Genomic DNA, 125,378 nt, shown 5'->3' on the forward strand with positions numbered 1-125,378 from the left:
GATATAAAAGTGCACAATTGCCCACATGATTCCCATCTGGAAATCCAATGCATTAGGAGTAAACAGACCTGGCTGGGGTGGGGGTGGGGGAGAGGTCATTCACAGGCCACTCTGCTGGCCCCTCCAGGAGCACACAGGCCTCCTGGTCCACCCAGAGCCCAGTGCCAGGGAGGGTGAAACCCCCTGGTAGAACTAGAGCAGATCCTGAGGGGCTCTGGGCTTTGACAGTTGGCCTGAGTGGTCTCACCCAGCAGATCACGAGCCCACCAGGCAAAGGTAGGAAGCCCCCGAGTCCCCACCCAGCTTCAAATCTGTGCCCTTCCCAAACGACAAGACAGCAGCGTGGCTCCCTTCACATAGGTATTCATTTATTCGTGCATTCATTCGTTCAGTTACTTAATGATTATTAAGTGCCTACTGCATACCAGGGACGGTTCTAGGAGCTGTAAATATGAAGGGATGATGATACTTCCCAGAGTCTTAGCACTGAGAGGCCAGGATGGATGGTCACTGCCTCCATGTTCAGGTGGGAGATTCAAGGCATCCCTAGAGGGGGCAGGCATTGCAGAGAGAAAGCAAAGCCTGTGAACACCAGTGGCTGACTTGTGCGTGCGCGACGTCCTGTCCCTTGCCCACACGACACCCTCACCACTGCCTGGATCTCCTTTGGTCCCCGCAGCAGCCTGTGAGGCGGTGGTTGGCAGATGCATTCCACGCCCTGAGCCGGGGAGGGGAAACGTGCCCAGGTTTACTCGGCTGGCATGCACAGGGCGGCAATTCCTATCTGGCGACAGTGATGGACTTGCCAGTTACTGTGCATCAAGCATGCTGTCTCAGGGAGTCCGGAATGGCCCTGCCAGGCCCACCTAACAATGCGCCCTTGGCAACTAAGGGAACTGAGGCACAGAAACAAATGAGTTCCGAACACAGTGGTGCACTCTATCCGGATCTGTGCTGTCTGACACGGCAATGACAAGACACAAGTAGCTATTGAGCACCCACAATCCACCTATTCCAAAATGACCTGTGCTGTCATTGTAAAATATGTGCTGGGTTCCACACGTTTGGTATTTTCTTTTTAAAGTAAAATATTTCATTGATAATTTTCTATTTGATTACATGTTGGAATTATAATATTTTGGATATACTATGTTAAACATAATTTTAAATTTTAGATATATTATTAAGAAGAATTTCACCTGTCGCTTTTTACTGCTTTTTTTTTTTTTTTTTTTTTGAGACGGGCTGGAGGGCAGGGGCGCAATCTCAGCTCACTGCAGCCTCCACCTCCCAGGCTCAAGACATCCTCCTACTTCAGCCTCCTGAGTAGCTGGGACTACAAGCACACACCACTACGCTTGGCTAATTTTTAAATTTTTTGTAGAGACGAGGTCTCACTATATTGCCCAGACTGGTCCTGAACCCTTGAGCTCAAGTGATGCTCCCACCTTGGCCTCCCAAAATGCTGAGATTATAGGCATAAGCCACCATGCCTGGCCTCTTTTTACTTTTTTAAATGTGACTACTAAAAATTTTTAAATTATATATATGTTTAACTCATTTTATAGAAGGGGAAATAGGACACAGAGAGGGATTGGCTTCGTGGCTGCAATCCACAGTCATGCAGGGCCCCAGGCTCAGAAGGGCTCCACAATTGGTTGAAGGCTCTGCTGTTGCCATCTTGAAATTTTTAGTAACTTTTCAACAAAGGGCTGCACAGTTGCATTTTGCATCGGTGCAGTGCACGGAGGGAGGCAAACTGACCACACTGACTAGGCGAGAGCAGGTAGAGTCAGGTCTACATGCAGCAGCCAAGACACTAAGCCTCCGTTCCATCACTGCAGTCTCGGTTTTGCCACTGACAGCAGTCACAGGTGGAGCTGTCGGGCTCCAGAGCCTGTGCCCCCACCCCCTTCACCACATTCTTGGTGCCTGGATGACCACGGTCCTCTTTCTGGAAAGCCTGAAATGGGCTGTCCTTCAGAACGCACGTGAACATTTCCTGGCCTTCCTATTTGACTTTCCCAAACTGGGCACAGTCCTCCTCTGTTCCAGAAGGCTCCATCCAGCCTTCCAGTGGATTCCTGACTCATTCCTGGGGCAAAGAAAAGTAAAGAGGCCTAATTGGGAGCAGTTTATGGTAGGTGGAGATATTATTAAGGTACTTAAGAGGTTATTAACACCTTTTATGAACCTCATTGTTTAAAAGCCTGCCATGCTTAATCATTTTAGCACCATTAAATCAGTATTAGCAACAACTCCACGACTTGTGCTCCCAAATGTCACCATTTGATAGCACTTATAAAATGCAATGTCTTAGAAAATCTGGGCAGAATAGGTGAGCTCTCAGCTCCCATGCGAATGTGTGTCCTGGGCTTGGCAGGCCTCAAATTAAAAGAGCGTGCGGGTCCTACCCCAGGGCTCAGCATCTGCCCCCACCCAGCCTCTCACCTATTATCTAGAGCAGTTGTTGCCTTGTGACCTCTCTGGCAAATCACAAGGAGCCCCACTTGGAGGAACGCCCCTAAGAAATAGGAGAGGGGTGTTAAGAGGGCTCTTGATCCAAATTATGCTAAACAAATCATGTTTGATCTTTTTCATGCTTATCAAACAATAAAGACAAAAACAAATATGTGTTTGCCTTTTCCCTCATAGTCTGGAATCAAAGAGGTCTGGGTTCAAATCCCAGCTTTGCTACTCAAAAGCTGTGCGACCTTGGGCAAGTGACTTCACCTCTCTGTGCCTTCATTTTCTCACTTGTGAAAAGGGCATCAGTCTTGTAAAATTGAGAGAATCTGTGCCTTCAGCATAGTGGCTGGAATCTAGTTCATGCTCAATAATGTACATTACCTATTAAATTCCAGAGGTAGCATGATTAGCAGATTGGGCTGTATCCTTTCAGACGTTTGTTCACCTACAAGATACATCTGTGTGCATGTTTCTGTGATGTTGTTGCCTTCCATTGTTCTTTACAAAATTGAAGCCACCCTATTAGCATTCCTGTCCCTCCCCTTTCCCCTTCTGGTCTTTTCCCACATAGCAGTCGGTCGGGGGAACCTTCCACCTTGGTGTTTATTGATGCTGCCCGAGTCAGCAAAACTTTTCTGAAAAGGGTCAAAAGGAAGTATTTTCGGCTTTGTGGGCCATATGGTCTCTATCGCAACTATGCAGCTATTCATTGCTGGCATTGTAGCTTGAAAGCAGACCTAGACTATGTGTAAACAAATGGGTGTGACTGGGTGCCAATAAAACTTTATGTAGGAAAACAGTCTGTGGGCCAGACTTGGCCTGAGGGCTGACATTTGCCAGCCCTGCTCTAGCCCCGCCCTCATGGATAGCTCCTAGGTATTCACTGACTTGTGCTGTCAACTACTCAGTCCTCACTAAGTGGGCATTTAGTTTGTTTCCCAAGTTTGACTTTTCAAACAGTGGTTGTCAATCTCTGATATGGCTTGACTGTGTCCCCACCCAAATCTCATCTTGAATTGTAGCTCTTACAGTTCCCATGTGTTGTGGGAGGAACCTGGCGGGAGGTAATTGAATCATGGGGGCAGGTCTTTCCCATGCTGTTCTAGTGAGAGTGATTAAGTATCATGAGATCTGATGGTTTTATAAAGGGGAGTTTCCCTGCACAATCTCTCTTCTCTTGTCTACCACCATGTGAGACCTGCCTTTCACCTTCCACCATGATTGTGAGGCCTCCCCAGCCACAGGGAACTGTGAGTCCATTGAACCTCTTTCTTTTGTAAATGTCCCAGTCTCAGGTATATCTTTATCAGCAGTGTGAAAACGGACTAATATTATCTCTTACTCAGATCTCTGGGCATTTGCGCCAGGGAGACACATTTCTCCCACCAGGCTTGCTAGGTAATGGAGGAGGTGCCCCTGAGAGTTTTCTAGTCAGGTTTTAAATGCACAAATCATAAGCTTCTGCAAAGCAGCGGCTGGGAGGGACAGCAAGGGATCAGTTGCTGCTACTTTGTCGTTTTGGGGACAAAGGCAGAAGCCATTCTAGAAACATGACCTCACCTAGGCTATTGCCAGAGATGGTGGGGAGTGAGGAAATAGGAACCATGTTTCATGAGTGGAACCTCAGCCTTGGGCTACACAGGCCCCCTCCTGGAGCTCTCGCTTGCATAACTCTAACAGGCTCTGGCAATCCCATGAGGTAGGGACTGGCATCGTGTGCATTGTTAGATAAACGGACAGAGGTTAGATAAAGGGACAGAGAGGTGACATCAGAACACACTAGGTCATGGCCCTTGGGTGGATCTGGCTTAACAAACATAGTCATATCTCCATAGGATTTATTTTACTTTATGTTTTAAGTGGCTACCAAAATTTAAACATAAGGACATTTCACACAAAAATCAGCATTTCAGCTTCTCTTGAATATTCAGAAGGCCAGTGAACATGACTCACATGCCTCATGAAGGGCCCAGGCTCAGGCGTCCGACCACCTGCATCAAAAGCACTGCTCTGCGCTTACCAGCCCCATGGACTTGGCAAACCACTTATCGCTCTGTGCCTCAGTTTCCCCTGCAATCAAGTGGGTTGCCAAGATCACAACTTTCCTCCTTCCTCCAGTGGCCCCAGAACGGGTGTCCTTCCAGTTTCTCAAACTCACCAAGGTCTCGCCCACCCCAGGGCCCTTGCACATGCCAGAATCCTCCCCACGCCCAGCTCCTCTCCAGAGGTAACTCCTCATTTTGTCTTCCTCGTCTTAGCTCAGGGGTCTTATTCTCAGGGAGGATCTTGCAGACATGCCAATCCCTCCTTTTACTCTCTTGTCCATGTCCTTCCCAGTAGCACCAGTTATCTGCAGTTATCACACATGTGTTTGCTGTTTACTGCCTATCTCCTCCCCCACTTCCCCTTTCCCTCACAGAACGCCCACTCACACTCAATATCTCATCCTTCTGTGAGGAGGCAGAGCCGGGATTTGAATCCCATCTCTCTGACCCCAGTGATTCTTTCCTCTCCATCATTGTCCCCCAGCATCACAGTGGGATGAAGGATCTAGAGCTTCACCGCCAGGCTTGGGTCCCAGCTCCACCTCCTCCAAGCCGTGACACTGACCTGTCTGTGTTTCATCTTCTTTGTCTGTAAATGGGATAACAGTGCCTAACTCATGGGCTTATATAAGGTTGAGGTGAGTTAGCAAAGGGTTGCAAACAGTGCCTTGTGCAGGGAAAATACACAATTAGCCAGCATTATGTTATCCCAATTCTCCACTTTCAAGGAGGTACCAAGGTCCCCAAGGCACCTTCCCAACTGGCCCTCTGGCTTCACCCAGGAGCCGGCTGGCGCCAGTCCTGAGCCCTAATCACTTTCCATCTCATTGGCTCCTCCTAGCAGCTCCAGGAAGGACATCCAATTGTTATTCCCATTTTAGAGAGGAAGAGACCAAGGCACCGGGAGGTTAAGGAACGTGCCCCAGATAAAAACAGTTGTAAAAACAGAGGCACAGAGCCCAGACTCACCCCCAAGCCCTTGGCTCTAGAACCCACCCTTAGAATCGTTGTGAAGACAGCCACCTGTGCACAACCTTTGAAGCAGCGAATCCACACTCAGGAATTGATCTCAAGGCGAGGATCAAGCCAGTACCCAGCGGGTAAGGTACAGTGGAGCATTGTCCTCAGTAGCACTGTTTACACAGTCATGAAAATCCAGAAACAGCCTAAATGTCCATCCACAGGGGATTGCTCAAATAACGTGGGCTATATTCAAACTCAAATGCTCTGCTGCCATGAAAGATGATGATAAATCTATATTCATTAGCATGGAAAGCTGTGATAGTTAAGTGGAAAAAAAGCAATCCACTAAATAGCATTCGTAGTGTGATTCTATTTTTGCTTCAATATAAATTTAAATATATATATATACATATACATATTTTATATATATATATATATATATATATATACACCCATGTGTGCAAATATGCATAGAAATGAGACTGGAAGAAAATGCATCAAAATGTTAAAAGTAGTGTTTCTGGGCAGTAAGATTCTGGATCCTTTCCACTTTCTTTCTCCTTATACTTTTCTGTTTTCTCTATTTTTTGCCATGAGCATGTATTGCTTTTATAATTGGGGGCGGGTGGAGATGTGAAAAACAATTTAGCTATTTTCATTTTGAAAAATGTGCAACTTGCTTTCTGTACTTCAAGATAAATCATGGGCACCTCTCTAGATCCACAGATAGAAACCAAATCCTTTTTTATTACTGCTGCACAGTATTCTGGAGCTTGGAGGTATTGCTATTTACTTGACCATCTCCCTAGTCATGGATCATCAAGTTAGGCAAGGTTAGATCAGAAAGGTTTCGGGGATGGTACCCCCATTTATTGAGACAAGGGGGTGCTTTAGAGGTGAGTGGGGAGTGAGCAGGGAGAGAGAAGATGGGTGGGCAGTAAACCTGGCCCAGTAGGAAGCTACTTATTCAGCGGCAGTCCTCGCCCCAGGAATCTGGTGAGTTTTATTGTTGTTCTTGTTTGAGATGGAGTCTTGCTCTGTCACCCAGGCTGGAGGGCAGTGGCATGATCTCAGCTTACTGCAACCTCCACCTCCGAGGTTCAAGTGATTCTCCTGCCTCAGCCTCCCTAGTATCTAGGACTACAGGCGCACGCCACCACCTCCAGCTAATTTTTTATATTTTTAGTAGAGACGAGGTTCCACCATATTGACCAAGCTGGTCTTGAACTCCTGACCTCGTGATCCGCCCGCCTTGGTCTCCCAAAGTGCTGGGATTACAGGTGTGAGCCACTGTGCCCAGTCGGAATCTGTGTTTTAACAAGCCCTCCAGCTGATTCCAAGGCACACTCAGGCTTAAGAACCACTGACTTCAATAACTGCTTGACTACCATCTGTCTCTTCCATTACAACAGTTCTCTTACCCAGCTGCACATTCAGATCATTTGGTGTATTAGTTATACCCAAGACTTAGAAGCTTAAACCAATGAGTGTTTGTTATCTCACAGTATCTGTGGGTCAGGAAATCAAGAGTGGTTCAGTTGGATGGAGCTGACTCAGAGTCTCCCCTGACATTGCAGTCAAGATGGCAGCCAGGGCTGTGGCCATTGAAGACTTGACCGCATGGAGGATCTGCTTCCAAGAGGATCCACTGTGTGGCTGTTGGCTAAAGGCCTCAGCTCCTCACTAGACGTTGGCAGCAGACCTTAGGTCCCGCCATGGGCATGTTCCCAGCCTTCATTAATTGCCTCTCCGTAGGCTACTTGAGCGCTCTTACAGTATGTCATCTGGTTCCCCCAGGGCAAGTGATCCAAGAGAGAGAAAGAGAGAAGCCCCAGTGCCTTTTATGAGTTAAGTCTCAGAAGAGACACACTCTTACGTCCACCATATTCTACTCTTCAAAAGAGCATGAAGTCCAGCTCAAACTCCAAGAGGTGGCAGTGGGGGGAGTCAGTTTTACCTCTTAAAGGGAGGAGTATCAAAGAACCTATGGATTTAATTCAAGACCATCACTGTTGGGGTAGCCTAATAAATATCAACTCTTCCAATTCCACTGTAACTCCCATGGACTAGCAGCACCAGGGAGTTGCTCAGAAATGCAGAACTTCAGACCCCACCCTAGACCTGTTGAATACTCGTCTGATTTTGAGCAAGATGCCCCGGTGGTTCACCAACCTGCTGAAGTTGGAAAATGGCTACTCCAGACCAATGAAGGGCATCTATGAGGCAGGGCCTGGACCTTAGAACATCTCAGAGTTCCACAGGCCAATTCCACGGATCAGCCATGCCAGACTTAGCCCTTGACACCCAGTGTTTACTGCTGTGTCTTTGTGCTGAGGGAGGGCCTGGCACACAGAAAGCGCTTGGCATGTAGTTACTTTGACTGCCCACCTTCACAGACACCAAAAATAAAACCAAGTTCTAAATGTATTTATTTCTGTTAAGAAAAATCACCCAGCACACCATCCGCCAGTGTTTCCACTTTGCATTGGCTTTGCCTGCCGCTGGGGTCTAATGACAGCCGTGAAACTCACCAATGGCATGACCCTGGGCTGTTCCTGGGCACTGCCTGGGGCAGAGCTCGTGAGGCTCTTATGTCTACTGAGTGCTCCCTGTCCCTGAGCTGAGCATTCTTCCTGAATTGTCACAATCAACAAACCATCTTAGGAGACGGGAACTGTTCCTCTCCAGCTTCCAGATGGGACAACAGAGATGCAGAGAGGCAAAACCTGCCCAAGTGAGGCAGAGAAGTCCGGCTCAGAAGCCCAAGCTCTTAAGGGGGGCCTTGAAGGATAACATCTGGTGTCCACTCAGAAAAGGAAATTGTATATCTGGCATGAGGAACTGCATGGGCAAAAATGAAGTGGTGGGAAACAAAACTGTGTAGGACAGACTTTGAGGTGTCCCTATGATCCCTAGCTCCTGGTGGCCATACTCATATAATCCCCACACCTGGATTGTGGGTGGGATTTCTGGCTTGCTGAAAACCTCCAGAACATGGCAAAGCTCCTGGGTGTCACTCCCATGATGACGTCATGTCATGAGACCCCCCCCCCCCATCCACCAGCACTCACTCTGGAATCTTACACTCTTTATCAGCTTTGAAAAAGCAAACTACCATGAGTCCTCCAGCCGTGAAGGAATAAATTCTGGCAACAGCCTGCAAGAGCTTAGAAGCTGATTGCTTTCCAATTCCACACCTTGATTTCAGATAAGACCACAGCCCCAGTCAATACCTTGATTTCAGCCTGGGGAGGGTCTGAAGCAGAGAGCTCAGCCACGCCGTGCCCAGACTCCTGACCCACAGAAGCTGCAGAATAATCCATGTGTGTTGTTTTAAGCTGCTGAGTTTATGGTAATTTGTTACAGGGCAGTAGATAACTAATACAAACTCATTAGTTTGTTCATCCAACTCAGCTCCACCAGATAGAAATGCACCAGATTTAGCAAATAAAAATACAGGATGCCCAGTTAAGTTTGTATGTTAGTTAAACAGTGAATCATCAATCAACAGTATAAGTATGTCCCATGCAATATTTGGCACATATTCATGCTAATAAATTATTCATTGTTTATTAGAAATTCAAATTTAACTTGGTGTCCTGTAATTTATCTGGCCACCCTATGTTAGACCTTATGGAAAAAATGTTCTCCGAGGTCAGAAGGCTGAGCATATCCCAACTTTTTGCTGAACAGGTCTTGGGCAGCAAACGCGGGGACTCCCTGGAAACGACTTTCCAGGGTCAAGTTGGTAAAGACGAAGCCAATTTCCAAGTGCTTCTTTTGCAACCCCTAATGTTCAGCACCATATCACTGTCTCTAAATCGAAGCTTTCCTATATCTCAGGTCTCCTGGGCCAGAACATACCCCAAATCCTGCAGGACTCCCAGCAGAGAACAGTGGAAGGCTGGACCCACTTCTCGCTGATGTTCTCCCATCTAATGGGAATAAGCCCACTCCTTTGGAAGAGTTTAGTCGAGGGTCTATGACTCTGCAGTTCTTGGCACCCCAGTACAAAGGTAAGTAAGATATAGTCTTATCCCTCAAGGGGATTATGGTCCAGTAGGCGACAAGGAGGCAGAAGATAGGCAAAAAGGAAGGAAAAGAAGGAAGGAAGAAAGCACGGAGGGAGGAAAGGAAGGAAGAAGGGAGGGAAGAAGAAAAGGCATTAGATAGAAATGATGCCATCTGCTCAGCACCATGTTAAGGTGAAGTACAAGGGCTTGTGAGAGGAGTACACACACCTAGCCTGGAAGATGGGCAGAAGTTTCCTGGAAGAAGCCATGGGTAAACTGAGGCCTGCAGGATGAGAAGGACTTAGCTAGGTTAGTTATGAGGCAATATTCCATGCAGCAGGGCAACACTCATAAAAGCTTAGAGAAGAGAAAGGGAGAAACAAGAGACAAAGGGACATTCCAGATGTTGTTCAGACATCTGTGCCAGACACCTGTTAAGTGCTGCCCACGTGGGTCAGCGTGGCCAGAGGGCTGAGACCAGGGGCGTTTCAGCAGGATCCGAAATCACCCAGTTGCCAGGGCTCAGAGCACATAGCCTGTGTGAAATTTGCTGGACAAGGCTTTGTTCCAAGAGCAACAGGAAAACATTTTGTTGCATGCTTTGGTGCAGGTGGGACCTGACCTGTGATTCTGAACAGTTTAACAAATAGAACGAATGGGAATGGACAACTAAAAATATTCCCTGGGAGGCGGGGAAAGGGGATGAGTGCAGGTACTCAGGTTTCTGCTGAGAGCGAGGAACACCAGGGAGGGAGCTGCTGTGGGGAGGAAGGCACTGCGTTCGAGGTGCCCATAGGACTTGCAAACAAATGTGGCCAGGAGGGAGTTGGAACTGTGGGTCCGGGGCTCAAGGGTGGGTTTGGGCTGGGGAAGTGTGGAGGAGTCATCAACCCACAGACATGCCAAGACTACTGGACCTCTTGCCTACCAGCATCCCTGTCCCTTCCAATAAGAGCACCTGGATTTTCTTGGGACCTCACCCCACCCCCATGCTCCGTCCCTGTGGCCCAGGTGGGTCTGACGGTTTATCTTGCTTTGGGGGCGGAATGTGATGTAAGCTTGACTCCATCCCCACAGCCACAGTGATTGGTTCAGGGATGAGCATGTGACACAAGCCAGGCCAACGAGCACCAGCCGTGGTATTTCTGCTGTAATTATTACAAAGAAGGAGGCTTTGTGTGTGTGTCCCTAAGGAGAGGGTGTAGTGGGTGTGTGTGTGTGTCAATAAGATGGGCTTGTTTACTGCAGGAGGACAGAGCCTCACACGGCCTTGGCTAACACAGCTCTCCCACCTCCTCCCATGGTGTTCTCAGAACCTGACCTGTGGTTCCCAACAGTTTAAGAAGTCCAACGAATGAGAATGGACAACCAAAAATGGTCCCTGGGAGGAGGGGAGAGGGGATCAGTGCTGGTCCCCGGTTCACTGTGGAATATGCCACAAATCCAATGTCCTGAGGTTAGAAGGAGCTGTCCAGACCAGCCCGGGCTGTATATATCCTCATTCCTCCTAGAGCAGGGTGTCCCTCGATGCCGGAACTCAGCAATCCCAGTGTCACCCGGTATGTGAAACCTGAGGTAGGGTGCTTTCAGGGTCCCTTGGCTGTAGTGCAAGGTGGAGCATGCACAGATGAAACACCTTCCGCCTTGGGCAGCTTTCCTGAGCCGCGAGCAACTGGCTTGCTGGGTCCTAGGTTTCTGCCTGTTCTCGCTGCCTATCTGGGAGTGACGTCTGCTCTGCCTGACTTCCTGTGTGAGTGTTCTGTCTCACCAGGCTCAACCTTGCGGTAAAGAACCTTTGCATTTATTTTCTGCTGCTCAAGAATGCCAGCTCTTTGAAGAAAAGGACTTTGGTTGTTTCATTCCATGCTCTATCTGCAGCTTCCGAAACACTGCTCAGCACATGGTAGGAGCTCACCATTTGTTGGACAAACAAATAAATAAACAATGAGATCAGGCTGTGAAGTCAGGGGAATCTAGGCTGGGATTCTGCCAACCGCCCTCCTTCCAGCCACGTGACCTTGGATGACCAAGTGACATGGTTTGGGTGTGTCCCCACCCAAATCTCATCTAGAATTGTAGCTCCCATAATTCCCACGTGTTGTGGGAAGGACACGGCAGGAGATAATTGGATCATGTGGATGGTTTCCCCCATACTGTTCTCGTGGTAGTGAACAAGTCTTACGAGATCTGATGGTCTTATAAGGGGAAACCCCTTTCGTTGGCTCATTTTCTCTCTTGACACTGCCACGTAAGGAGTGCCTTTCACCTTCCACCATGATTATGAGGCCTCCCCAGCCACGTGGCCCTGTGAGCCCATTAAACCTTTTTCTTTATAAATTACCCTGGTTTTGCCACTTAAAAGCTGTGTGACCTCAAACAAGTACTTCACCTGTTAATGCTGTGGTTTCTTCACCTGCAAATTCATGCCTGTTACTAGCATTCACCGCAGAGGTTGCTGTTAGAGTTGACCCGGGAAGCATGAGTAAAGTGCTCGGCACTGCGGGAGGCCCTAGGCAGGCAACGAATGTGCACCTTCCATGAGTCACACAATGCCTAGGAGCCAGAGACACAGCGGGGCACCAAACAGCCAAGGCCCCTGCTCAGGGCACTGACAGGGGTAGGGAGGGAGTAGGATGGGGATGCAGAAATGTTCGAACAGGTAAGTGAACAAGGTCATGCTGGCCAACGCAGTGGCAGACAAGTGGAAAATATGAACAGAGGGAGACCAGGTATGCAAAAGCCAGGGCCATCTGCCAAAGCTGAAGGAGAAGAAGGCTTGTTCCTTGAGATGGGGCAGCAGGGAGGCCAGTGTATCCAGAGAGGGATGAGAGGGCCGTGGGCAGAGAGGCAGTGGCTCCCCGATGTCCATGAACTAATCTGCAGAACCTGTGAATATGCAACTTTACAAGGCAAAGGGACCAGGCAGATGTAATGAAGTGAAGGACCTGGAGGTAGGAAATTATCCTGGACTAGCCGGGGCCCCAGTGCAAGCACAGGGGTCCTTATAAGAGAGCTGAAGGAGAGCCACAGTGAAAGAGGAGATTAGAGGATGGAGGCCACAGAGGAAGGGGCCTGCAGGCAGCCGAGGAATGCAGGTGACCTCTAGAGCCTGAAAAAGGGCAAGGACACAGATTATCCCCTAGAGCCCCTCAAAGGGATGGGTCCTGCTACCTGTGGTAGACGTCTGAGCTCCTGAACTTAGGATAATGTGTGCTGCTTTAAACCATGGAGTCCATGGCAATCTGTCACAGCAGCCAGAAGAAACTCATCCAGGCAGTCAGGGGTGGGACGAGGCAGGGCCTCATGGGCTTCAGGCCCAAGAGAAGACAGGGCAATGACATAACCCAAATTGCCATTTTGAACGCTTACTCTGTCTTCCATGTGGAGAGTGGTTTGGGGAGGGGTAAACAGGGATCTGTTCAAAGGCTGTTGAAGTCACCCGGGTGCAAATGGCAGTGTCTGGGACTAGGATGGTGGTGGACAGCTGGAGAGCAAATGGTCTTACAAGGAATTTAAGAGGAAGAATATCTAGTAGAGCTGACTCTATGCACATCCTAGGACCCGGCACCTCCACTCCTGGGCACAGCCCAACAGAAATGAAAACACAGGCACAAAAGCTATGGCTGCAATGTCCGCAGGCGCATTATCTGAAATGGCCAACTACTGGAAACAGCCCAAATGTCCTGCAACAGGGGACCGGAGAAACAAACTGTGGTGTATTCACACAGTGGAATATTACTCAGCTGTAAAAAGGAACATGCTACCAGTATACGTAACACTGAGAATGAATCTCACAGTCATAACATAGAGTGGAGGAAGCCAGGCACAAAAGAATAACATATCGTGTTATCCATTCAGATCAAGAACCCTCAGTGTGATCTGTGTGTCAGAACACAGAGGGGAATTGAAGGCAGAGACAGGGAGGGGCTCAGAGGGGATTCTGGGGTCTGGCCATGTCTTGTTTCTTAATCTGGTGCTATATAGTTACATGAATGAGGGTGTGCACTTCACGAAAATTCACTCATCTGGTCACATATCATTTTTTTCAGTACATATAATTTAATACATTCATATCATTAGACAAGATTAAATCAGTCTGCTTACAATACCCATCACCTTAAATATTTGTCTTTTCTTTATGCTAGAAACATTCAAATTATTCTCTTCTAGCTGTTTTGAAATATACAATAGAGTATTATGAACTCCAGTTCCCTTCTGATCCATCGAACACTAGATCTTATTTTTCTATCAAACTATCATGAATGTTTTATGCACTTTGCTGCATGCATGTTATACTTCAATACATAATTGCATTGTGAAAAAGAGGTAGATTTATCAACAAGTGAATGGATAAACAAACCGGGGTATATCCATGCCACAGACTACTACTCGGAAATAAAAAGCTATGAACTGCGGATACACACAACAACGTGCACACATCTCAAAATAATTATGTGAAGGAAAGAAGCCAGACCCAAAAAAGTACATACTGTATGATTCCATTTATATATAAAACTCGAGGAAATACAAAGTCATTTATAGTGACTGAGAAGATCAGTGGCTGCTTGGGAGAGAGGGGGGCGGGAGAGAGAGCTCACCGGGAGTGAGAGATATTCAGCATGTGGACAGTTGAGGGGTTCACGGTGTGTACATAGATCAAAAGTTACCAAATGGTACAGTTGATCGTATGCCAACGATGCCTCAATAGAGCTATTTTTAAAACAGAGGTAGAGCTCCAGGATTTGCCAATGGATGAGATGTGGGGGGTGCGGGGAAGGAGGGAGGCATCAGTGGGACCCAGGAACCAGGGAGCTCTGGAAGGCAGGGCCTGGATCTGTGTTTTAGCACCGCTGTTCCCAGTGCTTAGCACAGAACTAGGCACAAGGAGCTTTGTGCAGTAGATGCTGGTTCCCTGATATGGTTTGGCTTTGTGTCGCCACCCAAATCTCACGTTGAATTGTGATCCGAGCGTTGGAGGCGGGACCTGGTGGGATGGATCATTGGATCATGGGGATGGCGTTTCCCTTTGCTGTTCTCATGATAGTGAGTTCTCACAAGATCTGGTTGTTTGAAAGTGTGTAGCACTGTCCTTTCACACCCGTGCTCTCTCTCCTGCTGCCGTGTGAAAAAGGTACCTGCTTCCCCTTCTCCCTTCCACCATGATTTTAAGTTTCCTGAAACCTCCCCAACTATGCATCCCATACAGCCTGCAGAGCTGTGAGCCAAGTAAACCTCTTTTCTTCATAAATTACCCAGTCTTAGGTAGTTCTTTATAGCAATGTGAGAACGGACTAATACGCGAGATGTACTTAGATTGCAGGGCCTGTCCTCTGCTGCCCATTCTTAGGGTGGTGTCTGTGTTTCCTTGGTCAAGTCACCCATGGGAGATCCAGGACAAAGAGCAGAAGAAAGTAGGGGGAAGAACAGGGAGGCTGAAAGAGGCCCAGAAGCATCACTGAGGCCCCCACAGCATGTCCTGGCCTTCGCTGAGCATGTCACATGCCTCCCCTCCTGTCTCGGCTGTGTTAGAGCCTGGACATGCTGACAAGGTTGGAACTAATATCATACCCATTGTACAGGTGAGGAAACTGAGGCATTGTGGTGAAGAACCCAGGCTCTAGCGCAGTGGTTCCCAACTGGTAGCGATGGTGCCCCCTAGTTAGGATTGGCAGATTTAGCAAATAAAATACAGGACATCCAGTTAAACTTGAATTTCAATAAACAATGAATATTTTTAGCATAAGTATGTCCCAAATATTGCATAGGACATTCTTATGCTATACTTATGTGTATGTTTGGGACATACTTATACTAAAAAATAATTCCCTGTTTATCTGAAATTCAGATTTAACTGGTTGTCCTGTATTTTATCAGGCAACTCAAACCCCAACAGACATGTGGTGATGCCTGGAGACATTTTTGATTGTCGCAACAGGGGGTGAGGGGTAAGGTGTGGGGCATGGATGGGACTGCCACTAGGACCTAGGAGGTAGAGGCCAGAGACGCTCCTGCAGGTCTCATTTCCGACAGCCCCACAGGGCAGTGTTCCCCGGCTCCAGTTGCCAACAGTGCCAAAGTTGAGAAGCCATGACCCAGAGCTGGACCTCAGGGCCTGACATTTGGGATGTGCCACTGAAGAGTGAGAAAGAGGCAAGAGAGGGAGGCCTGGGCAGATCCTGCCTCACCCGCAAGCCCCGGGAGGCTCACCAATGAGAGGAACAGTGAGCGCGTGCACACAGGAACAGGCACATGGTCCAATGCCCTGCACGCGTGTGCCTGACGCTTGCATTTTGTCAAGAAAGTGTGTAAAATGATACACAGGCGTCTAAAAATAATTAAATAAATAACTAGAGAGGCCCAAATTAGCCGTCTGATGGTTTTAGCATGGAGATTTGGTACAGCTTGCTCCAAGCATCCTGGTTTCCTAGGATACGTTGGCCACGCATTAGCTGTCTCAGGCCAAAAATAAAAGATTTGTGAGAAAGAAGCCACAGGACGGTGCCGCCGCCACTGCTGCGGTGCTCATCACTTAAGAAACCAGACGCCCCAGCCTCCCAGGAGAGAGACGGGCTTAGCTCTCTCTTCCTCCCGTTGGCAGGAGCACACAGGGACTCAGAGAGTGGCCTCTGGATCCTGACGGGTCTGACTTCAAACCCTAGGCTGGCAGTAATCAGGCAGCTGGGGGAATGTGATTTACCCTCCTCAAGCCTCAGAAAAGTTCTCCAGCAGAAGGAAAGACGCTCCCCGCTTCGTAGGGTGGCACAGAGTTGTTGGGCACAGAGGAAGCATTCGATACCTGGGAGCTGCTTCTAACACCACCAAAATAGATTGACATGATGGCCAGCGCTCAGCACATGGTACCAGGTGCCAGGAAACATGTAGAGATGCTGCTGGCCCACAAAGGAGACACAGCCCTGCATCTACACCCTCCTGAGCCCCTCTGCCGAGACCAGAGGGAGACAGAGGACCTGAGACAGGCCGTGCTCGGTTACCTGCCCACTCCGCCATGTTGGTTCCTGCCTGGCCCCACAAGCCTGAGAGTCTGAAAGTTTGAGCTCAGGGATCTCTGGAAGGAGCCTGGCGCTGCTCTTCCCATGGTGCTCTGATGCCCTGTTCATGCTTGGGAGGTACTGACAACCAAAAAGAGGAGTCCTAATTAACAGCCAGCACTTCGGGAGTGTTCTCAGCCCAGGCTGCCCATTAGAATCCTTCGTCCCAGCTGCACTCTTGACTAGTTAAGTCAGAATCTCTGAGGCTGACGCCTGTGCATCGGGATTTTTAAAGCTCTCAGGTGATTCCAATGTGCTGCCAAAGTTAAGACCAATTGGTCTAGATCAGGGGTTGGCAAATCTTTTCTTTTTTGTTCGAGACAGGGACTTCCTCTGTTGCCCAGGCTGGAGTGCCGTGGTATAACCATAGCTCATTGCGGTCTCGAACTCTTGAACGTAAGCAGTCCTCCCACCTCAGCCTTCCAAGTAGTTAGGACTACAGGTGTGTACCACCACACCTGGCTAATTTATTTTATTTTATTTTATTTTATTTGTAAAGATGGGCTCTGGCTTTGTTGCCCAGGCTGGTCTTGAACTTCTGGCTTCAAGCAATCCTCCCATCTCGGCTTGCCAAAGCATTGAGATTACCGGTATAAGCCACTGTGCCCAGTCACAGATTTTTTCTTAAAGGGCCAGAGAGTAAATATCTTAGGCTGTGTGGGCTGAACGGTCTGTCACAACTAGTCAGCTTTACCCTTATAGCTCAAAAACCACTATCGACAATACGTGAACAAATGAGCCTGTTTGCATTCCCCAGAATAATTTACTTATGGGCACAGAACTTTGAATTGCATATAGTTTTCATGTACCACAGAATATTATTCTTTTGCCTTTTCCCAACCGTTTAAAAATGTAAAGGCCACTCGTAGCTGGCAGGTAGTACAAAGACAGGCACCAGGCTGGATGTGGCCCACAGGCTGTACTTTGCCACCCTTGAGAACCATACTCAATTTTTGACTCAAGTTGTTAATTAAGCATCTGCTATGCACCAGGCACAGTGCATAGTGCTGTGTATCCTGGGGATACAGCCAGAAGCATATCAAAATCTCTTGACTTACAAAGCACATGTGTGCACTGTTGGGACTGTATTATTTCACCGCTCAACACCAGCAATTCTGTTATTTGCCTTTCCCGGAAGTGCCTGGCAGCTGCCAACCCAAGACTGAACCCAGAGGAGAACTCGGATTCTAGAAATTGCTGTCTGAAGTTCCCCTCACCTTCCAGGACGGTCCCTTCTCTCCCCACTGTCTGCCCAACCCCGTGTGCAGGTGCTGGGGAGGGACCCACAGGGACTAGGGGTTTGTCTCCTTCCTACAAGGGACAGGAAGCAGAGCTGAGTGGCCGCTTGGTGCCTTGCAGTGCTCCGAGGGCTTTACCCCATGACAGCATTTGTATGTTTCCACCCATTTTACAGAGGAGCCAACTGAGCCCAGAGAGGTGAAGTGATTTGTCCAAGGACCTCCGCTAAGTCGTCCCGGCTTTCAGGAAACCAGACCCACTGAGGCAGCTGAGATGATCAAGTTTCGAGAGTGAAGCTGTGGTCAGACCCAGGGATCCTCCAAGCAACCTCCCCCAACCCTCGACTTTGGCTAGACTTGCCTCTTCCACCTTTGCAAGCCACTGGATCACTTCCCCCAGCCTGGAGGTATTTTCCCCGGTGCCAATCCCAGTGTTCCCTTATATTCCTACTTACTTTCAGCATTGGGACATTCCACTGACAAACTGTGCATGCACATCACCATTTTCTTTAGTTTTTGTTGTTGTTACCAGAAGTCAAAGCCCTCTGCTTCTTCATTTATCACTGTAGTCTTCCACCCCACAGGCATTTTTTTTCCCACAAACATGCTTGCCTCTCCCTCTTAATTTTTCTGCTCTGGGTTGATTTCTGACATTTCTAAGCCTGCCCTCAGGCCTGGGGGACCCTGGGGTTACACTAGGGTGTCTACCATGTGCCAGGAAACGGCATTGGAATCCGCACTTCATCCTGGTTTCTCAGTAATGTACCAGAGCTGGTTCTTGTAATGCCTTGCTTTCCCGATAAGGCTAAGAAAGGTGAAACCACCCACCTTTAGTTTATGGAGCTGATTAGGTGGCAGAGTTGTGTGATCATTCAGACCCGGGCTCACGTTCCAGGTACCCGGATGCTGTGACCTTGAGAAGTGGCTCCCACATGTCCAGAATTCACCAACTGGCATGACTTTTCAGAAGGGGATGGCAAGAGACCACCACAGGTTAGTAATAATAACATTTTAAAGTTACTTTCTGCAATCAAAATCATTTCATAGGAGAATCTCTAACATCAATGCAACAGAAATAATAGTTCTTTTTGCAAAAAGTTCACAACATCTTCCGGTTGGCCTAATTTCCCAGCTGCCTGATGGAAATGCCATCCCAGTCCAGAAGTGGTCCTCGGCGCTGAGCAGGGCAGTCACCAGGCAAGTTGGCTCCTTTGAGTCTCAGTGCTCTCCTCTGCAAAATGCGATAAAATTAACGGCCGCCTAGAGTTGTTCAGTGATTGAGTCAACAAATATGCAAGTAACACCTCCCAAGCACCCGTGACGTGCTGGCTGTGGGAAGTTGCTGGGAACGTGGAATGAAGTACATGAAGCTCTTTATCCAGGGCCCGGCTCCGGGCCAGGTTCATAGCAGCTGCTCCCACGGCCAGGCTATTAGCATCCCTGGGGTTGTTACTGTGGGCATTGTCGGTGTTGCTCCAATCAATTCACCTCCCACCCCAGGTGGTTCTTCCAGGAAACTCCCAAATCTGGGTTCTTCCATTAATGGATAGGAGCTTCAGTTTCAAACTTCAATAGCCAGAATTAGAATCCTGACTTCACCAAGTGAGCAACTGACGGCTGACTGTGGTGGCTCACGCCTGTAATCCCAGCACTTTGGGAGGCCGAGGCGGGTAGATCACTTGAGGTCAGGAGTTCGAGACCAGCCTGGCCAACATGGCAAGACCCTGTCTCTACTAAAAATACAAAAATTAGCCAGGCATGGTGGTGCACGCCTATAGTCCCAGCTACTCAGGAGGCTGAAGCACGAGAATTGCTTGAACCCGGGAGGTGGAGGCTGTAGTGAGCAGAGATCACGCCACTGCACTCCAGTCTGGGCAACAGAGCCAGACTCTGTCTCAAAAAAAAAAAAAGAAAAAAGTGAAAAAAAGGGAGCAAGTGACCCTCTCTGGGCATCCACTTCCGTGTCTGTACAAAGGGAGACCTACCTCATAGGGTTCTCACGAGAACCGTGTACAGTAATTCAGGTGGATGCCTGAGCAGTGCTCAGCGTGTAGCAGGAATGCAAGATGAACTCAGTATTTAGTATTACTTTCAGACAGGGTCTCACTTTGTCACCCAGGCTGGAGTGTGGTAGTACAAACATGGCTCACTGCAGCCTCCACCTCCTGGGCTCAAGCAATCCTCCTGCCTCAGCTTCCCAAGCAGCTGGGACTACAGGCACATGCCAACATGCCCAGCTAATTTTTGTATTTTGTGTAGAGACGGGGTTTCGCCATGTTGCCCAGGCTGGTCTCAAACTCATGGGCTCAAGCGATCTGCCCACCTCAGTCTCCCAAAGTGCTAGGACTACAGGCGTGAACCACCACGCCTGGCCTGAATTCCGTATTATTGTTGTTGCTGCTGCTGCTGAGATATACCAGCCCATTAGATTGCAGATCCCATTCTCTTTCCATTCTCTGTGACAGTCCCCATGGATGCTGTCTGCCCTTCTCTTTCTCCTTCCCAAGTCCACTTGACCAAATGACTTCAAGACCTGCAGAACAGAGTAACAGCCTGTCCTCGGTCATAAGCACAGGGGTGCTCGCTGGCCACATGGGCTGACTCAGTGCTGTTTCTCCACTGGCCAACTGAGACCTTCCCCGAAAGGAACCAGACCCTCCAGGAAGCAAAGGCAGCCCTGTCCACCTGCCCTTATGGTACCAAAAAAAGCCCCCATATATAAAACCAAGAAAGCAATTTGGCTGTTGGCTGCATCCTAAATGCTGAAACCTGGTTTCTGATGTCCGAGGCTGTTCCCTGCCAGAGGGGCACATACAGACCCCCTCACCTCGGACAACTGTGTCCGATCTCCCCACACTAGCTGCCTGGTCACTCTGAACCCTGGGATGCCACCAAAAGGGGCCAAAGCAAATGGCGCTATAAACCAACGGTGTAATGACCCACCCCAGCCAGAGACCACTGCACCGTGGGATACGCCTCCTTGGAGGCCAGCTTCCCTCCTCCTTGTGGGGAGGTCTGCAGTCATCTGACAGTCAGTGTCTCCATGGAGCCTTCTCTGTGCTAGGCTGGAAGCTGGGGTTACACGGCAGACAAACCAGACAGATCCCTATTGTCAAAGGGTTTACAGTTTAGTGAGGCAAAGACAAGAAAAGACAGCTGCACACACTCAATCCAGGTTCTTACTGGTGACCCAAGGGAAAGAAACAGGGTGATAGGGTGGGACATAATGAGACAAGGGGAAGGCTTCCAGGAGGAGGTGACATTCAGGCTGAGCCCTGAATGACAAGACCATGCCAGGCAGGGGAACAGCGAAGGCAAAGGCCCTGGCGTGGGAGGCAGTGGACCAGGTGCAAGACTGCTGCTAGGGGCACCAAGCAAGAGAACAGGAGGAAATGAGGCTGGCCAGCGGGCAGGGCTGGTCAAGCAGCCTGAGTGCCCTGGGCCAGGGGTATGGACTCAGTGGGGAGGTCTCCAAGGGTTGCAGCTGCCTCTGGAGGGCCGATACTTGGCCTGGTTTCCCTGGAGGCACGATGTTGAAAGGAGACCTTGTCTGTCTCCCAGACTCAGCCTGAGCCAACGCTGATCTGCTTCTCAGTGGGAGAAAGGTGATCTTGTCCAGTGGTCGCAGGTTTGGAATTTCAAATTGCTTTGTTGGGCTTTGGGTGAGGGGAAAGGGATAAGATTTACAATTCAGTCCAGAGTGGGCATGTTTTGTTTCTGTCTGTTTTCCTGACAACTTTTGCTGTCAGAGGGATAAGCAAAGAGTCAGGGGTACCTCAGCGTCAGTTCTTACACCAGAACACAAGCTCCTTGAGGTCGGTGATTGTGTCTGCTTTGGTCATAACCAAATCATAGGGACTGAACACTGAATGAATGAATGAATGAATGAATGAATGAGTAAATGAGTGAGTGAATGAATGAATGGTAGAATTCTGGGGGGTGTTGTGGCCATACCGGCATTGTTTGAAGAAAACTTACGTAGTATTTCCTAGATTGTTGAAGCAATCAACGTGCCATTGATTCAACAACTTTTCCGAGACAGGCAGCCCCGAGTGCTCATTTCCACCGTAACGCATGTCCCCATTTCAGAAACCAAAGAGGGTGACTCCCGCAAAAAGGGATAGTGCTGGGTTGCGTAGTGTCCCCCAAATTTCATATCCACCTGGGACCTCAGATGTGACCATATTTGGAAATAGGGTCTTTTCAAATGTCTTGAGTTGGGATGGGTCATACTGGATTTGAGCGCACCCTAAATCCAGTGACTGGTGTCCCTATGAGAAGCCAAAGTGAAGACACAGAGAGTCACACACGGAGAGGAAGACCATGCACAGAGGCAGAGATCTGCCTGCCGATCTCTGTGACGCGTCCACATGCCACACATTGCCAAAGGAGCCAGCAGCCACCAGGCCGAGAGAGAAACATTGGACAGATTCTCCCTGGAGCCCCTAGAGGGGCCGGCCCCGCTAGCATCGTGATTCTGGACTTCTGGCCTCCTGGACTGCGAGAGAATGAGCTTCTATTGTTTTACGCAAAGACAGGGACCAGGTATTTTTGGCTCACCTTTGCATTTCCCTCACCATTGCCGAAGTCAACGTAGCCCAAATGTGCCACTGAGGGCAGAGAGTGTTGAAATGGGCACCATGCACCCTAGACATGGAAAGACCAATCTCCAAACCTTGCGCATCTGTTTCCTGGGCTGCTGTGACAAATTCCAGAAACTGGTGGCTTCAAGCAGCATTGATCCTCTCACAGTTCTAGAGGACGAAAGTTCACAATCAGTTATTGCAGGAGCAAAATTAAAGTGTCAGCAGGGCCAGGCTTCCTCCAGAGGCCCCACTGGGGTCCTACCTGCCTCTGCCAGCTCCTGATGGCTGCCTGTGTGCCCGTGTCCCTTGGCTCACGGCTGCATCACTTCAGTCTCTGCCTCCTCCAGGTCTCTGCCTCTAGTCTCTGCCTCCTCCCAGGTTTCTTTCTCCCCCTGCCTGGTCTCTGCTTCCAGTCCCTGCCTCCAGTCTCTGCCTCCCCCCTACCCTGGTCTCTACCTCTCCCTCTCCATCCTGGTCTCTGTCTCTGCCTCCCTCTGCCTGCTCTTTGCCTCTACCTGGTCTCTGCTTCTGTCTTCCCGTGGCCGCCTCCTCTGCACATGTTGAATCTCCCTCTGCCTCCCTCTCATTTTACAGATAAGGAAACTGAGGCTTGGAGGTCGTAGTCTACCTGTCAAATGGTGTGATAACACCAACCTCCAAGGGTTGCTGAGAAGTTGACATGGAGCCACTCCGGTTACAAAGCCCCCAGCACAGCGCCTCCCTGTATCGAGTACGCCATAAGGGCTGGGATTGTTATTGTTGTGTTTCTGAGATGCATTTTTTTCATATTTTAATCATTCAGGCAGGAGGCTGCAACCTACAATCACTGTGTAAATTTAACATGGTCAAACATCTGATCTGCTCCCTCCTCTACTCCCAAAAGTTGTTTTTAAATAGAGCATGTGATGCTGTGAAGAGCAGATACCTTTCTGTTCCACACTTTTGTTGGGAGAGGACATGAGTGAAAGATGCAACGATTGGGAGGGGCTTGTCTAAGAGGAAGCCCCGGCTTTCTCTGCAGTGGGGTCTGTCCTCCTCTGGGTGCTCATCATTCACTCAGATGAAGTGATAGAACCCATGCTTGTCAGATTTGCAAGTGTCTCCAAGGGGAAGGGGCACCCAGGGGCTGAGGGTGAAGGCCACAGGCTGAGAAGCTCTCGCCAGTAGTCAGTGAGGAGCAGCAAATTCGGGTCTTGGCACTCAGCCTCCTTAGGTCAGCTGCAAAATCCAAGGGCGATGCTGATCAGAATGGCTGCATTAGTAAGAGTGGCAAACCGAGTGCTGGGGAGGATGTGAAATACCAGGAAGTCTCCGTCCACTGCAGGTGGCAATGAATGGGCGTCGGTACGACCACCTTGGAAGACTGATCAGGAATATCCACTAAAGCTGAACACAAGCCCACCCTCTGCCAGCATTCCCAGTCCTGGCAAAGGACCCCAGAGAAAGGAGAACAAGTGTGCAGGGAGCAACCCAGGAGACAATGGTACAAGTGTCCACAGCAACCCCACCTGCAAGAGCCAACACCTGGGAACAACCCATGCCCATGACAAGAGAAGGGACAAGTCGTGGTGTCTGCACACAAAGGAAAGCTGCAGAGCCATGAAAAGGAACAAAGCAGCAAGGTGAACCTAGCACACCTAACCATGACTGAAGAAGTCAGACCCAGAAGAATCCATACCACGGGATTCTGTTTACAGAACGTCAAGCCTGGGTGCCTTGGTTCATGCCTATAATCCCAGCACTTTGGAAGGACATGGTCAGAGCTTGAACCCAGGAGTCCAAGACCAGCCTGGGCAACATAGCAAGACTCCGTCTCTACAAAAAATTAAAAAATTAGTTGGGCATAGTGGCATGCACCTGTAGTCCCAGCTACTTGAGAGGCTGGGGTGGGAGGATCGCTTGAGCCCAGGGGAGATGGAGGCTAAAGTAAGCCATGATCACACCACTACACTACAGCCTGGGTGACAAAGTGAGACCCTGTCTCTAAAAATACAAAAATAAAATTAAACAATAGAAAGTCAAGAATGGACTAAATAAATCTACTGTCAAGGAAGTCAGAATCATGGTTATCTCTTCAGCAGGGACACAGGTGGGCAGTAACTGGAAACGAGGTGGGCAGTAACTGGAAACGAGGTGGGCAGTAACTGGAAACGAGGTGGGCAGTAACGGGAAACTCTCTGGAGTGATGGGAAGGCTTTCGATCTTGATCCGGGAGGATCAAGGTGTATTCAACGTGAAAAGTCATCAAACTATCGACTTTGGATTTGTGTGCTTTGCTCTCAATATATGTGCCGTCAACAACAACAAAAAAACACTACTCTGCCCAAGCATTCAACTTACATCAGTGCACCTACCCCTCACCAGAACCTGATGAAGAGGGAGCTATTTCCCCGTTTTGCAGAGGAGAAATCCCAAAATCTCCGCGGCTCCCAGGAGGGTGGCAGGCTGGGTCCTGTGAGCCAGATTCCCACTGTGAACTGCAGACATAGAGGCCACACCTGCAGGTGGCCTTCCCTGGGTCCAGCTAGAAACTGTCCTTGCCCTGCTCAGCTGTGGAAAGACCCTGTCTGTGGTACTGGAGGATGCTGCCAGACCACGGACCCCCAGTAAGAACAGGGCCAGCTTCAAGGGATGTAATGTGCAGCCACGTGGGGCTCTGCCCTCAGAAGAGGCTCAGAGCTCGCCTGTCACCATCCTGAAGTTCTTGCTGATTTTTTGAACATGGAGCCTGGCATTTTTAGTTTACATTGGGCTCCACAAATGATGTAGCAGATCTTGAATAGAACACCATGATGTTTAGCATGATCCTTAGTTACTGAGGGACCGTTCTATGGAAAGAGAAAACGAATTTATGCTGCTAGGAAAACGAATTATGGAAGTTATAAAGCAGGCAGCCTGATGTATGGAAGGACTTCCTGCCAGTGACGATGGCTCTAAATGAGCTGCCTCCAAAGAAAAAGTGTTACTCTGTGCCAAGTGTTCAGCCTGCATCAACGCACTTACCCTTCACCATAACCAGATGAAGAGGGAGCTATTATCCCCATTTGGCAGAGGAGAAAAACTGAGACCCCACAGATTTTATTAGCTTGCCCTGTGTCACTCAGCTGGTTAGCAGTGATGCTGGGACTTGAAACTAAGTCTGACTCACTCGGAGTTGGCATCCACCGCCAGAGTCCTCAGAGATTCAAGCTGCAGGCTGCACATCTGGGGCCAGTGGAGGGGTTTGCAGCCTCAGAGTCGCAGGGCTTCAGAGCTCAAGGTGGTGATTTCGGGATTTCAAACACAGACAGGAGGCAAAGCAAAGAACGCCAGGGCAATCGCTGTGTGCCAGTCACAGAGGCCCCCCCCCCCCGTGGGCTGCTGGCATGGGGAGACAAGGGAACAAAGCTGCTCAGGGCATTCATGAGCTCGTGGGACACATGAGTAAAGCTGACGTGTGACACTAGGGAGGGGTGTGGACCGAGGCAATTCATGTTTTAAAAATGTTTAAATACCATGCAGGCAAAACCAAAACCCCTCCTGCAGGCTGTGTTCAGGTCAACGTTAATGGTAGCTGGTTTAGACTGACAGCCTCCTGAGGGCAGGGAGGGTATGTCATGCCCAGCATGGCGCCCCACCAGCCCAGCACAGGGCCTGGCAAGGAGGTAGCCTGTTTACCGGACATGTGGCCCCAATGCCTGTCTGTCTTACTGCCCCTCTTCCTGTCCAATGCCACCCCATAGGGCTGGGCCTTGCCGTAGGGGGCAGGACCCCAGCTCACCTGGCTCTGCCTCACCCACCTGATTCCTATCCCCCTCTTCTCTCCCACTTCCCACTAGCACAGGCCTAACTTAGAACATTCTTGGAAAAGAAACGCTGAGTACTAGACAAGTATTGGCATAGTACAGTGGTTAAGAACAAGGGCCCCGGGAGTAGACAGACCTGGATTTGAATCAAGCCCCACCACCTCCTAGCCACAAGACCTTAGAAAAGTTACCTTGCCTCTCTCTGCCCTGGTTTCCACATCTGCAAAATAAGAATAATAATGGTGCCTAATTTGGTTTTTGTGAATATTAAGTTATATAAGACTTGTAATTTTGTTAATATTAAATTGCATGTAATACATGTGAAATGCCCAGAACACCACTTTACACATAATAGGCATTTCATCAGTGCTATCTGTTCTTCTTTGCTGTTGTTGCTGTTGGAGGCAGGGTCTCGTTCTGTTGCCCAGGCTGGAGTGCAGTGGCACAATCATAGCTCACTGCAGCCTCAAACTCCTGGGCTCAAGCCATCCTCCTGCCTAAGCCTCCCAATTGACTGGGACGACTGGCATGCACCAAGACACCTGGCTGATATATACCTGTCTTTCTTTCATTTTTTTCCTTTTTTTAAGAGATGAGGTCCCACTACCGTTGCTCAGGGGTCTCAAACTCCTGGGCTCAAGCAATAATCCTGCCTCAGACTCCCAAAGTGCTAAGGTACTAAGACTACAGGCGTGAGCTACCGCGCCTGGCCTGCTGTTGTTCTTTATTGCATGAACAATTGCCATTTATCAAACACCTCCTATGTGTTAAGCTCTCTGCTGAGAACTAGTCTTTGCAATAATTATTCAGAAAGTACATATTGACTACAAACTGGGGCAGACCTTCCTCAAGGCACATGGGTACCTCCCCATGGAGCTCACACCCTTTTAGAGGAGATACAATAAAAGCCAGGATGGGGAAGAGCAGTGGGGAAGAAGGGGAGGTAATGCTGAGCCACCTGCCCATGGTTAGAGACGCAGCAGGCCTGGGACTCCCGACGCTTCCCTCCTGCCTTATACCTGATCTAAGAAGGCCCTGCCGGGCACACAGTAGATGCCCAGGAAACGTCTGCTGAAGGGCTGGAGCCTCACAAAACCCTACTGATACAAACAGGCTCAGCGAAGCTGAGTGACTTGCCCAAGATCCTAAGAGGTGGTGGAGGAATCGCCTTTCCCAGAAAAGGACAAGCGCTTCGGAGCCACAGCTGCAGGGCTGCAGCCCCTGCGGACCCTGAGCCTTTAAACCCCGAAGCCCAGCCCGAGCCTGAGCCCAGCCCCGCAGCCACCACGTGGATTTAAAACCCACGCAGCCGCCGGGCTCCGGCCCCTCTCCCACCATTGGTCGAGGCCGCCAGCACTTGTATCCAATAGATCTTGCTTCTCCCGGAATCCCAACTTGGGATTGGCCCGTTTGCTGTGTCATTTCGAGCTGCCCATGACGTCAACCTGTCTGGCACCCCGCCCCCCTTCGGTGTCTTGACTGCTGTTAAAGGAGCCGCAGGAGGTAGGACTTGAGAGTTGCTTCAGAGGTGCTATTAAGTAAAAATTTTTAAAAATTTTTCTAAATGAATGCTTATCGTAGAAAATATAGCAAACAATATGAGAAATATATTGCATTTAATCCATTACACAAAGCTGACCACTGTTAATATTTTGGCAAATATCATTTCAGTCCTTTTTCTAATAATATTTTTGTACAAAGTTGAGATCAGTTCTGCAGCCTATTTTTAAATTTAGTTTACATGGGACTTTATGTCGTCAATTTTTGAAAACATGGTTTTGAACAGTTTTATGATCACTGACTTATTTACGCATCCCCTATTTGTTTTTAATTTAATTGCACTTTTGCTTTTACAAATGAAGACAGGATCAACGTTCTTCTCCTTAAAACTCTGTTCACTTCTCTGATTATTTCCTTAAGATATGTGGTAGAAACGGACCTACCGGTTGCAAATACTCATACTTTAAGGGACTAGTCCACATTGCAAAATTGTTTTGTGTTTATTCATTCAGCAAATATTTATTGGGCGTGACCACATGCCAGTCACTGCTAGGGGCTGTGGACACGGAGAATAAGACAGATGTAGCCCGTGCTGCCTTCAAAGACGCAATGCCAGTTTCACTGCCTTTAAAGCCAGCTCTTCTTGGACACCAATTCCCAAGCCCTAAACTGAGGACAGATTCACTTGGCCTGAGGGCTACCTGTGCAGATGGGACAAGACCGTGTCTCCAACCCTGGCACAGAGATGCAGGTGAAGGGCACAGAGTGTTTTCCTGGTGCCACCTCCTTGCGGGGACTGTTGGACACTGTCATGCCCTGTTCCTCTGGGCTCCCACAGTGCCTGCCTGGCATTCTGGATGCTTTGCAGACATCTCAGCATTTGTTCCTAGACCAGACACTGGGGACACACAGGACACAGTCTAGCTGGGGCGAGATACTGAAAGAAGCCACTCACAAATTCACACACACAAAATTATAATTTGGGATAAGTTCTCCAAAGGGAAGAAAAGGGTCTGTTTGTATTTTGTCCAGGACGGGGAGCCCCTGGAATGCACAGTGTGTAGTGTTAATCAGTCTCCCCTCCTATCCGTGGGGGGTACATTCTGAGACTCCCAGTGGATGCCTGAAACCTCAGATAGCACCGAACCCTATATACTCTGTTTTTTCATACACGTGGATACCTACAATAAGGTTTAATCTATAAATTAGGCATAGTAACAGATTGACAACAACAGCTAACAATAACACAGAACAATTATAACAATATAATGTAATAAAAATTATGTGAATATCGTCTCTCCCTCTCTCTCTCACACTCTCAAAATATCTTACTGTACTGTACCCACTATTTTTGGACCTTGGCTGACCATGGGTAACTGAAACCTTGGAAAGGGAAGCCATGCATGGGGTGGTGGGGGCGGGGGAACTACTGTAATTAACTTTTTCAAGAGATTGCTCCAAGCCAGGCCCTGTGCTCAGTGCCCTGTGTGAATTCCCCATGTAATTCTTGCAGTTGCCCTATGTGTGGATACCTGTCAGATCTCCACTTTTAAGTTGAAGAAACTGAGGCCCAGAGTAGCTCATTCACTTTCTCCAGCAAGGGCACACAGAAGTGGTAACATATACTTGCCTGACCCCGCCGTTTTCCGCATGCAGAATTCAGTTTTTGGGGAAATGGGCAGATGAGTGAGTAAGCCCATCGGGGGAAACTGTGGAGGCAGAGCTGGCCTGCGCTAGTCACTGTGCAGTCCCACGGCTTGTTGCAGCGCCTGGCACGAGGTATGGAATAGCCTCCGTGCCAGGTGAGGTGCCCAGCATTAGCACTGCACACAGCCAGGCAGACACAGTCATGTCGGAGTCCTCTGTGATTAGTGTGGTCTTTGCTGTCACACCCAGCCCACTCTACCTGCTTCCCCTCAAACCCAGCAGCGGAACACAAAGGGCTAACCTCTCCTAAATCTCTCTCATGTCATTGAGAAGCATAGTTTTATATTATTAATTACTCCTAACAACAGTACAATGTGTCATTTGTGACAAGAGAGACGCAGAACACTTTTGGTTGGTTGTTTCTGGTCCATGAAGTCAGCTTGAATGACTAATAGTTCTTTCTGAAAGTGTTTCAGACATGAGTTAAAGATCTGGAATCTTCCATTTCCCTCTCAAGCTCAACCTGTGCTAGAAAGGTCTGTGTATTAAGCTATTTAAGGTAACCAAAGACCCTGCGGGGCCTGGGCCGCTGTCAGGTGCTGGATGGATCCTAGCTCAGCTCTGCCTTTCTCTGGCACCTTGAATCTTCTCCAAGTCATGGCCCTCTCTGGGCCTCAGTTTACCCATCTGTCAGAAGACCAAATTGGCTCTAATGTTGCCTTCTGTCCTCTCCTTCTGCCCACCCCTTATCTCCCTGCCTGGCTTCCAAAGCCCTGTCTTTTCGGGAAGAATCCAGTTCCCTGCTGAAATTGAAAAACTGGACAGAAGAGAATGGGATGGCACCCTGGGGTGGAGGTGGGGGTGTCATCTGTGGCCAATTTAGCCGAGCTTCTTTGGATTGCTGTTGGAGAACTCAACCATCTGACATTTGTCCAGCAGCAAAGCTCATGTATCAGTGCCTAAACAAACAAAATGCAGCCAAGAAAATGTGCACACACACGCACAGATGACGCACAACACACGCATACCCTCACGGCAGAAGTATTCACATGTGTACCCCACACATATGTACAACACCACATGCACCCTCAAACGCTCAACACAGACGACACACACCACACACATACAAACACCCCCACAGCATGAATATGCACATGTACGTCCCACATATACATGCAACACACACACACAGGCTCACAGTGTAGACCACACATGCACAACACGTCTTTCTGGCTGAGACTTCTGGTTCTGGTCGATACCATACAAACTCTCCTCGCTCTTTTCGGTAGGTGCTAGCCCAGATGACTGGCTTCTGGATACTCGATTGGAAGGATACTTGGTTGGAAGGATACTTGGAGGTGGAGAGGGTGAGTGAGCGGGAAGACTTGTTAGCTGGTCATGAAGGCAGCCAAAAATGGGATTTGAGTGTGTTTGTGGCTAGGTGCCCCTCCCGCATTTACTCCAAGGAGGTTTGCCAAGCACCCACTGCAGGCCAGACTGGCCCGCCTGCTGGAGCTACCAATCAAGTGGAGGGGATGCTGAACTCACAGACACCGAGTCCAGGGGCCGCTGGGCCCTGTGCTGAGGCCTCCCGACGCTGCCTCTCCCTCACTGTGAAATCCTGCTCCTCCCTGTTCAGTGGCAGAGGGGATGCGGGTTCAGTGAGCTGAGCAGCCTGCCAAGGCCGCCCACGCCGGATCCAGAGCAGGTGCTGACGGGGCCTCTCTCACCACCCCAGCCCCTCCAGCCTCACTCCGCTGCAGAGTCAGCTGCCCTCGTTGTCGGAAATGAGTTTTTATGAACGAACACCACCAGTGGTGAGGCCAATGGTGGATCCCAGGGAGCCTCCATGGAGCCAAGGGGGACAGTGCCAACCGAGTCCAGTAGGATGGCTAGGAAGGACCCAGTCAGAGGCAGTGAGGAGGGAGAGGGGGTGCATAAGGCGTCATTTGCTGAGGCTAACCCATGGGCTTTGGGGCCCAAGTACTGGATTCCCATCCCAGCTCCACCTCATCCTTAGGTCCCTGAGCCTCAGTGTCCCCATCTGTCGAATGGGAATAATATTAGCTTGGACTTCAGAGGGTTGCTGTGGGGATCCAGTGAGCCAATTTCTGGCTCACCGTAGGATCCCAATGCATATTTGTTGAATGACTAAGTGGAAGAATGTGAAGTGGTTAGAACAGGGCCTGGCACAGTGCATGGGCAGTGCCCAATAAACATTGGCTCTTACTAGTGTTTAAAAGTAAAACAAGAGAAAAACAAAACAAAACAAAACACAAATGAAGTCCAAAGTTGCTAACCTGTGAAAGTTGACAGCTCCAATTAACCCCAACCTAAGGAACAAAATGAGCCTGCTGGATGCCATTTCCGAAGGTGCTAAATTGGGAGGGGAGGTCACTAAGTTGCTTAAGGTTTCCCAAGACTAATTCTGCAGAGGCAGCTCCGTCCAGGCAGGCCAGGGGGTGGCAGACAGACCGGGGCACAGATGGCCCTGAGAAGGGCCTCTGCCTTGTGCCCACAACCGGCTCCCCAAGCAGGACCTTTGTTGGCTCAGCCAGGCACTTTCCACAGTGGCCAGCCACCCTCGGCCAGCGGGCACAGTCAGGACATTGCCAGCCACCCTCGGCTGTGGCCAAAACCCACACTGACTTCCACGGGGTCCCAACTGGCTGCCAGTGGGGGCCTGGCATCTGAGCAGGACTGGTTACAGATTTGCAGGCCCCCGTGTTTAGAAATTGTTAACTATTAGGAATTTCAAGAGGTCAACAGTAGAGAAGTAAACTAAACCAAAAAATAAAATAAAATAATACAATAAACCCCCGACCCTTCAGAGCATGTGGCCCTGGCGAGTGCAGGGGGGCTGCCCTCCCACAAAGCTGGCTCTGCGCCCAAGTCTGGCACAGCACAGAGGCGCGGCGCCGCTGGGAGCAAAGCCCCTTTACCTGCTGAAACAGGACGTTTCCTCTGGAAATATCCCCCCTGCCACAGATTAAACCCATGGGCAGGGCGGATGGTGGCACACACTGTCTGGAGTCCCAGAAAGGCCTGTCTCTGCAGTCACCTGTTTCACAATCCATTTGCTTCACACACCCATTTCACAACCCCACGGCCACAGCCAGGCCAGGAAATGTGTCCCAAACTCTAAACCTACTGGGACCATGAGAGTCTCCTAGTTCCTGATGCCCCCACCGGCCTGGCACCCCCTCTCCACTGTCTTCTACATGCGCAGCCCACGTCTCCCCAGAGAGGAAACCCAACCCTTTGGGCTCAAGTCGCCTCCAAACCCTCCCCCTTTATATTCTTCCCAGGTTTCATCTCTCTGAAATTACCACCTGGACTCATCTTTTTACACATGTGATGTCAGCCTCACCTGTGAGCCTCAGTATGGCTGGGGCTGCACCTGTGGGTGGTCGGTAACTACAGGTGGAATGAGATGCCACCTCCTCAGAGAGGGCTTCCTTGATCTCACCCCAACTCTGGCCTTTGGCCTGTCATCACCATGTCTGAAATGACCTCCTGACCACATTGGCCTATGAGTTTGCATGTGTGTCTTTAGTCCCTTTGTCCCTTACAATGTCACACGAGGTCAGGGAGTTTGTTTTCTTCCCAGCCCTGTGCCCAGTACCCAGCACAGAGCTTCACACTGACTAGGAGCAGAATGTTTGTTGAATGAGTGAACAAAACCTTTCTTTTACCTCTGACTTGTGGCCTTCTTCCCAGGGACTCAGGCCTGCCCAATCGTGGTGCCCCTTCCCCACTCCCACTCCCAGCGGTGAGCCCTCCCTCCTCAGCCCATTAACACCTTGGCTGTGCCCATTTCCCCTGGGTAGAATCAGGGAGTTGTGACCTCCTCTGCCTGTGCCTGACAGTGGGCTCTGCCCCTCATGCCCAAATTGCCGGCATCACAATCCCTGGCACATCTAGGGTTACCAGATTTCACAAAGAAAAACACAAGCTATCCAGTTAAATTGAGATATACTTATACTAAACATTATTCATAGTTTATCTGAAATTCAAACTGAACTGGGTGTCCTGTATTTAATTCTGGCAGTCCTGGGCACACACGAAGCCTCCTGTGAATGCTGGCAGTCCAGCCTATGCTCCTTCCAAAGCAATTCTCCTTTCCTACTGCCCCGTCAGGGGCCCTGTCTGTGCTGGAATCATCATTCTCCTCATCTGTAAAATGGAAAATAAAAATGATAGTGGTTCCTCCCTCCCAGGGTTGCCAAGATGATTAACATAACAACTAAGATGTATCCGGCCCCTTCTTCTCTATTTGCAAGGCATCAATCCCTTCATTCCTCGCAATCACACCATGTGAAGGTGCCATGAAGCCACCCATTTTGCAGAAGAGGAAACTGAGGCTGGAGAGGTGAAAGCACTCAGCCAAGGTGACACAGCTATGTCCCACTCATCTTTGGGTGACCCTCAGGTTTGGACCCTCAGTTCTGAACACTGCCTTAAGCTCTCCAGACAGAATCAACTTTGGAACTAGTACCAGAGACCACTAAGTCAATCCCAGGTGATACCATCAGCACTCAATAAATGGTAGCCACTGCCATTGTCGCAGACAGATCAATGGGAGGTCAAGTGTTGTGGGTAGGTTTGGTTTCTTTAATCCACTGAATTAACTGGTTATTTTTGCCTGCTGGCAGTGCAGCCTCCATTGTGTAAATGCCATCTCACTTCCAAGACAATCAACGTGTGACTTCTTCTCCCAGCCAGACTAGCCAGGTCTCCCGAGACTTCCCCGAGGGCAGGGGCTGGGTCTGGCATGGCTGAATTCCCTCGGCTCAGGGTTGCAGCTCAGCCAGAGTTAGTTGATTGAATGAATGAAGAAATGGCTGAAAGCAGGAGTGGTAAAGATGACCTCCTTTACCCTAGGAAGTGAATGGGACCCAGGTTATCTCCAGGCCCAGCCAATATTTGCAGTGGTCCCCCAAGGGCCGCTCAGGACCCCTCAGCTTTTCTCTTAAGTTGCAGAGGCCAAACTGCAGCAATATTTCCCCTGATAAAAGACACACTGATGATACTGCCCCTTCCTCAAGGCAGGGGCTGAGGGAGCCCAGCTCACAGCAGGGTGCCATCTGGGGTAGACCCTGGGTATTGCCCCACTCCTGGGCCAGGGCCTGGGTCCTGATCTAGTGCTGGCTGTGGCTCCAAGAGTGAGCGTCTCCTCTCAAACAGAAGATGGTCAGTGACTCTGAACCTCCCTCTGGGCTGGGCATTCTTGGACTCCTCCAAAGAGCCTGGACCAGCCTGAGCCACATCCCTGGGCTTGACTTCTCCGGAACAGGCCTCCCAGTCTTTCTGGGGGAGCTCTGGCGGCACCGCTGTGCCTGTGCAGGGAGAGCAGGAACCCACTTCCTGCACCGGCTTTCTCTGAGGGATGAATTTACTCTGGTCTAGGTAAGTTCTCCCCTGAGGCCACCTTCATTTCCCAAATTCCAGCTTTTCCTTCTCTATCCAAACTGTTTACCAACACAATAACACTTTTTAAAAGCTTTTTTTGTTTGTTTGCTTTGAACACACACTAAGTCCCTGCTAATTACTAAAACTCCAGGCATTACAGGAATATGTGGATATTTAAAGAATCAGGACTATGTGGGAGAGGGAGAGGCAGCACCCCAGGGTCCTGGGTTGGAACACAGGCTCCTCCACCGTGTGACTTTCAACAAGCAACTTCCCTGACCAGCTTCCCGCTCTGTAAAATGGGGAGAATGACATTCGGCCACACTGAGTCGGTGTCAGGTTGAGTTAATATTTGGAGAGTTTCTGGCACAGGTAGGTGCTCCTTAAGTGCTTGTTAAATAAGTGAAGCTTTGAGAAAGTGTCCAGCACTTTGGGAGGCCGAGACGGGCGGATCACGAGGTCAGGAGATCGAGACCATCCTGGCTAACACGGTGAAACCCCGTCTCTACTAAAAAATACAAAAAACTAGCCGGGCGAGGTGGCGGGCGCCTGTAGTCCCAGCTACTCGGGAGGCTGAGGCAGGAGAATGGTCTAAACCCGGGAGGCGGAGCTTGCAGTGAGCTGAGATCCGGCCACTGCACCCCAGCCTGGGCGACAGAGCAAGACTCTGTCTCAAAAAAAAAAAAAAAAAAAAGAGAAAGTGTCTAAGAGGCGACCCACTAAATTCTTAAGAGGCTGGAGGTGGGCCAGGGAGGGGAGGTCTCTTATGTAATATTTTAATATCTTTTTAAACCAGAAGAATGTGTTCTTGTAGCATTCCTGTAATTAAAACTTAATGAAATAAAAGTACACCCCTCCCGCTCATATCCCTTTTGAACTCCGGCGCCGCGCCCCCCAGCCGGTGGCCCCTCGGGCAGCAGACAATGGGTGTGGATTCGCCCCAGGTCCCGCCGGCTGGGGCGGCGACGGTACACCAGTCCCCAACAGCTATTTAAATGACAAGGGCTTCCGGGCGTGTCTACGCGAGTTCCCGTCTTTCCTGGTCGTCCTCCTTGGGTTCGGGTGAAAGCGCTTGGGGGCTCAGTGGGCCATGATTCCCGAGCTGCTGCAGAACTGAAGGCGGACAGTCTCCTGCGAAATCAGGCAATGGGTGATCCATCTTGGGGGCTTCCTCCCCCTTTCTCCAATTTCTCTTCCCTGAGCCCCCAGGGACCTTGTGCTCCTCAGAAGACAGGCTAGCCCCAAAAGCCTGGGTCAAGGACCCCAGGGACGGGGCCAAGGGGAGGGCGCACCAGCAACCCGCCCGGGTGCGGCTGGCACCGAGTTCGGCTCCCTGGCCGCGGGCGTGCGCCGGGCTGGCGTTCCAAGCTGACCGCCGTTGGGGAGAGGGCACAGCGCCCCTCCTCCGTTGCGCGGGTGCCGGGTCTACGTGGGCCGCCTAGCTCTGGCCCTTTAAGAGCCCGCCCCGTTTCCCGTCACCCCGCCCCCCGGCTCGGGGAGGGGGTGCGGGGGAACCTCGGCGGGGATTGGCGCAGCGCGCGCCCCCTCCCCGGCCCCCGCGCGGTGGGAACCGGCAGCCCCGTCTAGCGCTGACGTCAGACCGTCTGCCTGCCTCCGACCGCGGTCTCGGAGCGAAACCCGATCTCCTTGGACTTGAATGAGGAGGAGGCGGCGGCGGCGGCGGCGGCGGAGGCGCTCGGCTGGGGAAAGCTAGCGGCAGAGGCTCAGCCCCGGCGGCAGCGCGCGCCCCGCTGCCAGCCCATTTTCCGGACGCCACCCGCGGGCACTGCCGACGCCCCCGGGGCTGCCGAGGGGCGGCCGGGGGGGGGCGCAGAGGAGCGCGGTCCCGCGCATTGAGCCCCGCGGCGCCCCGGGAACTTGGCGGCGACCCGAGCCCGGCGAGCCGGGGCGCACCTCCCCCGCCGCGCGCCTCCTGCATGCGGGGCCCCAGCTCCGGGCGCCGGCCGGAGCCCCCCCCGGCCGCCCCCGCGCCCCCCGCGCCCCGCGCCGCGCCGCCGCGCCGTCCATGCACCGCTTGATGGGGGTCAACAGCACCGCCGCCGCCGCCGCCGGGCAGCCCAATGTCTCCTGCACGTGCAACTGCAAACGCTCTTTGTTCCAGAGCATGGAGATCAGTGAGTGACCCCACGCCCCCCTCCCCGGAGACTCCGTCGGGGTCGGACCCTATGTCGGGGCACAGCTGCGGGCGGGGGTCCGGGCCGTGCGCGCCCCCTCGGACCGAACGCTCTGCGCCCCGGCAGCGTCCGCCGCGCCCCGGGCGCGCCCTCCCGGCTCGCGGCAGCTGGCGGCCGGCCCGGCTTTGTCCCGCGGCGCTGCGAGCCTGGCACGGCCCCCGCTGTCCGCGCCCCGCCCGCCCTGACTCGGACCCGGGGCCCAGCGGCGGCGCACGGCGCGGGAGGGCTGGTGCGGGCGGATCCGTGAAGTTTCCATTTTATTTCCCTAAGGGGCAGTCGCGATGGAGCAATTAGGCCGGCTCTTTATCAACTTTGGGCGGGGGTGGAGGGGCGTGTGAGACACTGTCTGGTCTGCGAGGTGTCTGGGGCTCCGGGCGTGTGTCTGGAGTGTTCGCGGCGCTGTGTCTCGGGCTCTGAGTGGATGTCCGTGCGTCTGTGGAGTGTGCGTGGCTGCGTGGCTCTGTCTGGGTCTTCGGCGTCTCTCGGGGTGTCTGGGGGTCTGAGTCGCGGTCTTGCCCAAAAGTGCGTGCCTCCGAGTCTTCCTGCCTCTCTCTGTGTGTCTTTCCCGTGTCCGGGCCGGGGTGCCTTTCTTGAGCGTGTGCGTCTTTCTGGGGGTCTGGTCTGGCTGGGCCGGATCTGCGGACCGTGTGTGTCCAGGTGTCTGAATCCAGGGCTCAGCGCTGGCGCGTCTGGCCCAGCGTGGATCTTGAATGTGTGTGTGTCATTGTGCCAGTGTCTGTGTCCCCGACGCACCTATAAATAGCCTCTGTCTGGACAGCTTGGTTCAGTCTGGCTGAAGCCGTGGTTACAAAGGAGTCAAAGTTTGGGGCTGTTTGTGTTTGGGACTGCCTGGCCCTAAAAGGGGTTACTGGACCAACGGTGGGGAATGGGGTTTTGAACCTTGTAGCTAACGCAGCCGCCTGTGCACCCAAAAGTTCGGATAAGTAAGTCCGAACCTCCTGCACACACAGCCCACCTAGGTGGACATTTGGCTGAGCAGGGAATTGAACCACCACCTCCCGGGTTCTGGCTTCTAGCTTCTAGCCTACACCTTGTCCCCCAGCCCATCTTTTCGGGGACCTTTTGCTTCCCAGAGCTTTCGTTTCCCCATTCCCACTCTGAAGAAGCACCCCAGGTGAAGGGGCACACAGCCCTTCCCTGCCGGGGCCAGGCTGCCCCTAGCTGGGGCCTGGAGCTGGGAAGCAGCCACCGTGGAATGAAGGCAGTGTCTGGGCAGCTCATAAGCAAGTGTCCGCAGGCGGCTGCCAGTTTGTGGCCCCTGAGCCTATACAGTGAGCTTTGAGTGGTAAAAATAACCAGGCTCGCTGGGCTTTGGCGGTGGGTCCTTCCATCCATCCACCTGGACACTCCATCCCAGCCTGGAACGGATAGCTCTCCCCCTACCCCCTCCAGCCGGCCTGCGCCAGACCAGCGAGGTGCCAGGAGGACCTGCCCAGAGCCAGCGTTTGCGGAACCGACTTGCCTTCCCAGAGGCCTTTTGTGAACTCAGGAGGCTAATGAAATGCACGAGGATGTTATGAAAATCCGTTCGCACACGTTTGGAGAGTCTTGCCTTAGATGGATTGCTGCTTCAGGGCCCTGGTTGCCTCACTTTTTGCCCTTTGTTCTGTAAAGCTGCCTTGGGGACCTCCTGCTCAAGGGGCACACATCCTTGTGTCACCCTTATTCCAAGGGCTGGGCACAGTGCAGCATTTTACTCTTGTCTCTCTTTATGGTTCAGGACTTTAAAAAAAAAAAAAAAAAAAAAAACAAGCATAGTTCTTATTTCTGTTCTCTCTTAGGCTCTTCAGTCCTTCATGATGTTTTTGAACTGACATAAAGGCCTCTTGCTAAATGCCTTGCTGCCACCCTCTGCACTTTGCCCGACCGCCCCTGGCAGCCTTTAAGTGAGTAAGACCCTTGGGGTTAATACCTGGAACCCTGGCTGGTTCCAGCTGGCCCCTGGGTGCCCCAGTTAGTCCTGTGTTCTGTGTATACACAGCCCCCTACTTATTGAAAGAAAGCTGCAAGGCGCCAGGGAACCAACCAGTCTTTAAAATGCAGGTATACTGTAACTGTTTTCATCAGATTTCCCTGAAGGACTAGGGTGAGGAAGTAGTCAGGCCTGGTGTCTCCTGGAGTTTCTTTATACCAAAAGATAGGAAGGAAGCGAGGGGAGGAAAAAAGAAAGGAAAAAAGCTATTACTTGGTTTTTCTTTTAACTAGTAGTGGCTGCTGTTTTTCACCTAGTACATGCTGGGGGTTGTTTGCAACTTGAACTTGATGGATGGTTTGGAATTGGGCTTTGAGGCAGTGTCCACGTGGCTCCTATCCTGTAAGATACCTTGCTAGGTCCTTAAGCCATGATGGGCCTCACTCTCCTCATCTGAAGAATGAGACCGTGATGGATGAAATCTAAAATTCTATAGTCTTTCAAGATAGGTTCTCTGCCCTGCTGAGCCTGGCTGGAGGTCAGTGGGCTGGACCCGGCTTCCCACCCACTGCCGATTCCCCTGTGTGGTCTTCAGCTACCCCAAATTTCAGACCTGAGAGGAGCCTGCGCAAGCTCGGGGTTCACATCCCTGGCTTATAGATGAGGAAACCCCACTGTGGAAAGTTTTGCCCAAGGTCCAAAACCCACACCAGCCCCAGGCCAGGGTGGTTTCTCTTGGACTGCACACCCGCACGCCTCTTGAATTTGGAACTTGGGCCCCAGGGCAGGTCCTCCTTGAAATTGGGGGCTGGAGGAAATGGTCAGAGCCCCTTCATGTCTGCTCTCAGGATGTTGAATGGAGTGGGCTTGACTGTAACAGGATACTCCTGGGGCCCCATTTTTTCTGAGAGTCAAGGGATGAGGTTGCTGTCTGGTGGCAATTCAGTGTTCCCAAAACATACCCGTGGGAAAACCCTTTCTTTTAAAAAGCCAGGGGTCCTGGGATTAAAAGCAGGCAGCACGAGTGACAGCCTAACAGATGACAGCCTGGAGCTTGACGCGGCTACTTTTGAGGAAAGGACTCCTGGCACCCGGTTTTCCTGGCAACCTCATCTACCTCATTTCAGTTCAGCTGCGTCTCGGAGAGGACCCCCTGGTCTTTCTCCTCTGGCTGTTATCTCAAATTTGGGGCCCAGATGGATGCTAAGTTGTCTCTCTTGGGAAAAGACTGAACCTGGGGCCATCCGGTGTCTGCTCAGGCGGGAGGCATTTCCTGAGGGTCCTGGGAGGTGCCCCTGCCCTGGGCCCATCTCTGGTAGTATCTACAGTGACAGCTGTCTTTTTAACACCACCCACTGGCCAGAGTCACCGAGCCTCTGATTCCTCTTCTCCAGCCTGTTCCAAACAAATATGAGAAAATATCAGAAACTCACAGGACACCCAGGTTTCCCTGGGTTTGCCTGGCACATGCTGTTTTGACACTTGCTTGAATCAAGTGAGGGTATAGAGACAGTGCCTTGGCACTGTGACATTCTGAGCCCAGTAATTCTTTGTTGGGAGGCAGGAAAGGCCGTCCTGTGCTCTGTAAGGTGTTAGCAGCACCCCTGGCCTCTGCCCACTAGATACCAGCACCCCTCTCCCAGGTTCGACAGCCAGAAATGTCTCCAGACATGGTCAAATGCCCCTTACTGAGACCACTGTTTAATCAATTAGTGGTTTCTCCTAAGGGGCTTGAGGGCCAGAGGGCAGCATCGGCGTTGCCAGGAGACCCTCAGTTCCCATCAGACGTCCATCCCTGTGAAGGCCTGTGGCCACTCCGCAACCACTCATCCACTCAGCTTTACTGAGTGCCCGTTGTGTGCCATGAAGCAAAGACAGGGGCTTGCTCTTGAGATGAAGTTTTCCCGTTTTCATCTTGGATTTGCGTTTCTAAGGAGAGACCCCGGCGTTAGTGAAAGCTGATGTTTTGGATCGGGGTTAAAATACAGACGTCTAACACCAGCTGTTCTCCCCTGTGGGCCCGCTAAACCCTGGGACTTTTCACCCGCAGGTTTTCTGACTGTCTGGGTTTTAGGTTGTGGTGTACTAAGGGAGTTATTAAGGGAGTTGAGTTCTGTGACCCGAGTCTTAGGTCAGACAGTTGGCCGCAGCTTCCCAGGAGGTCTGGGTTAAGCCAGCTACACTGCCCAGTGTGACCCAGGGTCGAGGTGAGTTTAGCGTTTGTCAAGGCACAGAATAACTAATTGTTCCTGTACAAACACACACACGCCTGTGAGTGGGTGCTTGCATGCGCACACGTGCAGACACACACACGTGCACACACACATTCCTACACAGGCACGCACAGCTTCTACTCCTGTCGGTCTTTCCTGCCCTCTTCTCTTTGGGTTGGGAATGGTTAAAACTTCTGACCACGTAAGAAGGGGGAAGAGTGCACGTTCTCCCCTGTAAGTGGTGCAAACGTATGCACTCTGTCCGAAAAAGAAGGAAAGTGGAGCCGTGTGTGCTGCTGCCCAGGAGAAGTGAGGCTGTCGGGAGGTCCGTGGAGGCTGGAAGCGTCTACAGCAGAGCTGCCTCCCTCAGGAGCCCCAAGGCAGCCTCCATGCTGCAAGATGCACCCGCCACCAGATTGCCCCAGAGCCACGGGGTCAGGTGTTCCCACATGCCTACCCCCACCATCTCCACTCCCAACTTGGCCCAGGGCCAGGGAGTTTAAATGTTTATAGTCCGGTCAATAGTTTAAAAGCCAGAAAATGTTCAGAGGAGGGTGCTGGTGGCAGGGTCCAAACCTGAGGATTGGTGTGGCCTTCTCGCTTCAGGTGTTCGCATCCAGAGACCAAGTTCACAGGCACCCCGGGGTCTGGGATCCTGCCCAAAGAGAGGGAACTCTTACACGGTGAATTTCGGAGGCTGTGCTGCTGCCAGCCTCGGGTTCTGTATGGTGCACATGCTGAGAGAAGGAGATTGAAGCCGAGGGCCCATTTTTTGCTTTTTACAAAGTGTTGCGTAACGCACGCATGGTTGGGGCACGTGCAGGAGCTGTGCGGGAGGCGGACCTGCTCCTCATGCACCCTCTGGAGTGACGAGGATGGTACCATGCCATGCCAGGGGCTCCCCGAGGCTGGGGGAGCATGGCTCAGGGAAGCAAACTCAGTTGTCTTTGGGGTGGGCTCCAGGGAACTGGGGGCAAGAGTCCAGTTTAAAGGCACTGTGACCAATGCTCAGCCCACCATTGCCACGTGGGCCCTGAGTGGCCAGATCTTTCCATTCCAGGGCAGCTGAATGGTTAGATTTTGACATAAAACTCCTGGGTTTTAAGTGTGGCAGTTCCTTTTGTCTCCCCTGTCACCAAGAAGCCCCACAGAACCTGCTGGCAGACCCCATCTGTCCCATCAAGTGACCTGCCCTGCTGTGGGTGGGTTAGGAGTGTGACTGAGGGCCAGAGGGATGGAGATGTCAAAACTTGCTGGTCCCATCCCCTTTGTGCTCCCCTTCACTGTCACCTGATAGGTCTGTAAAGTGGGGTGATAATGGCCCCTGTGCTGAGGGTGCCGAGAGATTCTGGCTGTGTGTGGCCTGGTGTCTGGCGCAGCTGTGTGTTCGTGGAGGTGGGCGGTGGTGGGGCGGATTGGACTCGATGGTCCTTTCTGCCTGGTTCCCTAGCGGTCACTCTCTAACAGAGTGCCTAGTGATGAGAAGGCCTTCACCAGAAAAAGGTTTCCCACCCTCGGACTGGCTGGGAAGGTTGGAATCAACAGGCCCATCTGGGGCCCATGGCCTTGAACATGGAGGTAATTGACTATCTGTGTAATACTCCTTGTCCTTACCAGGTCCACTGCAAACCTGGCTGGCAACGACCCCAGCTTGCCTGTTTCCGGCCCAGGAAGCCCCAGACAGTCTCTTCAGGCCTGCCAGCAGGGTTCCCTTAATCCACTGCCAGGCTTGGTGGACAGAGGCTGGAAGAGGGGGTACAAGGCAAGGCACAAAACAGTAGCTTCTGATGGTTTGGGGCTTCCCTTTTTGAGAATCAATTGAAATTTTTAACAGGTGAGCGTATGAGAGGCAAACCATTGAAAGAAAGGCCCTGATCTCCCCTACCCCCATTGACAGGTGCAGCAGCGGGAGGGCCGGGGAGGGGCCGGTCTTCAGTTTCACTTCTGCTCCAAGCACTCCTTCCTGCCTGCTCCCCAGGGTGGGCTGCACCCCTTTGCGAAGCTGTGATAGTGCCAAGTACTGACAGTCAACCTCGTTTTCCCGTTGGATGACACTACAAAGCCAAACCTTGACACCTCAGGGGTCTCGTCAGGGTCTTGTCAGGCACTGGCAGAACTGCTGGTCACCAAACTGGGAAAAATCCCAGAATGACTTACCAGCCAGGGCAGGGGCTTCAGCACCCTGGGGTGGACCTGGAAGAGCTTGGGGCATCCCCAAGCTATCCGAGAGCCACAGAATGGCTTCTCTTTTCTGTTCCCCGGGTGACTGATGGATTTTTGTGCTTCTGCTTTTTTTCCTAGCTGAATGTGAAGAGATTATTATGTGCCAGGTATTAGTGAAGCATTTTTCTCAGTGTTCAAAACAACCCTGAGAGAGCTATTGCACCAATTTGCGAATACAAAAATGGGATCAGAGAGGGTAAGATACTTGCTCGAGGTCACACAGCCAGGAACTGATGCTCCATTGGGACTCAAACCCAAGCTCCCTGACCTTGCAGCCCACATTCCCAGGCTTTCTTTTCCACCACATCGACCTCCTGAGCTCCAGGGCCTTCTTTGCAAGACTGGCCATTGCAGTGGTATTTTAGGCTCCCAACAGTGCAAGCCCATATTGGACCATTTGTTAGGGAAGAACACATAAGAATTGGCCACCTCTCAGAGCAATTGGGTCCATTCTACTCTGGCAAGACACTGGCTGACATTCATTGGAAATGCCTCCCCAAAACACACGTGCCTTGCCAGACTGTGTGAGGAGCCGGTGTCTCTGTCTCCAGCTCCTCTGTGCATCTCTGACATACCAGCACCGACAGATGTCGTGGCAGGGGTTTAGGGAGTAGCTGGGGAATGTTCCCAGGGAATCAAATGTAGGCTTGATAGGGGACATCACTAGACACAGCCTCCGCAGGGGCTCGGCGTTCAGCACCATTTGCCACGCACCTCTGACCTCCTGTGCTGTTCCCAGGGCCGCAGAATGTCAGGGAACGACACAGATGAATTCCTGCCCTCTGCAAGCTGCCGCTCTTGTAGGGAGACAGGTGAAAGAACACGAGTCATTTCAGAAGGGTAGCTGAGAGGCCACACTCAGGGGCACCTTCAGGGCCTCGCCTAGGGAGACCCCCAGCCTGGTGTCCTATTTGGGGCCCACAAGCACCCTGGTCTTCCTCCTGTCACACCTGTCATGGCAGTAATCCAATTTTTGTGTCATTAGCTGTGCCATGTCTGCTTTCCCCCCAGGCACCAAGCACAGAGTGGTTGTTGGTTGTGTCCTGAACCTGGTAGGAGTCTAATATGCATTGGATGAAGGGAGGAAGTGGGCAGGCGAACTTGCAAGAGATTCCAGATTCTTGTGTTCAAGATACAGGCTTTGAAGACCTTCATTTCGGGGGTGAGCGTGGTATCCTCCTGAGCCTCCAGTTGACCCTCTGTGAAGTGGAAGGAAGAATGACATCTGTTTTATGGGGTTGTCAAGACTGTTACCTGAAAAGCACCTCTGGCACAAAATGTGATTTTTAATGCTCCAAAGTTTCCACTATTTGGGGCAGGAAGCTGTGCCTGAGTTTCATACCTGCCCTCTCTCGTAGAGCTAAGGGACAGGTACAGAAGTCAATGCGCACCCACCTCCCCTGCACCTGCTTCAGTTGTCCTGTGTGGCCAAGGTTTCACAAGTGATGGCTTTAGTTCTACAAAGGCCATCAAATGGCAAAAATGCATTGCCAGGGCTTGCTGCAAGCCCCCAGAAGGAGAATTCCTAGCGTGGTTCTTCTTGGCACACACTTGCTGCAGACTGGGAGTGTCCTGGGGTTAATATCCTCCTCATGGAGGAAGGTGGAGTTTGCTCAGAGGTGATGTTGAGATGCCACACGTTGAACCAAGCTAAGCAGCTATTATGACTCAACTTCGGCGGTATCAGGTGGTGATCAGCTATTCCTAGTGCTCCAGCACATTCTAGTATGTATTTGTTGTTAATGGGGATGGGGGTAGGAAGAAAGGTGGCTTGGAATCAGTCCCTGCCATAAACTAATAAGGAGTCAGAAAGGTTAGAAGTATAGTCTGATTTTCTTCTTTTTTTTTTAATTTTTTTATGTCTTTTATTTATTTATTTATTTTTATTTTTATTTACTTATTTTTTTTTGAAATGGAGTTTCGCTCTGTTGCCCAGGCTGGAGTGCAGTGGTGTGATCTCAGCTTACTGCAACCTCTACCTCCCGGGTTCAAGTGATTCTCCTGCCTCAGCCTCCCAAGTAGCTGGGACTACAGGCGTGAGTCATCACACTTGGCTAATTTTTTGTATTTTTAGTAGAGACAGGGTTTTGCCATGCTGGCCAGGCTGGTCTCAAACTCCTGACCTCGGGTGATCTGCCCACCTCGGCCTCCCAAGGTGCTGAGATGACAGGTGTGAGCCACCATGCCAGGCCCCTTTTTTGATGTCTTTTAACTAAAATCTTTTGTGATTGTTTCAGTGGGCTTGGGAAATGGCTCTATGGCAGGAAAGAGAGTTTTAATTATTGGTAGCAAGTTGAAAATCCCCACTGGCTCGGGGATCTGGATGGTGGATAAAGGTTGATTGTGACCTCCACAAACCAACTCTTCACCATCAGCAAAAAACACCTCCCAATCCTCCTTGGCAGTGGTGCTAGGCTCCCCCCAGGCTGGACGGCCACAGCCAGAACCAGCTAGCGGTCGTGCAGTTTCGAGATGCCACTTTGCCTTTTAAGCCCTAAGAAACCGTCCTATATCCTTTGCCCCCCAATATAGGCTTTTGGAGTTTCAGGGGAGGTGGCTGTGCCGTGTGCTTATTTGTATTGATAGAAGTTGCACGATCTTGACACCAAATAGATCAATAAACATTTTGACGGTGGAAGCAGAATTATTGTGTGCCTCAGTTTCCCTGTTCCCCAGAACATGTTCTGTAAAGCGTGGGCCTGTGGTGGGGTCTGTCAGTGGCAGCTGTCAGCCTCTATTGTCATTGGCAGGTTGTCATGGATTCCCAGTATGCAGGTCGCATCAGCATCAGGAGTGGAAGAGTCTCTGCTGGTCCTTAAGGTCTCCAGGAGGGGCCGGTTCCATCGCTGGCTTTGGGAGCATGAAAGTGACAAATCCAGCCCTGAATTTGTCTGAGTGTTAGTGGTTAAGAATATAAAAAGGTGTGTTTTCGTATTTAGAGCCACGTATCTTCAAGTATATACAGTATACATTTGCATTTTATGTATGATAGATGTAAAACATGGACTGTCAAAACATGTGAGTTCCAACCGCCGAGGCTGGGAGGCTTCTCTGAGGTCCCTTGTTGGAGTCCACCATGGGCATCCCACCTCCCACAGGTGTGTCACAGGGCAAGCTCAGGTGAGTCTGACCTTCTCCCTGCTTTGCCCTGGGTTCCCCCAGGCAGGTGAAATCAGATTTTCCAGGCTGTGTCCTCAGCAGCAAGAGAAGTGGGAAGTTGAATCAGTTTTCAGAAATGTTGAGCAAATGCAAACTGCTCTTTCCCCCAAGAGGTTTTCAGCACCAGTGGTCGCAGGTGCCTGGTTGCCCCTCTGCTCATCTAGACCAGATCCCGAGAGACTACCCTGCACCCCACACGCCTTGCTCAGCCTGTGGGGCAGTCCTGGCACCTGGTAGTTGCGCAGGGAGAGAGACTGTGGCAGGGTCCAGGGGCTTTTTAACACAGCTGAGCCTCTTTCTAGATGTGGAGTCTTTGGTCAGCTCCTTACGCTCCCTGATCTTGGCTGCCTCATTTATAAACCAGGATATATAATTGCTGCACAGAGGTGATTAAATAAATTGTCTTTTAAGCACCTATCGCAGGGCTGATTCTTAGTAGATACTCAATAAATGGCCACGAGGGTGTTGGTGCTGATGGTAAGTAGGGATTGGTGGTAAGCGGGCCAGCTGCCCGAGAGTGTGAGTTGAGTGGAGCTCAGGTTGGCTCCCTCTTGCATCAAGCTGCCCACTAGACTTGCACATCCCTGATATGGGTGACACCCACAGACTGCACAAGCTGTCCCGTAAGGTTCAGATGCCCAGACAACAAGATTCGGTTTGAGCCCGTGGGGTGATTCATCCCAGAGGCCACACTTCCTTTAGGGAGGCTCAGAATTTGCATGGGGCCACAGCAAACGCCTTTCTTCATTCCCCTGAGTTATGCAGCAGGTAACAGAACTTCGATCTGAAACACTTCGTGGATGTCAGTTGAGAGATGGCGTGAGAGTTTGATTATGGTCAGTGATGTGCTTCAGACTCCCAGAGAAGGGAGAATCTTGATGTCCTCTTACGGCTGCTACATTTAAGGAATAAAAAATAAAAGTTAATACAGAGACTTTTGCCAAGTCTGTGTGTGTGTATATCTATATGTACGTGCTCACGTCTTAGGATTTCTGCAAGGTCCGGAACAGCTTTTTCCAGAAGAAGGTGGAAAGTGAAGCCAGGAAACTTCGCGCAGGTCTGGGAACCCTGCAGGAACTTGGTGCCTGCCCCGCCTGTTCCGCAGATTCCCCTCACCGGGCTGAGCTGATGTCTGTAGCTGGCCAGAGCTCTAATTGCCTTCCTAAAGACAATTTAGTCGGTAATAATTCTATAAACCTCTGAATCAACTTTGCGCAAACACCCTGAGTAATTTCTTTGTTCTTTTCTTTCTACTTTGTAATTGGTGTCTGTAAAAGCCAAAGGTTTGGTCTTGCGGAAGGCGTGATTCATTTATTGGTGTCTGTGCCTCCTCGTTATTGAGTCATTTCAGATGCCATCTCAGTGAGCCAGGGCTGATTCATATGGGGCTGAGCTTAGAAGCCAATAGGGTCACGGCCATAGGAGGAAACTGGTTTTCTAATCTATTTATGATAGGGGAGAAGGAGGCGGGTGTATTGAAATGATGGAGAGGGTGTCATTACATGGGTGAATATAACCGATGAAATAACACCAACCAGCTTTTAAACACCACTCCATTTGCTGCTGTTGATTGTTAGGATAGATCGCAGCTCAATGCACTCCTATCTCGGGTGTATCTCTGCCTGTGTTTATGGATCTTGATCTCTGAGCAGGCTGACACGGGAGGGATACCCCCGCCAAACCTGGAGGGACGTTTCAAGTCATAAGCCACAGATGCAGAGAATGTTGCCTCTTTAAAAAATGTATCAGCTGGACCTACCATGAAACACATGTTTAAATGTTTAGGCTCACGTGTAAGGGAGCCTCTGCCCCATTTCCCACTCATTTCTCCAACAGTGACAATTATTAGATGTTTGCGGTTGTTAGTTCTTTGCATTATTCTCCAAACTGTGAACTTACACATGGTGCCACTTATTTTGCCTGATTTTATTAGTTGCTTTGGCCCTGAATTGTCACTGTCCTCCCATCTAGAGGGTAATCAGAGTTGCTTGCCACATGGCCCAGAGGTGTAATTATGAGTCCAAATTCCAACTGTCCATATAAATCTAGGCTCTGCCTGCAAGGGGAATATTTCTTCCTGCCGTGCTTTCCTCTGGTTTGTTCCCCATCTGCATAGCTGCACTGCATCCTCCACTCTGCATCGGGGAACAAAGGCCTGTCTCAGGTAGTTTTGAATATCCAGCTCCTAGCCCAGGACCAAGTGCAAAGCATTCCATTGGTGTCTGTCTAGCTTCTGGCTGGATGGCTATGAGAAAGTTCACTGGAGGAGAAATTTGCCAGTAACCCTGTAGAATCCAGCCAGTATTTATTGAGCTGTCTGGTGACTTTCAAAGTATAGATGAGGGATGTTGAGTGCACGGCGTTCGATCGGCATCCCCCATTTGCTGCCCATAGCAGACATTGCTAATCAATTGCACCCTCCATCCTTGCTGGGCTCAGATCCTCACCGAGGTGGTACTGCCAGTGTCTGCTCCCAGTCGGGGTTCAGAGAGGGCTCAAGTGATGACACCTGTTGGCCATCGGGATGTGGATGATCCTTATGGAGGAAACTGGAAGTTGTGCGGACAAACGGCTGACTAAAAGACTAGTGGGGGCGGCAGAAATCCTGGTGCATGCAGCCACCAGGACCAACTCCCATCTGCTCCTCCTTGTCACCCTGTGTGAGTCCCAAGGCAGTTCCTTCCATGAGTTCTACGGACATTCCCCACCTGTGGATGGCTTAGCCCCACACTTCAGCTGCCATGTAGCGGGGACCTTCCAGCACTTTAGTGAAGCAGCATCCAAGTGTGACTCCAAGAGCAAGGCTCCCCAAAGAGCATGACTGCCCGGAGTAAGCGTTATCCTTGGTTCCTTGACAGTATGTTATTTTTCTTTTTTAAAAATCAAGGGTGAAAACGGAAATATGCACAGAGGCCTCCATTTTCTCTTGCCAGCCTTTCTACACAAAAGTCTTGAGCTCTGCTCTTCGAGGCATTCCCTTTCACTCTAGTGAGAATGAGCTCTGGATCCTTTTCCCAGAATAGACTCGGGGGGGAATTGAGGGTGGGGTTCAGGAACAAAAACAAGAAAGGGGAGAATCTGGGAAGCAGTTAGTATTTAGGGAATGAACCTGACACCCAACAACTTTATCTCCTTGATTGTTTTTCTGAGTTCTTGCCTGTGACATCGTGGCGTTTTGAACCCTAGTGATTCCTACTGACAGTGGCTCAGGTGCTCACTGAGCACTTTGCACACTCTGTCTCATTCATCCTCATGGCAACCCCGTCGCGTGGAGGAGGAGGAGCTGAGTCATTTGCCAGGGATCGCCCAGCACACCACAGAGCAGGGTTTGAACTTGGGCTGCAGTGTCTTGGCACAGAATGGGAGGGAGAGTCACAGAGAAGCAGGACCACTGGCCAGCCCATGGTCAAAGGGGAAAGTTCTGGACACAAGGTTTTCCTGGCATTCCTGGAGCCCCAGGGGCGCCCAGGCTCATACCTCTTTCTTCCTGAAGCCTGTGCCTCACTCGGCTAGGCAGGGATGAGCCCACCTTCCCCTGAGCCTCAGAACCGCGTGTCACTTGGTTTAAGGGATGGGCTGATTGGGGGCCTCTGCTGCTTCCTCCTCTCCTCCCATCCTCCACACACTTCCCTCCTTAGAAGGGTACCTACAGTGATCCCTTGGGCTCAGAGCGGGAGGGAGCAGAAATTGTCGGTAGCAGGTTGCAGCTGAAGGGAGAAAGTGGTCCCTGTGACCAGTGGGGTGCTTGGGCAGGATCTGAGCTCCCCAGGAGGGGTGAGGAGAGAGTCCAGAGAACATCTGGACTGGAGGGACCCTCTCTAGCCTTCTTCAAAATGTGGTAGTTCTCAGTCCTGGCCGCATATTAACACCACCTGAGGGGCTGTGGCGGCACCCCAGACCCACTACCTCTGGGATGGGGCCTGGCCAGCTGGGTTTCCTAAAACCCCCCAGGTAATCGCAGGGTGTGGCAGAGTCAAGCCCGCTGAGCTGCCCCCAGCCCCAAGCTTGCAGATGGGTAAGTTGAGGTCTGGTGATGGGGAGGAGGAAACTCAGGCCACTTTTCAGCCACAAAATCCTTCTGGTGCTAATCAGAGGAGTACTGCTAGGCCAGGCACGGTGGCTCACGCCTGTAATTCTAGTACTTTGGGATACAGGTTTTCACCATGTTGGCCAGGTTGGTCTTGAACTTCTGACCTCAAGTGATCTTCCCGTTTCAGCCTCCCAAAGATTACAGGCCACGGCGCCCGGCCAGGCCTGCAGTTTTAAGCAGGGCAGACGGATTGTGAAAGGGCCAAGCTGGGCTGGAGGTCTGATTCTCTAGCGGTGAAATGCCAGGTGCCTCTGTGGGGAAAACATTTTGTAACCTGAATCTGGGCCCATAACGGGTACCAGAGACCTGGGCGTCTGTCCTAGCCCCGGCCAGGGGGCCCAGGGTAGTGGCAGAGCCTTGGAGACTGGACAGACTCCAGCAGCTCTGGGGCTGGGTCAGCCCATCAGCCACTGATGCCAGCCCCGCTGGGCTCCAGCCCAGAGCCACCGCCTGCCGGCCTCACCTGGCCTGCATTCCTTTGTAGGGAACGAGGATGTGGGTGACCCCAGACGGGTATGAATCATGTCTTGGGGAGGTGGTTACTCAGAGGCGGCGAACACCGAGGCTGCCTTCCTCCCAGACAGCGTGGACCTCAGCGTGGAGCTTCGTGTCCTGGGCTTGGGGCATGGCTGCTGAGGGGGTATTGGAAGAGCCTCGTTGGAGTGAGATGGGCTGACAGGCAGTGGTTCCTCTGCTCTCCACTCTAGCATGCTCTGAAGAAGAAAAAGAAAAGAGCAGTGTGGCTGTGGCACTGGGATGCCAGGTCAGTCACGGCAGCCTCACTTACCAGCTTTGTGGCTCTCAGGCCTGTTTTTCATCTAGAGACAGAAGTGCTGGGAAGCAGTCCTGACTTCCTTCTGTTGTGAGGGCAACATGGACTCCCGTACCCTTATTTCCCGAGTGCCTACCACGTGCCAGGCACAGCACCATATGCAACCCTGCAAGAGTTACTAGACCTGTCTTACATGGCGCTACATGCAACCCTCCAAGAGCTACTAGACCTGTTTTACAGATCAGGAGACTGAGGCTCAGAGGGCAGAAGTCAATTGCCCAAGGGTGCATGACTCATAATTGGCTCTGCTGGATGTGGAACCCGTTGCACCCACCTGTGTCCTAGCCACCCTCCCATGTCAGTTCTAAGAAATCAACAAACACAAAGCAAACGGTAGCCCATGAGAAAATTGGAGATGGCATGTGGATGGGCATTTAAAATTTAATAGTTCCATACTCACGTGAATGTATGTTAGGAAAAATATAACAAGCACATTGTCGATTTCATGAGTATTATTGCTTAAGATCGGGTTAAGTAATAAGTAAATCAATTGAATATTTTCTTTCAGTTGAAAAGAAAAATATTGAAGAATTTTAATTCCTTTAATGGGGTACTTGGGTATGGCAAAAATCAAGAAGGCTGAGAGTGTCATCTGGGAGCTGTGTCCCAAGCCCCTCGTGGGTCTTTAATCAGCAGTTACAGATCCGCTGCTCCTCCTGCAGGATGGAAGCACTTTGTTCTTTGGCCTTTGGAGGTCACCCAGCTATGTGAAGGTCAGGGGCAACTCGATTCTAATGAGATCAAGGTCACAGGGTCATGTTGCCCTCAGGAAAGTGGTAGATGGAGTTCTGTGGCCCTGCTGCAGGGCTGGGAGGTGGAGAGGTGTGGATGGAGAAGGACCTCTTGTCCTCACCTGCAGAGAAAGCTCAGAGATGCTCCCAGCTGGTGATGGGACTCCAGCCTGAATCTCAGCCTGCTGGTGATGATGGACAGGCCAGCACTTCCCTGGGTACTTCTTTGGTGCGCCGTCACCACCCAACACCTCACAAGGCTTGCAGAAGAGCCTGCTGAGACTCAAAGAGTGTCTGTATCCTGCCCCAGGTCACAGCTGTGTGGCATCCTGATCTCTGTGTATTTTTAACCAAGATCTCAGCGTTCTCTTTTTGTAATGGAAAAAAAAACAAAAAACGAAAAACTCCATAATTTAATTGTTTCACAATGTCTGAAATGGGTGGATATTCTGCAGAATAGGTCCGTGACTTATTATCTAGCCTCCTCCTGTACCTTTTTAGCTCTGGAGAGAGGGAAAGACAATTGGAAGCAAGTGAAGAAAAGGGCTCAGGTGTGTCCCAGCCCCAGGCCTTGCAAATACACCTGCTGTGTGCTGGCCCCCACCTTCACCCAGTTACTGCTAGGAAAAGTCCCGGGGCGGGGAGGTGTTGGGGAGGTTCTGCTGCCTGTCTGGCTTGCGGTTTGGCAGACCTTCCTGGACGCAGGTCTCAGATCCTGGGCTTGGGTCTCATCCTACAAGAACTAGGGGGAAAGGTCGAGGAGGCAGCTCCCGAGCCCACTGGCTCTGACTTGTGTGGGGCAGGGAGGGCACCTGGCACTCTGTGCCTGCTCTCTCTGCTCATCCTGTGGGCCTGCCTCCTACCTGACTACCTGTCTAGGAATTTTTATTGCAGCCCACAGAGGCACTGCAGGTCGGCTGGAATGTGAGATCCTGGCCCTGGGAGGCGTGGGGTAGGCGGGCTTCAGACACAGCTCCTGGCTGCTGGGCAGGGACGCGGAGCGTCCTGGCCTCCTCACAGCATAAGCGTGGACATCGTGGTTTTGCCGCCTCGGGACTTGTCTGGGTTTTGCCATGTTTCCTTATGCCCTGATTCTGCCAGGTTAATTCTGATGAGGTTTTGGTTTGACCACTTCCTGGGACACCTTGACCCAGAACAGGGATTGAGATAAACAGTTGATTATGATGAGTCGTGAAAGCCGGAAAATAGTCCTAATACCAGCAGCACTTAGGCAGCCCCCCTGTGCCCTGAGACATTGCTGAGTGCTGTCCTATAGTACAGAATCCTCCCACTTAGCCTGGCCAGGATCTCTGCCTTTTCTCTCCACAATGAAGAGTATCGAGGCAAGAGGAGGTGGACGGAGATTGCTCAGGCTCCAGGTGACCATGGCTTCCACAGGCCGCCCTGCCAGTGGCACCCGCTGGCATGGGGTGGGACAGCCACTTGGCCTCCTCTGCATCTGACAGCCTCAGCCCTCAAGGAATTAAATCCTCCTGGGGCCAAAAGTGGCCATGCTTGTGACCCCCCAGCCACAGGCCAGGTACAGACCTGGGCCCTTGGAAGGAGCAGTGGCCTGGCAGGGAGGGGCTTCAGGGGACCGGGCTCAGGAGTACTGGGTACCCTGGTCATGAGGTGGGAGCTTCAGTCCCCTGTCCCAGCCGCCCTGTGAGTTCCTGCCACCAGCCCTGACAGCCTATTGCTTACCTGCCCCCATGACTCTTCCCACACCTGGTGGGCTGTGCCTTGGTGCCTGCAGCTGCCCAAGTCCAGGTGAGGCCACACCCCCTCCATAGGGAGTGAGTGGTCACCACATAAGAGTGTCCTCCGGGTTGCATCTCCTCTATGGGCCTCTGTTTCTTCATCTGTGAAATGGGGATTGTAATAAGCACCCAGTACACAGGGGCATCGTCAGAATTAAATGAGACAGTTTGTGGCAAGGGCTCAGCTCAGTCCCGGGTGCTTTGTGAATGCTCGAGAAACGCAGCCTGTTCTGTTAGTAAGACGTAGCCAGTCCTGGGGGAGCGGCGGCTCTGTAAGCCCCGGGACCTACCCATGAAAAGGGAGAACAGGGTGGTGGGATGTGAAAAGTTGGGAGGCTCCTCAGGGAAGGAGATGTGAGAATGAGGCTTGCAGCGTGAGTAGGAGTTCTACCCAGGGGGAGGTTTCAGGAACCAGCCCCTCCCAGGCACACCCAGGGTTCTTTTCCCCCACTCTGCTGATGGAGGCGGTTGTTCAAGACCACACAGCGGGGGTGGCTCTGGAACGAGGGCTGCAGGCACCGGTGAGGTGGGTCTGAGCTCCTGTGAACATGAAATGGACACAGTCTGGACTGGGAGATGGTGCACCCGGCCCTAGCTCGCAGCGTCTTCCTCTGAGAGGGGTGAGAGTGAGGGTGAGGGTCCTGCCTCCCCTGTCTTATTCCCACCTCTACTGTGACCTGTGTAACCCCCAACAGCAGAGTAATGATTTTCTTCGGGGGAAAACGTTCTCCCTACCCCATCCTTGAGGAAGCACGAAAGGAGGTTTGGGGAGTCGGAGCTGGCATCAGCTCAGGGGAGAGGAGTGGTGCCAGTGGTGCCTGTCCCTGGGGCTGCTGCAGCCTGGGCACCTTCGCCCTCCTAGACCGGCCCAGAGACTGTTTGTGATTCGACTCTCAGTCAGTCTGGGGCCTTGGCTGGTCCTCGGTCTGTTCCTCCTCCTTCAGATCCCGCACAAGAACCCCTAGCGCAGCCCCTCTGCTGGAGGGACCTTCGGAAGAGTTGGGGAGAAGGAGACTCCCCTCACGCCATGTTAATGGGGGGGACACCAGAAGACTGGGTGGCATTTGCCTTTTTGCACAATTAGGAACCTCACTAATGGGTAATTTTACTCAATATTTCATGCCATTCGTGAACTCGTCTGACACATTTATTGAGCACCTACTATGTGGTGGCCCTAGTGTTTTGGACGCACACAACCGTGAAAAAGACAGGCCAGCTCTAGCGTGGCAGACAGGAAATTGGCCAGAAAACCAATGACCGTAGAACAGCTTTTCAGAACTCCTGTAGGAAAAGACTGAGGGGCTGGTAGGGACGAGGAGAAGGCACCAGGACCAACTTTCTCTAACCCCACTTCTCTGGTAGCCTTGTAAGCAGGATCCCCAGGCCTCAGGGTGTAGAGGCATCAGCATTTATCAGGCGCAGTTCTTCCCTCGGATGTGAGCTGAAATGGGGCGAGTGCAGGAACCTGCATGCTCACACATTTTCTCCCAGGAGGTGCAAGTTCCAGAATCCCCAGCCTCTGGATCCTCCCCGACTGGTGGGTGAGCAGTAGACGGCCAGGTTCCACCCCAGAGGTCCGGCAGGTGGGGGTCAGCCGGGCGTGTCACTTACAAAACTCAGAAGAAGCCACATCTTCATCCCCAGTGAGTGTTTCCCAGGACAGAGCCCAAGCAGGAGAAGCGCAGGCTAGGGTGTGTGCCTGCTCTCCAGGCCCCTGCCACCTGTTTGCACATGACCCTGTACACCCCACATAGCAGTGGAGACCCCGCCTCCTGCTAGAGTTAATTAACCTTTTTTGCTTCACAATAAAAATAGCATGGCTCTTCTGATTGTAAAAAGTGATATACACTCCTTATTTAACCAAAAATTCAAAGAATTTGATAAGTGACAGGCGAAAAGTCAAAATGCCTGCAATTCCAGCACATGGAGGTGAGTTTCTTCTATGGGGGATATTCTCAGGAGCATTTGCATGTGTAGTGCTGACGCAGGGTGGGTGGCAGTGGTGGGGGTGGGTGCAGGCACTGGGCCCGGCCCCGCCGGGTGGTCTGTGCCCCCACCGCTGCCCAGTGTCTCTTCCCTAAGGGGTGAGGGCAGAGGCTCACTTGGGGACTTTTCTGGACTCCCTGGCAGCCCAGCTGGCAAAGGCAGGGAGGGTTTCACATGGAGGCCCCCGGGCTGAAAGCCAGGCAGGTGGGAGGGTTAAATCTGGCAAGCTGTGCCTTCACCTGAGAGCCTCGCCCTCCGTATCCATAAAATGGGATGACACTGACAGTTCCTGCCTCACGGAGCTGAGGTGAGGAGTGCATCGGGTGTTGGGAGAAGCTCAGCAAACTCCCAGCACACAGTAAGTGCCCCGTGGACCTCGGCTGCTGCCGGGCGATGCAGCCTCTGGCTCCTGGGATCCACGTCAGCCTGAGCAGCGCTGTGTCCACATCCCTTCGCTATATGGAGCTGCTGAATCAGACTTTGATTCACAATTGAAGGCTTCTGCGGTCAAACATGTCTGAAAGGCCACAGCCTCTTTTACAGACAGGTCCCTGAGACCCAGAGAGGGTGAGTAGGAGGCAGGAGCACCTCCCCATGGTCTTGGGAGGCAGATGCAGGGCGGCCCCTGGGTCGCCTTGTCCCCCGCGCCAGGAATGTACTCGAAGCTTCTTAGCTGATCATCATGAGAAACAGCTATTTATGTGGGCACAGTTGTGAGAACTCTCCTTGAACTAGTTCCTTTAGCGACGGACAGAGGGGATTCCCCGAGTTTCATTTGGAGACTGTCCCGTCTTGGCACTGACCTAGGTCTGATTCCCGGTGCTGGGTCCAATGCTGGACTCCCCAGGAGGACCGGGGCAGTGTCTGATGCCACAGAGGTGGACCAGGCCAGAGCCACCCCTCACCTCGCCCCACTCCCCGACCGACCTTTCTGCCTGGGAAGGCCAGGCCTCTGTCCTGGTCACACAATACCCCCTTCTCACGTTCAGACTGGTGGTCTAGACACTCATGCTCCCTTTGTTCCGAAGGGTCAGGGGTTGGGGGAGGGCCCCAGAAAGGGGGATTTGGGCCGAGACAGAAGAGAGGGGGTGGGTGGCGTGAGGGGAAACTGGCTTCAAAGGAGACAGCCGGTTCTCCCTCCGCCTGCCCGGCGAGTGACCAGCCCTACCAACAAAACGTGCACCAATTTCTAACGATAGAGGCAGCTCCCAAACAGAAACGCGTTTTGAAACCCAATCAAGCTGACGCCCACTCGGGCCCATGCGCCCAGAGCTGTTTAGCTGACACCGTCTAAATAAAACCCCACAGCCTGTGCCAATAAGTCTGGGGCGGGCTGCCAGCCGGGATCGAAGGCCTGGAGGCAGCGCTCAGCCAGGTCTGGCCAAAGAAACCCCTGGGGAAAGACGCAGAATTCCCACCCCCACCCACTCAGGGCATGCTCACCATGCCTGGGTGCCCCATAAAGGGGAGGGCAGGCGGGAACATCCCCGAAGCCACCTTGTCCTCATAGCCGTTAGTGACAGGAAGCTCCAGGTGCTGACCCAGGTGAGAGGCAGAATCTCCAGTTTGATTCTCTGGCTCTAGGCTTAGTTCTTGCCTAGCAAGGCCTGTACCTCTTTTAGCCTCATTCGCCTCATCTGTCAAATGTGGATGTGAGCGTTTGCCCTGATTCCTTAGGGAGAATGAATGTGAGGCTCTGCCTGGCAACAAGTTCCCTGCCTGGCAGCGTGAGGTCGACCACTGGGTGCTGAGGCTGATGATGTGGTCATCATTCAGCCCTTGCTGCCGGCCGTGCTTTGTAGCTTCCTGATACTCTAACTCTGGGGTTCTCAACTGGCCCCTAGGGACATTGGCAGTGTCTGGAGACTTTTTGGTTATCACAACCTGGGGTATGGAGGAAGTGCCCACCCCATAGGCGTCTAGTGGGTGGAGGCCAGGGATGCAACTCAACAGCCTGCAGTGCCCATGCCAGCCCACCCCCCCCCCCACAAAGAAGTGTCTGCTTCCTAAGGTCAGGCAGATGGAAGTTGAGGAACCCTGATTTAACTCAGTCCAGGCCCCAGACACCCCGTCTCCAACTTGCTCTTGCTCCTCCATAATTGCTCACACGAGGCCGGACAGAAAACGGCTGCACTGACCTGAGCAGGAAAAATGGAGACATCTTGGAATGGGGAGAAACACTCAGGTGCCCGCTCCCCTGGGGAATTCAAAGCTGGTGGAGGCTGAGCTGAGGCCTTCCTGAGATGAAGGCTGAGCCGAGGCCGTCCTGAGGTGAGAGCTGAGCTGAGGCCGTCCCTAGATGGAGTCTGAGCTGAGGCTGTCCCGAGGTGAGGGTAGAGGTGGCAGAGAGGCCTGAACCACCTGGCCTGACCTTATGGTGCTCACTGTGAGAGGGGAAGAGGGAAACACACTGAGCCCAGGGTGGATGCAATGTCAGGACCCGATCGAGACGCAGGGTCAGACTTATGTCCCTGGGCAGGGAACCCATACACTAGAGAGAGCTCACGGCTCAGGAGCCCTGCCGGAGACCCTTGTGGGCTGGAAATGAGTTTGGGCAAGCTTGGGTCAGCTTGGAGTTGAGAAGGGCGGGCCAAGCAGGGCCCTGTGGCACAGGTGCAGAGGCCGGACGTTGCTGTGGGTATTTCTGGTGACTCCTGGAGCCCAGCTGTGTCAGTTGCTCCCAGAATGCCCCTGATCTTGTCCTTCTGGATTTCTCATCTCTCCTCTGAATACTTTATCCTTTCTTTTCAGGTCAACTACCCCATGACTATGTTTGGGGAAGAGTTGGCCAAAAAAGTTGTATTTGCCTGATAGAGCCTTCCTGGTGTAGTGGGGAGAGGAAGCTCCTGGAGGCAGGGCTGGGCTCTTTGAGAAGGAGTGTGGCAATTGATTAGTAATGTCTGCCATGGTTGCCAGCAGGGAGTGGCTGTAGGTATGTGTAGGCGAAGTCATACATGCAAAAAGCACCTGGGTTCTTTCCTGACCTGGTTGGGTTGCTGTGGATAAGCCATGTCCCCTCTGGCCTTGGGGTCCCTCTGTTAAATGGCAATGCTGAGTCAGTGGCTTCTGGGTCACTTCACTGATGTGCTATCTTGTGGAGCTTTGGACCAGCCACAGCCACAGGTGTCCCCAGGCACAGGAGATCACCTGGAGAAGAAGGAAGTTGCTCAGTTGAACCCCTTAACAGAAAAAGAACATTGCTCCATGTCTTGAGCTCATTCCTCCGCATTGGCAGATCCCCTCTAGAACCTACACATCTATGTCTGGGGCAGAACCAGAGGCTGTGCCCACAGATGGCAGAGCTCGTGGGCTGCTTGCTGCAAGAGGAGTGAAGATTAGGAACAATTTAAAAGCAATTATTAAAAATGAGAGTGCGGAAACCAAAATCAGAAATGGGGGAAAACTCTTGAGTCCTCTGACATAACCCATCACCCTTTTGGGGGGCTGCTGTAAGGACCAGCTGGAGAGGTCCTCTGGTTGTATCTCCCTGGTGCACTGTCCCCGCGGGATTAGTGTAGACAGCTGTTTTTGGTGGGGATCCTAAGCCTGACCGTGGTTTTGTTTGTGGGGTGTCTGCTGCGGGTCCAGCACTGAGCTCCACTCTCTTGCGTGCACTGTCATCTCCTCTTCGTTGCATGGGATTGAGGCAGGTACTTCTGGTCACCCCATCTCACAGGTGAGGGCCTCGAGGCCCAGAGACGGGGAAGGGGCCTGCCCAGGGCCTCGCTGTTGAAAGAGGCCAGTGGATGCTGTGCCAGTGGCTGGTTAGTGGGTTAAATGCACCAGGACATTTAATCCTCACAATAGCCCTTCAGGACAGGTGATTGAGACCGCATTTCACAGCTGGGTAAACTAAGGCTCAGGGAGGTGATTTCCCTTCGACCACACAGCCTGAAGGTGGTAGAGAGGGGCTTTGCCCGATTCCAGCATCTGGGCTTTACAACATTTGAGAGAGAAGAAGGAATGAAGGGAGGGCAGGAAGGAGAGCAGACCAGTCTCGTATAGAAGCTGCCATGAGCAGGGCAGGCATCGAAAGGAAGTAACCGTTTGACCGGCACCCCATCAGAGAAAGGTCGGTGGAGTGAATGAGCCCTCACTGGGCATCTAGCAGGCAGCAGGTCTTTCTCTAGATTGGAAGCTGACAGTCCCAGGGGAAGAAACTAGTTCCCCCATTTAGGAGAGCCACCCCTGTCCGGCTAACCCGGAGTGTAACCTGGAGGAGGTCAGCGCACAGCCTGTGTTGAGGCTCCAGGAGCTCCTGGATGCAGTTCTTCCTCCCTTGGAACCCACCCTTGAAACATTGGCTGCATGGAGGCCCACTCCCCAGTTTACAGGGTGTTTAGGTGTCACCTGAGTGTGCCCCTGGGCCACACCCTTGCAGTCAGCCCACCTCCAGCCCTGTCTTTCTTTCCTGGGAAGGAAAGGTGACTCATTTTACAGCGACCCTTTGTATAACAAGGGCTGAAATACAAAGTTGGAGGTGAGACCAGATTCCTCTCCTCTTGGTTCTGGTCCACCCGGAGCAGGTAGAAACAAGTTCTCCCCCAGGCATTTCCATGTAACCCTTTTTTGCCACACACCCCCCTTTAAGTGAACAGTTCTACAACAAAATTGCTGCCACTAGGTGTTAGAAACATCTTAGCAGGCGCCTTCCTAGAACAAGAAGAGCCAGAATTATTTGCTGGGTGGCCACGTACAGTCCTATTTTAAGAGCGACCTGGAGGGCAGCCCAATCACAGACGATGGTCTCTAGTTCTCTGGAGCAGCCAGCCCCCTACCCCCAGCCAGTCCACCAGCAGACCCCAAACCAGACCGATAACTTAGCATTTTCATTTGAGTCCATCTGACAAATCGTTTTAGGCCGAGAAAGCAATACTGCATCTTTAAATGGCTACTTTGTCAGCGCGTCTCTGCGCGCTGTAAAAAGTCCTTTGTTATCTGTGTCTAGACAGCACGCCAGCGGAATATTTGGTCTGCGTGAGGGGAGAGAGATCTGACAAGGTTGAATTCATTTACCAGCTTATTTAAAGCGGGATTTCAAAACACTTGCTCATAAACTGTTTTCGGCCCAGACTCCCCGGCCTCTTCCTAGCCCACACTGGCTTTTCTTGCTTTTATAATTTTTCACCTGCTCGGGCAGTTAGCTGGAGATTGCAGCCGGGTGGGTACCCTGGCGAGGAGAGTGACTGCGGCTTGCAGCTTTTTTCTTTTTTTAATTGTCCTCTTTATGACTGTCTAGACGTTCTGCAGATGCACGTTCTCGGGGGAAATGGCTTTTCCCTCTGGTTACAGTACTTGGGAGGGTTGCAGACGGCACCCCCTCCAACCATTTGACCACCCAACCCCCTTCCTGAAACTCCCCTCAGCCGTTCTTCCTTTCCTTAAATTAAGGCACTTTGCCTCCTGGCAGCCTCTTTGTGTTTATAACACATTGACTTGACTGTGCTAATTTTATACCATCATCAAAAAAGGAAAAGTGACATTCCAGGTTTTCTTCTCTCTGAGGGGTGGGCAGAGACCCCTCCCAGCTCCTCCCCACAACTTCCCCTGTTTCTTCTTCCAGCTCCTCCTTTTGTGGTGATGTTTTGTTTTGTGGCATGCCTACATGCCTAGACAAATAAAACACCAGAGGTTGGCTTCTTAAGGATGAAAATATCAGGGCTACTTGAATGCGTCCGAGGTTTTAGTTCTGCCAAATAGATGCATCAATTAACCTCATTGCCATAGCGACTAGGTCATTGTTACCGCAGTGACAAAGGGGCAAGCTGTGGGGGTGGAGGGTCTCCCGGGCCCCCCAGTCACCTATCACCCGCCCCACAGGAACCGGTGCAGAGGCCAAATAGGCATTGTCCTGCCAGCGACCAGAAAGTGGGTCCACTTTGACTCCCTCAGACTCTGCAGTGGGTGGTGGGGGCGGTTCTCAGAGCCCCCGCTCCTTCTCAGGCAGCCACAAAGCCCAGTGGACTTGGGAAATTCAGTTGCCTTCCAGGCCCGCTACATATTCAGGCTGGGAGGGAAGCAGGCTTCAGAGTCCCCTTCTGGAGCGAGGGCTGCGGGGTAGAGAGAAGTCAGCCCGCCCCGCTCCCAGCTAGACCCCTAACTCCCCAACCTCCACCCCTGAAAACTATTGCCATTACCACTGACCTGCTGCAAAGCCATAAATTTCCACCCACCTCCCCTCCCGCAGTCATCAATCTGCCCTCCGGTTTTTACTTGGTAGGGGGCACAAAAGGTGGGGAGGGGGAGTCAGGGGTGAGCAGCTGACCAGATGTCTCCTGGGATCCCTAAACTGCATCTCATTTCTGCCAGATGAAGCGAGTCTAACCTATCAGCCTCCTTTACCGTGGTGTTGGGCGGAGGGTGGTGCGCAGTGGGACGTTTTGAATGCAGGAGATAGAGAAGGACATCCCATAACGCTCCGGGTTTCTTGGCCAGATCTTTTTATTTCTACTCCCAAAACAGACAGCACACAGGCAGGAGTGGTCTGTTGAGCAGCTACTCCCATTGTGCGCGCATGGGTTTATGACGGGCTTTGTGCAGTTGGCCGGACAATATGCTTCAAAGGCCAAGAACTCTGAGAGCTGCTGGGCTCTAGTCCTTTCCTCTTCGTGGCAGCCTGGAAACCTGTAAATTTCCCCACGGGGGTGAGGAAGTGGGGTAACTGAGCTTGTAATATTTCAAGTTATACAATCATTCAGGGGTTTCTTTCTGCAGGGGTTTCTTTCTCATAATTATAGCGTCTTTAAGAAGAAAAATCAACATGAAGTATTTTCAGGGGAAGAGACTTTTAAAAGAAACACACACGCGCGCGCGCACACACACACACACACACACACACCGGCCAGAACAGCACCACCGAGTTAGTACGGTAATGCAAGTTTGTAATGCATGCTGGGCTGCTCGCTCCAGGAAGCTCCCAAGCAGGAATGTTCCTGAAGGATGGGCTATTAAATATTGGATCCTCAGGCTGGCAGATGCGTCTGCGCTGTAATTGGGTCTGTCTTGGAGTAATTAAAGGAAAATGATTATATTAACCCAGTCACCAGGCTGGCATGGCATGGAGAACTGAATGGCATCCGTATTGACGTTTCCCTCCAAAAAACTGGCCTTTCTCAGCACATCAAAAACGCACCCTTGGCTTGAGTTTAGGGAGCTTTTCTTTCTTTGCACTTTTTATAATTGATCGCGTGTCTCCTGGCCTTCTTTTTCTTTTTAAAAAGCAGTGGGGGATATCCGTGCCCTCTAACGTGAGCAGCCTCTACCTGCTCAGGGAGATCTGAGCTTAAGGACGAGCATGGCGCAAATGCCCCAGGAGATTGCGGTGTGAGAGATGACATTGAAAAAGGTCTGGCTTTTAAAGCTCAGACCTGGGAGGCCTGGACTCTTTTTTTTTTTTTCTTCTTCTTCTTTTCTGAAGAGTTGTAGAAGCCAGAGTTTCAAGACCGTCTTGGTTGTGCTGCCTTATTTAGGAGGCGAGTTGCTGCTCATTTGTCAGGCAAAACAGATGTGGTGGGGAGACAACATCTATTTTCATAATTCGAAACAAATCTGGCGAGCCGCCTTCCTTTTCAGCGGGGCCTGCTCATGCAGAAAGCCCAGCTCCCAGGCAGCATCTAGCAGAAATATTTATAGCTCATCCATTGAACTTTCCTTCCTCCAGGAGGAGCTGGTTTCTGCTGGCGATGGGGACACAAACTTGATAGGGAGTGGGTGCTGTTTCAGGGATTTTTTTTTTAAATCAAAAACTGGAGGAGTGTGGGTCACAGCCAGCGACGCAGCTGTGCCTCTCCTTCTCGTGTCCTTTCGTCTTCCAGGTGTGGGGCGTTGGCCACGGGAGCCTGCTCTGTAGCGTTTAGCAGCCTCTTTACTGGGAGGGTAGTTAAAGACTGACTTTGAAACTTCTCTGGGCCGGTGGCTAGGACCCCGACACTCCAGGGAGAGCCAGGACCTGGGCCCCTAGTTACCAGTGACTTTGTGCTTAGGTGTGCAAGGGCAGCGGGCTGTCATTTCCCCGTTTTATGGATGAAACCACCGAGGCTTAGAGAACAGCTTCCCCAAGGTCACGCACGGAACTGAGCACCATTCACTGTCAGCTCAAGCCTTCATTCCCACTGGGAGGCTTTGCTACACCGTCACCTCCCATCAGAGGTAGCCGTGTCTGTCTGTATATAATAGCGACCTAAGGAAGGAGGACAGACCTGGTATTTGGGTGAATCACCCATCGCCTGTTCATTTATCCAGTAGGTGAGCTCCTTCCCTGTGCCACTGGAGATGGGAGGACTTGGTGAATGGAACAGGCCTGAGCCTGCCCTCAGGGAGTACTTGTCTGGAAACAGAGTCAGATACTGAATGGAGGAGGAGACTCGACAGCGTCACATGACTGTGCCTGGGGGCTGCTTTCCTGGAGGTCTGAGAGGGTCTCTCAGCAGGGCTGACCTTGTGCCGAGAATTGAGGGATGAGAAGGAGTCAGCAGTGGGAAGACCTTGGGGGGAGTACCTCAGGCAGAGAGGAGAAGCTGGGAGGGTGGGGTGTGCTCAGATAGATGTGGTGGCCATGTCCAGTTCCCCGCTGGCTGTGTCACCTTGAGGGGGACTGATCAGGTTTCAGTTCCTTCTTCTGTAAAATGAGGGGGTGACTAAAAAGTACACAAGTTCTGATTCTAGGAAAACCACAGAGAATCGAGTTTTGTAAGGTGCTGCTGGTAGGGGAAGCGGTGGAGGGTGTATGGAGAGCTCTATTACTTCTTACAAAATTGAATGTGAAACGACAATGGTTGCTAAAATAAAAAGTGGGTTATTTTAAGCAGTGAAAGGTCAGGGAGGGCCCTTCCCTTCTCGATGCTGGGACCACCCTTGTTCAAGGCAGCGCTGCACCTTCCTCACAGTCGTCCCAGGAAGGGAACACCCTAGAGAGGTCTCTGGCTATCACCCACAGATGTTAGAAGTGGGACTGGCTTCAGGGCAACTCCGGGTTGCCTAGCGCAGGGCTCCCTCCCTGGCAGGAAGGAGACCCATGCAGGGTGAGGGTGCCCTCAGGAGCTCAGGCAGGTGGCAGGTTTCGAGGGGTGGGGGTTCCCAGTGGCAGTGATGGAGGGGTGCTTCTCATTCCCCAATGCCGTGATTCCACGCAAGTGGATGGAGCATGCTGGAGAGGTCAGGAAGGAACATGGGCACCTGCCTCACAGCTGCCCCACCAGCACTCAGGCAGGCATCACGAATCACACTGGGCCGTGTCCCTGGTAGCACCCGGGGTAGATGAATGGGGACTCCCAGGCCCTGGGGTGCCTGGAAATCCCATCACCTGAACAACCAGCAATAGAGATCGCCTTTGGGAGCTTCCAGCCAGTCAGAGCACAGCTCTGCAGTTCGGAGGCCACGCAGGGCCATTCCAGGTCTTTATAAAGACTGAACGAAGGCCCTTGGTTTCTTAGAATCCTTTTAGCTTAGGGTTTCCTATGCATTTGGGTAAAAAGACACTCAGTGACTGCCCTTTGTGCCAGAGGTGGAACCTAGAAGTTGTCCTAGACTCCAGTTTTCCTGCAGATTGACATTCTCAGAACTCCTTCCCTCCCTTCCTCACTGACCTGGCCCCGACCCGTGGGATGATTTTCATTCTCCTGCCTCCAGAGAAGGACCTGTGAAGCAGTGCTTATGTCCTCACACAGACTGCTTTCCGCCACGTTTCCTCACCCTTGTGTTCATTTCACAAACATTTACGAATGCTAGTGTGCATTGATCGTTGATCAAGGTAGTTGTGACTCCAACCTTCGGAAATGTACGATCCAAGTGTGAAATGAACAAGTGCCCTTTCCTAAGCGTTTGCTTTCAAAATAGATTTTTTTAGACTAAGTTGTTATTCTTTAAACCGGTTGTCTGTGATTTAAGTCCCTGCTGCTGTCTTCATATTGAGGCCTAATTAGGAATCAGCTGTTGCCTGGCTAATGTTTATTGAGCAAGCACTATGCACCCGGCACTGTGCCTTAGATATTCACTATCGTCTGATTTAATCCAGAGTTCCTCGACCTTGGCACTGACATTTGGGCTGCATAATTCTTTTCTGTGGGAGACTTTCCTGTGCATGGCAGGGTGGATGTTTAGCTACTTCCCCTCACCCACTAGATGCCAGTAACACCCCCTCCCAATTGTGGCAACCACAAATGTTTCCAGACATGGCCAGATGTCCCCTGGGGGCACAATCATCTCCGGTATAAGAACCACACCTTAGCCCTAGCAGCTGCCCTTGAGGTCCCAGTCCCTTCATCTGCGGGATGCGGGTGATGACGGGACTCCTCAAAGCGGCTCCTTGGGAGCTTTGAATGATATAATGCACTTAAAGCTCTTAGCACGACCCGGCTAAAGCTGGAGTGGCTGCAGCTCTCCCCGCTGGTGTGTCTGAGTGTCGGATGGGCAGAAGTCGTTTTTACCATCCACTCATCCCTTCCACGGTTCCCTGGGGCTTGCAGTGCAAGCCGGACTCTGTGCCACAAGCTAGGCTCACCTTGCAAAGATGGTCAAGGTCACAGCCATTGTGACCCTCACTCCCACCAGGAATGCCAGCGTGGACAGCCTGTACCCAAGGAACTGGAAGGTGCAGGCTCTGGCCCTGGCCCGCTTTGCTCAGTTGCTCTGTGTCTCTGGGCAACTCCCCATCTCTGGCCCCATCCTTTTCTCATCTGACCCATTTTAGGGGCTTCTAAGCCACTTTCCTCCCCTAGAGACTCAGTATCTAAGAGGGTGAGTTTTTCCCAAGGTTTTCCCCTGGGTCATTCACAATTCTGATCACTTGGGGATCTCTGAGCCACTCACAGTGCCAGGTGACCACCCCCTTCCACCGTAACAAATTCACCTATGTGGCTCCAGCAGTTGCTTTTACATCCTGGGCTTCATGATTGAACAGGTGGTTCCTCCACTAAGGGAGCAAGCGCCTGGTCAGAATCTGTTCATCTGTAGTAGGGCACTTGTAAGGCCATTCCCTGCAGGTCCCGGAACCCACCACTGAACGATGTCGATTTCAGCCTGTTGGACACGGCTCCCACATTGGCTGAAAGGAGCTTCCCCAGGAGTTCTGATGTGTGCCATGCTTGGAAAATCACACTGGAAAATGATACCTGAATCGTTTCAAGTTCACGTTGTCTATGTTGCCTTTGCCCCAATACACACACAGAGCCACCTGCAGGAAGTCTCAATGCAGCTTTGCCAAGCCCCAATTAGTTCCTCATTGCATCTTCACGCTATGCCCCAGGAGGTAGGGTTTCTTGCCCTTGAATGAGACAAAGGTTCCTACCTCAGGGCATTTGCCCCTGCCGTTTTGTTCAGCCAGGAGTGTTCCTTCCCCAGCTCCCCTCATCTTGAAGTTCTCTGCTGAAAAGCCACCTCCTCTGAAAGGCTGTCCCTAACTGGATCATCTAAGGAGGTCCCCCCTCCCAGGTGCTTATTATCACAAACCTGCTCTAGTTCTGTTCCATGTTCTGGAGAAGACAGGAGGACTCTTCTTCAAAGACACTCGTGTTGTTCAGAGATCCCTGCAGTTCCTGACTCTTGTGTACCTGAAGTGCTCACTGGCAGAGAAGTTTGCAGTTCTTCCTGAGCAATACGTTGATACTTTTCAATGACACTTTCTCTTGGGGATATAGTGGTAGTATGGGACATCCTACTGGGAGTATTTGATTGTCCTGGGGAGGCAGTGACACTTTACATCGGGGAATCCCAAGCTGCCCTCCGTCCCCTGGCTGTTGTCACCTTTAAGACAGAGGTTGGAGGTTCCATGCTTGTTGCTTGGGGCAGACAGTAGGAGCCAATGCTTCCAGGTTACTTAAAATCTCCTTTCCTCGTTTCTAAATTTTAAATGACGTGTTTAGAATTTAATCTTCAAACCTGGGAGCCAGACCTGCAAGTGGAAAGATGACAGCCGAGAGAGGGTTTCGTGTGGCTGCAGCAGCCAGATGGCAGATGCTGTGAGCGGGAGGCGAGGGAGGCTGCGAGAGAGGGAAGCTGCTTCTGTTTCGGCTCTTACCCTCCCTCTGCAGGAAACTAACCCGCTCCCCCAGTGCCAGGCCTGGGCCAGGCCCTAAGGACCGCTTAAGGCTGCTGGCCTTAGAGTCTGCCAGGGGGATTCTAGTGATGCCAAGGGACAGGGCACTCCCAGAACGTTCACTTGTTTTCAGAAAACTTTTTATTTTGAGACAATTGTTTGTTAGCGTGCAGTTGTAAAAAAAATAATACAGAGACGGTTCTATGTAGATATCCTCCAGCTTCCCACAGTGGTACCATCTTACATAACTGTAGTACAGTGCTAAAGCCAGCAGTTGACATTTGTCACAAACCATCAACCTTACTCACATTTCCCCAGTTTTACACGCACTCATTCGAGTGTGTGTGTCTGTGTGTTTTCGTTCAATGCAATTTTATTGCATGCATAGATTTGTGTAACCACCAGTCAAGACACAACAGTCCCATCACAAGAACTTCTCATTCTACCCTTTTCTAACTGTATCCACCCCCTTACCCATGAAACCACTAATCTCTTCTCCATTTCTATAATGTTGTCATTTTAAATGTGTTATAGAAATGGAGTCATACACTATGTAGCCTTTTGAGATTGGCTTTTTTCACTTAACGTAATTCTCTGAAGACGTCTCCTTGTTGCCGTAGGTATCAATAGTTCATTCCTTCTTGTTGCTGCGTAGTGTTCCAAGGTATGAACGCATCATGGTTAGTTTAACCACTCACCTGTTGAGGGACATCTGGATTGCTTCCAGTTTTTTGTTTTTGTTTTTTTTTTTGCTATGAAAAGTAAAGCTGCTGTGAACACTCAGGCACAGGTTTTTGTGTGCACATTAAGTCTTCGTTTCTCTGGGGTGAATGCCCAGGAGTGCAATTGCTGGGTCGGATGGTAGTTGCAGGTTTAGTTTTTGAAAGACCCTTCAGTTTCCGTTCACCTCCATGCCTTCCTCTGGTCTCTGGCTTTGGTGGAAAGATATGAGTGCTGGGGAGCGGGCATTATGCATGGATTCCTTCCTCTTTCACATATTAATTGAGGGCCACTTGTTGTGTCAGGTATGGTGTTAGCCCTCATGGATACAGCACCAGGATAAATAAGGGTCATTGAGGCATTTTCTTGCTGGTGAGGTGCACTTGACGATGAACAAGCAAGCACTTAGAAGGAAGATGGTTTCTCATAGCAGCCAACACTTACTCAGTGCTTCCTACACACCAGGTGCTTTCTGGGTTCTTTATGATCCTCAAACAACCCAATGAGACGGGGCCATAGTTCACTCCATGGTACAGACAAGGAAGTGGAGACACACAGCTGCTCCCACAGCCGGAATAATCCATGCTCCTCACCATACCCTGCACTGCCCCTCATGACCAAGACAGGCCACCAGGCGATGCAGAGTAAGAGAAGAGATGAGAGCACATGTGGCATGACAGACCCAGGGAAAGTCTTCCCACAGCCAAAACTGCATGTGCAAAGGCCCTGGGGTGGGAGCAGGCAAAAGGCCAGGCTGGCTGGCACATGGTGAGCGATGAAGGAGATGGGAGGTGCAGGGGTGAGGTGGGGTGGGCCTCGCAGGGTTTTAACCTGAGCATAGTGTGAGAAGTCAGAGACTTGATTATTTTTAAAGATTGCTCTGGCTGCAGGGTGCAGAATAGACTGGGGTTGTGTTTGCAAAAGAGGAAGTAGGGAGACAAGGAGGCCACGTGGACAAACCCTCTGCTCTTGAGGGATGAGCCCCGAGGCTCTCTCCTCCTCAGCCCACAGGGTTCCCGTGTGGGTGCTCAGCAGTGCAGGGAGGCCTCTCCTCGTGGGGGTCCAGCTCCGAGTGACTGTCCCGCAGCTCCGCCCCTCGAGGGCAGGAGAGCTCATCCCCAGCCAGTCGGCCCCTTGAGCCTCTGCAGCTGGACCATGAGCTCCCATCTAGATCTGTCTTCTGATGGATGTTTCTGGTTTCTTGAGTTTTCTCACCATGTCTCTTGCTTCCTCTTTCCGTACCTGTTGTGATTCTATAAATTGAATTTACCTGCTCAGTATCAGCCACTCCAGATCGTTAATAAACGTGCGCCTGATGTCCTTGACACATTCACCATGCTCGCTGGGTCAGGCGAGGATGCCTACTTTGCCATGTCATGATGGTCACCATTTATTATGCACTTGCTGTGTACCAGCTAGCGTTCAGAGAGCTAGTACCTATGTCCCTGTTGAGTTCACCCTGAAGCAGTCCTGTGAGGCCGGTACTGTTGTTGATTCGTGCCTTACTATGCCTTACTGTGAAGAAGCTGAGGCAAGGGGCCAGGTCACCGCAGACACCACACCTACAGCAAGTGGCTGCATCTGGATTCGAATCCAGAGCCAGGCTGCCTGCCTTCCGCAGCTTTGCTGTGCCCCGTCTTGACACTCAGAGAAAAGACACCTCCAGAAGCTTCCCCTGCTCCCTTCGCAGAACAGTTGGTCAGAACCTCGTCTTCCCAGAATTTGGGATTTTCTGCTTCTGGAAGATGCTGCTTCGAAAGGAAGTGATAGCAAGGGCTGGAATAGCCTCGCCCATGGGGCGGGGACAGGGAGACGCGGCTGATGTCTGAGAGGCTTAGAACTTCCTTCTTGGAATCTGTTTTTCACGTTGCCTGAAAAAGAAAGAGGAAGAGACTCATACAGATGGAGACACAGGGAAAGACTCAACGGATTTAGACCCCAGACAGTCACACACCGGAGACAGACAGACAGACGGACGGACGTCCCAGCGGAAAGGACACACCCCCAAACAATCGAAGGTGGGAAGCAGACACACAGACGCCCTTGGACACACGTTTGCTGCCCCGGAGCCCCGCCTCTAGCGAGGTCGCCCTTCCCACCTGAGCTCCTTCCCTCCTCAGGCTGCTGCAGGGCCCAGCGGCCCATTCTGGGGCCAGCAGCATTTCCCAGACCCTCCTCTCCCAAACCGGAAAACACTTGTAGCAAGGAGTGTCCCGCCTGTGGGCCAGGGGTCTTCCTGGGCCTCTGAGCCACACATGAAGGTGACGAGCCAAGCTCCAGGCCAGGGTCAGCAAGTTGGCATGGTCGGGGGACACGTGGGTCCTGATGGCAGTGACCTTCCAGCTCAGTGGGGCTCCCGACGGACTCAGGCCTTTGCTGCTGGTGGAGAGGTCGGGGCTGCTAGAGGCTGCTTTCCAGGGTGGGTACTTTGTTTTGAGTTTGTTGTCCACTCTTGTGACGAGTAAGAACAGCTGTCACAGCACCGGGCTCCGTGTCCCAGGCACAGGGAAAGTCTGACCCTCCCACCTGAACTTCTGTGACTTTTCTGGGCATGGGAGCGGGATGGGTGCTGACATTGTTGCACCTCTCTGAGCCTCAGATTCCTTATCACGAAAATGGGATGATAATAAGAGAAGCGTACTTCTTGGGAAGCTGCTGAGAAAAGTAAATGGGATGACAGAAACCCCTTCATACGGGGCATGAAGCACAGCAGGAACTCACTGTACCTGCTGCACGTTCACTGTGGTCAGAACAGCTTTAGAAGGGTCCAAGCTATTCCTCATATGTCCACATTCGTCTCTCCAGATAGAAGTCCAGCCTGATTTCCAGGGTACAGAATCAAATTGCTCTGCTCCAGAGAGGACAGATCGTAGTAGAATTTGCATGCCCTGGCTCCTGGGGCCTGGCCTCAGTCATCGTGAATCCTCAGCCCTTGTGCACGGCCTGGCATATAGCAGAGGCATGATAAATATATGCGCTGCCGCAGTGAGGAAATAGGAAGGGAAAGGGCCTGAGGATAGATTTAGATGACAGAAGAAAATGTCTTTCATGGAAAATAAAATCAGACACCCCCCTGGGCATCCCTGCATGGAGACAGAGGGCAGGTTGCTGATATTCTGTCCCAAAGGGGTGCAGCTGGGACTCTGCAAGTCCATCGTCCAGGGCAAGGGTACTGCCTCCTCACCTTGCAGCTCCTTTCCCATTCGGCCCCCTCTGTCTGTCTACACAAGGTGTATTATTCTGTTCAGGTCACTGTAATAAAATAACCCCAGACTGTGTGGCTTAGACAGTAGACATTTGTTTTCCTGCAGTTCTGGAGGTCAAGAAGTCCAAGATCAAGGGGCCAGCAAGTTTGGGTTCTGGTGAGAGCTGCTTTGTGACTTGTAGATGGCCACCTCCTGGCTGCGTCCTCACATGGCAGTTCCTTGGTGCCAGCACATGGAGGGAGGGGGGAGAGAACAAGCTCTGTGCTGTCTCTTCTTATCAGTTCACTAATCCTGTTGGTTCAGGGCCCCACCCTTATGACCTCTTTTAACCTTAATTACTTCCGTAGAGGCTCCGTCTTCAAATGCAGCCACACCAGGGGTCAGGGCTTCAATATATGTTGGAGGGGCACAGAGGTTTATAACACAAGGTCCTTTGCTTTCTGCTCCAAACAGGGGGTTTGAGAAGGGAGGTGGGAATGGCCACCTCTATAATGTTACTATTAGCAACAACCCAATAGTGGCTACCACTTGTCGGCCAAGGGAGAGGCATTTACTATGGAACTCTCATGTTGGTTGCATGAGTGAGGCCCCATTTGCTCATGGGATCTGAAGGTGGGAAAACAAGCCCAGAGAGGGAAGGGTAGCACTGAGGTAGCAGGTAGCAGGGTGCGGACTGGTGTGCAGGTGTATGCCACATCCAGGTTCACACCTTGAGCCCCTGTACTGCTCTGGAGGTAGTAGCTTGGCTGATCGTGTGTTGACTGGCTGTGGGTCTTTTTGCTGCCTGTGGACCAGGTGCCAGGGACACTGGTGAAGGGACACTCGTGATGGGACACTCTCTTCCTTGTAGCTGGGGGTCCCACATGGTGGTGGCGTGCGCTTGATACCACAGTAGTTACTACGACTATGCAGGATGTGGCAGTTCTCAGGCGACCCGCCCTGGGCTTTGAGGGTTAAAGAGGAGTCTACCAGTTAGAGACTGGACCGGAGGACTCCTGCGTGCCAGGCTTATGCCAGCTTTGAGGAGGCTGCAGGACGAGGCGATTGCATCTGACAGAGTGGCCAGACCAACGATGGCAGCAAGACATAGACCGAGGAAAGGCTAAGTCATGACTTAGACATTTTCTTAGAAGTCATAGCAGATGTCTTGGGTGGTATTTACAAAATTAACCACCACATGGGAGAGTTTAAAACCGCCAGAGACAGCCAGAGAAGGAAGTGGCTGCAGGGGCTGGGCCGTTGGAAATGGGGTAGACGCGGGCCACTGAGAATGGGCAGCAGGAGGAGGGCGGGCACCCCAGGCAGGTGGGCCAGCCTGGGCAAAGGTGTGGCCCCAGGAAGGCGGGCCTTCTGCTCCCAGGGCGGCCAGGGTGCTGGCGGCCGAGAGGCATGGACCACAGTCAGGGGCAATTGGTGAAGTCAGGGCGGGGGCCCAGGAGAACCGGTATGTTGGGCTCGGCAAGCAGCCCTCTTACTGGCGGCTGATACTGCGCACCTAAGTGTGCACCAGGTGCCGTTCATTGCATGTAATGGCTCTTCACTGCATCCACACAGCAACCCATGCATGGGTGCTAATGGTATCCCGCTTTTCCAGATGTGGAAACCGAGGCACAGAGAGTGAATGAATCACTTCCTGATGTCCCGTGTTTGGCCATGGGGAGAGCTGGGGGTTGGATCCAGGTAGGGCAGCGTCAGGGTTCCTGTTAACCACTAAGCTACACTGCTGAGTGTTTACTGAATTGAATTCAACTCCTGGGAGCCCGATGGTGCAAGGGGCCTGCCCAGACCCTCACTGCTTCCTCCAACCTCTCTGACTCTGACCATGCCCATCCGCCCGCCTCCCTGCCTCTGCCCCAGGGGAGACCAAGAACAGCTGGGCCCCTCTTGCTCCCGAAAGGCAGAGCCACCCCGGGTTAGCGCCGAGACCCCTCCAGACGGTGCCCGTCACCGGCTGACCCTTAGAGGCTCTCCAGCACGCGGCGGGCATCAATGAGGCCCCAGGGATTGAATGAGGCACTATTGAGAAGCAGCTAAATACCGGCTGCATTGTGCTTCCTGATCCAGGGGCTTCGCTTTTTGTCCAAGAGGCTTGGAAACGGAGCCCCGGTTCACTTCCCCTCCCCCGGGCGCCGCCCGCCGTCCTGGCTCATGTCAGGAAACACCAGGCTCTTGAAAATCAGTAACTGAGAGAAACATCTGCTGGTTCCCAAGGAGCACGAGGTGCTTGCCGAGTGGCGAGGGCATACGTGCGTCACTGCCGGCCGGTTGGAAACACACATGTGAGTGCGTGCAGGCACACACGTGCACGTGCGAGAGTCTTTCTGGTATGTTGTTATGGTTGAAAAAATTAAAAGTGTCATGCCTGTTATAAAAATGTAAACAATTTACGAATACAAAAAAGTAAAAGGGATAGCCCACTCATCTAGAAGTCATCATGAACAATTTAATTTTTATCCTCATTTTTGCTGTAAAACTGGATCCATATTTTTTTTTTTTTTTTTTTTTTGAGACGGAGTCTTGCTCTGCCGCCCAGGTTGGAGTACAGTGGCTGGATCTCAGCTCACTGCAAGCTCCGCCTCCCAGGTTTATGCCATTCTCCTGCCTCAGTCTCCCGAGTAGCTGGGACTACAGGCGCCCGCCACCTCGCCCGGCTAGTTTTTTGTATTTTTAGTAGAGACGGGGTTTCACCGTGTTAGCCAGGATGGTCTCAATCTCCTGACCTCGTGATCCGCCCGTCTCGGCCTCCCAAAGTGCTGGGATTACAGGCTTGAGCCACCGCGCCCGGCCTGGATCCATATTTTATTTACCGTTTCAGTTTCATTATTACTGCCCCACAGTAATTGCCAGCATCCATCCATTATCTGACTGCATTGGATTCAGTTCCTGGGAACCAGACAGTGGACCGAAAGGGCCTAGTCAGGGGCGATTTGCCCCACGGGGGGCGTTTGGCAATGCCTGGAGACATTTTTGAGTGTGGCAGTGGGGGGGTGATGGTGCTTCTACCCTCTAGTGGGCGGAGTCCAGGTTGCTGCTGAACACCCTGCTGCATAGGACGGCCCCACAACAGAGATGATCCAGCTCCAAGCTCAGAGTCCGCTGCTCAGAGCTCAGCGTAAATTTCTGTCATCTGTTTTAATGGCCTCATCATCCCATAATGTGATGTACCAAGGTGTATTTGGTGGCATTTAGATGGTCTCTGGTTGATCATTTAAAAAACACCCCATGCAATGATATCCTCGTTCATATATATATATGTATATATATATATGAACAAGGATATATATATGTGTGTATATGTATATATCTGTTTTGTGTATATCTATATATACGTTTTGGGCCCTTCTGTGAATTTTTCCATTGGATATGATTCTGGAAGTTGAACTTGCTGGGTTGAAAGGTCAAGTGCATGTGTAATGTTGACAGGCACTGCTCAATATCCTCCAAGGCGGCTGTGGCCATCAACACCACCACAGACTCACTCACCCACGCCCACCCATTCCCCATTTGTCGTCCACTCTCCTCAATTAACAAACACATTTGGTTTGTTTTAAATAACTTCCGCATGTTACGCACCTCCGACATGTCCACTGACTGCTCGCTCACGGTGAATTCACTCCATTCTGCCAATAACTTCAAACGGTGATTGATATTTTGCTGACAGTGGATGTTTAAAGGTGTTCGATGTCAGTGACAATAGAAACAAAAATCCCATTAGTTCTTTCCATTTGGATAATAGCAAGAAGGATAAAAGGCACAGCTTTGTCTTTTCTTATTGAAGGAGTATTCCAAAATCATCAGGTTCTAAAATGATTCTAGGGACCATTTACTTTCCTGTTCCCCAAACGCACTTTCAGACCCAGGGCTCACCCACGGCTGCAGCTGCATCCACCTCCTGCTCGATGACTCGGGACACCATTTGGGGGCTGGGGGAGCGGCGGGGAAGAATGTGTTTCTCTGTGTTGCTCAGAAACTCCCAAAGCTTCAGAAATGAATGGCGTTCTGCACAGTTCTCCCTGTGTCGTATAAAAAGGCAGCTCACCCCTAAACTGAGTGGCCCTTTGCAAACTAGAACAGGGTACCAGTGAAAGGAGAAGCACACACAGGCCAGGTATGTGCCATTTATTGATCTCTGAAATCTCTCTTGGGTCTGTGCTGGCTGGGGACGGAATCCAACCCTGAGTCAGGCACACCCGGCCTGCGAGGCTCAGGCCATAGGGCAGGGGGCGGAGTGGGAGTTAGTGTGGGAGCCTGGAAGGAGAGGAACGAGGCCAACAGGGCATCGCAGGTGTGCATGCGACCTGAGGGTGGAGGCTTGTCAGGCGTGTCAGCCTTGATCCTGGCACCTAGGAGGGAGGGAGGTTAGAGGGAGGGAGGAAAGATTGTGGCTAGTCGGCCAGGTGAGGAAAAGGTGGAAGTGGTCTGTAGACAGCGGGCATGAGTGCGGATCCTGGGGCTTGAGGCAGGGTGGTGAGACCGCACCCTCAGAACCGTCATCTGCCAGCCCATTTGCTGTGCCGCACGACGGAGGCCCAGCGAAGACACCTTCCTCCCTGGAGTGGCCCGGTGAAGGAGAGACAGTGGACCCGTGCGTGTCACAGGGCAGCCTGCACGCCTGGCTCCATGTACTGCCACCCCACCCCACTCCTACCTCCAGGCCAGGAGAGGGAAGGCCTGGGGAGCTGAGATGACTGGTACCTGGACGTCACCTTGGGGTCCTCAGCCAGGGGCACGTGGGGGGGTGGTCAGGTGCCCCTCCCTGCCCTACCCATTCCCAGTGCAGTATCTGTGCTGTTAGGGTCAGGCAGAGGCTGTCCGGCCTTCCCACCCTAATTCCGAGCCCCTCTGCCAGCAGCCCTTGTCAGCCCAGGGTGACGGCACCTCCGCAGAGACCACCTGGGAAACCTCATTATGGGAGCAGCTGTCTGTTTTGGATACTGACAGATGCTTCTCAGATCTTTTTTTTTCCCTCTTTTACTATAAATATAATTATATGTGCCCTAAAATGCTGAGACGCAGAAGTATGTTACATGGAAGGGGATGTCCCCTGCTGTCTGTGGTCCCTCCTTGAGGGACCCACAGCTGGCAGTTTCATGCATGCCCTGCTGGTTCCTGGTCTATGCAGACATGGACAGTCACTCATTAATACAGGTGTGTATCAGAAGATTTCACCTGTATTTTTAAAACTGTATTTGTTGTTCTTTTCTAACCCAGTTTGGGCTCATCCTGTGAGGACACAGACTGACCGGTGGCTGTGCTTCCCAGGGTGCTGTCAGCCCTGCCGGGGACATTTCAGTGGTTCCCGGGTGATTGTGACCTTTGTGCAAACCTGCAGGGGGCCTTCGTGCACACTCATCTGTGCACACCAGAATAAATGTTTCGGGCCGGGCGCGGCGGCTCATGCCTGTAATCCCAGCACTTTTGGAGGCCGAGGTGGTGGATCACTTGAGGTCAGGAGTTCAAGACCAGCCTGGCCAACATGGCGAAACCCCATCTGTACGAAAAATACAAAAATAGCTGGGCGTGTTGGCGGGTGCCTGTAGTCCCAGCTATTTGGGAGGCTGAGGCACAAGAATTGCTTGACCTGGAGGTGGAGGTTGCAGTGAGTTGAGATTGTGCCACTGCGCTCCAGCATGGGCGACAGAGCAAGACTCTATCTCAAAAAAAAATTAAAAAAAAATCAATGTGCTTTTTTATTCAATGTAGTCACTGCGTGCCTGCCTTGGGGACGGCACCATTCTAGGTGCTGAGGACACCACAGAGAATGAGTTCGCTCTGTGTCACTGATATTCCAGAGGGGAGAGGCAGAGAGTGCAGTGTTGGGTGGGTCATATACAGATTCCAGATCAGGACTGCAGAGATCAGTAAAGCGGGCACAGGGATGGGGGTCCTGGAGGCTGCTGGGTAGAGGGCTGTTTTAGTCCGAGACAGGGACGTGGGAGCCGGGATCAAGGCAACGAAGGGAGCAAACCATGCAGATATTGAGGGAAAATCATTCCAAGCAGGAGGAACAGCACGTGCCAGGGTCCTGAGGTGGGTCATGCATGGTGTTTTATAGAACAGAAAACAGGTGACTGGAACAGAGCACATGGGGGAGGAGCCCGGGGGAACTGGAAATGGGTGATGAGCTCCCAGCTGTCGATATGCGGAGCAAAGGTTCACCCCCGAAAATGTCCAGAGGTTGCTGTTTCACTCTGCAGAGGGGCTCCAGCTTACACTGCACATAAGTGAAGGTGCTGGACGGGGCCCGCTTAAGGGAACCTTCTCCGCCCACTGTGAGTTTGGATGCCTGCAGCTCATGGCTTGTGGGGAGAGGGGACAGGCAGAGGAGGAGCCTAGCCCAGAGCTTGGAGCTCTTGACTCAAGAGGTTCCATCTGGGAGGTTAACTCAAGTAGTTCTTGCTACAGCCTTGTGTACAGGGGACTTAGTTATCTCTCCATTTTCTTCTCAGATGAGGGTATGGCGAGATTTACTTAAGGTCACAGCAAATGGCAATGCAAGGACTTGAGCCCAGGACCACTGGGTGCAAGCTGCATGCTCTTAACCTCTATCCTAAGATTCTACCAAGAACAGCAGGGCAGGGAGCCAGTGCAGGCCCTTATGTGGGCCCCAGTCCCCACCCTTGCTGACCATGTGACTTCTCCCTTCTCAGCGTCCCTCCCCGACATGGGACAGTGTCCCAGGTTCACCTGTCCAGGAGCCAGGCGCTCAGCCGTGTGCTTGCCACAGAACAAGCACTCTGAAAGCAGTACAGTCTGGTTTTAAAAACGAGAGAACCGGCCTAGATTTGCCGCCCGCCCCCCAAACCTCAAGAGAAAGAGCAAATTTTTTTATCCATAAAAGGTCTTACCCTAAGAAACAGACGTGCCGTCGGGGGTGTTTGAAATGGCACCAGGAGTGATCAGAAAGTTATTCCTTTGACGGCTGGTTTGATTGTACTTAAAATTTGGGGGGCTGGGGTGGGGGGGCAGGGAGGTGGGTTCCCATTCAAATGTAGTGGGGGTGGGTGGGGGAGGGGACAGTAAATGAAGGGGCTGGAACCCCAGGGCCGCTGGGGTTCTGCAGAATGACAATGAGGCCCTGCCAGGCGGGTCTCATCCAGGCAGGCCTAACAAGATTAGATTTTCATAAATTTCAGACTGCGCCAATTCCTAATTCCTCGGTGTGCGGCCAGGAGGCCAGACAGGGCCGCATGCACGGGCTGCTTGTTAACCAGGAAGGACGCCAGCTGCCCCTCCCCTGGGACAGACTGTGGGGGTGGCTGTGGAGGGGGGTCGTCTGGTCTGGAAACCTCCATGGAGCCGACAGGAACCAGGTGGACTCTGCTCCCAGCTCCCCAGCTGAGGAGAGAGAAATGAGCCCCAGCACCCCGGTGTCGCCCCCGTTATTTCTGAGAAACTCAGTCGCTGCCGCACCCCCACCCGTGCCCCCGTGGGCTGGGCGGGTTCTTCTTGCACATTAACACATTCTCCAGCAACCCCCGCCCCATTTACAGCCACGAAACGTCCAAACAGGGATCCGAACCCTGAGACCCCTGCTCTGCCCTCAGTTCAGGTCCAGGCTCTGTCCCCAAGAACAGAGGTCCAGAAACTTGGAAGGGAAAGAATTGTGTCTTTGCCTTACCTGAGCTCTAACTGAAAGGTGGGGTCCCCTTGGATCCCAAATGCAGGCACCTGACCATCGTCACCTGGACTGCACCAAAGACACAGCTGGAGGTGGGAGCCACCGGCTTCCCTCCACAGGTCCGTGTCCCTTACAGGCCTTCCAGCTCTGGACCCTGTGGGTGTCCACTGCGAGGTCATTTAATGCGATGATACTTCTGTGTCGCACACGTGCCATCCTGTGTGTCATTCCCGTGTCACAAGTCCGCTTCGGAGTTTGGAAACTATTCATATAAATGGCTTCCTTTGTAAACCGATGTGTTTTCAGGACTGCATTATGAGAGAGGGTCACAGGCTGTTCCCCCACTGAGGGCGCCCAGAGAGAGGAGGCAAGGGACTCGGAGGCCCCGGACGTGGGGTTTAGCAGGCCTGGCCCGTCCCCTCGCCTGTAACTGGGTCCAGTGCTGCCCCTTGGGGCTTGCCATGAAAAACTCAGAGACAGGTGAAGTCTTTCGTGGTGAGGGGCTTGGCACACAGGAAGTGGCAGAGGAGAGGGCAGCTGTCAGCGTCTATGTTATGCCATGGCAGGTGCCCAGAACTCCTGGCACCTGCTTCCTTCTTCACCATCCGGATTTTGCTCTGCGCTGGCGGGGAGGTGGGCACCACAGGCCATAAATACCAGCTTCATGGACTGTCGCTGGAGGCGACACGCCAGACAATTGTCATTGACCCCAAGATTAATCACATTCAACACAAGCCCTTGGCTCGATCTCCCGCTGTTTCTGACATTCTGGGATAATCACACTCAGGACTGCTGGGGGTCGGGCACACTCAGGCTTTGGGGTGACAGGAACTCAGTGCTGAGCCCTGCACTGTGTGGTCTTTGGCGGTTGCCTCACCTCTCCCAGCCTCAGCCTCCTCTTCTGCAAAGTGGAGGTCCTGTGAGCACCGACTTCACAGAACGACAGTGAGAATTCAATCGGACAACGTGCGTAAAGGGTTCGGCCCCCCTGCCTGGCATCTAGGGAGCGGCCAGCTCACGGTTCCTGCCTTGCCAGTGTAGGACGAACCAGGACAGAGGCAGAGCTGTGCCCGCACCTCCCAGAGGGACTGCGCCTGTCTCTGGAGGAGACCACGAAAAGGAGGATGGGGCCTCTCCAGCAAGGCACATGAACCTGTTAATGTGAAATTATTCACAAGGAAAGAGGACACTAAACTAAATTAGAGTGACCTTATTTTGTGTGTGGAAGATGGGCTTGGTCACCCCCAAGAGCCTGCCGCATTCACCACCCTCCCCAAGGGAAAAATTATGAAGAAAAACGGCAGGAGCCCCCCAGCCCTCCAAGTGACCAGCACAGGCTTGATGCCCGGAATGAAATGAGAGCGACGGGATGTTTCTCCTTCCCAGCAGCTTCTGTTCCCACGGTGGGCTCTTGGAGCGGGGTCCAGCGCCTGTTAGCTCCCAGGAGACCTTGGGTCCAGCCACCATCCTGGGTGACCTTTTGGGACTGACTCGAGCTCAAATCTCCCACCTTGGGGACAGAAGCCAGTCAGGGAACACCGGGCTGAGCAGGCTTGTACTCTGCAGGCTGGCAAACCTCAGCATTTCCAGGGAGCATCATGGGGACGAGGGATGCTTTTTGTCCCCAGAGGAGTGTCAGTAATTGTGACAATGGTGACAGTGGAGTGTGCTGTGTTCTGCCCTGTTCTGAGCTCTTGCATCCATTATTTCACCCCTGCCCCTGGTTGGTTCTGTTTTTTACAGATGAGGTAACTTCTGCTCACAGAGTTAGATGCGTACAGCATCACACAGACAATGGATGCACGAGGACCACATCCTCAGATTCCCGGGGCAGGGGTGGGCGGACTAACGCCGTGGGCAAGCTAGGAAAATTTAGCAGGAAAATGAAACCCTTCCCCCTTTTGAGTTCCTATATGACGGCTCTGGGTTCAAGTCTCAACTCTGCTCCTAGTTGCATCATCTAGGGCTACTTCTCCCTAAGCCTTAGTTTCTCCATCTGCAAAATGGGCATGGTACCTAAACTGGGGAGGCTCAGCTCAGTGGCCCCGGGTCATGTGTTAGAATCATGACAATACTTACAGTGACTACAGTGAGTTTGGGTATGAACCAGACCACCTGCCCTCTCCTGCTCTGTCCCTTGTGGTCCATGACTGCTTGGCAGTGAGTCCTGTGGTCACGACAGAGTTGAGCCTAGGTCAGGGACAGCGGTAGGACCCACGCCTGGTGTCACACTGGGCATCTGACCTGGGATGTCTTTGCCCATGCCTTGGTAAAGGGGCAGTCTGTCAGATTAGGGAAACTGAGGCAGGATTGGTGTGGCTCCATATCTGCTGGTAGTCACTGAGTGACCTGGGGCCCAACTCTTGGCCAGAAATCCTGAAGCCGCCCGCCCTGCAGATGCCTTGGGTGTGGCCTGCTTGGCCCTTTTAAAACTCTTGAATGAGGTTCCAGCCTTAAAGGACTACAACTTCACAGCTGGCTCCAAGGTCCTCTGGAGAGAGGGAGGGATGTGGCCGCCCCGGGCCACCTCTCCTTCCACCTCTTGTTGGCAGTCCCGCTGGGGTTCCTTCCCTTGCCCGCGAGCCATCTGATCCTGAGAGTCCGGCTCTCAAGCTGCGACTGGGAATGGGCCCCACCAGCCTCCCTGCACTCCTTGGGACAAATACAGGTGCACAGGAGGATTCTGTGAGCTGCCGTGGGTGGAGAGCCATGTTTACATTGGTGCCGCTTCATGCACACATCATGTTTTGCACTTGACTCCGAGGCCCTTGTGGGGAGGCACCTTTCTCTCCCCCAGGGGGTCTTTGCTGGTGGATTCACAGTGCCTGCCCAGAGAGATGTGTTGGAGGAGGGATCCCATGCTTGATGAACTCGGCCTGCAGTGAGCCCTGGAGTGCACCTTAGAGGCCCGTATGCTGAGTCTCAGGCATCCCGGGGTAGTGTGGGGTGGGGAAGCGGCAGTGTCAGGGCATGGCTGCCCCAGGCCAGGTGGGTCCTGGGACCAGACCTGTGGAGAGGGTGGCCGCCCACAGCCCTGCTCCTGTAATGCCAGGTGGGAACACGGCTGGGGCCAGGGATGGTTGGTGCACATGCCGTTGGGTCTCCAGTTTGTGACCGACCTCACCAGCAGGCACTGCATGGTCCACTCTCCAGAGAAGTGTGGTCCTGTCCCCTAAAGCTGAGCGTCCCCTGGAAGCAGCACCAGGGGTGCAAAAGTGCATGGGAGGTGCCCCCTCACCCCATGCCCGGGGTGGTTTTCACTGGACCTGTTTGTGGGCCCTGATGCTGCTGTGCCTGACCAGCCTTCCTCCCGCACAGCATCCAGGCCGGTGGGGCTTGACTGGAGCTGGATGGAGATCTCGGGGTCTCCTTGGCCAGAATACTCAGCCCAGGGTGTTCCCTTACTGATGGGTGGGGGTGACCCAGCTGCTGGCTGGGGCACCTTTCTTGCCCCCCTCAGCACCTCCATGTCTGGGCATCATGTCCAGGGGCATCCAGGAGGATCCAACTTCCAGCCTCTGCTCACCTACACCCTCTGCCTGTGCCCTCCTCTGCCTCTCCCTCCATGCCCTGCACCAAAAGTCTCAGTGCCCACCTTACAGGGAGCCCTCCAGGGTCTCCCATTAGATGCTCCCTCTGCGATTCCAGCGCAGGTCGGCTCTTTGAGGGTGGATGGGTTTGGGCCACCCTTGTTCTGGTGGAGCCGGGGTGGAAGTGAGCACCCCGTGTGTCCGGGTCCACCTCCAGGGAGCATTACGCGCTGAGCACGTGCCCCCCACACATGCTGCTGCCCACTGTCCCCCGCTGACACAGGGTGACTGTGATGGACTCAAAGCGTGCCCCCGAGAGCCAGGCTGGGGCCCGGGCCCTCTGAGCTAGCCACTGTGCTTCCCTGTCACCTCCTGTGCCTCTCCAGGATGCTCCTGAGTTGCAGTCTCGGCAACCCTTGCAGATCTCCCTCTCCCTGAGCCTGGCCCCGGGCCCTTGGCCCACCAGGTCTCGCCAGCAGTCAGTCGTAGTTCCTCTTTTCTGGAGAGTTTTTCCCTCCCCTCCCCCGTGTGAGTGAATTTTCCTGGGCCTGTGACTCAGTGGGTGTTGGTGCCCCGGGGACCAGGGTGACGCTTTGATGCCCTCCTGAGCCCGGTGCTCATTTCTGGGAGCGTTTTTCTCACTCTGTGGATACAAGCATCCAGAAGTCAGATCCGCCTGCCCCTGGGGCTGAGCCTGGCGGGGCCAGGAGAGCCATGAGGATTTGTCCACACCCATTCAGTCTGCAGGGGCCTCCTCCATTGCCCCTGCGTCCCGCCGGCCCTGCAGCCCCAGCTACTGTCTCGCTGCTGTCTGGGTCTTGCGGTCCTGCGGGCTGCCAGGGCCCGGGACAGGGACAAAGACAGCCACACACCTCCCTCCCTCCAGGGCTGGTGTGGGCAGGGTCCCTGGAGACAGCTGGGGAGGGGGACTGGGGTGAAGAGTGCACAGGGTTGGGGGGCAGGGAATTGCAGGCCCCGGGGGTGGGGGGGCGTGGGTGTTGCACAAAGCCAGCCCTGTGTGTACCCTGAATGCGGCTTTATCCTGAGTGCTAACAGACGGACCTGGGCCCTACAGAATCAGGCCGGGCTGCCCCGGCCCTGGACCTGCCTGTCTGGGGAGACAGGAGGTGTGGCCACAGCGACCTGGGTCTGAAGCCTGATCTCTCCTGACCAGGAACATGCGGGTATCCCACAGGCGCCGCAGGGCTTGGGGCCTGAGTTCCCAGCAGGCAGGGCCGCAGCCTTCTCGGGGCTCAGGAAAGCCTCACCAAAGCCCTTGGTTAGTTCATCCTCTTCCTCCTGGCCTCACCAGGGTGAGATGGGGACGCATCTCGCCTGGGAACCCCAACCCAGGCCTAGGCTCAGACTGAATTTCCTGGTGCAGAGGCCGGCTGCCTAGTGGGGCTACCCGCCAGCTCTAGGGGCTTGGACTTCTTGAGGGCAATCACTTTCCCTCTGAGCCTGTGTCTCCTCACCCGTGAAACGGGAATAATAATAAAAACGCCTGTTCTTAGGTGTGTGCTCAGCCCGCAGCATGACTGACTGGCTCGGATCACTCTTTGTCATGCGGGACAGTCCTGTCGGTGCAGGACGGTTACCACAGCCCCGGCCTCCACCCACTGCATGCCAGGAGCACCCCCCAGTTGTGACAACCAAAAGTGTCTCCAGACATTGCCACATGTTCCCTGGGTGCAGACACGGCCCCAGGTGAGCAACACGGGCTCAATGGCAGTGTAGACAAGGGCGCCCTGAGCGGTTGCGCAGATGCATAAAGTACCTGAGACGGGGAAGTGCTGGAAAACCTGGTGGGGAACAAGGAGTGGCAGTGGACACACATGTGGGAGTGCTTCTCTGTGGAGAGGCATCTGCCGCTTCCCAGACAGTGACATTCCCACCTAGGATGGGTTGCTTTCCTGCCCTGGGGAGAGCAAAGCCAGTGGCAGGAGGCGGCTGGCCCTCCCGGGTTTGGAGTGTGCTTGCCTGGGCCGTCTGATGGCCCAAGCGCCTGGCATCGGCTCTGTACGGCCTGTTTCTCCAGTTCCCACCTGACACCTGCCCACCCCAATCCCCCTCCCCCAGCTTTGGTTCCTCGGTCCTGGGAGGAGGAGGAGCTGAGTCAGTGGCACTGGGCTTGAACTGGGGCCCCCAGGGAGCCTGGCTAATTGCTTGTTAGTGCCAGGGAGCCATGGGGAGTCCTTCTTGCCCCCATGCCAGACAGGGTCTGGGAGTCACATTCCCGCACACCTTGGGCAGGGTGTCCTGGGCCGGGCGAAGCTGGAGGAGCTTTAGCCCTGGATGCTGCCGGCTGGTGCCCACTCTGCCATGTCACCTCCAAGGGACCCGGCGTCTTGCCCATTGCTGGGGGCTCTGCTGGCACCGTGCTCGGCCAGCTGCCGAGGCCGCTTCGGCACAGACCCGCTTGAGTCAGCAGAAACTGCCCGGCTCAGGCAGGATCAAAATAACCTTCTTCCTATTCCAGCACTTGAGGGTTTTTCCGCCTTCTAGGGGAAAAACAAATCAAAAACCAGAAAAAAAAAAAACCAACCTTAGAAAATGTGAATCGCAACATCTGCAGCCATCTGGAATGTGGGTTTTCTGAGGCCTTTTCACCAGGAGGAGGGTCCTGACACCCCCGTCCTGTTGAGCATGGCGTGTATTTGTGAGTCGTGGCATAGATGTGTATGTGTGTGGGTACGTGTGGCGCACTGTGTTTGTGTCTGTTGGGAAGTGTGTGTTGGGATGTTGACTTGTGTGTGGGACTGTTGAGGGGTGTGTGTTGGGGTGTTGGTATGTGTGTAGGAGGGTTGGGTCGTGTGTGTAGTAGTGTTGGGGCATCTGTGTTGGTGTTGACGTGTGTGTAGGAGTGTTAGGGGTACGTGTTGGAGTGTTATTTGTGTAGGAGTGTTGGGTGTGTGTTGGTGTTAACTTGAATGTAGGAGTGTTGGGGTGTTGCGTGTGTAGGAGTGTTGGGTCATTTGTGTTGGTGTGTGTATAGGAGTGTTGGGGTGTGTGTGTTGGGGTGTTGATGTGTGTGTAGGAGTGTTGGGGTATTGTATGTGTAGGAGTGTTGGGGCATGTGTATTGTGTGTGTAGGAGTGTTGGGGTGTGTATGTTGGGGTGTTGATGTGTATGTAGGAATGTCAGGTTTGCATAGGTTTGTGTACACACATTCACGTGTAGCTCCTCCTCATTTAATTCCACAAAGCTCCACCCCCAAACTCGGTGCCAACTTCCTCTCTCCGCACTCGGGTCCCCTTCTCCTACCAACTGCTCTCTCCCTGGGCACCTAAGACAGCTGAAGGTCTGTGACCATCTGCCTGAGCCTTTGCCCAGCGACAGGAACCAGTGCGCAGGGCTCCCTTTCTGCTGGTCAGATCACGCCGTGCATCCGCAGAACAGCTCCAGGAGGCTCTGACAGCAGAGAGCAGGGCCTTCCTCCTGCCTGTCCCATTACCTCCTTCGGGTCAGTCCCTACAGAGGGGGTGTTTGGGTCCCAGGACTCCTTTGAGGTGCTCTCCCAGCCAGCAGTACCCCTTCCTCCCCCATAAGAGCGGCTTCCCTGCACGTACCCCAGCCTCAGGCATCGCCTGTGACCTTGCCAGGACAGTGGCGGGGGATTTCCTGAGTCGGGGTTGCACTCTCGTCCCCCTAGGCAGGTACAAAAGCTCAAAAGGGCTGAGCGCTGAGCACAGCGGCCTGCGGGCGTCCAGGCGCTCACGTGTCCCTCTCTGTCTCCACAGCGGAGCTGGAGTTTGTTCAGATCATCATCATCGTGGTGGTGATGATGGTGATGGTGGTGGTGATCACCTGCCTGCTGAGCCACTACAAGCTGTCTGCACGGTCCTTCATCAGCCGGCACAGCCAGGGGCGGAGGAGAGAAGATGCCCTGTCCTCAGTAAGTGCCCCACCATCCTGTCTGTGGCCTGAGGCCCCAGCGGCAGTGGGACGCCCCTTGTAAAAACTCGAACGGGATCCAATGGCGGTGTTTGCAGGAAACAGATTCAGGGCAGGAAGACAGCGTCTGAGGATCCCACCTGCTAGCAGCTTCCTCCCCTGAAATGGGAGGAAAGCACCCGCCAGGCGGGCCTCAGAGATGCTGGAGGAACGTGGGGAATGAAGAGCTGGGCTGGGAAGAGGCTTCGTGATCCACTCACGCACTCAGCTGACTCTCTAGCAGCCTCGGGTCCCAGGCTCTGCGAGGCCCCGGGAGTGGGCAGCACACAGGTCCTTGCTGTCACGGAGCTGACGTTCCAGGAGGGAGATGAGGAGACACCCAGTGGTGATAGTGCCATGCGGCGGGAGATGTGACCACTGGGGGATGGGGGAGCCTCTTCGAGGAACCCTCGGCTGGGGAGGCAGGGCTGGGCTCACAAGCAGTGCAAGCTGACCCCTGCCCTGACCCACATCTCTCAGGGCTGAGTGGAGACAGACCTAGAGGGATGAGACTGAAAGCAGGGAGGCACCTGGGGCAGGCAGCATAGGAAGGCGTTCTGGGCCCACACAGAGGCCTGATGCAACAGGATGGTGGAGACAAGGGGCCGGCATTTGGCTTCACACCCACTGGGGTAGTGGTGGGAAAGGTGCCTGCAGTCCTGCAGCCCTGACCCAGACGGAAGGGAGGTGGCAGCCCTGCCCTCGCGCCTGTGCTATGCTGACATCTAGTCATGTGGTCACAGTGCCGTGGAGAGCCATAGAGGCAACAGGACACCAGGTCCTGGGGATCGAGTTTAATCCCAGCTCCACCAGTACTGGCCACGTGCCCTCAGACCTGTCCCTGATCCCCAAAATGGGGCTTCAGGTCCCCCACATGTAAAATGGGCTGACAGTCACGTCCACCTCCCCGGAGATATGGGGCTTTAGTACAGAGCACGGGTCCGGCCACTACTGGCTGTAAAAGCACTTCCATCCATCTATCTGCCCGACCGATCTCTACCCAGCGCACACACATGGGGTACACAGAACTCCCCCTGCGTTTGGGAAGTGGCTGTGAGCCAGTCCCAGGGGGTGCTGCTGGTGAGTTGGATGGGTGCAGACAAGAGCAGGTGCATGGATGAAGGAAGCCGAGGGCTGTGGCTGGGAAGCCGGGGCGAGCTGCTCTGGAGGCCGAGCTGCGAAGGACCAGGTGAAGTGGGAGCGGTAGTGTGAGGAGGACAGAGCCCTTCAGGAGGGACCCTGCTCTCCGTTACAGTCCTGGGTGTTGATCTCTCAGAGTTGTGAGAATTGATGGGCGTTCTGGAAACCCCAAGAGTTGCCCCTTCAAGCCTCCACAAAGTCAGGGGCAAACAGGGCAGCTCCAGGTGGGTGGGAACTTGCCTGCCTCTGACGGTGAACTCCCCGCTCCACGTCGGCCGCCTGAAACCCTGCCGTTGGGTATCCTTCCGCAGGTGGACCAAAGGCTGGCGCAGAGTTAATCTCTGAATGGCTTCCATCTCTGCACCCAGGATATGTAACTCAACAACGTGGGGCGGGAAGCGGCTGTTTAAAGAGCAGGCTGGGAACTGCGGGGAGGAGGTGGCACGTGGCCAGCCCCGGGGCTGCGGCACATCTCTGAGCCGGGACTCGCCAGGTGTGGGGAGGACTCACAGAACAGGCAGCACTGGGTGTGGCCTCCACACTTCCGGGGACTCCTGGGGTTGGTGGCGGTGCTCAGAGTCCCTGGGCTGAGCCAAGTCAGCTGAGGAGCCTATTGGCCATGGTCCCGAGCCAGCAGGTCTGGGCACCTCTGCTTGCGTCAGGCCTCAGCCTCAGTGCGTCACCAGGTTGCCAGGGCAAGGAGCATCAGCCGTGCGACCTCTGATGGGAATGCCAGGCTCCCCAGACCCGGGACCCACTGTGCATCCCAGCATGCTGTCCGGAGGGCGTACTGCAGACCTGCTCTCAAGCACCTACGTGTTTATTTGCTGTTGCTACCATTCCAACAACAAGCACCGGTTACATCTGCCCAGGGATGTCGTCAGGGACTTCAAGGGTTCACCCCACTTTCCAGAGGAGAAACTGGGAATGAGAGAGGTGGAACATTTGCCTGAGGCCACACTACTTGTCACTGCTGGTTTGAAGAGCCCACAGCCTATTCTGTCCTCCCTCAGATGCTGGGGAGTGACGGTGCCCTGGACATTCCAGAAGGCACCAGCCTTGGAGGGGCACACACTCCAGGCTGGGCTCACCTTGCCCCTGGGAGCCTCAGTGTGTGCATCTGCACAGTGGGTAGAAGCTACACGTGTGCGGCCCGTGGTCATGGGGAGGATGCACTTAGGGGAGAGTGTACCTTCCCAGAGGCGGACTAGAGGGGTCTCGCTGTTGTGGAGTGGGAGACAGCACCTGGGATCCTGCTGCCAGGAAGGGGGTAGAATTCTGTCCTGGCTCTCGGACACCTGCGGCCAATAGAAAGTCCCCTCCCACTGTCTACCCAGCCACCTGCACAGCCCCTGGGGTGCCTGGCTGGGTAAACACAGAGTCTTACTAGGCCTAAAACAGAATGTGGCAGCTCCCCTGGGGACCCCCTGCCAGACAGGAGTCCCTGTGCCCTGTGGCCTTCCATAGAGATCCACACACAGCTCCTGTCTGCCCCGGGCCCAGTCTACATCCCCCCAGCCCACCCATGCTCTGCTCCTGGCATGACTATCCGACCTCAGCCCCTTTTCAGGGTGACCCTGGGGGTCCCCTCTTGCCTGTATGGAGACAAGAGCTTGTGCCCCACCCACCTGCCTCACCATCTCGGGTAAGACCCTGAGCTCTGAGGTCCGGTCCCAGCCTTGTCACCTCCTTGCTGGGTGACACTGGGCAAGGATCTGCCCTCTGAGGGTAAGCCTGCAGTGCAGGCGAGCCCCTCGGCCAGGAATGGCGCTTCCACCCTGGCGCTGCTCCGAGGGTATCCGGGACGTGATGCAGAACGTCACTGCAGTGACCGCCCAGCCACCAACTGGCCCAGACCTCAGGTTTATCCAGAAAGGCAATCCCAGTCTTCGTGCCCAAGGCCTGCTCGGATCAGGAACTCAGGCCTTCGATGGGGTGACCCTTTGTCCTCTTTATCCCCAAATCAGTCCTCAGTGTGGGTCTCCTGCTCCCGAGAGAACCCAGCCTGCCAAGGGCCCATTTCCCAGGGGCAAGGACAAGACTGTGGCCAGGCCAGTGTGCAACCATCTGCCAGCAGCAGGAACCAAAGACCTTGCGTCCACTCCCATGGCCTCGGGACATACCGAATTCCCCCAGGCCCCTTGTGCTGGGCTGTGTCCTGGCCAGAATCATCTTTCACTCTTTAGAAACAGCTCTGAGTCCTCGCTGTTCGATGGAAGGCCATCCCGTCCCCTGGGATGGGAAGATTGTGCCTGGGGACTCCAGGGGAAGAATGGGGAGCTGCGTTCTGGCCTCGTGGTGTTAAGACTCTGGAGAAGTCTGGGAGGAGCTGCCTGAGCGTCAGCTCACTGCAGCTGCCTGGTTTTGTCACTGAGGTCGTCTCCAAGTGAATGAAGTCTCTTCCAGTGCGTTTGCCCATAGCTGCGCTTGACTGTAGCAGCAAAGTTCAGTGGTATGACAGAGACCCGCTGGCCCACAAAGCAGAAAATATTTTGCTCTCTGTCTCTTTATGGAAACAGTTTTCAGACCCTTGGTCTAGAAGCCTCTAGATGGGGAAGGTGCAGGCAGACTGGGTGTACCCACTTCCAAGAAGAGGAGTCCACCCCAAGCCCTTGCAGCCTAGGAGTGGTTGGAGATTGCTGGGAGCAGGGGGCTTGTCAGCAGTGGCTATAGGATTGGAACCTGTCCTTGTCCTCCACCTGGGGATGACTGCCAGACATAGCCAGAGGCTGGGGAAGGTTCCAGATGATTCTGAAGCTGAGCCCCCCTCCCTCCACTTCTCAGGTCATTTTGGGACTTAATTCCACAAACATGACTTGCACAGGTCACCCAGCAACTTTCGCACTCGAGTAGCAACCTGAGCACTCACTGACTGCATACCACGCGGCGCCTGGCATTGGGGAAATGGTAGCAGCTCCTGTACGGCGAGTGAAACCCATGAATAGGCTACCAGGGGCAGAGGGACAAAGACTCTGGTGCAGGAGGGGACTGGAGGAGACTGGAGGAGGTGCCTGATCTGCCTGAGGGCTAACGGAGAGCTCCGGGGTTAGCATGTCTTCGCCTGGGGTTAGCACGTCTTCGCCTTCGAGAGGCATGAGGGGAAGGTCAAAGTTCTTCAGGAAAGGGAGGAAAGAGGGGCCATTGGTCCAGGCCCAGAATGGGCTCAAATCCAAGGGCAAGACGTGAGAGTCTGTGTTCCCCGGGCACCTTACAGAACACACTGTACGATGCATTGCAGGTGCTGTCATCAGCCCGCTATACAGATAGGAAAACTCGTTAAAGTAAACAGCTGTACTACAGCCGTGGACATCTACAGGGGCATGGGTCTTAGTAAGGGGTTGGAACTTTCTCTCCTGGAGGCAGTGGGGGGCCCAAAGGGTTTAAGCAGTGGAGTGACAGGGTGTGGGGTGGGGGGTGTGAGGGAGATGTTCCGGTTTCTGTGAGGAGGAAGGGCCATGGGGAAGGGCAAGAGTGGAGGAGGAGACCCTGGAAGACCCCTCAAGGACCTCAAAGACCAGCGGCACTCGCAGCCTCTGGGAGATTGTGAGACAGGTAGCCTCACCAGTCCTCCTGCTACAGAATCTGTATTTTTGCAGGCTGCAGATGGAATGTGTACACGTGGAGGCGCTGTTTCCAGAGGACTTTGCTGTCTACTAGGCACAGATGCTGGGGAGAGAGGTGGATAGAACTGTTTAATAGAGGGAGAAGTAAGAGGAGATCAAGGGTGGGTGGGTGGAACAAGGGTGGTGGTGAGAGGAGCTGTCAGGAATGATCCCGTGGATCTGGCTTTGCAACTTGAAGAATGTCAGAGCCCATTCACTAAATCAGGAGACAAGGCAGGATAAGACCTCCTTAAGGGGTAGGAGTGTTTCTGATGGGACAGTTTTGAGGGCCACAGAGCCTCCTAGTGGCCATATGGGAAATTACCGCCCTCTAGCTGTTCCTACCCAGGCTGCAGGTGAGCGGTATCCTACCTGGGAACCCTCAAAAAACCTGCCCCAAGGGAACTTTTGAGGTGATGGACATACTCATTCTCTTGATTGTGGTAAGAGGTTCTTGGTATAAATATATGCCCGAGCTTACCAAATTGTATGCTTTCAATATGTCCATTTATTTGCATATCAGTTATATTTCAATGAAGCTATAAAAGTAACAGACATCCCTTTCCCCGGGCCCAGGGCTCACTGTCATGGCATTTGGGGAAACTCAGAGGAACTGGCCCTGGCATGGGGTCTCATTTTCCTGGGAGGAGGTCCAGGCCCCTGCTATAATCTCAGAGCAGATGGCATAAGCTTCATGAAGTGGCAGCTGTGCCCCTGCACCCAGACCAGAGCTTGGCACCGCAGTGGAACCACACTCCTCCTTTGCCGGAGACCGAATCACTGTTTTATGGCAGAGCAACCGCCTTGAGTACTTTCCTCAACTCTCCTGTTTTTCACCTGTGAACTGGGATATCAGTAATAATGGGCTCACTAGATCGAGGGAGAGAAAGACCATAAAGAAATAAATGCATAGAAGCAATGATTAAGGTAGGACAGGTGCTAGAAAGGGAATCAACAGATGACAAGGTTCCCGAGAGGCCCTTTACATGCTGGTCTCTACGGGTCTGCAGGGGACGCTGGAACTAAAAGTGGACAGGAGCTGGCCGTGCAGCCTGGCGGCCATGCAAAGGACCTGCGGCTCAGGCTCAGCTTGTTGGGGCCCCATGGGGCCAGTGAGTGTGACTCGTGGGAGTCTGGAGGTGACTCCCAGCACATTCACATGCTACCTGAGTGCCACGTGGGCTCCGGGTGGATTTTATGTTCAAATTCAGCAAGTGCTTGAGCAACTCAGTGAGGCAAGTACTCTAATCGCAAGTACTATAATTCAGGTACAGAAACTGCAGCATTGACATTAAATAACTTGCTGCAGGTCACACAGCCAGCAGGGGGCCCAGGCCCAGGGGAGTGGGGCCAGGGGTGAGGGGCTGAGGCCACGCTCAGCCTCAGGAGAAGCCACTAAGGCCCCTGGGAAGCTACAGCCGGCTTTGAGAAGGGGGCCTCACGAGTTGGTGTATGTTTTGGAAAGTGTCAGGCTGGATTTTCGGGGGACAGCAGTGGGCACCGTAGGGATCAGTGAGGAGGCGATTGTGGTCATGTCCTGGAAAAGCGTCCAGGGCCAGGGCTGGGGAAGCTGGTGCGGAAGCAGAGAGGTGGGTGGTTCAAGAGCTGATTCCAGGGTAAAGGCCTAAGAGTCGAATCTGGGTTGAGCCTTTGCTGTTCCTCCTGCCCACCCCACTGACCCTGCTTGTACCTTTCCTCCCATGCAGGAAGGATGCCTGTGGCCCTCCGAGAGCACAGTGTCAGGCAACGGAATCCCAGAGGTGAGACCTCCCTCGGCCTCCCCTCCAACAGCCCCACCCCACCCCGGGCTGCTCCCCGAAAGCAGTGTGGGCTGCTAAAGGCTCACCCCTCCGCGCTTCTCTGCAGTGTCCTTGCTGCTGGGATCCTCCTTGCCCGAGATAATCTGCTCCCTGCCCCTGAGGGAGCAGTCCAGCTCTCTGCTTTCTGCACACGGGAGCCCGGACGCTGCCCCTGTTTCGAGGAGGCGGTGCAGCTCTGCAGTGCTGCCCACAGGCCAGGGCCCCCCGCGGGATCAGGCTGTCGGCTCCTGCCCCCGCCAGCCCTGCCGCCCTCTCCCTCTCCCCAGAGAGCCAAGTCCCATGCAGCAGAACTCCAGGCTCAGGGTCGCTTCTGGACGACCGACCTGAGAAGGCCGCCCTCCCTCACTCCCGCTCTGCTTCCTCCAGCCGCAGGTCTACGCCCCGCCTCGGCCCACCGACCGCCTGGCCGTGCCGCCCTTCGCCCAGCGGGACCGCTTCCACCGCTTCCAGCCCACCTACCCGTACCTGCAGCAGGAGATCGACCTGCCCCCCACCATCTCGCTGTCGGACGGGGAGGAGCCCCCACCCTACCAGGGCCCCTGCACCCTCCAGCTTCGGGACCCCGAGCAGCAGCTGGAACTGAACCGGGAGTCGGTGCGCGCACCCCCAAACAGAACCATCTTCGACAGTGACCTGATGGATAGTGCCAGGCTGGGCGGCCCGTGCCCCCCCAGCAGTAACTCGGGCATCAGCGCCACGTGCTACGGCAGCGGCGGACGCATGGAGGGGCCGCCGCCCACCTACAGCGAGGTCATCGGCCACTACCCGGGGTCCTCCTTCCAGCACCAGCAGAGCAGTGGGCCGCCCTCCTTGCTGGAGGGGACCCGGCTCCACCACACACACATCGCGCCCCTAGAGAGTGCAGCCATCTGGAGCAAAGAGAAGGATAAACAGAAAGGACATGCTCTCTAGGGTCCCCAGGGGGCCGGGCTGGGGCTGCGCAGGTGAAAAGGCAGGACACTCCGCGCTTCTTAGAAGAGGAGTGAGAGGAAGGCAGGGGCACAGCAATGCGCCGTGTACCCCTCCCCTCCCACCTCCTTGTGTATAAATATTTACATGTGATGTCTGGTCTGAATGCACAAGCTAAGAGAGCTTGCAAAAAAGAAAAAAGAAAAAAAAAACACGTTTCTTTGTTGAGCTGTGTCTTGAAGGCAAAAGAGAAAAAAGTTTCTACAGTAGTCTTTCTTGTTTCTAGTTGAGCTGCGTGCGTGAATGCTTATTTTCTTTTGTTTATGATAATTTCACTTAACTTTAAAGACATATTTGCACAAAACCTTTGTTTAAAGATCTGCAATATTATATATATAAATATATATAAGATAAGAGAAACTGTATGTGCGAGGGCAGGAGTATTTTTGTATTAGAAGAGGCCTATTAAAAAAAAAGTTGTTTTCTGAACTAGAAGAGGAAAAAAAATGGCAATTTTTGAGTGCCAAGTCAGAAAGTGTGTATTACCTTGTAAAGAAAAAAATTACAAAGCAGGGGTTTAGAGTTATTTATATAAATGTTGAGATTTTGCACTATTTTTTAATATAAATATGTCAGTGCTTGCTTGATGGAAACCTCTCTCGTGTCTGTTGAGACTTTAAGGGAGAAATGTCGGAATTTCAGAGTCGCCTGACGGCAGAGGGTAGCTCCCCGTGGAGTCTGCAAAGAGGCCTTGGCTGGGAGCGGCGGGCTTTTCTGAGGGGCCGCTGTCCCTGCAGAGTGGATGCTGCTTCTGCCTAGTGACAGGTTATCACCACGTTATACATTCCCTACCGAAGGAGACACATTTTTTCCCCCTCTGGCCCAGAACAGCCTTTAAATCACAAGCAAAATAGGAAAGTTAACCATGGAGGCACGGAGTTCCACGTAGTGGTTTTGCCTTTCCCAAAAATGAAAATAAACTGTTACCGAAGGAATTAGTTTTTCCTCTTCTTTTTTCCAACCATGAAGGTCCCCGTGGGGTGGAGCATGGTGCCCCTCACAAGCCGCAGTGGCTGGTGCACGGGCTGCCAGGGACAAGCCAGAGGGCTCGATGTCCTGTCTGTGCAGGGCGCTTTGGTGGTGGTTCAGCCGGCTCAAGGTTCACCGGTGAAGGCAGGTGCGGTAACTGCCGCACTGGACCCTAGGAAGGCCCAGGGTATTCGAAATCTGACCTCATCCTGTCTGTTTCCCTTCACGGATCAATTCTCACTTGAGAGGCCAATAAACAGATAACCCAACATGAAAAGGTGACAAGCCCAGGTTTCTTCCAGGATAGGTGAAAGGGTTAAAGTGAGTAAAGCAGTTGAGTCAACACCAACCCAAGCTGCGGGTGCAGAATTCACCTTTTCTCTTCCCACCTTTCCATCTCCTTACCCCGCAGAAACAACGCTTCACTTCTGGTGTGTCTGTTGATCTGTGTTTTCATTTACATCTCTATTAGGCTCTGCTCTTGTTCTTCAGATTTTCACCAAATAGGTTTGGGGTTGGCGGGACCTGCTGGTGACATGCAGGTGAAGGGGGGAAGGGGCACGCAAGCATAAATAGAGGTGACGAGAGGAGAGCATGAAGGGTGGGGCCTTGGGACCCACTGGGGCCAGTGGCTGGAGCTCGACGTGTTTCCTCCCCATGGGGGTGGGAGGTCCCCCAGCTGGAAGAGCAGACTCCCAGCTGCTACCCCCTCCCTTCCCATGGGAGTGGCTTTCCTTTTTGGGCAGAATGCTGACTAGCAGACTAACATAAAAGAAAGATATAAGAGGCAATAACTATTGTTTGTGAACAACTTTTGTAACTTCCAAAACAAAAACCTGAGCACAGTTTTGAAGTTCTAGCCACCTGAACTGCATGCATGTGAAACATGTGCTTTAAGAAGGTGGCAGCTGACAGACGTGGGCTCTGCGTGCCGCCAGCCTAGTAGAAAGTTCTCGTTCGTTGGCAACAGCAGAACCTGTCTCTCCGTGAAGTTGTCAGCCTAAAATTTGTTTCTCTCTAGAAGAGGATTCTTTGAAAAGGTCCTGCAGAGAAATCAATACAGGTTATCCTGAAAGGTACAAGGACACATTTGTAAAGATTATTGAAACGTATCTTTCCTTTATGTGACGTGTCTCTAGTGCCTTACTGAAGAAGCAGTGACACTCCTGTCGCAGGGTGGGGACATTCCTGGCCAGTGCCTCACTCACCTGGGACTGGTATCCCCTCCCAGGGTCCACCAAGGGCTCCTGCTTTTCAGACACCCCATCGTCCTCGCACGTCCTCACCCTCTCTCCACTGAGGAGGTGCCTAGCTTGGTGAGGTGACCCCTCCTGCTCCTCCAATCTTTTTTGCCAAGGTTTGTGCACAACTCCCATCTAGGCTGAAAACCTAGAAGTGGACCTTGTGTGTGTGCATGGCGTCAGCCCAAAGCCAGGCTGAGGCAGTCCCCATATCCTCTTGAGCCAAAGTGTTTGGGTCTCGTTGCATCATGGTATGGTCTGGATTTGTGGGAATGGCTTTGCATGAGAAAAGGGAGGAGAGTGGTTGCTGCCCTCAGCCGGCTTGAGGACAGAGCCTGTCCCTCTCGTGACAACTCCGTGTTGAAGCCCATTGTCCCCGGCTTCATGCCCAACGGATGGCAGAAGTTCATGGGGTTGGTGACCTATCAAAGGCTGGGCGCATCCCAAGACAGCCAGCAGGTCGTCTCTGGAAACGACCAGAGTTAAGCTCTTCGCTTCTCTGCTGGGGGTGCACCCTTTCCTCTAGATGGTAGTTGTCACATTATCTTTGAAGACTCTTGGACTGCCCCTGAGGAGGCCCTCTTTTCCAGTAGGAAGTTAGATGGGGCTCTCGGAAGTGGCTAGTTGGAGGGGGACCAGCTTGGTTTCAGGGATCTGCCGTTCCATCCTGGTTCAGGGAAGGCCGAGGGTGACTTTCTCTAGCCTCGTCACTGTTTCTCTAGCCTTGTCACTGTCTCCCTGCCTGTCAATCACCACCTTTCCTCTAGAGGAGGAAAATTATCTCCCCTGCAAAGCCCGGTTCTGCACAGACGATTTCGCAAATTGTGCTAAGAACCTTCCGTGTTCTCAAAAAGCCCAGTGTTTTTGCAAAGAATGAAAAGGGACCCCATATGTAGCAAAAATCAGGGCTGGGGGAGAGCCAGGTTCATGCCCTGTCCTCACTGGTCGTCCCTATGAATTGTACGTTTCAGAGAAATTTTTTTTCCTATGTGCAACACGAAGCTTCCAGAACCATGAAATATCCCGATGATAAGGAAAGAAAATGTTGTTGTTGTGTTTTTTTCTGGAAACTGCTTGAAATCTTGCTGTACTATAGAGCTCAGAAGGACACAGCCCGTCCTCCCCTGCCTGCCTGATTCCATGGCTGTTGTGCTGATTCCAATGCTTTCACGTTGGTTCCTGGCGTGGGAACTGCTCTCCTTTGCAGCTCCATTTCCCAAGCTCTGTTCAAGTTAAACTTATGTAAGCACTCTGTGGCACGCGGGGCGCGCACCCACGCCCCGCTGCATAAGACTCTGTATTTGGATGCCAATCCACAGGCCTGAAGAAACTGCTTGTTGTGTATCAGTAATCATTAGTGGCAATGATGACATTCTGAAAAGCTGCAATACTTATACAATAAATTTTACAATTCTTTGGAATGAGGCTTTTTCACTTCTTTGGCCAAATGTAGCTCTTCTCACTCCCCACCCGTTTCTACAACAACCCCGGATGCATTCAATGCAGGGGGAGAGATCCCTCGGAGCTGCTGTGTAACCTTGAACAATTCATTCAACCTTTCTGTTTTATTAGTTCCGGCAGCATTCAGGGAGCCCCGTGAAAACACTAGCTCAGGCAGGTTCTGGTAAAGGGGGTGGTCATTGTTAAATGATTTTGCAAAACACTGCATATTTTTCCTCCCTTTTGGGAAATCATTATTCCCCATAGCATGACGAAAGCTCTGATAAGGTCTGCAAGAAAAAAAACTATCTTAGGTAGGGTTCTTCCAGAAGTAACCCTGAGACGTGGTCTTGTGTACAAGGGATTAAGGACGTTTTAAGGATGTGCTCCCAGGGAGCTTCAGCTAAGGGAGTCAGGGAAGAGGATCAAGGAGGGGGAGAAGCTGAGCAAGGTAGACACTTGTGGACAAAGTTCCAGCGTCAACTTGATCCCAAGGGGACCTGTCGGGGCTCTGGACCCTGGAAAGGTAGAGTCCCAGACCCTTCTGGCTCTTGGTGCACAAGAGGGAGGAGTGAGTCTCAGAAGCTGCAGAACTGTCCTCCCAGAAGTCAACCACTAGCAATGCTCATGGAGGCAGGGGGAGGGCTACACAGACCCACTAAAGGGTTCCAATGGGGCCTGGGGCACCTGCAGTAACCACTACAGAAACTGTCTCATTTATTTTTCTACAGTTGACCCTTGAACAACGAGGGGTTCAAGGCACACTGAAACCCTCTGCTGTCAAAAGTTCATGCGTTGCTTGTAAAAAAATTTTTTTTTAGAGATGGGGATCTCACCTTGTCACCTAGGCTGGAGTGCAGTGGTACCATCATAGCTCACTGCAGCCTCGACCTCCCAGGATCAAGCATTCCTCCTGCCTTAGTCTCCTGAGTAGCTGGGACTAGGTGTGTGTGCATCACCACGCCCGACTAATTTTTTATTAGTCTATTATTTGTAGAGATGAGTTCTCCCTACGTTGCACAGGCTGGCCTTGAACTTCTGGGCTCAAGAGATCCACCCTCAGCTTCCTCAAAGTGCTGGGATTATAGGCATGAGCCACTGCACCGGCTTTATGCTTTATTTTTGCTTCCTCCAAAACTTAACTACTAATAGCCCTACTGTTTACCGGGAGCCTTACCGATTAATAAACAGTCGATTGCCACATGAATAGACTAGTATCTATATATATTTCATGCATTTATGACATACCTTTTTAACATTTTATAATATTTTAGGCTACATGTTCATCTGTGAGTTTTTTCCAATTGCTGTAAACCTCCAAAATATTTTCCAATCCATTAATTTAAACAATCTACGTATAAGTGGACCTGCACAGTTCAAACCTATGTTGTTCCAAGGGTCAACTGAATCAACTTTAATGTCTGATTAAGATTATTTTTAATCAGTCAATATAAAGATGCAAAGACCCCACCACCATGAGGGATTGGACACCATTTGGCCTCAGCCCCAGGGTTTCCTAAGCATCTGGACCTCAGAGCCCTAGAAACAGCTCACTGCTTTGAGGAATGCTGCCCAAGACAGCAGCCCACGTGATCAGGACAGAACTCAGCACCCTCTGCCTTCCCAGGGCCCTTTCTGGTGGAGAAAAACCTCAGATATTATGAAGAATTGGAGAGAAACCAAAAGAGCTTGTAACTCCTCGGTGGTGAGAGCAATGGACCAAACATGATAACCCAGCTGCCTCCTGCTAGGGGTCATTCCCCTGCAGACCCTCGACCACCAGGTCCCTAGCATGAGGTTGACGCGGGCACCATGAGATGCTGGCACTTGGTGTTTCTGATGAGATAATGCCTGTAACATCATCCCAGCAGGGTGTCTGGTACCCACAAGGATTAGCCACTCTTCAGGCTAACGTGGACATCTACATGGGGCTTTCATATTACAATTGAATCCCTTGAACCTTCGGATCAGCCTGCAGGTCCTGGGCTGGGCCTGGAGACAGAACTGTGTCCCTCAGGTGGTCAGGACAGAATAGAGGTCCTTTCCCAGCTGGAGAGAGGAGTCTTGGGTTCTAATCAAGAAGGAGATCCCCCGAAATCCTTGAGTATAGCCCAAGTAGACACAGATCAAAATCAGAGCAGTCGACGCTTGCTGAGCACCTACTAAGTGCCGAGCTCAATGCTAAGTTCTTCTCTGACGGCAGCAGCTAGTCACCTGGAAGGTTTCATCTTTCACTCCATCCACAACATTTTTTTTTTCTTTAATCACAACTGGGTGCCAGGCTGAGATAGCTGCTGGGAGATACCAGCACTCAGACGCAATCCCTGACCGCCGAGGATTCACCTTCAGGTTTTAGAGGCAGACTCAAACTGGAACCCCAGCACAGTAAGGTGAGGGGCAGGAGAGTGGGATTTTTGGAGGAAGGGGGTGGTTTATAGAAGACTGGATCTTCAGCTTAGAGATCAAGAGATCACCTGCCATACAGGGAAAAGAGGGAAGAGGGTGAACCGGGTAGCTGCATGAGCCCAGGTTGGGAGGGGACTTAGCACTGCTGCTGCTCGATATGACAAAGTGACCCCTGCAAAGGGAGGCAGGCCCCCCACTCTCCAGCACACCAGCCCAGAAGGGTGATGAGTGTGGGCTGACAAGCGGCCCCAGCATGATCACAAATGTCACTTCCTGTGGCTTCAGAGCATCACACAGGTACCGGAGAGAACAGCGAGAAGGGACCTGGGCTTGGGCGCCTTTAGGTCCACCTGATGAGCAGGCACTGTGCACCCACTGTGTGCCAGGGGCCACTGACAGGGACACGGTTGACCGGACAGATGCATCCTTGCCTTGGAACCTGCAGACTGGTATTGGCTGCAAGTGGCAGGCAGAGGCCCCCCACTACCCCTCACAGGCCTGATGTCAACGAGGCCGCCCTGGGGATGGCCTCGGGGCCTCTTTGTGGGTACGCGAGCATCCCTGGCATGTCCAATCTTTGCTCGTCCTGACCGGAAGTTACCTGAACACCAGCAAGTCGCCTGGTCTGGCCGCCTCCATGTCACTGAGCATCAGGCCTAGCAGTGGGCACCTCCTGAGGAACGTCTGGAATCCATCAGCAGCAACAGGGAATTTCCTGAGCTTATTCTTGGTGGCGACCGTTGTCCGCCTGACCAGAGCCTCCTGTTGCCCACCCACTGCTCCTCCCAGATGCCCCTTCTCCCTCCCCTCCATGCCACCCACCTGCACCCCTAACTAGCTGGTACCCATACCTCCCCACATCCCCACCGTGTGGTCTGGGCCAGGCTCCCATGCCACCCAGATGCCCACCACTGCCTCCTGTCTTCCTCCCTCTCTCGGGGGACCCCCAAATCTGGGGAAGCTTAGAATCCTCTGTGGCCCCCATGGCCTCACAAGGAAGCCTTGATGCTCTCGAGGCTCACAAGGCCCTGCAAAGTCTTCCCATTCTCTCTGGTGTCTCCCAGATGCTCCAGCAACACACACCATTTTCTCCCCACACACCCCGTTTTCTACCTACGGCTGTACTCACTGCTGCCCCTTCTGCCTGTGATCCCCTTCTCTCAAACCCCACATTTCCCTGACATCATTCAGACCCAGACCCAGTTCAGACAGCACCTTCTCCAGGAAGCCTTCCAGGATGCCCCCAGCTTCTCTGTGCCGGCTCTACCGAGGTAGTCACTGCACTGCCTGTGGAATTCATGGCTTCTCCCCAAGGTCACTGCACTGCCTGAGGTTAGGGCCAGACTCATGTCCATTGTCTATGGGGGATAAACATGTGCTCCCAGGAGGGACCAGGCCTGCACTCCCCAACTGCTTCCATTCTCACAACACCCCATTCTTCAAACATGGAAACTGAGGCAGAGAAGTCAGCCGGCCTTCCGTGTCACCAGTTTGGAAGAGTTGGGATGCTCTATCCCACCCATGCTGTTTCCTCATCCAATTTCCTCAAAATCTTCCTATGGACAGACAGTCAGACATGGGCAGACAGATGTGCACCATCCAGCTGCCTGTTCACCCCGGCCTCCCTCATTCACCCCAGTGCAGCCAGTAGGAAACAGGGAAAGAGTGGGCACAAGAGCTGGCACACTTGTATCTGTCTGGGGGCTTCTGGCTGCAAGTAACAAAAAATAAGCAAACAGGGATTTCAGTGACTAGGAAATGCATTATTTCTAAAGCAAGATGTTCTAAGGAGTGTCAGGGCCCTGGGCTGTTTGCATCGTCTCTCTAGACCAGGAGTCACCAAACATTGGCCCATACACCAAATCCCCAGCTGCCTGTTTTTGTAAATAAAGTTTTATTGGAAAACAGCCACACCAGTTTAGTTACAGGTCACCTATAGCTGCTTTTGTGCTGCAATGGTAGAGTTGAGTAATTGCCACAGAGGTTATATGATGTACAAAGCCTAAAATAATTACAATCTGACCCTTTGCCAAAGTTTTCTGATCTCTGCTGTATTAGTTCGTTTTCACACTGCTGATAAAGACATACCAGAGACTGGGCAATTTACAAAAGAAAGAGGTTTATTGGACTTACAGTTCCACGTGGCTGGGGAGGCCCCACAATCATGACAGAAGGTAAAAGGCACATCTCACATGGCAGCAGACAAGAGAAGAGAACTTGTGCAGGAAAACTTGTGTTTTTAAAACCATCAGATCTTGTGGGACTTATTCACTGTCACAAGAACAGCATGAGAAAGACCCACCCCCATGGTTCAATTTCCTCCCACCAGATTCCTCCCATGATATGTAGTAATTGTGAGAGACACAATTCAAGATGAGATTTGGGTGGGGACACAGCCAAACCATACCATTCTGCCCCTGACCCCTCCCAAATCTCATATCCTTTTTACATTTCAAAACAAATCATGCCTTCCCAACAGTCCCCCAAATTCTTAACTCATTTCAGCATTAACTCAAAAGTCCACAGTCCAAAGTCTCATCAAAGACAAGGCAAGTCCCTTCTGCCTATGAGCCTATAACATCAAAAGCAAGTTAGTTACTTCCTAGATACAATGGGGGTACAGGCATTGGGTAGATACAGCTGTTCCAAATGGGAGAAATTGGTCTAAACAAAGGGGCTACAGGCCTCATGCAAATACAAAATCCAGCAGAGCAGTCAAATCTTAAAGCTCCAAAATGATCTCCTTTGACTCCATATCTCACAACACAGTCATGCTGATGCAAGAGGTGGGCTCCCACAGTCTTGGGCAGCTCCATCCCTGTGGCTTTGCAGGGTACAGTCTCTTTCCAAGCTGCTTTCATGGGCAAGCTGGTGTTGAGTGTCTGTGGCTTTTCCAGGTTCACGGTGTAAGCTGTCAGTGGATCGACCATTCTCAGTTCTGGAGGATGGTGGCCCTCTTCTCACAGCTCCACTAGGTGGTACCCTAATAGGGACTCTGTGTGGGGGCTCTGACCCCACATTTCCCTTCTGCAATGCCCTAGCAGAGGCTCTCCTTGAGTGCCCCACCCCTGCAGCAAACTTCTGCCTGGACATCCAGGTATTTCCATAGATCCTCTGAAATCTCAATTCTTGATTTCTGTGCACCGGCAGGCTCAGCACCATGGGGAAGCTGCCAAGGCTTGAAGCTTCCACCCTCTGAAGCAACAGCCCAACCTTTACCTTGTCCTCTTTTAGTCATGATTGGAGAAGCTGGGATGCAGGGCACCACGTCCCTAGACTGCACACTACAGACGGACCCTGGGACTGGCCCACTAAACCATTTTTTCCTCCTAAGCCTCTGGGCCTATGATGGGAGGGGCTGCCATCACCATTGCCTTGGTGATTAACATTTGGCTCCTCATTACTTATGCAAATTCTGTGGCTGGCTTGAATTTGTCCTCAGAAAATGGGATTTTCTTTTATATCACATTGTCAGGCTGTGAATTTTCCAAACTTTTATGCTTTGTTTCCCTTTTAAAACTGAATGCCTTTAACAGCACCCAAGTCTCCTCTTGACTGCTTTGATGCTTAGAGATTTCTTCTGCCAGATACCCTAAATCATCTCTCTCAAGTTCAAAGTTCCACAAATCTCTAGGGCAGGGGCAAAATGCTGCCAGTCTCTTTGCTAAAACATAACAAGAGTCACCTCCCAATAAGTTCCTCATCTCCATCTGTGACCACCTCAGCCTGGACTTTATAGTCCATATTGCTGTCAGCATTTTGGACAAAGCCATTCAACAAGTCTCTAGGACATTCCAAACTCTAGGTGTGCATGCTATTATAGTGTGTTATTGTTTCTAGGCCTTTTCAGCTGACTTAGCAAGGAAATATATGTGTGTATAGTAGCCCAGGTATATACATATATTTATAAATATTTGTGTATGTAACCATCTGTATTTAAATTAAACTAAACATAAATTCATACTGCTATCTCCAATCCTAATCTGTCACCACATGAATTATTCTAGCCTTCTCCCCTTACTTATCTGCAATCTCTCACCCCAGCAATGAGAAACATGGTCCCATCACTCATCATCCATTTATTTAATTATCCAATTCCAGTGTATGTAGGTAGCAGTATCAGAACTGTTAACTGGTATCCTCATAGGAAATAATTTTATCAACTAGCATCCAGTTTCTATGTACAGTTCCTTTTGTCTTTAGTCTTATAGACTCCACTCATTTTCAAAGTTACTTAGGTTAACACCCTTTCCCTTTCAGTGAGGTTGTTTCCTACATTTGTAATGCAGTTAGATTGTTTGGTCACATTCTACATTTCATCCTGAGATTCCCTCAACCTCCTAATTTTTTTAAAAAAATTACATACATTAAGGTTCATTCTTTGTTCTGTAAAGTTCTATGGATTTTGACAAATGAATAGTGTCATAAATCTACTGTTACAGTATCATTGATGTAGGACCGACAAACACCAAAATGGGGCTTAGCCTGCAAGGATTCTTGGCTTCACCCAGGAAATAATTCAAAGGTGAGTCAGTGGTAGGGTAGATGAAAGCAGCTTTGCTGAAGCAGCGTTATTAGAGCTCTAAAAGTGTTACAGTCCCGTGACTGCTCCTGCAGAGCAGGGCCACCCCATAGGCAGTGTGCTGAGAGTAGCAGCTCAGGGCAGTTCTGCAGTCGTACTTATACCAATTTTTAGTTACATACTGTAGACGAAGGGGCTGTTTACACAGAAATCTCTAGGAAAAGAGTGGCAACGTTTGGGTTGTTAGGTCATTGTCATGGAGAGTGGCAGTAACTCCCAGGTGTTGCCATGGTGATGGTAAACTGACAAGGCACACTGGTGGTGTGTCTCATGGAAAGCTGTTTCCACTCCATCCCTGTTTCAGCTAGTCCTCAGTTTGGCCTAGTGTCTGAGCCCCACCTCTGGAGTCAAGTCCTGCCTCCTACCCCATCGTTTTGGAATAGTTTCACTGACCTAAACATCTCCCATTTTTCACCTAATGAATTTCTTCTTCCCTTTACCATCCCCCCAATCCCCTGGCAACCATTTATCTTTGTACTATCACTATAATTTTGCCTTTTACAGAATGTCATGTAATTGAATCATACAATATGCAACATTTTCAGACTAGCTTCTTTCACTTAGCAATATTCATTTAAGACTCATCCATGTCTTTTTGTGCCTTGATGCCTCATTTGCTTTCATTGCTGATAGTATTCTATTGTATGAATACACCATGTTCTGTTTATCCATTCACCTTTGAAGGACATTTTTGTTGTTTCATAATCACTAGTTTGCGATTACAAATAGAGCTGCTAAAATGTTCACATGCAGGCTTTTTTGTGGTCATAAGTTTCAAATCTTCTGGGTAAATAACTAGTACCATAATTGCTGGATTACATAGTAAGACTAAGTTTAGCCTTGTAAGAAGCTACCAAACTATCTTCCAAAGTAGCTGTACCGTTTTGCATTCTTACCAGCAGCAAGAATGAGAATGCCTGTTGCTCCATATTTTTGCCAGCATTGGTATTGTCAGGTTTTCTTTTTATTTGAATTATTTTAATAGATATGTGATGGTAACTTACTGTTGTTTTAATTTGAAATTCCCTAGTGACAAATGATTTTGAGCATCTTTTCATATGCTTATTTGCCATCTGTGTATCTTCTGTGTTGAGGTATCTGCTCAGATCTTTTGCCCATTTTTAAACTGGGTTGTTTCTTTCCTTATTGTTGAATTTCACAAGTTCTTTGTATGTTTTTGATACAAGTCCTTTATCTGATGTGATGTTTTAGGTCCAGGATCCATTTTGAGTTAATTTTTGGGAAAGCCTAAGCATTGCGTCTAGGTTGATGTTTTTGCACATGATATCCAAGTGTTCCAACTGTTAAAATTGTTAAAAATACCAATTGTTAAAAGGACTTTCCTCTCTACATTGAATTGCCTTTGCTTTTTCATCAAAGATCAGTTGACTATATTTGTGTAGTCTCTTTCTGGGCCTCTATTCTGTTCCACTAATCAAGTTGCCCACTTTTTTGCCAATACCATGCTATCTTGATTGATATAGCTTTATATAGTAAGTCTTCAGATAAGTTAGTGTGAGCCCTCCAACTTTTTTCTTTTCTTCATTATTGTCTTGGCTATTCTAGATATTTTGCCTTTCAATATAAAATTTTGAATCAGTCTGTCAATATCTACAAAATAGTTTGCTGGGATTTTTATTGGGATTGTATTGACTCTATAAATCAGTTTGGGAAAAATTGACTCATTAATAATATTGAATCTTCCAATTCATGAGCACAGACTATCCCTTTATTTAGATCTGGTTATTTCTTTTATTTGGATTTTGTAGTTTTGGACATATAGATCTTACATATTGCTAGATTTATACCTAAGTATTTCATTTTTGGTTGGTGCTGTTTTGAGTGATATTGATTTTTAACTTCAAATTTTAATTGTTCATTGCTGGTATATAGGAAAGTAATTGACTTTTGTATTAACCTTATGCCCTAAGACATTGTTATTATTTCTTATCATTTGCAGGTAGTTTTTGTTGTTGTTGTTGATTCTTTAGGATTTTCTACATAAACAATAATGTCATCTATGAACAAAAGCAGTTTTATTTATTTCTTCTCTATCTGTACACATTTTATTTCCTTTTATTGTCTTATTGTCCTAGGTAGTTACCTAGGCCTTTCAGTACAATGTTGAACAGTATTGAACAGAAAAAGTGAGAAGACTATCCTTGCCTTCTTCCTAATTTTAGCAGGGAAGTTATCCAGCTTCTTACCATTAAGTATACTGTTAACAGTAAGTTCTTTGTATAGCTGCTCTTTATTGAGTTGAAGCAGTTCTCCTCTTGTCTCAGTTGACTTGGGCTGCTCTGACATTAATGCCACAGACTAGGTGGCTTATAAACACCACAGCTGTATTTCTTACAGTTTTGGAGGCTGGAAAGCCCAAGATCAAAGCCCTGGTAGATTCAGTGTCTGGTGAGGGCTTCCCGGTGCATGGACAGCTCTCATTTTGCTGGGAACTCATATGGTGGAAGGAGTGAGAGATCTCTCTGAAATCTTTTTTTATAAGGGCACTAATCCCAATCATGAAAGCTCTTTCCTCCTGCACCCATATCCTAATGTCACCACCTTAAGAGTTAGGATTTCTACATATACATTTGGGGATACACAGTCCGACTATTGCATCTTCATTCCTACTACATTTTATCAAGAATGGATAATGGATTTTGTCGAATACCTTTTCTGTATCACTGATATGATCATATGATTTTTCCTCTTTAGCCTGTTAGTATGGATTATGTCGGGTTTTCTGAGTGTTAAACCAGCCTTGCATACCACTGGGTCATGGTGTATAATTCTTTTTATACGTGGTTGGATTCAATTTGCCATTATTCAGTTAAGGATTTTTGCCCTATGGTCAAAAAAGATATTGTTTCATCGTTTTTATTTCTTGTGAAGTTTTCATATACTTTCATTAATAGAGTAATTCTATCCTCATAGAATGATTTACATAACATTTCCTCTGTTTCTATTTTCTGGAAGAGATTATAGAAAATTTGTATCATTTCTTCCTTAAATGTTTGGCAAAATTCACCAGAGAAAACCATCTGAGCCTGATGCTTTCTTTATTAGAAGTTTATTAATTACAAATTAGTCTATTTGTTGACATAGGTATTCAGACTATTTATTCTTGTGTGAGTTTTTTGCAGTGTGTATATTTCAAAGAATTGGTCTGTTTCACCTAAGTCACCAAATCTGTAGGTTTAGAATTTGTTTTGTTTGTTTGTTTGTGTAAATTTGTTTGTCTGAGACAGAGTCTTGCTCTGTTGCCTAAGCTGGAGTAGAGGGGCACAATCTCAGCTCACTGCAACCTCCACTTCCCGGGTTCAAGTGATTCTTGGGTCTCAGTCTCCCTCATAGCTGGGACTACAGGTATATACCACCACAGCCGGCTAAATTTTGTATTTTTGGTAAAGATTAGGTTTCATCATGTTGGCCAGGCTGGTTTCAAACTCCTGGCTTCAAGTGATCCACCTATCTCAGCCTCTCAAAGTGCTGAGATTGCAAGTGTGAGCCACCACACCCGGCAATTTTTGGTATTTTTTATTATCCTTCAATGTCTATGGGAATCAGTAATGATGACTCCTCTTTTATTTCAGATACTGGTAGTTTATGTCTTCTCTCTTTTTTCTTGGTTAGCCTAGCTAGAGTTTTATTAACTTTATTGGTATTTTTTAATGAACCAACATTTGGTTTTGTTGATTTTTTAAAAATTGTTTTACGATTTTTATTTTCACATCTATTTGCTTTAGGCTTAAATTACTCTCCTTTTTCTAGGTTCTTCAGGTGTTGACTTGGGTTGTTCATTTGAGATCTTCTTTGCTGATCTTTACATTTTAATGCTAAAAGTTTTCTCTAAGTGCTGCTTTAGTTGCATCTTATAAGTTTTGGTAAGTTTCATGTTTTCATTTATCTCAAAGTACTTTCTAACTTTCCTTGTCATTTCTTCTTTGATTCATTGGTTATTTAGGAATGTGTTGTTTGAGAGCCAATCATAATCCCAAAGACACAGTCCTGAATGTTGAAATCTTAAAAGATAAAAGTCACCGAAGTCTAAAATTCCAAAATTTACAATTCCAAAAGATCAAAATTTCAAAAATATAATTCTGAAAAAATATTTATTTAAAAGACATTTTAAAGAAGAAATTTTTAAAGGGGAAATTATTTGAGAAACATAAAAACAGAAAACTTCGGAGGCCACTTTACACAATAAAATAGGCAATAAAACACATATTTTTGCAAGCAGGTATACTAAAGTCAGTCACATGGGTATAACAGTTATGAGCAGACAAACTGTGTAAAGAAATAGATCAAAAAAGGAACGTATAAACGTGTATCACTATAGTTGGTAATTGTAGGCAACCAGCTTTCTAACTGTGGTTGTCTGCAATACTGTGACAAACAATCTAAGTCTGATGAGATTGTTAAAAACCCACAATAGATTACCACTGCATATACAGCTTCCCAAAGAGCCAAGATCTCAAGAAATGTTATCTTTCACAAATGCAGATGTACAAAAAGGACATCTCTTCGTTTATTGAGACAGTTTCAACATTTTTCCATACATGCACAATGCTTACACACAAAGTCAACGTTGCGATAGTGCACTTTCATGGAGTCAAATTTGTAAAAAATGCATAAAGTGAATTAGAGCTCTGTCAAAGTCTCTATACAATTTATATTTTCAGTATTGGAAATGATGTAAACGTGAAATGCATAGCATAATGAATGGTAAAAACTAATGCTGACAATTTAAAATAATGAGAAAAAAACTTGAAAAAAGAAAGTGCTGGCACAGTGGCTCATGCCTGTAATCCCAGCAATTTAAGAAGTGGAGGTGGGAGGAGTGCTTGACCCCAGGAGATCAAGACCAGCCTGGGCAACATAGGGAGACTCCATCTCTACAAAAAAAATTTAAAAATTAACCAGGCATAGTGGTGTGTGGCTGTATTCCTAGCTACTCTGGAGGCTGAGGTAGGAGAATTGCTTGAGCCAGGGAGGTGAAGGCTGCAGTGGAGTCTCACCACTGCACTCCAGCCTAGGTTGCAGAGTAAGACCCTATCATACACACACACACACACACACACACACACACACACACACACAAAAGGAGAAAAACCTAAAAACCTAAACAAATTAACATAAATAAAAGGTATTTCAGGTATAGATTATGCGTAATTCCATAGGGATAGTCCATAAAAGCTGGCTGACTTTCATGGTCATTAACTATGTTTTGAAGTCTTGCATCATGATGAATAACTGCCTTTTTCCTTTTAGCACATGACTGTCCTCAGAGAAAATGTTCACATTCACTTTCTATATGGTACTGCATTTTTTGAAATTCTGTGATTTAATAGACACTGACATGAGCATTCCCGATTGTATTTTCCTATCTTCTGTGCCATACTTCTGTGTTGTTTCGGGCATGCAAAAACCCATTTCACATGCACTTACATTACAGACCCCAGATTTGGCAGAAAGAATACTGGCAATCAAACAGCAACACCCAAAATAATGCTTTATTAGGATTCTAGTAAATCCACTATTTCTCAATCCAGTCAAATCAACACCTAAAATTAAGTCTAAAAGTTCACCCCTGGTCAATTTGGCTCCCATATACACATCTCCTTAAGTCATACTTAATTTTTAAATAAAGACAATAACAAGGTAATAGTTCTGCCTGACATGATGCAACCATCCTGTGATTGTGATTTTCAGTATTTGAGATTTTAGAAATTTAGACTTTAGAGATTTTTATCTTTGGGGATTTCAACATTTGGGATTATGGCATTCAGGATTGTGTCTTTTGGAATTATGATCCAAATATATGTTGTTTACATCTAGACATTGATAACTATTGATATAATTTAAATCTGCTGTGGTCTGAGAACATACTATGTATGATTCCTATATTATTTAAAATGTGTTTTATGGCCCAGAATTTGGTCCATTTTGGTGAAAGCTTTATGTAAGCTTGAGAAGAATGTTGTAATTTGATGTCAGATGGAGTATTCTATAAATGCAAATTACATCATGTCAACTGACGCTGCTGTTCAGATCGATTCTATTCCCACCGATTTTCTGCCTTCTTGATGTATCAGTTACTAAAGAGAGGTGTTGAAGAGTCCAACTGTAGGAGTAGGTTTTTCTATTTCTTATTTCATTTCTATCAGTTTTTGTCCTGAATATTTTTATGTTCTGTGTTGGGTTCATACGTGTTTAGGATTGTTGTATCTCCTTGGAAAACTACCCCTTTTATTATTAGGTAATGTCCCTCTTTATTCCTGATAACTTTCCTTGTTTTGAAGTCTGTCTTTATGAAATTAACATAGCTATTCCAACTTTCTTTTGATTTGTGTTAGTATAGTATATCTCTTGTCTATTCTTTTACTCTTAACCTGTTCAAGATTTCATTTAAAGTGGGTTTCTGTAGACAATATATAAAAGGATATTGTTTTTTAAAATTCTATTCTGGCACTCTGTCTTTTAACTGGTATATTTAGCCCATTCACATTTAATGTGATTATTGATATATTTGGACTAATATCTGCCATTTTGTGCTGTTTTTCTTTGTTGTACTTATTCCTTATTTCATTCTTTATCTTCCCTTTTTTCTGATGTCTGGCTTTAGTGAAGCATTATATGATTCCATTTTTCTCCCTTCTCTTAACAAATCAGTATTTCATTTTTTAAAATGTAGTGGTTGCTCTAGAGTTTTCAATATACATTTACAATTATTCTTAGTCCAATTTCTAAAAATGGGATGCTTCATGGAGAGTGCATGTATTTTGTAACAGAGTGTCTTTATAACAGTCTGCTCAGACTGTGATAATAAAATGCCATAGACTCGCTGGCTTAAGCAACAGTGATTTATTTTCTCACAGTTCTGGAAGTTAGGAAGTTTAAGATCAAAATGCCAGTTGATTGGGTTCCTGGTGAGGGTTTTCTCTTTGGGTTGCAGATACCTTCTTGCTGTGGTCTCACATGGACTTTTCTCAGGGTATGTGTGTGGGGAGGTAGGGAGTGACAGAGGGATGAAAAAAGAGAGACAGAGAGAGAGATATCCCTGTTTTTATAAGGCCACTAATCCCATTATGAGAGTCCCACCCTCATGATCTAGTCTAACTCTTAATTACCTCCCAAAGGTCTCATCTTTAAATATTATCACATTATGAATTAGCAGTTCAATGTAAGAATTTTAGGGGAACGTAAACATTTGGTCCACAACAGAATTCCAATTCCTCCCTCCTGTTATTTACAACATTTCTGTAATTCATTTCACTTTGCCATAAGTTATTATCAATGAATATATTGTTTCTATTGTTATTTTAAACTATTACCTATTAAATTATCAAAATAAGAAACATAAAATTTAATTTTGTCTCCACTTATACTTGATTGAGCGCCCTTCCATTTTTTTATGTAAATCTGAGTTTCTGGCCTACATCATTTTTCTTCTCCCTGAAGAACTTATTTCAATATTTCTTGTGAAGCAGGTTTATTGGCAATAATTCCTCCAATTTACATGGGAATTCAGATTTATATGGGAAAGTCTTTATTTCTCTTAATTTTGAAGGGTATTTTAACTGAACATAGAATTGTATGTTGGTAGTTGTTTTCTTTGGACACTTTAACTGTTTTAGTCCACTCAATTTTTTTTTTTTTTTTTTTTTGCTTGAATGGTTTCTGAAAAGAAGTCTGATGTAACTATTTTTCTTGTTCCTCTATAGGTAAGATGGGGCTTTTTTCTCTTCTGGCTTCTTTCATTATTTTCTCTTTATCTTTGTTTTTTTGTCACTTTGAATATGGTATGTCTGGGTAGATGTTTTGGTGATTATCCTGCTTGATGTTCTGTGAACTCCCAAGATCAAATAGTTGGTGTCTGTCATTAATTTTGGAGAATTCTCAGTCATTATTGCTTCAAGTATCTCCTCTGGTCTGTTTTCTCTTTCATCTCCTTCTGGTATGCCAGTTGCCCACATATTAAATTTTTTGAAATTGTCTCACAGTTATTAGATTTTCTATTCTGTTTTCTTCCATTCTTTTCACTCTTTGCTTTTAAAATTGGGAAGTTTCTCTTGATGTATTTTCAAGCTCTTCCTTTCCTTTGCTGGATTCATTCTATTGACGAGCCCATCAAAGACATTCATTATTTCAGTTATAGTGTTTTTTATTTCCAGTATTTTCTTTTGTGTCTTTCTAGAGCATTTTTATTCTGTGCTTACATTGCCCAACTGTTCTTGCATATTGTCTACTTTTTTCCCATTAGAACCCTTACCATATTAATCATAGTTATTTTAATTTTCTGCCTGATAATTCCAAAATCTATGTCATTGCTGAACCTGGTTCTAATGCTTGTTTTGTCTCTTCAGATCATGTTTTTTCTTGCATTTCTGCATGTGTGGTAATTTTTTATTGAAAATCGGACATCAAGTATTGGGTAATAAGAATAGAGGTATAGAGGCCTTAAGTGTGAGGTTTTATGTTATTCTGTCCAGCAGCTGGGCTGTATTTAATGTTTTCTGTAGCTGTAGTGCCAGAGACTTCAAATTCCTCTAGTGTCCTTGTTTTCATTATCCCTGTTCACGTAGGGCTTTCCTAAGTATTCCTCCTCAAAGACAGTCTGTGTCTTCCTACTTTTCCAGGTGACATCTCCCATTTTCCTGAAGCCCTATTGGTGTAGTAGTATAGTATGGAAAAGATAAGTATTTTATAATCTTATGATTGAATCTGAGTTACTTAGTGTGCTGCTGTTCCTGGGCCATGACCTTCACAAGTGTTGATTAGCTTTTTATCTCCCTACTTAGGTAAGATAGGAAGGCCAAGGGCTCTGGTGGAGTCTTTTTCCCTGGACAGCAGGACTTTTTTGTGGAGGACGCTCTGGGTGAATTGCAATGGCTACTCTTTCCCTTCCATTGCCAGCCCAGGTGGGCTACTTTCTCACTTCTTTACTCTAAAAACCTAGAGGGATTCCTAGAGGTGAAACCCACGAAAATGTGGGGGCCCCCTAAGACTGCAGCTGCCGGGATTAACGTTCAGGCTAGTACACACTCATCCTCCAACAGTTCACCAAAATTACCAGTTAAGTGTTTCCACCAATTTATTCCACAGGCTTCTTCCCTAGGTAAACAGATATCAGCTGGGAGTCACTGGATTCAGTCATCTCTGCATATTTTAGGGTGGCTGTTTGCCCTCTGACCTCAGTTCTCTGATGAGTCAAAGAAAAGGTGTTGATTTTCAGTGTGTTCAGATTTTCTTGTTGTAAGGGTTAAGAGTGACAACTTCTAAGTTGTTAGCTTGTCAGAGCTGAAAACAGAAGTTCTCCTGAAACACTTTCTTTCTTTTTTGAGACAGGATCTGCATGTGTAGTGGTAATCCACTGTGGTTTTTAAACAACCTCATCAAAGACTTAAGTTGTTTGTCACAGTATTTCAGATGACCACAGTTATGAAGGTGGGTGCACACAATTACCAGCTTGCCCAGGTTGCAGTGCAGTGGTGCAATCATAGCTCACTGCAGTCTCAACTCCTGAGCACAAACAATCTTCCCACCTCCACCTCCCAAGTAGCTGGGACTACAGGCATGCACCACCACACCTGGCTATTTCTTAGTTTTTATTTTCAGTAGAGACAGGGTCTCACTATGTGTTGCCCGGGATAGTCCTGAACTCCTGACCTCAAGTGATCTCCTGCCTTGGCCTCCTAATGTGCTGGGATTACAAGCATGAGCCAGCATGCCTGGTTGTCTTTCTTTTTTTTTTTTTTTAATTTAAAAAATTGAGACACAATTCACATACCATAAAATTTACCTTTGTGAAATGTACAATTCAGAGTTCTTTTCGCATATTCACAAAATTATGCAATGATTATCATTATCTAATTCCAGAACATTTTCATTGCTCCAAAGTGAAATCCTATTGCCATTAGTAGTTGCTCCCTCACTTCCCTCTTTTGCCATCTCTTAGAAACCCCTAATCGATTTTTCGTCTCCACAGATTTGCCTGTCTGGACAGTTCATCTAAGTGGTGTCATATGATATGCGGTCTTCCGTGTGTGGCTTCACTCACTCAGCATATTTTCAAGGTTCATCCATGTTGTAGCATGAATCAGTGCTTCATCCCTTTTTGTTGTGATTGAATAATATTCCATTGTATAGATGTACAATATTTTGTTTATCCATCAATTGATCGATATTTGGGTAGTTTCTACTTTTTGGCTGCTACAAATCATACCACTATGAACATTGATGTGCAAGTTTTTGTGTGGACATGTTTTCATTCCTCTTGGATATAGACCAGGGAGTAGAATTAATTGCTGGGTCATATAGTAGTTTTATGTTTAACTACTTGCAGGAAGAAACAAACTGTCTTCTCAGTGGCTGCACCATTTTATATCCCACTAGCAATTTATAAAGGCTGCGATTTCTCCACTTCCTCACCCACATTTGTTATTTTCCTTTTCTTTCTTAATGGCCACCTTAGTGGGTATAGAGTGGTGTCTCACTGAAGTTTTGATTTACGTTTCCCTAATGATAAATGACATTCTGAATCCTTTTCTGTGCTTATTTGTCATTTGTACATCTTCTTGGGGGAATGTATTTTCAATGCTTTGCTCATGTTTTACTTGGGCAATTTTTCTTTTCAGTGTTAAGTTGTAATACGTATTTATACACTCTAGATAGTGTATCTCTATCCGATATACGGTTTGCAAAATTGTTCTCCCATTCTTTATGTTGTTTTTCACCTTTTTGATAATGTTCTTTAAAAGTACAAAAGTTTTTCATTTTCATGAAGTTCAATTTATCTATTTTTTTCTTTGGTTCCTTTTAAAATTTCAGTGTCATGCTAAAGAAACAGTTGCCATATATGGTCTATCTTGAATAATTTTTCACTTGCCCTGGAGAAGGATGTGTATTTTTTGTTGCTAGACTGGGTTTCCTATACATGCCTGTTATTAAAGGAAACCAAAAATATTTCACCCCAAAATATATCTCTTTGACGTATTTCTAGATGGCTATTAAGAGGGCCTGTGAACCTAAGGCTAGCCCTGCAAAGATGTCTTTTGTAGGGGAGAGCTGCATCTCCAGAGGAAATACAGTGAAGTAAACAACAGATGTGAACAGGCTCTCTCTAAGCCCATCTTGTCCGGATCTAAAAAAAATGAACTGAGAGTTTGACACCTTTCAAGTTCTGACAGAGAAACATTCCCACCGGCTACCATCTATTCTTTCTGAGGGGAGGTTTCATCTGCAAAACAAATTGTCTTTGCTCCATGCCTTTCCTCCGCTTCTCTCCTTCTCATAACCTGCATTGCCGCCATAACATGTGTTCCGTGCACCAAACTATTCTTTCTGTAAGCTCACGATGCTATAAAAGCATCAGCCATCTGGACATTTCTTTGAGTTTTCATATTTTGTACGACTCCTGTGCACACAGTGCACCTAACACATTTGTATTCCTTTTTTCCAGTTAATCTGTCTACTCTCTGTTTGTTTTATAGTCTCAATTTTCCAAAACTTCAGGGGAAAAATTTCACTTCCCTGCCTCATCTAGACTCTATTTCTTGTTCCACAAAAGGGGATTCGGCTCTACACTCCCCATGGTGCCAGTGCAGAATCCGGAGCCCCACCCTGGCCTCCAGCTCACTGCCTCCTCTGGCCTCTTCATTGTTATGTCCAACTCTTCAACATTAATGACATCTGGATTCTGCCCTGCAGCATAATGAATCATCTGTACTTTACCCGTGAGATGTTTCTAAATATGAAACTCAGTAAACGGCGTTTACATTGTGACTATGCTGATATTGTTCATTGCGTTGCATGCCAATATTGTTCACTGCATTGCAAAGTCTCATGCAATGTAAATAATTGATTTTTGCTATTATTTTTATTACACAGTGCTATGGACTGAGTTGTGTCCTCTCCAAATTGATAAGTAGATGCCCTAGCGCCAGTGGGATGGTAGCTGGAGATAAGGCCTTTGGGAGGTGATTAGGTTTAGATATGATTATAAGGATGTGGCCATCATGCTGGGATCAGTGCCCTGAGAAAAGACACCAGAGATCTTAGTTGGTCTCTCTCTCTGTCAATGACACAAGGAGAAGGCAGCCATTTGCAAGCCAGGAAGAGAGCCCTCACCAGAACCTGACCATGGTTACTCCCTGCTCATGAATTTCTAGCCTCCAGAACTGTGAGAAAAGAAACTTATTGTTGAAGCCACTCGGGCCATGGTATTTTGTTATGACAGCCCAAGCTGACTAAGAAACACAGGTAATCCATTTTTACTATAGAAAGAAAGAAAATCTAAAATACACATCACCTATATATCTCGGAGACACACTCCATACTCTCAGTATTTTTCTGGGTTATGGATAATCACAGACAGTTTTAAATGGAATCATACAATTTATGAACATTTTTTCCCAATATACTGTGAACACTTTTCCATATCAATAAATACAATTCTAGATCCCATTTTTCATAGTTTCAGAGCATTTCACTGTACAGACTTCCTAATTCATTTAATTGATCCCTTTTGTTTGGATATCTAGGTTGTTTGTGCCTCCTTCACCTTTGTAAACAATCCTGTAATGAACATCTCATGCATACATCTTTGAACAATGTAATATTATCTCTAGGATAAAAGAAAGAAACTCTGATTATTATCACTGCTACACACACATAGCGAATGACCCGTCACTGAGGGTGAACAAGCAGAGACCACATGGCAATGTTGGGACAGAGGCATTCTCTGGACTGACTACACTCTCTCAAAAATGCTTTTCATCTCTAGACCTTCACCCAGTGATCTTGAACCAGTTGATTCAACATTTTGGTTTTCTGTTAAAACAAAATTAAAATAAGTTTATGTATCAGTTAAACCTTTCTATAATAAGTGACCTACACCTAAATGAGATCTTGTAGCCCAAAAGGACATTGTTGGCTCATATAATTGAAAAGCCACAGTCTAGAGCTGGGCTAGATTATTCGCTATGGGATCTAGACATGCTCATGGTGGTGTTAGGGAGGAGTTTGTCTCCACCATCAAACTGCTGTTCTCTCTACTGATTTCTGCTCAAATTCTCCCCTCCTGGCACTACCTTTTCTCTAGGCTCATTTCCTTACACTTATAAATCCACCCGGAAGAAGTTAGTCCCCAGCCCTTCCAGCAAAAGTCTCAGAATTGAAGCTGATTGGCTTGGCTTAGGTCACGTGCCCATCTCTGGACCAGTCACTGCAGCCACAAGAATGGAATGCTCTAATTGGCCAGGCTTGAGTCCCACACCCTGGCCTGACCCTTGCAGGTAGAGTCCGCTCCACACGGATTGAGAAGGGGAGAGGAGGTTTTCAAAGGAAAATTGAGGTGATTTTACCAGAAGAAGGGGTTGGGTGCTGGGCAGCTAGCAAGAACAGATTTCACTACACTGGACAAGTTTTTAATCATGAAAAACAGGAAGACTTTTCTAGCTATGGCAACACTCTTGCATTGTGTAGACAGCGCAGTTTCCTGTGCACGAAGCTGGAGAAGGCAACCGTGTCTGAACCAGCCTGTCCATTTCCAACGACTTCAGGTTGGTTTTAAGTTGATATTTGTTGAAATTAGTTCAGCATGTGTGTCTGGCTTCCTGTCTCAGTCGCAGGCCTAGACGGAACGTTCAGTGTGAGGAAGAATGTGTGAGCCAGCGAGGAGACAGAACACACAGCAAACCCGTGCCAAGTCAGCAATGCATTTTCTTTAGCACTTTGTACAGTTGTTCTGAAGTAAAAGAACTGTTTCTAAAAATAAAACAAAATATTATAAAAGCTTCACAATCAAACAATTTGAAACAAACCATCGATTTAAATGTGCAAATAAATTTTAAAAAGAAACATACATCTGTGTGTGTGCCCGTCTGTGTGTGTTAGCCCACTTCCCCTTCTCACCCTCAGCCTCCACTTCCCTTCCTGCCCCCTCCCCTCCCCCTCGCCATCTTGCTTAATAACTCTGTGAGCAGAGGGCTGAAATCATGACGTTCAACTTATTAAAAGGCTTTTATTGAGTTCAAACTTATTAAATTTGTCTTTAAAAGCTTCTAACTTGATTGAGTGAATGATTGAGTTTAAAAATGAATTTTTAAAATTCACGGAGTTAGAGTCCTGCCTGCCCTTCATAGGAGTTGGCAAAGGCAGAGGAAGCTGCAAAGCCTGAAGTCAGGTACTCCAGCTCTGCGGTCATTCAATCTGAATTCAAATTCTCTCCACTGCCCCTTCCCAGCTATTCAACCCCAGCATGCTACTTAACCATTCCAGGCCTCAGCAGCCATAAGGAGCAACTTACACAGAAATCTGTTGCACATGTGGTTGGTATCCCATCCACATCCACTTGGCCCTTGGCATTTCTGTCCACATGGGTCCAGCTTCCAGCTGATGACATCTGTGCCTTTCCTGGAGTTTCCTCTGGTCCCCATGCAGCAGGCCAAGTGTGCCAGGGAATTAACACCCCCCAGGGGCAACCTCACTGAGTGATGATGGAAGTGGGTGGATCAATACACCAGCTCCCTCGCCCCATGGGTAGATAACCCTGAGGCATGTGCTCTCCCAGCATTGTCAAGCAGGATTGAGCTCCAGTTGCCCGCAGAAGTCATCAGCAGATGGCACACCCTTGACTGCTCTCCATTCTTCCTGGGCTCACCTCTACACCCACCTCCCAGAATTTCCTGAGACCACCTCTCAAATAACCAACTTGCACTCAAAGCTCTCCTTTGGAGTGTGCTTCTGGGAGTGCTCAGCCTCAGACAAACTAGAAAGCAGTGGTCAGTAAGTGAGAAAGTCAGAGAACCTTGGAGGAGAAGGGCTCAGGGAGGTGAAAGCACAGAGAGGCTATGTGTGTGTCCGGGGCTGTGTATATGAGATCAGTGTGCACAAATATACACCTTGTTCTATTTTTTAAAATTTTAATGATATTTTATCAAATATATATATCAAATATTGTTTCAACATGTAGTCAATATTTTAAAAACCATAACAAGGAAAACATCTTAAATATTAGATTCTCTTATTCTAGCTGGTCAGCTTTCTATGCCCCTGAGTACTTGGCCCAGTGTCCTGTTCCCTTGGGCACATTCAGTCAAAGAAACCTTAGGAAACAATGACATTGCAACTTATTTTTTCTGACAGGACTTAAAAGCTTTGCTAGATAGCAGAGTTGTCTGGCATAGAAAGCATTTCTTCTTATCTTTGCAGAATTATAACAACAGATTTGTTCCTAGCAATATTAGAATTGTTAAGAGCTTGGGTTCTAGGGTGTGATAGCAATCCCATCTTTAATGCTCACCAGCTCTATGATCTTGGCCAGTCGACTTGGTAATTTCTCCATGCCTCAGTTTCCTTGTCTGTGAAATGCAGATTTAATCTTAGTTGCCTACCATATAGTATTGCTATAAGAAGTCAATGAAATGTAAGGCACTGGAAATTGAGTACACAGTAAGCTCCAAATAAATGTAAGTTGCTGTTCGGTTACCAAATGAAAAGAAGTTACACATTAACATGTAAAACCATCTCCCCTTGCCTTGTCTTCTGTCCCACACTCAGCAACACCCAACGCCACCATCAATTCACACCCTGTCCACTATTCTGGGAGGTCAGGGAACCTGTCCCTTGGATGTGTGTCCCTCCATTTCCCCATCTTACTTTTTAGGTGTGAAAGTCTTAGAACATCAGGCCAACAGACATTTCAAGAGCCTCTGAAAATGTTTGTGCCCAAAAATATGGAAGAAAAAAAAACCCACTGCAAAATTAAAATCAATAAATGTTTAATTAAACATCTACAAAACTAACATTATGGCAAGTTCATTAATTGTTCCATTTAGTTCTCATAAAAATTTCATGACACTGCATTATATTTGAAAAGAATTTATAGGTGGTGAAATTTTCCTCATTTTGCAAGAATTCCCAAGAATAATGCTTGGTAAATTGCCACCAATTGTAATTAAGTGAATTTTTTGTAGGCAAATAATTTTGGAAGCAAAATGATTTTTAAAATCTTTTGATTATAATAAAAGTTAAATATGAAGTGGCTGCCTTCCCTCTCCCCCTGCCCACTTCCTGTCACCTGTTCTCCCAGCAACCAGGGCCACCTTTCCAAATCTTCCACTTGCCTTAGATGAAAATCTTCCCCTAGCCCTTCCCTTACATCCTGGGTAAAAATCTCAGTTTTCTACCAGGACTTTCCATGCCCTGGCCATGCCCATTTCCCTGACCTCATATGCACTTGAGAGCAGGTGCTGATTTCCCCCGCTCAGGTCGCCTTTACCAGTCAGTGCTGGAGCCCTAGGACTTGATCTGAGCCACCCTGTTCATCCCAGGACCAGGCAGTGTGGCCTCTTCTGCAGCCAGAGTGGGAAATGGAGGCAGGAATCAGCAAACAGAACTGTTATTGTTAGAATGTCCCCTGCAAAACTCATGTGGAAATTTAATTGCCATTGTGATGGTATTAAAAAGGCAGGACCTTTAAGAAGCGATTAGGTCAGGAGGGCTCTGCCCTCATGAATGGACAAATGCTATTTTTGCCAGTGTAGTTTGGTTATCTTGGGATTTCAGCTCCTTTCCTCTCTGTCTCATATGCTTGTATGCCCTTCTGCCTTCTGTCTTCTGCCTTCCACCATGAGATAATACATCATGAAGTCCCTTGCCAGAGGCTGGTGTCATGCTCTTGGACTTCCCAGCCTCCAGAACCATGAGCCAAATAAAATCCTATTGTTTACAAATTACCTAGGCTGTGACATTCTGTTAGAGCAGCAGAAAACAGACGAAGACAGAGACGTTTCTCCCATGCCCTGCAAGGCCCTGCTTGTGGCCTGATAACAGCAAGGCATGAGAAAGTATTTGGCAAATGATCAGATGAGTGAATAGGATTGCTTTATTACTAGAGAGAGGGACAGCTGAGCATCACATGGTGATAACATGCCTAGCTCCTGTTTATTGAGCACATACTGTGGTGCCCAATGCTCTACTAGGACCTACAGATACACAATCACATTTAACCTGTGCAACAACCCCACAAGGTAAATACTTCTATGACCCCCTTTACAAAGACATAAACTGAGGCTCAGACAGAGCAGTAACTTGCTCAAGGCACGGAGTTAAAAAGGTGGGTGCCAGGACCAGAACCCCAGGTCTCTTCAGCTCCTATGGACACAGATAAATAACGGAGGTCCCATCAACAGCTCTGCCTTGAAGAGCAGAGAACAGGGCCAGGGCAGACTCCTCTAGGGACTGCAGTGAAAGCCTGCTTTCCTAGACACATCAGTTTTACTCAGTCTTCATTCCGCCTCTGGAGGATGACTTTGTGACCTTGGGCAATCTTCATTCCCCTCTTCAACCACCCCTGGTCCTCTGACCCTTGTCCCTGACCAAAGACATGTTATTATTCACATTCAGTACCTTTCCACCTCCTCCCTGTGCATGAATTCACAGAGGAAATCTGAAAATAAAATCCAGGCTGCCTGGTAGAAAGGAGACTCGGGTTTTGTCAACACAATGTGCAGTAAAAATATCTCTCTTTTAAAAGAGAGAGAGAAAAATTTAAAGACTCAAGATCAGTAACATGTAATTATCATCTGGTTTGGGCGGAGAGCTCTAATAGTTTCCAGAAAAACACAAGCCATGAACAGGGAGTGCGCCTTCCAAGGCAAAAGGAGATGTGGACTCCAGCAGGCAGTGGTGCCATCTTGGAAGTCTTGCAGCCTTTGAGGCCCTTTCCAGGCAGAGTAAGGAGGCACAGCAACTGCTGAATAAATAAACCCCATGAATGGACACACCTAAAGGTGCAGAGGAGGTATCTTTGCTCCTTCCTTGGGGACACAATGGAGCCTTGAAATGGCAGAGATAGCTAGGTCTCTGCCAATATCTACTGTCCCCCATTTTAAAGTCATAGAATCCCAATTTTAGTTGAGAACATGGTGACCCACAATACAGACCATCTTTCCAGGTCTGCCTTGCAGGTAAGAGCCACAAGACTGACCAATGGGGTATTAGTGGAATGTGTGTGCAACTGGCAAGATGTGTGCTTAAAGGGAGATAGCTGCCCTTGTTCCCTTTCCTACTCCCTGCTGGAAGGAATGCAGATGTAATGGCTGGAACTTGAGCAGCCATTGTAAAATGTAAGGCAAACCGGGGAATGAAGGCCACAAATGGCAGACCAACAACGTAGAAGGACCCTGAGTCACCACACTAAACCTGGAATGCCTACAATTGTTACAAGAAAAAGACACAACTCTATTGTTTTAGCCACTGGTATTTAGGCATAAAGATAATCCTTAGGGTCAAACTCAAACAGCTCTTAAATAGAGAAAAAAAATAAAGGCAATCCAAGTATTTAAAAGTAAGACTCCCATTCATTGGGGTGACAGGCACACAGCAGATTCCTGGCTTCGTCTCCAGATGTCCCACAGAATGCAAAGAAAGGTGGAACCCACCCACGTGAAATGTTTTTTCTTTCTCTTTGTCTATTGCTCCCTTTCGTTTGTCTGGTGTCTAAAGAGATATTGTGGAGATGCATCACATTTTCTAAGTTATGCAAATTTTGTGAGCATATATTAAGTGTCAAAAATGCTTTTTCTTATTATCTCTGTTTTATAGTTAAAGAAACTGCGACTCAGAGAGGTAGCGCCACACAGCTGGGAAGGAGAACCTGCCCTGGAGAAGAGACAAGACAGAATCCTTGTCCAGGGAACTGCCCGAGGCCCTTGGTCTCCGCTGGCACGGTGGTCCCTGCTACAGACTCCTAAGAATGGCTCTGGCCCCAGGGGGCTCCATGTGGCTTCAGGACAGGGCCAGGGGAACAGAAAGGGGTCATCCAAGCACAGTCTGGATGGAGACCAGCCATGAGGGTCACCAGCCTCCACCCCTGCAGCAGAAGTCATCTTCCTAGAAGCAAGGCTGGTACCCAAGACTGAGCTAATATCCCGCAACCAGCGACCTGGGGTCAAGGCCTGAGCTGCAGAGGCCACGGAAGGAAGGGGAGAAGCTAGTATGGGCCCTTGAGAAGGGGGAGAGACGGTTTCCCCACAAGGGAGTGGTGAGCTGTGTCAAGACCAACACTGGGAGGCCAGGCTGGAGGAGCACAAAGAACTGTCTGGAGGCTTCGCAGATAAACAGCTAGAATCTCACTCCTTCCAGAAAAGATGAGTGAAGAAACCACGATGGGTGACTGAAGAGACAGGAAGGGTAAAGGATGATGCAGGACAAGGCAGTGGGAGGGGTGGGCATGTCTTGGAGCCGTGGGCTTGTCTTGTGAGCCGTCAAGTCTGGAGTCCAACCACCGGTTGGGGTAGGAGCTCCTCCCTGCACATTAGAGGGAACCTGAAGCCAAGGTGGGCCCAAACCCAGGTTGGTGAGCGGCGTCACCTGGTGGCCAGTTCGGGCATGGCACCCCAGACACCCAAGGGGCTCAGCCTTGCAGGGCTCAGCAGGAGTCCCTCCTGGAGGACGTCTTCATCGTCTCCCTCAGCACCCCACCTACCCCCCATTTAAAGAGCACTATTGCTATTTCATAGGGTGACACACGCAGTTTTCGCTTTTACATAAAAGGAGAATAAAAGCATCCTGCAGTTTGCTGTTACTGACTTGCCACAGACTTAACCTGGAAGCAGGAAAAGTCACCCAGGAGCATAAAAAATCTCGCCCTTGGTCCCCAGCCCCAGAGGTTGGAGTTGATTAGTCTGGGCCAGCCTGGGCGTTGAGACTTTTTTTTTTTCCTTCAAACCCTTAACATGCAGGCAGGGCCGAGGACCTGGGCTCCAGGTGCTCGCTCTGCAAAGACAGATAGCTTCAAGATAAACCTCCAGACCCCCTTTCCATTTGTATCTGCTGCTAAGCTGCTCCTTATGCATAAATGGGGTCTGCAAGGAGCGCAGACGTCTCTAGCCCTCCCAGCCCTCTGCAGATGAGACACAGACCCCAAGTCCAGGGACTTTCAGGGCTGAGCTCTCGACCCCATTGGCTACCAAGAGCTGGGAGGCCTTACACACAGCATTCACCTCTGTGGGCCTCAATTCCCCCTTCTGTGGTCTGGAAGAGAACAGTGGCTCTGAGTTTTTCTGGGGTCACTGGACCTTTTGAGAATGTTGTGTGAGCAATGGGTCCTCTCCCAGAAGCATTCCTGTGAGGGTGACCACGGTGCCCATGACTACGGATGGCTCTGGGGCTCTAGCCCGAGAGCTGAACTGGATTAGCCCCTTAAGTCCTCACCTCGACCCCATGAGCTAGGTCCTTTAAGTCCTTTTACACATGGGGAAACTGAGGCACAGAGGGGTTAAATAATTTGTCCAAGGTCACGCAGCAGGTAAATGGCAGAGCCAGGTTTGGAC

General features: G+C 50.4%; 1 protein-coding gene and 1 long non-coding RNA gene across 4 annotated transcripts; one reads left to right on the forward strand and one right to left on the reverse strand.

Moving 5' to 3' along the window:
* The first annotated feature begins 35,738 nt into the window (after positions 1 to 35,738).
* On the forward strand, positions 35,739 to 98,032 carry LOC105470598 (prostate transmembrane protein, androgen induced 1). Of its 3 annotated transcripts, none has more exons than XM_011722750.2 (4): positions 35,739 to 35,857; positions 86,678 to 86,832; positions 93,319 to 93,372; positions 93,799 to 98,032. In XM_011722750.2, exons 1-4 carry the CDS (start codon positions 35,854 to 35,856, stop codon positions 94,342 to 94,344), a joined length of 759 nt encoding a protein of 252 aa, XP_011721052.2. In that variant the 5' UTR covers positions 35,739 to 35,853; the 3' UTR covers positions 94,345 to 98,032. The 3 variants fall into 3 exon arrangements, with proteins under 3 accessions (XP_011721052.2, XP_011721051.2, XP_011721053.2); XM_011722749.2 differs by lacking the exon at positions 35,739 to 35,857 and adding an exon at positions 36,279 to 36,842; XM_011722751.3 differs by lacking the exon at positions 35,739 to 35,857 and adding an exon at positions 70,580 to 70,598.
* On the reverse strand, positions 70,316 to 78,744 carry LOC105470599 (uncharacterized). Its single transcript, XR_003015619.2, has 3 exons — positions 78,635 to 78,744; positions 75,360 to 75,440; positions 70,316 to 70,451 (listed from the first exon to the last, which is right to left on the reverse strand). It is a non-coding gene; the product is annotated as an uncharacterized lncRNA (long non-coding RNA).
* Positions 98,033 to 125,378: the final 27,346 nt, after the last annotated feature.

The sequence above is a fragment of the Macaca nemestrina genome, chromosome 15, assembly GCF_043159975.1.
Source record: "Macaca nemestrina isolate mMacNem1 chromosome 15, mMacNem.hap1, whole genome shotgun sequence".
Lineage (NCBI taxonomy): Eukaryota > Metazoa > Chordata > Mammalia > Primates > Cercopithecidae > Macaca > Macaca nemestrina.

What these genes read in the sequence shown, in the direction of transcription:
- LOC105470598 (XM_011722749.2), top strand. Translation starts at nt 36,734, where the DNA reads ATGCACCGCTTGATGGGGGTCAACAGCACCGCCGCCGCCGCCGCCGGG. An exon ending in GAGAAGATGCCCTGTCCTCA is followed by an intron (nt 86,833 to 93,318) that starts GTAAGTGCCCCA and finishes CCTCCCATGCAG; the next exon opens with GAAGGATGCCTGTGGCCCTC. An exon ending in CAGGCAACGGAATCCCAGAG is followed by an intron (nt 93,373 to 93,798) that starts GTGAGACCTCCC and finishes TGCTTCCTCCAG; the next exon opens with CCGCAGGTCTACGCCCCGCC.